We start from the raw sequence: 144,179 nt of genomic DNA on the forward strand, positions 1-144,179 counted from the left end.
AGATTAATCAGAAACTCACAAAGGGAACTCAATTTTAGAGGGGCTCAGTTTCAGTTTGTGAGAGAGAAGAAACAATTTGATTAAGGGCAAACTTTTCCAAGAGCAAACCGTGAGTCTTGAGGTTCATAAGAGGTCATTCCCAGAATAGACTCTGCTGTGAAGTGCCTTAGTCTGAGTTCTCCTAACAGAAACATGCTGTGGCCTAGTTGGTTTGCCATTTATATACCATATTGCTTATAATGTACTTATTTTACTCATAATTTACTTATTTATAAGTAGGTCTACCTCACTTATGGGCACATACATAGAAGAATTCTGAGGAAACAAGCCTCTGGGGATTTTATTTGCAGTTTTTTGTATGTATTATATTTTAAAAGTCTGGAATTGAAACCTCTGTGATGCACAATTCCATTTCCATGTAATTATCCCCTTGTGCCAGACTGCCTTCCTGAAAGATAAAAATGGTGTGCATACCTCCCAAGATGTCAGTGTCAGTTTCAGCACATCCTTATCGACATTGATCATTTTGGACAATTTTTTGACGGAGAGTCATGTCTCCTAGTTGGTTATTTTTTCAGTTTTCATTTAATCTATTGCTAGTGAATGTTAAAAATAGTTTCATGTTTATTGACATTTTACATTTTTTTTCTCCTCTGCATTGCTTTTCTGAGTTATTTGTGAATTAATCTAGTCATCTCTTATTAGTGCTTGAGGAACCCCAAGTGAGAAATCTCCCCTTAATTTTACTGCTTCACCATGTTTTCCTCATTATTTGGATCAAAATACTATGCCTTGAATCATTTTAAATTTATTTTAGGTTGTGCGGTAGAATAGTCATCCAATTTCCCCTCAATCAGCTAGCTGGTTTTTCCAATATAATTTATTTAACAGTCTAACTTTGATTTCTAAAAACATTTTTCCACACACTAAGATCTCATATGGGACAGTTGTAGAATCTTAATTCTTTCCCACCAGTTAGCTTCTCTATTCTGATATCAGTACCATAGTGTCTTAATTACCAAAAATGTAAGGATCTTTAAAATGTTAAATTTTCTTATCCAAATACAAGGTGTGTCTTGTTATTTTTTCCAGATTTCTCTTATGTCCCTCAGGAAACTTCTGGGTATTTTTTTTATAAAACAAATCTTAATAAGAGTTTTATAAATTACAAAAGTTATATAGGGTCTTTGTAACAGTCAACCCAAAAGATTTATATACATATACGACATATATATTATATAGATGAATATATATTATACATGAATATATATTTATACATATTAACCTGGATTAATCACAAAACCCCATGTTAAGCAAATTCACCTCAACGTGAGATAAACAACATTAGTAGTGTGTATCTTTCCACAACTTATTGTGCTCATAGAAAAATATATAGACATACACATGTAACAGGGAAGAACAAAATCTGACTCCACGTTGGATCTGTTTCTTTTACTTTAACCTTTGCTCTCCATTAATTTTTATTACTATAATCACTAAAAGGCTGATGTCTATAGCTATAGGCATACATAATGGCCTCCCTCGGGGAACCCTGACCCTCTGCCGGAATATTAAACTAAAGTGCCTTTGTTCAGCTCACAAGGAAACACCCTGACCCTGCCCAACTGTGAATGGCTGCAGAAGAGAAGAAATTAACACAGCCCCTCCCTGAGGCTGGCCAAAAACCAGGAGATATTTTGCAAGACTTATGGCCTTTTACTTTACTTCCTCACCTCCTCCCTTTCTCTGTTCTATAAAAAAAAAGCTAGCATCCAGACCCTGATAAGATGTTACTCTACGATATTAGTCTGCCAACTTCTCATCTGCCTGCTTTCCAAATAAAGTTGCCATTCCTTGCCTCAACACCTCATCTCCTGATTTATTTGTCTGTTATGTGGCAAGCAGAATTAGCTTGGACTCAGTAACACATTCACTAATATTTTTTCCTTTTTAAAAATAAAAATGAGATCCTACTGTAAGTGGATATAGATATAAAAACATCCTTCAACTCGATCACATAGATTTTTATTGTTTTCATTCCATTAAGTGGCAATTTTATGTGCCCTTTAACCATTCTCCTATCATTCGAGATTCACAATTAGATTGATATTTTGTTTTGTTTTACCACCACAAATGCCACTGTAGTTGTTTCATTAAAGGATAATTCTCAAAAAAGGTAAATCCATGACTCTCATAGATATGTAAATTTTATTTAACTCATTTAACTCATAAGGCAACGATAAAGATGTCAAAGCCAGTTCAAAGGACAAAGACCAAGCGTATTTATAGATGAGGAATAGTGAAATGAATGTGTAAATGGAGCCAAAATTGCCTTCTTTCCTAGTTGAGGAGGGATTTCACTTGACCCTTCAGGGGATGGGATTTATTTACGTGTGTATAGACAAGAATTTTTTTGCATTGCCTTCTGTTATCTACAATTTACAGAGTTATAAATTAGCTCAAAGGCCAAGAAAGCCTCAGAGGGCAGAAAGAATCAAAGTCAAATAAACTGGAATGGTGGGCCCTAAACAATGCATGGCTTTCCATTGAATCACATTTTCCCCGTACAGTTTCCTCTGGTCCAGGTGCTTTTTCCTTCTGTAGGTTAGATGTCCCAAGGTTGGACTGCTGTGTTAAGTGTTATGTACATTTAAAATTGTAAGAGATACAGCCTGATTAGTTTACCAAAAAGGGTAGCTTAGGAAAATGTCCTGTTTAGTTAAAAAGTTTTTTCTTTAAGCCTAGAAAATACTTCCCCCTAATATTTCTTTAAAGATTTGATTTTTAAAAAATCTAAAATAAATACAGAACCTACTTTTGTATATGCTGAGAATCAAGGGACTGAGTCTCTTCTAGATCAAAAGTAAAATATACCAGCGCTATTCATTAAACTACCTTATTCATTGAATCAAATTGCTACGTTTATCATATATCATAAATTAAATTCGTGTGAGGTTTAAAAATCTATTCTTGGTTCTCTATTCGAGGGTCGGTTCTCCCACTAGCTTTTTAGGATCCCGCAGGCAGCAGCACACACCCGGTGTCCCCCTCAGCCTCATCACACCTGCTGGTGAGCTGGTACATACGAGGTCAAGTTCTCTGTGCCCTTCACTCCAGCCTTCCTAGCCCATCTCGGCCTCCTGTCCCGCTACCTGGCCCGCGGACCCACTGTGGGGGAGGAAGGGGTGCAAGCGAAGGAAGGAAGGCAGAGGGTGTTTCCGCACTACTGGCCCCCTCTTGCTGTCAGCCTGCACGCATCCTGGTGCCTATAGTGCCAGGGACTGAACTGAGGGGCTGAGGCCGGTGAGGTTTGCAAGGCATCTCAGTGTCCCTGCGGGTCTTAGAAAGCCCAAGAGGCAGGGAAAGGCGTACCTCGATTCTTTGTGTTCCCCTGTCCTTCCTTCTCGGGATTAGAGATACCCTTACAGTTCAAACTGGCAGAAGTTTGGAATCTTTGCCCCAATTGGTGTTTAAAAAGAAAAAGAACTGCCTTTGAAGCAGCGACATCCCTTCACTCACCCCCGCCAACCAAAGAGGAAATGCAGCCACGTGAGGGTAAAGAAGTCACAAATTCTTCTTTGCGTTGGGAAATCTAAATCCCTGGTTTTTCAGAAAGATCCATTCTCAGCAGGATCCAAATCCGAGTTCAGAAAGCAAAATGACTTGGAGTCCGAAATGGGTGTGCAGGGCATAAGAGCAGGAGCTCTGGGGTGGCATAGCGGGGTGCACTGCTCCAAGCGACTTTGGAAACAATTAGGGTGCTCCTGCAAGCTACTGAAGACCGTGGGGCTGAACCATGGAGTTTCCGGGCGCTCCTAGAAGGCTGAGAGGTGAGGTCCCAGAGACCCTACTGGTCTGGGCTGGGAACGGGCGGAGCATGCTCAACGCAATGAAAACAAACAGGCCTAAGAAAGTGGAGGAGTTAAAACATACAGCCCCTGTGAGAAACCCCCTCCCAGACACCTGGGACTCGAGGCCTGGGCCGCTTCTAGCTCTACCAGCCTCAACTTCCTGGGAGCTCGAGCAACGTGTTTCTAAGTGCTTCAGACACTTCTTCGTCCCGGGGTCTGGCTCCTCTCCAGCCCTCGGGCTGTCTGCCCAATGCAAACGACACCTGGTCCCTTCATAGTCGCAGGACCTGTTCTCTAGGTTCTGAGCTCGTGGCCGTAAGGGTCTTGAGAAGAGTTCCTCTCCATGCATCCAGACCACAGGCTCCTGGCTCCCGAGAGTGGCAGGAGAACACCTGAAGACCCCGGCCGATTGCCTGAATGGCATCTGCTCCCTCCTATACCAGAGACCTCTTCAGGCGCTGTCTGAACCGTCCACCTGCGCAAACAGCGCCCCCTTCGGCTCATTGACTCCCTCTTTGACTCAGCTGTCTTTCGGAGGATGAAACCTGGGAATGTGATGCACACCCAGCAAGAGAGATAAGTGCCATTACATCAGGGAATTGTGGTACAGGGGACCTAGGTACTAGACCTAAGCAGGGGAAGGAGCTGGAGCTCCAGGTGGCAAGCACCCTGGACCTTGAAAACTTCTCACCTGGTGGAGACAGGAGCGGCTGCATGAGGACAAGAGAGGGACTTCAAACTGCTGGGTCCAGAGTAGAGGACCCAGTGTCAGGCTCTAAGACTGTATTGGGTGGTTTTTCCCCTGCAGGGGTTCCTCCCAATCAATCCTCCCGCTATTTTCCAGGTTTTTCCAAATTCTCCTGGAATTAAAATACTCACTCTTTTTCATGCTAGAAACAAAAGCTGAACCCAAAGTCCCAGTAACAAAAGCAGCTCGGAGACTCAGTCTCTTTTGAATTTGGTCAAATAGCTTCAGAGTTCCAGGTTCTTGCTCCAGGTGGTCCTTCCTCCACTCCTTACGACATGCTCCTCAGATTCAACTCCCTCAATACTAGGCATCTGAAAGCCTAGGGGGTCCCTTACAGCTCTCTTAACACCCAGCTAAGAAGCCCAAGATGGAATAAGGTAGGCGTCAGGCCCACAGGGTGACTCATTGAAGGTGTGTGTGTGTATGTGTCTGTGTTAGCATGTGGGTGTGGGTCTTTGGGGGCTGCAGTGTCTGGATAGGCCTAGGAAGCCACATGGCCTAGGACTTTGGAATTCAGGGTGCTCAAAATATTCCCTTATCAATTTGTTTGCTGGACTTCTGGGTCCATCTGAGCCCTGGCATCTCTGAACCAACAAATAGAAGCTGAGGAGCTGGTATAGGGTATCTCAACTAGCAGCTAGAACACCTCTGGGAAATTCTGGCATTTTCTAGAGTGAGATGGCCTCGTATGCACTCAGGGTAAGGAAGCCATGGGCACCTCAGAAACTCAGGCTCGGAGCCTAAGCCTGGTCAGGTGAGGGAGGTGAGGGGGAGCATGGGTAGAGACAGCTTCCTGTCCATCATATAAACTCTGCCATCACAGGGACATGAACCCCACGGTCAAAGAAGTCAGGTCCTCTTGCCCATCTCCAGAGGATAGAATTGACTCCTGACTAAGCTACCTGCCCTAACAGCAGTGTAGTAGGGCAAACTGCTTAGTCCTCAAGACTTCCAACACCACCTCCCCCTTTGCTGTTATAAACATTTCCACCTTTTTTGTGAGACTTCTCAGTTATCAAAGCTAGAATTCTAATATCCTTATAGAATTCCAAGCAAACATTTATTGGGTACCTTCCTATTGCCAAGTGGGAGTCAAACCCTGGAGATTCATCTCAAATCCAAGAAATTCCTGTCAGACATTGAGACATACCAAGATAGGAGAGGACATGTGAACCCAGCCTCTGACAGAGGAAGAAATGAAGTGTCTGAAAGGAGATCCCAAACACCCCACTTCAGAGGACTTGGCCTCGCTCTGCTGAGCTCCTCTCTGAGCTCACTTACAGACGTTGTCCCCTCTGTGTGGAGAACAGAGGGTTGTGGAGAAAGGGAGGAATGTGAGGGTCATGGCAGCCGCTGCTCAGGACAGGCACACACAGAAGCCCTTGGCCTTGAAACCTAGCCACTCTGGACACAGAATCTCTGAGTATATGCTGGCCACCCAGGAGAGGTATTTCGTTTGTTTACTGATCTCCTGCAGTGGACTCTGAAGATCTAATTGTGGTGCGCTTCCTGACATCTTCCTGGGTAAGCTAGGTGTCTCCAGCAGTGCACGGGCCAGAGAACACTCCTGGCAGCAGAGCCTTCTCCCAGGCCCAGGGTAGGGCTCTGGGCGTGCTCAGAAGTCCCGCCTTTGCAAAGCCTTCAATTCAAGGAGGCTCCCTGGCTGCTTCTTCCTTGGAGGCCATGCAGGGTGTCCAGACACCGTTTTCTGCCCTCCCAGGTCCACATTGGAAGCAAGAGGTCTGAGTGCGAAGGAGGTCCTGTGGCAGAGGGGGAATGGCAGTAGAGAATGTCTCTGGGCTTGTCCAGGGGGTCTGTGAGGGATGCGACACAACCTTGGCCCAATCAGGAAAAGAGAAAGTAGCTAATGTGATCTATATATATCCCTCCCTTGTTAAACACTCCTTACCTCTTTAACCGAACCAAACCAAAAGAAAACAAAAAAGCTACTTCAGCAATTCCTCCTCCCCACAGGAATTCAGTGTGTGAAAAATGCAAATTTCTCTCTGATGCCACTGTAAGCCCAAGAGACACTCCCTTCCCTAACCAGATGCTGCAGGTGCCTGAACATTATCCCTAAGGACCAAATACCAACAGACAGGAATTGATCCCCAAGAGTATCCTGAAGAGGTGGCTGCTGCTTCTGGAAGTTGGCAGGGTGTATGTTTAAAGTTAATAATTGTCATAATATAATAACAGCCTTAGTGGCTCAAACTTGCTGTTATTCTTACTTGCAGAAGAGATAAAGCAGTAGCATTGACTGCAGGATCCTGGCAGAGTCCCAGGCCCAGCACCATGGTCAGGTGTGGGAGCAAGTCTTACTTCCAGGATCTGTGATCTGTTCACAGGAAAGAACTGGCCAGAGCCAAGACTGAGAGACGGCATGGGGGCCTGGAGGTGAGCTCAGGAGCCGCAGAGGGGGCTGGGGAGGATGGACTTAAAGGTGCAGCCATCCCCACTATCTGTGCCCAGAAATGCTTGGTGCTGCCTGCACAAACTCCCACTAATTACAGTTGTGGGAATTAATTTTTATCACCCTTAAACTTGAGACACTCAACTTGCCTGGGGTAATGGATGAAAATTGGTGCTTGAGCTTCAGATTGACAGGGCAGGATCCCAGTGGGTTCAGCCAGAGTAGAGGTTTGGTTTTATCATACTCAGGTGGACAGTGTTTTAACTTTTTTTTTAAGAGGAGGTGGTAGATACATTCAGGTCCAGCAGTTACTCTGAAGAGGAGAGGGGTGGAAGTACTGGCGTCCCCCTTTCACCACAGAGGCAAAGCACAGAAGCAAGGGAAGTGGGAGGAGCATAGGTCCAGCAGCTGGGGCATTGAGTGTCTTGATTTTGAAGGAACCTGTGAAAGATGGATTTTCTTCCTTAGGGCTAAAAGCAAACCCCGAGTTCTCCCTTGTTGTTTTGTTTTGTTTTAGACTCTTCAAATCCCACCTCTTCCTCTGGAGCTTGTACACTCCTTCAGGGCACGTTGTCCTGGGCAGGCTGTCTGCTGCATTTTCCAGACCGCAGAACCCGCCCCATTCCCGCAAGTATCAGACCCAGCAGGGCCTAGTCCCAGGCCCAGGAAACTTGAATCTTAAACTCCTGCCTGTCCTTAGAGTTGAAGTCAGAGGTCTTCCAGGCACATTCATCCATCTGGACCCTTGGCCCTCAGACCTGGTAGAAATAGTTCTCTCTCCCTTCCTGCATCCCCATTCTTTTCTAAAACTGCCCTTCTCCCTCCTTTTTCCCAGGCTCACTCTGCTCTCTTCTTTATCTCCCCTACATTTATCCTTTAACCTTGGGTGAACTTGGTTCAGTCCTGCTTTAATAACCACAGCACCTGGACCAGGCAGGAGTGTGGGGTGGCTGCAAATGGTCTTTGCCTCCCTTGCTTCCTCCCTCCCATTACCTGTCTCTCCCTAGTGTGGGGGCCTGAGACAATTCCTACACCGACCTTCCTTGAGTACAGGATGTGTTGGGAAGTAGGCAGTGGTGACATGAAAAGAGAAAAAAATAATCATTTGGGAGAGATCAGGTCTAGGGCATCTGGTCCAGCAGGGAGAGGAGGGCAGTGCCCATATTTCCTGTCTGTACAGTTCTGGGAATGTCCCCACTGGGATTGGTAATGCGGACTTGGCCCAAGTCAGGTCACCTCCTCCTATTCCTGGAGGCAGCTGCCTTTGGGTGAAGAGTTTATTTCCTGTGCTCAGATCTCAGAAACTTTTCCTTGCTTCTGGATCTGGGGAGGGGAAGAGGGAGGGACTGCCGGCCATCTGAGGTATGTCTACTCCATAATTTGCCTGGGTGGGGTGGGTCATATGAAGGGGACCCAGGCACCCACCTCACCTTTCCCCCCTCCCTCCCAGCTGGCTACCCTTCTTGGAAGCTATGAGGGTTGGTCACTGCTTGGCATCCTCAGTATTCATCATCACTCCGAGAAAACTTAAAGTAAGTGATTCAGGCTGAAAGACTACAATATATGTCAGAAATTTGGATCTACACAAAGAAATGAAAATCGTTGGAAATAGAATAAATAAAGACAAAGAGAAATCTTTTTTCTTTTTTTTGGCTGTACACGGGACTCTCACTCTTGTGGCCTCAACCATTGTGGAGCACAGGCTCCAGACACACAGGCTCAGCAGCCATGGCTCACGGGCCAATCTGCTCTGTGGCATGTGGTATCTTCCCGGACCGGGGCACGAACCTGCATCCCCTGCATTGGCAGGCAGAATCTCAACCACTGCACCACCAGGGAAGCCATAAGTGATATCTTTTCATTCCTTACTTTTATCACTCTAAATGATAACTGCTGAAACAAAAGTTGTATGTATTGTGAATTTATAGCATATTTAAAAGTGACATGTATGACAACAACGGCAAAAGGATGGAAGGGAAGAATTGGGAATATACATATATAAGATTGTTACATTACAGGGGAAGTATAAAGTAAGAGGTTTAAATAATAAGAAGTCAATAGAGGAGGTGAAGAGAAATCATAAAATTAAATCCATAAAGGAAAGAGAAGAGGGGAAAAAAGAAGACAAATTGAAAAAGTAGAAAACATGCAGTAAGAAGATAGATTTAAACCCAACGATATGAATAATCACTTAAATGTGAATGGCCTAAATAATCTCTGTTAATAGATTTGGGGAAAAAAAGCAAGATCGAAGTAAGATCTATAAGGTCTCTAAGAAATATACTTTAAATAAAAAGACATAGGTTAAAACAATAGTTATAAAGGAGAGTGGGGTAATTTTGTTCACGAGGCTACAGTTGGCAATGTTTGAAGACACTTTTGGTTTTCAAAACGAGGAGGTGCTACTCACATCTAGTGGGTAGATGCCAGGGACACTGCTAAATATCCTAAAGTGGACAGGACAATCCCCCACAACAAAAAATGATTTGTCCCTAAATTTCATTAGTACCGAGGTTGAGAAAACTTGGGTTAAAAGTTATAAATTTGAGAGATGTCATGAAAACAGTAACCAAAAGAAAGCTGAGGTCATCATATTTATTCAAATAAATTAGACTTCAGAACAACAATACTGTCAGGGATAAAGTGGAGCATTACCAATGAAAAAGAGGTCCATTCTCCAAGAAGACATAACAATCTTAAATGTGTATGAACCTTCACACATACACAAACTTCCAAATATGTGCAGCAAAAGCTAATAGATCTGAAGAGAGAAACGGATAAATCCACAATAATAGTTGGAACTTCAATACTCTTCTCGCATTAGCTGAAAGAACAAGTAGGCAGAAATTCAGTAAAAATATGGATGCCTTGAACAGAACTATCAACCAACTTGACCTAATTGTCATTCATAGAATACTCTAGGCCCAAAATAGCAGCATCTATTTTCTTTTTGATGCACATGGAACATTGATCAGGATACACCATGTTCTGAGAAATAATACAAACCTTAAAAAATTGAAAAAAAATAAATTAATAAAAAAGTGTGTTCTCAGCTGGAGCTTGGTCAAGATGTAGGAGCAGGAAGATCCTGAGCTCACCTCCTTCACACTAAAATTTCAACTGTTTACGGAGCAACTATTGATGACAAAGACCTTAATCTAGCAGAAAGGATCTTCTACAACTAAAGATGTAAAGAAGGAACCACAGTTGAGACAGGTAGGAAGAATGGAATTGTGGAATAGTCAAGACCCATACCTCCAGGTTGGTGACCCACACATGTGAGGATAATTACAACTGCAGAGACTTCCCCAAGGAGCAATGGGTCTGAACCCTGCAACAGGATCCACAGCCTGGTGATCCTGCACTGGGAAGATGAACTTCCAGAAATTTTCTTTGAAGGCCAGCAGGGCTTACTTTAGGGAGACCCAGAGGGATGTGGGAAATAGAGACTCAATTCTTAAAGGGCACACACAAAATCTCACACACCCTGGGACCATGGGCAGAAGCATTAATTTGAAAGCATTCTGCAGTAATCCCACCTGCTGATCTTGGGGAGTCTCTCAGAGAGGCAAGAGGAAACAGGAGTTCACCCTGGGACACAGAAATTAGTGGCAGCCACTTTGGGGAGCTTATTCTACCACGTAGACCTGATGCTGGCAAGGGCCATTTTGCAATCCCTTTAGCTTATTAACACTGGGACCTGGGCCTACCTGCCAGCCCGTCAGGACCAGTACTTGGATGCTTCATGTCAAGCAACTAGTGGGGTGGGGACACAAAACCCCACCACCCAGCAGAAAGGCTTCCTTAAGACACCCTGAGCTCACAGCCACCCCAGGATATTGCCCTGTCCAGGGCCTGGCCCCACACACCAGTGGGCAAACCCTAGCACCAGGACCCTCTGGGCCCCAGCCCCACCCACCAGTGGGCTGACACACCAACACTGGGAACCCCAGAGCCCTGCAACCAGAGACCCTAGGACCCAGCTCCACCTACCAGAGGGCTAGCATTAGCCCCAGGACCCAGCTTTATCCACAGGTTAGTAGGAACCAGACCTGTGTTCCCCTGAGACCTGATTCTGCACACTGGTGGTTGAATACCAGCCCCAGAAGTAGTGCAGCCCCATAGCCTGAGATGGTAGGACACAGCCCACCCATCAGCAGGCCAGAACAATCCCCAGAACCCCCTGAGTACCTGCCTCACCCACCAGCATGCCAACACCAGTACTGAGACACACTGTGCCCTTCAACCAGCCACCTCAGGATCTAGTCCCATCAACCAGTGGGCAGATACAAGCTTTGAGACACCCCAGAATCCACAGCCAGTTGTGTCAGGAACTGGCCCTGCCCAACAGCAGGCAGACACCAGCCCCAGGACCAATGTATACTCACAGTGTACCTTGTCAGGACCAAGACAACACACCAGCAGGCCAACACCAGCTCCAAGATACCTTGAACATCTCAGCCAGCTAGGCTGGGATCAAGCACATCTCACATGGTGAGTGGACCAGCACCAGCTTTGGGACATCCCAGAAACCACAGACAGCCATGTCAGGAGCTGGCCTCATAGCAGGATGACACTAGGTCTGGAAACCCTGAGCCCTTAAACACCTACCCCAGAACTACATCTGCCAGCCAGTGAACCAGCAATACCCCAGAAGACCACAGGTTTCCAGAGACAGCCACCTTGTGACCTGGCCACTCCAACCAGTGGCCAGCAGTCCCCACACAAGGCAGGGTCTGGCAAGCAATCGGACCAGGGACCAAAAACGCCTACCAGACCAATGACAGCAGTTGGTCTGCCACAAAAGAAGGACCCATGTAACCCACATATGGGGCACCACTAGAGCATTTAGATTTGGTGACCAGAGAGGTGTGCGCTGTTGTGTTGCATAGGACGTCTCCTACAAAGGGTCACTTCTCCAAGGTTGGGAAATGTAAACAACCTACCAGATACATAGAAATCAAACCAGCAAATTAGGAAAAATGAGGTGACAGAGGAACATGTTCTCAACAAAAGCACAAGATAAAATTCCAGAAGAAAAACTACTCTAAGTGGAGATAGGTAATCCCAATGACGAGTTCAAGGTAACCATTGTAGAAATGATCAAAGAACTTGGAAGAATGGATGAACAGAGGGATAAGTTAGAGTTTTTAATGAAGAGATAGAGAATAGAAAGAAGAACTGAAACGAGATGAAGAATACAGTAAGCGAAAAATACACTAGAAGGAACCAACTGTAGATTAGATGATACAGAGGAACAGATCAGCAGGCTGGAAGACATAGTAGTGGAACTCACTGAAGCTGAACAGAAGAAAAGGGAACAAAAAGAAATGAGGGCAGTTTAAGAGACATCTGGGACAACATAAAGCATACTGACATTTGCTTATATGGGTCCCAGAAGAAGAAAGAGAGAAAGGTGCTGAGAACATATTTGAAGACATAATAGCTAAAAACTTCCCTAACCTTGGAAATGAAACAGACATCAAGGTGCAGGAAGCACAGAGAATCCCAAACAGAATCAACCCAAAGAGGAGCTAAAAAAGACACATTGCAATTAAAATGGCAAAAATTAAAGATACAGAGAGAATATTAAAAGCAGCAAGGGAAAACCAACAAGTTAAATACAAGGGAACTCCCATAAGGCTACCAGCTGACTTTTCAGCAGAAACTCTTCAGGTCAGAAGGAAGTAGCATGATGTATTTTAAGGAAAGAAAGGGAAAAACCTACAACCAAGACTACTCTACCTGTCAAGGTTTTCATTCAGTTTTGATGGAGAGATTAAAAGGTTTACAGACAAGCAAAAGCTAAAAGAGTTCATCACCACCAAACCAGCTTTATAATATTAAAGGGATTTCTCTAAGCAAAATAGAAAAGGCCAAAACTAGAAACATGAAAATTATGAATGGAAAAAAGGTATCTATATAGTAAAGGTGGTAAATCAATGATGTACAAAGGTAGTGGGAAGGTTAAAAGACAAAAGTAGTCAAATCATCTATATTTGCAATAAGTAGTTAAGGATACACACACAAACAGATGTAAAATATGATGATGAAACACTAATCATGGGAGAGGGAAGGAAAATGCAAGCCTGTTAAAATGCTATTTAATTCAGAGATCAGCAACTTGAAATAATCATACATATATAAAATTCATGGCAACCACAAACAAAATATCTAAAATAGACACACAGAAAGAAAGGAATCGAATCATAGCAATAAAGATATTCAAACAAATCACAAGAGAAGAGGACAAAAGAAGAAAGGATCAAATAAAAAGTGCAGGGCCTCCCTGGTGGCGCAGTGGTTGAGAGTCCGCCTGCCGATGCAGGGGATACGGGTTCGTGCCCCGGTCTGGGAGGATCCCATATGCCGCGGAGCGGCTGGGCCCGTGAGCCATGGCCGCTGGGCCTGCGCATCCGGAGCCTGTGCTCCGCAACGGGAGAGGCCACAACAGTGAGAGGCCCGCATACCGCAAAAAGAAAAAAAGAAAAAAAAAAAAAAAAAAAAAAAAAAAAGTGCAAAAGCAACCCCCAAACAATTAACAAAATGGCAATAAGTACAAACCTATCAATAATTACTTTAAATGTAAATGGACTAAATGCTCCAACCAAAAGACATAGAGAGGCAGAATGGATACAAACAAGACCCATATATATGCTACCTACAAGAGACTCACTTCAAATCTAAAGATGCACACAGATTGAAAGAGAGGGCATGGAAAAAGTACTCTATGCAAATGGAAATCAAAATAAAGTCAGAATAGCAATACTTATATCAGACAAAATAGACTTTTTGTTTGGGAGATTTATTTTCATTTCATTTTGTGTAATTGCAATTGATTTGTTGCAGAAATTTGTACCTGGCATTTCATACTCCATAGAGTAGCACTTGAACTATTTATTATCTGGCCTCTTTCATTGCTTTGCATTATCACCATCTGACTTTATAAAAGGAAATTTCCTTTTCATACAGTGTTAGTGGTAATATAAAATTGGTACAACCTCTTTGCAGATCAATTTGTTCATTCTATTAATGTTTTTAAAAAGTACTCTTTTATTAAGCAATTTCACTTCTAGAAACTGATAACTGTACAAAGTTGAATGGACAAGGATAATCAAAGCTGCATTGTTTATAAACTGAAAAAATGGCAACAACTTAAAAATGTCTATAGGATGATCCACATCAATCATGATGCATCTAGCTGATAGAATTCTCTGCAGCCATTAAAAAGAATGAGGTAGAGTTTCTTTACTGCCACAGAAAGGCCTTCAAGGAATAAAAAGTGAAAAGAGAAAGGTTGCATAATCATAATGATAATAATAGTAATTATTATTATTACAAACACTTGAAAAGTGTGTAGTATATTCTAAGCATTTAACTTTATTATTATTTTTTTACATCTTTATTGGAGTATAATTGCTTTACAATGGTGTGTTAGTCTCTGCTTTATAACAAAGTGAATCAGTTATACATATACATATGTTCCCATATCTCTTCCCTCTTGCGTCTCCCTCCCTCCCACACTCCCTATCCCACCCCTCTAGTTGGTCACAAAGCACGGAGCTGATCTCCCCGTGCTATGTGGCTGCTTCCCACTAGCTATCTATTTTATGTTTGGTTGTGTATATATGTCCAAGCCAATCTCTCACTTTGTCACAGCTTACCCTTCCCCCTCCCCATATCCTCAAGTCCATTCTCTAGTAGGTCTGTGTCTTTATTCCATCTTAACACTAGGTTCTTCATGACATTTATTTTTTCTTAAATTCCATATATATGTTAGAATTTGGTATATGTTTTTCTCTTTCTGACTTACTTCACTCTGTATGAGAGACTCTAGGTCCATCCACCTCATCAAAAATAGATAAGTTTCGTTTCCTTTTATGGCTGAGTAATATTCCATTGTATATATGTTCCACATCTTCTTTATCCATTCATCCAGTGAGGGACACTTAGGTTGTTTCCACCTCAGGGCTATTGTAAATAGAGCTACCAATGAACATGACCCTTTTTGAATTATGGTTTTCTCAGGGTATGTGCCCAGTAGTGGGATTGCTAGGTCATATGGTAGATCTATTTGTAGTTTTTAAAAGAACCTCCATACTGTTCTCCATAGTGGCTGTACCAATTCACATTCCCACCAGCAGTGCAAGAGTGTTCCCTTTTCTCCACACCCTCTCCAGCATTTATTGTTTCTAGATTTCTTGATGATGGCCATTCTGACTGGTGTGAGAGGATATCTCATTGTAGTTTTGACTTGCATTTCTCTAATGATTAATGAGGTTGAGCATTCTTTCATGTGTTTCTTGGCAGTCTGTATATCTTCTTTGGATAAATGTCTATTTAGGTCTTCTGCCCATATTTGGATTGGGTTGTTTGTTTTTTTGCTATTGAGCTGCATGAGATGCTTGTAAATTTTGGAGATTAACCCTTTGTCAGTTGCTTCATTTGCAAATATTTTCTCCCATTCTGAGGGTTGTCTTTTCCTCTTTTTTATGGTTTCTTTACCGTGCAAAACCTTTGAAGTTTCATTAGGTCCCATTTGTATATATTTGTTTTTATTTCCATTTCTCTAGGAGGTGTGTCCAAAAGGATCTTGCTGTGATTTATGTCATAGAGTGTTCTGCCTATGTTTTCCTCTACGAGTTTGATAGTTTCTGGCCTGATATTTAGGTCTTTAATCCATTTTGAGCTTATTTTAGTGTATGGTGTTAGGGAGTGATCTAATCTCATACTTTTACATGTACCTGTCCAGTTTCCCCAGCCCCAATTATTGAAGAGGCTGTCCTTTCTCCACTGTACATTCCTGCCTCCTTTATCAAAGATAAGGTGAGCATATGTGCATGCGTTTATCTCTGGGCTTTCTATGCTGTTCCATTGATCTATCTTTCTGTTTTTGTGCCAGTACCATACTGTCTTGATTACTGTAGCTTTGTAGTATAGTATGAAGTCAGGGAGCCTGATTCCTCCAGCTCAGTTTTTCATTCTCAAGGTTGTTTTGGCTATTCGGGGACTTTTGTGTTTCCATACAAATTGTGAAGTATTTTCTTCTAGTTCTGTGAAAAATGCCATTGGTATTTTGATAGGGATTGCATTGAATCTGTAGATTGCTTTGGGTAGTAGAGTCATTTTCACAATGTTGATTCTTCCAATCCAAGTACATTGTATATCTCTTCATCTATTTGTATCATCTTTAATTTCTTTCATCAGTGTCTTATAATTTTCTGCATACAGGTCTTTTGTCTCCTTAGGTAGGTTTATTCCTAGATTTTTTTTCCTCTTTGTTGCAATGGTAAATGGGAGTGTTTTCTTAATTTTACTTTCAGATTTTTCATCATTAGTGCATAGGAATGCCAGAGATTTCTGTGCATTAATTTTGTATCCTGCTACTTTACCAAACTCATTGTTTAGCTCTAGTAGTTTTCTGGTAGAATCTTTAGGATTCTCTATGTAGAGTATCATATCATCTGCAAACAGTGACAGCTTTACTTCTTCTTTTCCAATTTGGATTCCTTTTATTTCCTTTTCTCCTCTGATTGCTATGGCTAAAACTTCCAAAACTATGTTGAATAATAGTGGTGAGAGTGGGCAACCTTGTCTTGTTCCTGATCTTAGTGAAAATGCTTTCAGTTTTTCACCATTGAGGACAGTGTGGGCTGTGGGTTTGTCATATATGGCCTTTATTATGTTGAGGAAAGTTCCCTCTGTATCTACTTTCTTCAGGGTTTTTATCATAAATGGGCATGGAATTTCGTCGAAAGCTTTTTCTGCATCTATTGAGATGATCATATGGTTTTTCTCCCTCAGTTTGTTAATATGGTGTATCACGTTGACTGATTTGCATATATTGAAGAATCCTTGCATTCCTGGAATAAACCCCACTTGATCATGGTGTATGATCCTTTTAATGTGCTGTTGGATTCTGTTTGCTAGTATTTTGTTGAGGATTTTTGCATCTCTGTTCATCAGTGATATTGGCCTGTAGTTTTCTTTCTTTGCAACATCCTTGTCTGCTTTTGGGACCAGGGTGATGGTTGCCTGTTAGAATGTGTTTGGGAGTTTCTTCCCTGTGATATATTTTGGAAGAGTTTCAGAAGGATAGGTGTTAGCTCTTCTCTAAATGTTTGATAGAATTCGCCTGTGAAGCCACCTGGTCCTGGGCTTTGGTTTGTTGGAAGATTTTAATCACAGTTTCAATTTCCATGCTTGTGATTGGTCTGTTCATATTTTCTATTTCTTCCTGAATCAGTCTTGGCAGGTTGTGCATTTCTAAGAATTTGTCCATTTCTCCCAGGTTGTCCATTTTATTGGCATAGAGTTGCTTTTAGTAATCTCTCATGATCTTTTGAATTTCTGCAGTGTCAGTTGTTACTTCTCCTTTTTCATTTCTAATTCTATTGATCTGAGTCTTCTCCCTTCTTTTCTTGATGAGTCTGGCTAATGGTTTATCAATTTTGTTTATCTTCTCAAATAACCAGCTTTTAGTTTTTATTAATCTTTGCTATGGTTTCCTTCATTTCTTTTTCATTTATTTCTGATCTGATCTTTATGATTTCTTTCCTTCTGCTCACTTTAGGTTTTTTTTGTTCTTAGGTGCAAGCTTCAGTTGTTTATTTGAGATGTTTCCTGTTTCTTAAGGTAGTATTGTATTGCTATAAACTTCCCTCTTAGAACTGCTTTTTCTGCATCCCATAGGTTTTGGGTCGTTTTTTCTCCATTGTCATTTCTTTCTAGGTATTTTTTTTATTTCCCCTTTGATTTCTTCAGTGATCACTTCGTTATTAAGTAGTGTATTGTTTAGCCTCCTTGTGTTTGTATTTTTTACAGATCTTTTCCTGTAATTGATATCTGGTTTCATAGCATTGTTGTCAGAAAAGATACTTGATACAATTTCAACTTTCTTAAATTTACCAAGGCTTGATTTGTGACCCAGGATATCCTCTATCCTGGAGAATGTTCCATGAGCACTTGAGAAAAATGTGTATTCTGTTGTTTTTGGATGGAATGTCCTATAAATATCAATTAAGTCCATCTTGTTTAATGTATCATTTCAAGCTTGTGTTTCCTTATTTATTTTCATTTTGGATGATCTGTCCACTTTGGTGAAAGTGGGGTGTTAAAGTCCCCTACTATGAATGTGTTACTGTCAGTTTCCCCTTTTATGGCTGTTAGTATTTGCCTTATGTATTGAGGTGCTTCTATGTTGGGTGCATAAATATTTACAACTGTTATATCTTCTCCTTGGATCGATCCCTTGATCATTATATAGTGTCCTTCTTTGTCTCTTCTAATAGTCTTTATTTTAAAGTCTATTTTGTCTGATATGAGAATTGCTACTCCAGCTTTCTTTTGGTTTCCATTTGCATGGCATATCTTTTTCCATCCCCTCACTTTCAGTCTGTATGTGTCTCTGGGTCTGAAGTGGGTGTCTTGTAGACAGAATATATATGGGTCTTGTTTCTGTATCCATTCAGCCAGTCTGTGTCTCTTGGAGGGAGCATTTAATCCTTTTACATTTAAGGTATTTATCGATATGTATGTTCCTATTCCCATTTTCTTAATTGTTTGGGGTTTGTTATTATAGGTCTTTTCCTTCTCTTGTGTTTCTTGCCTAGAGAAGATCCTTTAGCATTTGTTGTAAAGCTGGTTTGGTGGTGCTGAACTCTCTCAGCTTTTGCTTGTCTGTAAAGGTTTTAATTTCTCCATCAAATCTGAATGAGATCCTGCTGCATCGAGTAATCTTGGTTGTAGGTGTTTCTCCTTCATCACTGGAAATATGTCCTGCCAGTCCCTTCTGGCTTGCAGAGTTTCTGCTGAAAGATCAGCTGTTAACTTTATGGGGATTCCCTTGTGTGTTATTTGTTGTTTTTCCCTTGCTGCTTTTAGTATGTTTTCTTTGTATTTAATTTTTGACAGTTTGATTAATATGTGTCTTGGTGTGTTTCTCCTTGGATTTATGCTGTATGGAACTCTCTGTGCTTTCTGGACTTGATTAACTATTTCCTTTTCCATATTAGGGAAGTTTTCAACTGTAATTGCTTCAAATATTTTCTCAGTCCCTTTCTTTTTCTCTTCTTCTTCTGGAACCCCTAAATTCTGACGTTGGTGTATTTAATGTTGTCCCAGATGTCTTTGAGACTGTCCTAAGTTCTTTTCAATTCTTTTTTCTTTATTCTGCTCTGAAGTAGTTATTTCCACTATTTTATCTTCCAGGTCACTTATCCATTCTTCTGTCTCAGTTATTCTGCTATTGATCACTTCTAGAGTATTTTTCATTTCATTTAATGTCTTGTTCACCATTGCTTGTTTCACCTTTAGTTCTTCTAGGTCCTTGTTAAATGTTTCTTGCATTTTCTCTATTCTAGTTCCAAGATTTTGGATCATCTTTACTATCATTATTCTGAATTATTTTTCAGGTTGACTGCCTATTTCCTCTTCATTTGTTAGGTCTGGTGGGTTTTTATCTTGCTCCTTCATCTGCTGTGTGTGTTTCTGTCTTCTCATTTTGCTTATGTTACTGTGTTTGGGGTCTCCTTTTTGCAGGCTGCAGATTCGTAGTTCCCGTTGTTTTTGGTGTCTGTCGGCAGTGGCTAAATTTGGTTCAGTGGGTTGTGTAGACTTCCTGGTGGAGGGCATTAGTGCCTGTGTTCTGGTGGATGAGGCTGGATCTTTTCTTTCTGGTGGGCATGTCCACGTCTGGTAGTGTGTTTTGGGGTGTCTGTGTACTTATTATGATTTTAGGCAGCCTCTCTGCTACTGGGTGGTGTTGTGTTCCTGTCTTGCTAGTTGTTTGGCATAGAGTGTGCAGCACTGTAGCTTGCTAGTCGTTGAGTGAATCTCGGTGTTGGTGTTGAGATGGAGATTTCTGGGAGATTCTCGCTGTTTGATATTATGTGGAGCTGGGAGGTCTCTAGTGGACCAGTGTCCTGAAGTTGGCTCTCCCACCTCAGAGGCACAGCACTGACTGCTGGCTGCAGCATCAAGAGCCTTTCATCCACATGGCTCAGAACACAAGAGAGAAAAATTAGAAAGGAAGAAAGAAAGAAAGAAAGAAAGAAAGAGGATAAAATAAAATAAAGTTATTAAAATAAAAAAATAAATATTAAGAAAAAAATTTTAAGTTAAAAAAAACAAAAATGGACAGATAGAACCCTAGGACAAATGGTGAAAGCAAAGCTATACAGACAACATCTCACAGAGAAGCATACACATACATACTCACAAAAAGAGGAAAGGGGAAAAATAATAAATCTTGCTCTCGAAGTTCACCTTCTCAATTTGTGATGATTCGTTGTCTATTCAGGTATTCCACACATGCAGGGTACATCAAGTTGATTGCAAAGATTTAATCTGCTGCTCCTGTGGCTGCTGGGAGAGATTTCCCTTTTTCTTCTTTGTTTGCTCAGCTCCCAGGTTTCAGCTTTGGATTTGGGCCCGGCTCTGCATGTAGGTCTCTGGAGGGTGTCTGGTCTTCACAAAGACAGGACGGGGTTAAGGGAGAATCTGACTCGGGGGCTCCAGCTCACTCAGGCCATGGGAAGGAGGGGTACGGAGTGCAAGTCGAGCCTGCAGCAGCCGAGGCCGGTGGGACGTTGCACCAGCCTGAGGCATGCCGTGTGTTCTCCCTGGGAAGTTGTCCCTGGATCCCAGGACCCTGGCAGTGGCAGGCTGCACAGGCACCCTGGAAGGGAGGTGTGAACAGTGACCTGTGCTTGCACACAGACATATTGGTGGCCTTAGCAGCAGCCTTATCATCTCATGCTCGTCTCTGGGGTCCGTGCTGTTAGCTGCAGCTAGCGCCTGTCTCTGGAGCTCCTTTAACCAGCGCTCTTAATCCCCTATCCTCACGCACCAGGAAACAAAGAGGGAAGAAATAGTCTCTTGCCTCTTCGGCAGGTCCAGACTTTTCCCCGGACTGCCTCCCAGCTAGCCGTGGTGCACTAACGCCCTGCAGGCTGTGTTCACACCACCAACCCCAGTCCTCTCCCTGAGCTCCGACCGAAGCCAGAGCCTCAGCTCCCAGCCCTGCCTGCCCCGGCGGGTGAGCCGCCAAGCCTCTCGGGATGGTGAGTGCCAGTTGGCACCGATCCTCTGTGTGGGAATTTATCTGCTTTGTCCTCCGCACCCCTGTTGCTGTGCTGTCTTCCACAGCCCCAAAGCTTCTCCCTCTGCCACCGCAGTCTCCACCCACGAAGGGGCTTCTTAGTGTGTGTAATCCTTTCCTCCTTCACAGCTCCCTCCCACTGGTGCAGGTCCCATCCCTATTCTTTTGTCTCTGTTTATTCTTTTTTCTTTTCTCCTACACAGGTACGTGGGGAGTTTCTTGCCTTTTGCGGGGTCTGAGTTCTTCTGCCAGCATTCAGTGGGTGTTCTGTAAAAGTTTTTCCCTGTGTAGATGTATTTCTGATGTATCTGTGGGGAGGAAGGTGATCTTCACATCTTACTCTTCCGCTATCTTCCCACTCTCCAACAAAACAGACTTTAAAACAAAGACTGTAACAACAGACAAAGACAAAGGACCTTACACAATGATCAAGGTATCAATTCAATAAGATGATATAACAATTGTAAATATACATGCACCCAACATAGAAGTGCCTCTATATATACATAAAGTGAACATTAACAGACAGAAAAGGAGAAATTAGCAGTAACACAATAATAGTAGGGTATTTAATACCCCACTTACATCAATGGAGAGATCATTCAGACAGAAAATCAATAAGGAAACTCTGGCCTTAAATGACACATTAGACCAAATGGAATATATATATATAAGATTATATATGTACAAGATTTCATCAAAATGCAGCAGAATGCACATTGTTTTCGAGTGCATATGGAACATTCTCCAGGATAGCTCATGTGCTAGGCCACAAAACAAGTCTCAGTAAATTTATGGAAATTGAAATCACATCAAGCATATTTTCTGGCCACAGTGCTCTGAGACTAGAAATCAACTACAAGAAAAAAACTGCAAAAAAACACGTAGAAGCTAAACAATATGCTACTAATTAATCAATGGATCACTGAAGAAATCAGTGAAGAATTTAAAAAATACCCAGGGAAAAATGAAATAGAAAACGTGATGATACAAAAATCAACGGGACACAACAAAAGCAGCTCTAAAAAGGAAATTTACAAGCCTACCTCAGGTAACAAGAAAAATCTCAAATAAACAACCTAACTTTACCCCTAAATGAACTAGAAAAAGAACAAACAAAACCCAAAGTAATTAGAAGGAAAACAAATAATAAAGATCAGAGCATAAATAGAGGCTAAAAATTAGAAAAGATCAATAAAACTAAGAACTTGTTCTTTAAAAAGGTAAACAAAATTGATAAAACTTTAGACAGACTCATTGAGAAAAAAAGACAGGGCCCACATTAATAAAATCAGAAATGAAAAAGTTATAACTGACACAACAAATAAACACTTGTAAGAGGTTACTACAAACAGTTATATGCCAATAAAATGGACAACTTGGAATAAACAGAAAAATTTCTAGAAAAGTACACTCTCTGAAGACTGAACCAGGAAGAAACAGAAAATATGAACATGCAAGTTATGAGTAATTAAATTGCACCAGTAATCAAAAAACTCCCAACAAACAAGTCCATGACTAGATGGCTACACAGGTGAATTTTACCAACTATTTAGAGAAGAGCTAAAACCTACTCTTATCAAACTATTCTAAAAATTGAAGACAAAATAATGCTTCTGGCATCACCCTGATAACAAAACCAGTGAAAGATATCAAAAAAAATTACGGGCTAATATCACCGATGAACATAGATGCAAAAATCCTCAACAAAATATTAACAAAAGGAATCCAATAATACTTTAAAATGTTCATAACATCATGACCAAGTGGGATTTATCCCAGGGATGCAAGCATGGTTCAATACCTGCAAATCAATCAATGTGATGCACCATTTTAACAAACTGAAGAATAAAAATCTCATGATCATCTCTACAGACTCAGAAAACGGTTTTGACAAAATTCCACATTGTTTATGATATAAACTCTCCACAAAGTGGGTATAGAGGGAAAAAAATCAACATAGTAAAGGTTATATATGATAAGGCCACAGCTAACATTATACTCTATGGTGAATAGCTGAAAATATTTCCTGTAAGATCAGCAACAAGACAAGTATGCCCACTCTCACAACTTCTAGTCAACATAGTATTGGAAGTCCTAAATACAGCAAGCAGAAAAGAAAAATACATACATAGTTTTGCATATTCTTTTCCATTATGATGTACTACAGGACAGTGATTACAGTAAGTCCCCTACATACAAGAGTTCCATTACGAGAGCATGTTTGTAAGTCCAATTTGTTCTTAAGTCCAAAAAAGTTAGCCTAGTTACCCAACTAACATGATCAGCTCTATAGTACCGTACTGTAATAGGTTTATAATATTTATCACCCAAATTATACATAAGAAACACAAAAAATAAAACATTTTAAATCTTACAGTACCGTACCTTGTAAAGTACAGTAGTACAGTACAACAGCTGGCATACAGGGGCTGGCATCAAGTGAACAGGATGCCAGGAAGTGTTAATGACTGGAGGATGGAGAGGAAGTGGGAGAGGAAGAGCTGAAAGGTCCTCAGCAATAGGAGATGGAATGCAAGCTGCAATTTCACTCATGCCTGAAGCTGATGGAACGCACATTTGCCTCTTTGAAAGTTCACAACTTGAAGGTTTGTATGTAGGGGACTTACTGTAGTTTCTTGTGCTATACAGTAAGACCTTGTTGTTTAACTATTTCATATATTGTAGTTTGTATCTGCTAATCTCAAATTCCTTATTTATCCCTCCCCACTCCCTTTCCCCTTTGGTAACCATAAGTTTGTTTTCCGCAACTGTGAGTCTGTTTCTGTTTTGTAAATAAGTTCATTTGTGTCATATTTTAGATTCCTCATATAAGTAATATCATACAGTATTTGTCTTTCTCTGTCTGACTTACTTCACTCAGTACAATAATCTCTAGTTTCATCCATGTTGCTGCAAATGGCATTATTTCATTCTTTTCTGAGGCTGAGTAGTATTCCATTGTGTATATATACCACATCTTCTTTAACCCTTCATCTGTCAATGGACATTTAGGTTGCTTCAATGTCTTGGCTATTGTAAATAGTGCTGCTATGAACATTAGTGTGCATGTATCTTTTTGACTTATAGTTTTGTCCAAGTATATGCCCAGGAGTGTGATGGCTGGGTCATACAACAACTCTATTTTTAGTTTTTTGAGGAACCTCCACACTGTTTTCCATAGTGGTTGTACCAATTTACATGCCCACCAACAGTGTTGTAGGTTTACCTATTCACACCCTCTCCAGCATTTGTTATTGTAGAACTTTTAATGATGGCCATTCTGGCTGGTGTGAGGTGGTGCCTCATTGAAGTTTGATTTGCATTTCTCTAATAATTAACAATGTTGAGGCTCTTTTCATGTGCTTATTGGCCATCTGTATGTCTTCTTTGGAGAAATGTCTATTTAAGTCTTCTGCCCATAACTTATTTTATACCTATAAGTTTATACTTCTTACTCCTTACCTCTGAATTGACCCTCCCCCTTTGCTCTCTCCACTGGTAACGACTAGTTTGTTCTCCGAGTCATGTCATCTGTAAATAGTGACAGTTTTACTCCTTCCTTTTCAATTTGGATTCCTCTAATTTATTTTTCTTCTCTGATAAATCATACCAATATTTTCTTAGGTCAGTCTCCCAAGGCAATAGAAATAAAAGCAAAAATAAACAAATGGGACCTAATCAAATATAAAAGCTTTTGCACAGCAAAGGAAACGTAAATAAGACAAAAATACAACCTATGGACTGGGAAAAAATATTTGCAAACAATAAGACCATAGGTTGTCAATTACTAACACCCACGCTGGAGAAGGGTATGATGTTTCCTAAAAAGTCTAAAAACTAGAGCTATGGGGACTTGCCTTGTGGCGCAGTGGTTAAGAATCCAACTGCCAATGCAGAGGACACGGGTTCGAGCCCTGGTCCAGAAAGATAACACATGCTGCGGAGCAACTAAGCCCGTGCACCTCAACTACTGAGCCTGTGCTCTAGAGCCTGTGAGCTACAAGTACTGAAGCCCGACGCCTAGAGCCCATGCTCTGCAAGAAGAGAAGGCACTGCAATGAGAAGCCCATGCACTTCAACGAAGAGTAGCCCCAAATTGCTGCAACTACAGAAAGCCCACGTGCAATAACAAAGACCCAACACAGGAAAAAATATTTAATTAATTAAAAAATATAGAGCCACAGAGCATACGGCATTTCCACTCCTGGGTGTAAATCTTGGGATAACCATAAATCCATAGGATACAGGCACTTCAACTATTAGTGCAGCTCTTTTGCAGGAGCCTCGACTTGGAAACAATATAAATGTCCTTGGAAGGAAAAAATGGATAAAGAAGATATGGTACTTATGTACAATGGAATATTACTCAGCCATGAAATCAATGAAATAAGGCCAGTTGCAGCAACTCAGGTGGACTTAGGTACGATCATTCTAAGTGACATAAGTCAGACACAAAAAGACACTTAGCATAAGGTATCACTTTTAGGTGGAATCTAAAAATGGCTACACATGAACTAAATTACAAAACAGTCACACATTTAGAAAACAAACTTATGGGTGCTAAAGGGGAAAGGTGGGGTGGGGTGAGGCATAAACCAGAGGGTTGAAATTAGCACAGATAGGGTTCCAAAGACCAAATAGGTAATCGACAAGACCTACTCTATAGCTCAAAGAACTGGACTGGGCACACTCTAGTCACCATAAAAGAATATATACGACTGGTAAGAATCTGAAAAAGAATTTATGGATGTCTCTCTGTAAGTGAATCAAGTGGATGTGCAGCAGCAAGAAAGACAGCATTGAAAATCAGCTATACCCAATTATAAAAATAAATTACAAAAAAAACACAGGGAGAAACTGTTACAAAATCTGTTCAGGGGCTGTGATGAAACCGGCATTGACTCCATCTAGATCCACAGCTAAACGGGACAAGAGTAGAGGGCTCAATCTCTGTCTTTACGTTTACAGTCTAACGCGAGCTCAAGTCATTTTACCTCTGTTCATACACTGCTGATTATTTTCAACAAATCACAAAGATATCGGTGTTTTATATTTACTCTTTGGTGCTTCAGCTGGAGTAGCAGGCAGCACCTTGAGTATATTAACCCTGGCTGAGTTATGCTAACCTGGAGCACTACTTGGGGATGCCCAAATCTTTAACGTAGTCATAAGAGTCCCTGAACTTGTAATAATTTTCTTTATAGTTGTACCCATTATGATTGCAGGGTTCAGAAACTGACTTGGGCCACTAATAACTGGGGCACCTGAGGTAGCATTTCCCCAAAGAAATCATGTAAACTTTTGACTACTTCCCCCATCGTTCTTACTCCTACTCATATCACCAATAGTAGAAGCTGGTTCTGGTACAAGTGGAACTGTATATTCAGCTCTAGCCTGCAATCTGGCCCACACAGGAGCCTCTGTCGACCGAACCATTTCCTCCTTACATTTAGCAGGTGTCTCTTCAATTCTTCATGCTATTTCTTGTATTACTATAGTCTTTAATCCAAAACCAGCAGTCATATCCCAATACCAAACACCATTATTTGTTTATTCTTCCCTAACTATAGCCATATTACTATAATTACCACTCTCAGTCCGAGCAGCCAGAATTGCCACACTGTTAAGAGATAGAAATCTCAACACTACATTCTTTGACCCTGCAGGAGGAAACTGAATCCTACACCAACACCAATTTTGATTGTTTGGTCACCCTGAAGTGTGTATTCATGTCCTACCAGGGTTTGATATAATTTCACAGAACATTACATAATATTTAGGACAAAAACTGCCTTTCAGCTATTTGGAATATTATGAATCATGTCCCCTGGCTTTTTATGATTTCTCTTGTGGGCCCATCTTATATTTACCATAAGGATAGCTGTTGATTCAGTAGCATACTTTGCATCAGATACCATAATTACTTCTATCCCTACAGGAATAAAAGTATCTAGCCGATTAGCAACTCTTTATTTAATTTTTTTTTTGGCTGCGTTGGGTCTTCATTGCTGCACACCGGCTTTCTCTGGTTGCGATGAGTGGGAGCTACTCTTCGTTGCCATGCGCGGGCTTCTCATGGTGATGGCTTCTCTTGCTGCAGAGCACAGGCTCTAGTCGTGTGGGCTTCAGTAGTTGTGGCTCACGGGCTCTAGAGGGCAGGCTCAGTAGTTGTGGTGCATGGGCTTTTTGCTCCGCAGCATGTGGAATCGTCCTGGACCGGGGACCAAACCCGTTTCACCTGTATTGGCAGGCCAATTCTTTACAACTGCATCACCAGGAAAGTCCCTGATTAGCAACTCTTCACGGAGGTAATATTATATGAGATCCCACTCTATTATGAGTATAGGCTTTATTTTCCTTTTTACAGTAGGTGGTTTGACAGGAATCATCTTAGCCAACTCATCCTCGGACATTGTCCTCCAGGATACATACTATGTAGTAGCACATTTCCATGACCTAGTGTCCTTGGGAGCAGTCTTCACTATGATAGGAGGCTTCCTACACTGATTCCCACTATTCCCAGGTTACACAGTTAACTCAGCAGTAGCAAAACTCACTTCACAGGTATATTTGTAGTAGTAAATATAACTTCCTGCAGCACTTTCTTGGCCTCTCAGGGAGGTTACTACGTTACCCTGAGGCACACACAACATGAAATATGTTGTCTTTAGGCTCATTCATCTCAGTAGCAGCAGTAATGCTAATAATCTTCATACTGTGAAAAACATTTGTGTCCAAACGAGAAGTCTCAGCAGTGGAAACTGCTCCTCCTAACCTAGAATGGTTGCACGGATGCCCTCCACCATATCCTATATCTGAAGATCCTACCTATGTAAATGTAACATAAGGGAGGACTCAAGTCCTTTTCAAGCAGTTTGTAGCCAACAGCATAACAAATATGTCTTTCTCAATAAATGAGATAAAAAATGTAAACTTCTCAAAGTTAAATTATAGGCTAAAAGAGGGTATATCACGAAGGCATATCAATTTCATCTAGCCTCTCAAGATACAACATCACCAATTATGGAAGAATTTTTACATTTTCATCACACACATTAATAGTGATTTTTAAAAGAAGTTCTCTAGTCCTCTATATTATTTCACTAATATTGTCAACTAAACTAACTCATATATGTACAATAGATGCACAGGTAGAGAAAATTTGAACATTTTACCAACCATTTTTGCAAGCTTAGCTGCTCTATCATCATTGTGAATCCTTTACATGATACATGAAATCAATATCTCTTCCCAAACAATAAAAACTATGGGTCAGTCATGATACTGATGCTACAAATAAACAGATTATGAAGATTTAAATGTTGACTGCTCTGTATTCCCCACATCAGAGCTAAAACCAGGAGAATAATGATTAATAGAAGTCAACAACCTAGCAGTATAGAGATAGTCATTGAATATTAGTTTCATCTGAAATTGTTGTACACTCCTAAGCTGTTCCTTCTCAGGCCTGAAAAGACCTGCTCTCCCAGGACGCCTAAATTAAAGAACCTTAATACGGACAGGGCCAGGCCTATGTTGTGGACAATGATCAGTAGAGGCCATTTTCCTGAGTTCAAAGACAGGACAGAGGGATATGTCTGAGATATGGGGTGAATCTGGAGCCCATGGGGATGCACTCTCCAAGCTCCAGGATTGGAATGGGGCTTCTGGGGTCCCAAGCCACCCACCACGCCCTCCTGAGCAGGATCTTGGCAACATTCCCTGTCAGTGATGAGGCAGCCCTAGCACTTGTCACGCCCCAATGTTGTGTCCTATGTGGGCCCCATGCTCTTGGGACCACACCCACACTCTGCAGGTCCATGCTGCAGGGTCCTTCATGCCTCAGGAGTAGAGAACCCTCAGCAAGCAGTTTCCTCCCCAACCAGCAGGAGGAGGGGAGGAGAGCAGGGGCACCAGGGGAATCTCACTCAGACAACAACACCCCAGGGGTGCCAGCAGGGTCAGTGATGATGCAGATGAGGCACAGACCAAGAGATGGAACCAGAGGACCCAAAAGGCAGCTGGTCAGGTCCTGGCCCATCTGCACCCTGGACACCTTTGTCTCTCATACACCCCCTTCCTCATACACCCTCTCCTTAAATGCAGATTCTTCAGAGGCAAACAGGCAGAGCTTCAGACTGAAAGTCACCTCTTCCAAAGTGACCTGTCAACAAACACTGCAGGATTCCATTCCAGTGGGCACCCTGGAGTCGACAACCCAGGGACTGCAGTGGATATCGGTGCCAGGGGCAGTGGGAGGGAATGGGGAGTGAGACTTTCATGGTTGTGGAATCTTGGTTTTGCAAGTTGAAAAGTTCTAGGGATGGTGGTGATGGCTCCACAAGAAGGTGAATATATCTGATGCCTCAGAAACGTGCACTTAAAATCGTGATGATGGTAAAGGGTATGTGACGTGTGTTTTATTTCACTTAAAATAAATTCTTAAAATAATGTCTTGTTAATTGAGATTCCATTTCGACTCCCCTTCATCACAAATGTCGGAGGCCCAGACACAGTCCCCTACCTTAGGGCCCATCATGGTACCCTCACATGGCACATGGGAGACCATTCTTAGGGGGGCCTAGTCTGTGCTCACCTGACCTCTGTCCAGGGGGACCCAGGCAGTGGTGACCCCCATAGATAAGACATATGATATGATTTGATATTAATATGATCCCACCAAGCATTGTCACTCACCAGAACACAGAGCAGCAACCCACTCAAACATGCCTGACCTCACGTGAATGTGAGAAGATTAAGAGAAGAAAAGGTAGCACAGGTTAATCAGGGCAACACCCTTAATGCAGAGGTTGGAAATCTCAAAGGGGAAAAGACACACTGCAGGCAAAGAGCACATGTGGGGTCTCCCGGTACATGTGATCCGGACCCATGCAGATGTGGTGAGACCCACACAGTCCCCACACACTTTACCTGGGGCCACACGTCCACACTCACCACGGTGAACCCACCTCTCCAGACCCTGCACCTAAAGTCACATGTTCTCTCTCAACAGGTGGCCCCTCCTACCCAGACCCCTCCACCTGAGTCACATGTCCACAGTCCCAGGGTGAACCGCCCTCCCCAGACTCCCCCAACTGGGGTCACACGTGCACAGTCTCCAGGGTGACCTCACCTCCCCAGACCCTTCAACTGGGGTGACATGTCCCCTTGGTCAGGACACCATGGCTCTGCTGGTGGCTTCCCTAATGTGGAAACAAATTGTGTTCCTGGGGCCTCCTGGGATGGGAAAAAGTGGCAGGTGGGTCTCCTCTCCCCACACTTGTACCAGAGAAGTCCGCCTCTTTTCAGTTTGATTCTGTTGATTTTGCCTGTTTTTAAAGCTTTCATGCTAGAGTTGAACACTCTACTTGGTTCTGGCAGGATCAGTCCTTTCTTGTCTCACATGCTTCTTGAGATAACTCACAGGACAGCAGGGCTGAAAGCCGAGGGGCAATTCTGGAGGCTTCTGAGTAGGGACGGTAGACTGGAAGGAGAGCTCAGCAGCAGCCTCAGCTGTTACCCATCGGCTTTTGCCCGGTCTGCGTGCCCTGCAATCAATTCACCAGCTAAACCTGCCTCCCTATGCACCATGCACGTGCTGGTGAATTGGAATTATTGCCAGGTAGCCCTCCTGCGGATTCTCCATGATCCCCAAGGAAGATGAACCTTGCAGGGATTAAGCCTAAGGCCCCGACCAGAGCACTGACCCTTGGGAGGACCAGGTAACCACACTCAGAAGAGAGGCTGTTACTTAGACAAGCCCACCTCAGCTCCAGACCCCAGACAGCTAAGCACTGACCTTCAGATGCAGGCACAGAGCTTCCCAGTCCTGAGGCCAGGCCGGGTTTCTACCCAGGTTCCCATAGTCCAAGGGTACACAGAACATGGTCAGGTCTAAATCTTCTTATTGTAGAAAACACATGGTCAGCTCTAAACATAATCAGTAGACAGGACATGCAGAGGTCTAAATCTACCATGTAGACAGCACTTGATCATGGTTAAACTAGCTTAGGGCTGATCTCATAGGAGGTACAGGTCACACACATGGGTCTCTCATCTTTGGACACCCACATCAGGAAAGTGAACAAACTTTGTCATTAAACATTTCAACAGGCAAAACAGAAATGTTACCAATATCTCTGGCCACCTGATGGTCAGGATCCACAGGTGAGTCACGAACTTCTGAGAGTGCAGCCCAGTCTGTTGCCAGGACAGACAAGAAGTGGCCTGATTCCAGCCTCCCAGGCTTCCAGAAGGAAGTGGCCGCACTGGAAGCCCAGGCAGGACAGTCCTGCATGGTCCGGGCCAGGAGATCCGGTCTGTCCATTCCGCTGGCCGATTCTGGGCAGGGCGCTCAGGGCCGCTGAGAGCCTTGCACTCAGGTCCTGCTTCCCTGTAGCGTGTGCATGTGTGTGTGCATGTGTGTGTGCTTGTGTGTAGAGGGGGCAGTGGCTGACGGCTCCTATGGCTCCGGTTCCGGGCACCGTGCTGTCTTCGAGGGGAGGCACAGGGAGAGGTAGGGGCACAGAAGCCGTTGGAGAGGAGAACCCACCGTGGAACACCTTGCCCACTTGCTCGCCCCACCTGGTGACCCACCTGCCCATCGTGGCCTGCATGTCACCCCCCAGCCCCGATCCCTGAGGGCAGGGCACCTGCTCTTTCAACAGAACAGGGTCTCACATGAAGGAGACCCAGTGGGGACTGTCACGCCCCCACTCTTGTAGCTGACTTTGGGAGAATGAACCCCTTTGACTGGGCGATGGGACCCTGTGAAGAAAGAGGTGGCGACACCATCCAAGTCGGGGTCTGGCTGAAAGATGGGAACACAGGAGCCAAGTGCAGAGCCTGGAGGCCAGGCCAACAGGAGGGGCATCCCAGCCTTGGCTGGGCTCTCCAACTGTGACACTGTAGCTTTAGGGGACCTGGGGCAGGTGACTGAATGTAATGGGTGTCTAAACTGGACCCTGAATCGGGCTTAAAGAAGGTGTGAAGGATGTTACTGAGACCGTGACAGTCATTAGAAGACAGACTGTGTCAGGACATCCTGCTCCATCCATTTAAATCCCTGAGATCTGTGACCTTTACGTGGCTACACAGGATTGTTAGAGCAGCCGCGTGTGGATATATCTGCAAGTGGATCCAGAAAACACACAGTTGTGTGCACAGGAGGACACAGCACACACAGAAACATATGCAGGTGCACAGCACAAATATATTCAAATATATTCACACACTAGCATATGAACACACATGCACGCATATGCCCATGCACACAGTAATGTGAGCAAGTGCACATACCTATGCACATGCACAGCATATGTATGCAAACAGGCACATGCACATGCATGTACATAGCACACACACAGGGAATAAAGTGAATCCATAAAGTGAATCCGTAAAGCATTAAGTCCTGAACAGGAGTGAAGCTGACATGTATTTTTCCCTTTTCTTAGCTTTGATGTTTTTCACAATAAAAAGTTTAAGAAAAAAGTTAATGGCAAATGACTTTTGATTCATAGGATTTTCTGATGTTATTCCACAAATATTATGACAGGAGAAATTAATGTAGATATTACATGTGTCCACTAATGGATGAATGGAGAAGAGAAACATGGTCCATCAGTACAACGGAATGTTATTCAGCCTAAAAGGGGAGGTAATTCTGACACAGGCTGCAGCAGGAATGAACCTTGTGGGCATTATGCTCAGTGATGTAAGCTAGACACAAAAAACAAACAGTGTTTGATCCACTCATACAAGGCCCCTAGAGCAGTCGGAAACATAGAGACAGAATGTAGGATGTTGAGTGCCAGGGGCTGAGGGTGGGACAATGCGGACTGAGTGTTTAATGGGGACTGTTTCAATTTTGCAAGATGAAAAACTTCTGGAGGACAATGGCAGTCAGGTTTGCACAACAGTGCGAATTACTTCTTGACCCTGAAATGTGCACTTAAAAACAGTTAAGATAGTAAAGTTTATGTTTTGTGTATTTGACCACAATTTTTAAAACTTTTAAAAAAACAACAGGAAGTAGTCCATGAATACCACAAGATGCACAACTTCACTAACAACCGAGGGATTAAAACCATAAGAAAAGTATTGTGCACACACCTATCAGAATGGCAGACATGAAGACACAGTAGCAACTATCAGCAGGATGTGGAGCAATGGAAAGCCTGGTGTGCAGCAGGGGGTGCAACCACTTCTGAAACAATCGGGCTTCAGAGAGCAAAGTCCGTGCACACAGACCAACAGTTTTCCTCCCAGCTGAACACAACCCCCCCAGCCCTGAACCAGGACACACGGACATGGACTCTGCAGCCATAGGAGCCAAACTTGAAAAAAGAACCTGAAGGCCATCACAAGTGGATGCAGAAATGAACCATGCACGCTCCTATGAAGGAATATTCCACAGCAATGGAGTACATTTTGTTTAAAGGTAGTAAAACTATAGAAATTATTTTTTTTTAAAAACTATATTCACAAGATGAAAGAATCTATAATTCTGGCACCTAGGGATTGTCGAATGCTCCTAAAAATAGATTGTTGTGGAAACGTTTATTATAAGGAAATTGACATATTCTCTAGGAAGGATGGGGTGAATGGGACTGCTACATTTTCTACATTGGAGACATATACAGGTTTTGATTCTACTTCTGTTAAATCAAGAGGGGCTTCATTGGATTTCTGCTACTGTGGAGATAATCAAATTCTTCGTAGGGGTCAGGAGACAATTAGTCATAGGTGTTTTCGTGTAATAATTACTGTTGAAAGTGTAAATGATCCATTTATCAGTAGGACTGAGAATAGAATAACTGCTACATTACTTCATATGAGATTGTGTGTGCTACTGTCCCTAGAGCTCCAGTGAGTGAGTATTTTGAATCTGAAGCTCATCCAGATCTGAGGATGGAATAAATGGCTAGGTGTGATATGGCTAATATAAATAATAGGCCTACATTTATATTAATTAGTGGATAAGATATGGGAAGAGGAATTCATGTTGTGAGAGCCAGGGTTAAGGCTAGCATTGGGGCAATAATATATAAATTGATGCTGTTGATGGACATAGTGCTTCTTTAATAAGTAATTTGAATGACTCAGAAATGGGTTGTAATCATCCATGGGGGCTGATGATTTTTGGCCCTTTCTGGATTTGTATAGAGCCTAGGATTTTCCATTTAGTTAATATGAGGAATGCTATGGTGAATTAAATTGGGTCATTTGTGAAAGAATGTTGATTATAAACATATTATTAGGAAGAGGACTTGAACCAGTGCAGATTAAGGTTTCAGTTTTACATAATTACTGGGCTCTGCCACCGTAACAAACCCTGTTCTACATTAGGGTATGTATAAATTAATTGAATGTAGATTATATCATCATTTAGTTTGAAGACATTTTGTAAAGTAAGCCATATTGCCCTTGTCATTTCATACTGGAAGAAATCTGCAATAGACAGAAAGCAACCAGGATGACTCCAGTCTGAACTCAGACCACGTGAGACTTTAATCGTTGAACAGACAGTTAATAACAGTTATACCATTGAAATCTCATGATCCAGCATCAAGATCATAAACCATATTGCTGATATGAACTCCAGAATACAATTACACTGTTATCCCTAGTAAAACTTGTTCCATTGATCAGGGTTTTAGAAGAACAGGTGATAAAGCATTTTGACTAGCTGGTCTAAATTTTGATCACTCAGAGGTGGTTTTATTCTGCAAAAAATAAATGGCGCATGGGCTCAAGGTGCATGGGCTTCAGTAGTTGTGGTGTACAGTTTCAGTAGTTGTGGCCTACTGGCTTAGTTGCTCCGTGGCAAGTGGGATCTTCCCATACTGGGTATTGAACCCGTGTCCCCTCCACTCGTAGGTGAATTCTAAACCACTGCATTACCAGGGAAGTCCCAGAATGGCAGTCTCCCTTCTAATATACCTTAAGCCCAAAGAATCCATGGAAAATTGTTACAGAAAATAAGGCAATAAAACATTGTAAGGACTATAACAGAAGCATATAGTACACAGTTCATATAGACACAGCCCAAGCAGTTACAAAGTATATTAAAAGGGAAGATGCAATTTTATTTTATTTTTTTATTTTTTAAACATCTTTATTGGAGTATAATTGCTTTACAATGATGTGTTATTTTCTGCTTTATAACAAAGTGAATCAGTTATACATATGCATATGTTCCCGTATTTCTTCCGTCTTGCATCTCCCTCCCTCACACCCTCCCTATCCAACCCCTCTAGATGGTTTGTATCCAAATGGTTTTAATGGGCTCACAAAGAGCTGTTCCTGTTGGCTAACTAGTGCTAGATGGAAGTTGCCTGTGGTGAAGTGGGGGTGGTGTCTTTAGGGAGTCCCAGCTGCAGAGAAGAGGTTTCTGGCACAGGCCTGGCCTCTGTTAAATCAGGCCCTGGAGGGTGAATTCCCAGCCACAATCCTGATTTCCTGGCTGCTCCCAGGGGGTACTCTGCCAGCCTGGCACTGCTTCGCTTCTATGGGGAGAGGGCACTTGAAGCCCTGCGTGAGGCTGAGCTTTCATTTATGACAACTACATGTCATGTGTGACTCTCACATGCAGGAAAACACAACAGAGGCTGATTCTACCTGGACACTAGAGTAAACCCCTTTTCTGATATCCCCTTCATTCCCCTTAAGTGGTTGAAGTAATGCAGGGAGCCAGTGAAGATGGAGATGAAGGTGGACCAAAGAGGTAGGAGGATTAAATACTTGAGGCTCTGGTAGAATTAAACAGCATATAACTTCACGCCACAGCCAGTCTGAGCAAGACAGAGACCTTCCCTCTTTCTGCTAACACCAGACAGCTGAGATTTCTTTTCCCCTTCAGACAGGGGATATAAGCTCTTGGGGATGTGCCCTGTCATGTTCCACTCTAATTTGCAGCCTACTAACACGATTTCCAGGAAGGCTCTGCTGCCCAAAAACGCAGAGTTGGAAATGTAGAAATGATGCCGCCTTGGGGTCATTTCCAACAAGAGCGGTTTAAGGCCACAGCTAGTGGTCTCTTAACATGCCCAAGGACTCAGGGCTATAAAGGACACCTGCCCTAAATAATTGAGCTGAGGTAGGGAATGGACAAGAAAATTCAAAACTCGCCAAATTTTCAAGAAGATACTATGAAGAGGTAAGTTTGACTGACTCTCTTTTTTAAAGAAAACAGCAAAATGGGTAAAAGCTCATCCTCAGGAATTATTAGACTCAGGCAAATCTAATTTGCAAAAAGCTTTCAACTCACACAGGTCGACTGACCATCAACGAAAAGCCTACAAATAAAAAATGCTGAAGTGGTTTTTGAGAACTGTGTACCCTCTAGCTGCTGGTGAGATGTAAAGTGGTAACAGCCAATAATGAGAGCAGAAAGGAGCTGCGTTTAAAAGTAAAAATTGAGGTACCGTTCGATGAAACAGGCCCACCGCTGTGCCTCTCACCGGAGAAGACCAGAATCCAGAAGACAGACGCTGCCAAAGCTGCACTGCAGCCTTATTCACAATAGCCAAGACATGGAAGCAACCTAAATGCCCATCAACAGATGAATGGGTAAAGAAGAAGTGGTCCACGTACACAATGGAATATAAGCCATGGAAAACAATGGAACACTGCTCCTTGAGGTACCACAGATGAGCCTAGAGGTAATCACAGAACATGAGGTAAGTTGGAAAGCAAAAGATGTATATCCTATGATATCGCTTACAGTTGTTACCTAACAACTGACAAAAATGGACATATTTCCACAGAGAAAGACACACACAGACTTCAAAACAAACAATGCGTATCTAAAAGGAAAGGTGGTGGCAATGGATAAATTACGATTAGGTTTACCATCCCCTTACAAATGCAGATTAAGCACATATATCGTAAAGCCCGAGCACATAGCAAGGGAGGTGTGCAGAACACTCTGGAATCCTTTACACGGGAAAAGGATCTGGACATGAATAGATATATATGATGTACGAATGAACCAGTTTGTGTACACCTAGGACAAACTGTTTTCTAATCATTACCCTGGTTAAAACAATTAAAACAACGAACAAGAAGTAATGAGACATAAACTTCAGGGGCTTTTTCCTGGCACATTCCATTCTAAATTACAACCTAGTAACAGGACTTCCAAAGGCTCTGCTGTCCTAGTAACCAGATTTGGGAATGGAGAAATGCTGCCGCCTTGTGGCCGTTTCCCACAATGCCTGCTTTAAACCCAGTTCTAATGGTCACTAAATATTCACAATCACTGCAGGCATGTAAATGACACCTGCTCTCAAAAAAAATCCTGGGGTCGAAAAACGACCACAAAATTCAAAAGAGGGCAACCTTCCAAGAAGACAGTTTCAAGAGGTATATTGTACATACACTATTTTTTCTCTAAATAAAAGAGAAACGTGTGGGGAAATGATGAATATTAGGAATAATTAAAGACAAGAAAATCCAAATTACAAAAACCTATCAGCTCACACCAGTCAGAATGGCCATGAGCAAACATTCTGCAAACAATAAATGCTGAAGGGGTTGTGGGAAAATGCACACCCTCGGTGTTAATTGGGACGTGGTAAGAGCCGCTAATGAACACACAATGCAGGTGCTTTGAAAAGGTAAACATTGAGCTACCAGTCAATGAATCATACCCACTGTTGGGCCTATAACCTGAGAAAATGAGAATCAAAAGTCACAGCTGGCAACACTGCACTCCAGCAATATTTACCATAGGCAACACTTAAAAGCAACGAAAATGTCCATCAACAGAGGAATGCACAGAGAAGAAGTGGTCCATGTACAGAATGGAATATTGCTCCACTAAAAACTATGAATTAAATTGAAAAAACAAACATATGTAAGGAGACGGAAGCTTTTGGGTGTATAACAGGGCACACTGCACTCTAATTTATAACTGAGGAGCACCACTGGCAGGAAGATCTGTTTCCCTAGGTGCCAGAGTGGGGAACGTAGAAATGCTGCTGTCCTCTGGCCGATACCTGCAATAGCAGCTTTGAAATCTGTGTTAATGGGCACTTCATATGCTCAAGTACTGCAGGGCTGCAAATGAAACCTGCCCTTAAAAATGTCTTCATGCAGGTAAAGGCCAAAACATTGCAAAATGTGGCACATACTTCAAGAAAACAATTTGAAGAAGTCAGCTGTAATAACAGTTTGAAAACTCATAGGACATGCCTGAAAGCTCAATTTCAAGGGAGTATGAGACACAGGCAAACCCAACCACAAAGAAGTACCAGCTTACACCACTCAGAATAACCATCAGCAAAAAAAAAAATAACAAGTGATCAATGCTGAAGAGGTTTTGGAGAAATGCATACCCTCAATTGGAAGTGGGACATAACCTGCTAAGAGCCACTAATGGGAACAGAATGGAGGTGCCTTTAAAAGGTAAACCTTGAGCTACTATATGATCCAGCAGGCCCACTTCCCGGGCTAAATCCTAAGAAGACAGAATTGGAAAGACACAGGAAGGCAAATCTGCACTGTAGAAGTATTACAATAGCCAACACATGGAAGCAACCAAAACGTCCATCAAGAGATGAGTGGACACAGAAGAACTGGTACGTGTACAGATGGAATATTAGCCAAGGCAAAAAATGAAACAATGCCATTTTCAGGACCATAGAGGAGTCTAGATGTAATCATTGCAACATGTAGTAAGTGAGAAAGCAAAAGACACATATCCTATCATATCACTTATGGGTGTTACCTCAAACTTGATACCAATGAAGATATTTCCAGCGAGAAAGACAATCACAGATTCATTAAACCAACTTATGGTTCACAAAATGGAAAGCTGTGAGGATTGGATACATCACGATATTGGGGTTTTCAGAGATATACAAACACATGTGAAATATATAATCACCAAAAACCTACGGCATACCAAGGGAAGACTACACAACGTCGTGTCCTAACCTACATGGGAAAACGATCTGAATTAGAATAGATAGATGTATATGTATAAAAGAACCACATCTTGCACGCCTACAACAAACAAAACATTGTACTCTAATTTGCTGTGATAAAGAATAAAAATTAAATTTAAAAAACAAACAAGACGAAGACTTCCGGGTAAGATGGCGGAAGAGTAAGACACGGAGATCACCTTTCTCCCCACGGATACACCAGAAATACAGCTACACGTGGAACAATTCCTACAGAACAACTACTGAACGCTGGCAGAAGACCCCAGACCTCCCAAGAGGCAAGAAACTCCCCACATACCTGGGTAGGGCAAAGCGGAGAGATCCCCACACAGAGGATCGGTGCTGAGCGGCACTCACCAGCCCGAGAGGCTTGTGTGTTCGGCCACCGGGGCGCGCAGCGCTGGATGCTTAGGCTCGGGCTTCGGTCAGAGCGCAGGGAGAGGACTGTGGCTGGCGGCGAGAACTCAGCCTGAAGGGGGCTAATGTGCCACAGCTAGCCAGCAGGGAGTCTGGGAAAACTCTGGAGCTGCCGAAGAGGCAAGAGACTTTTTCTTCCCTCTTGGTTTCCTGGTGCACGAGGAGAGGGGATTAAGAGCGCTGCTTGAAGGGGCTCCACAAATGGGCGCGAGTCGCGACTGAAAGCGTGGAGCCCAGTGATGGGCGTGGGATGCTGGGGCTGCTGGTTCTGCCGGCAGGAAGCCTGTGTGCGAGCGCAGGTCACTGCCCACACCGCCCTTCTGGGAGCCTGTGCAACCTGCCACTGCCGGGGTCCCGGGATCCAGGGGCGGCTTCCCTGGGAGAATGCACGGCGCGCCTCGGGCTGATGCAACGTCACGCCGACCTCTGCCGCTGCAGGCTCGCCCCGCACTACGTGCCCCTCCCTCCCGCCCGGCCTGAGTGAGCAAGAGTCCCCGAAGCGGCTGCTCCTTTCACCCTGTCCTGTCTGAGCAAAGAACAGACGCCCTCCGGCGACCTACATGCAGAGGCGGGGCCAAATCCAAAGCTGAGACCCAGGAGCTGTGAGAACAAAAAAGAGAAAGGGAAACCTCTCCCAGCAGCCTCAGAAGCAGCGGATTAAAGCTCCACAATCAACTTGATGTACCCTGCATCTGTGGAACACATAAATAGACAAAACATCATCCCAAATTGAGGAGCCCGGAGTCAGTGCTGTGCCTCTGAGGTGGGAGAGCCAACTTCAGGACACTGGTCCACAAGAGACCTCCCAGCTACACATAATATCAAACGGCAAAAGTCTTCCAGAGATCTCCATCTCAACACTAGCACCCAGCTTCACTCAACGACAAGCAAGCTAAAGTGCTGGACACCCTATGCCAAACAACTAACAAGACAGGAACACAACGCCACCCATTAGCAGAGAGGTGGCCTAAAATCATAAAAAGTCTGCAGACACCCCAAAACACACCACCAGACGTGGACCTGCCCACCAGAAAGACAAGATCCAGCCTCATCCACCAGAACACAGGCACTAGTCGCCTCCACCAGGAAGCCTACACAACCCACTATACCAACCATAGCCACTGGGGACAGACACCAACAACGGGAACTACGAACCGGCAGCCTTCAGAAAGGAGACCCCAAACACAGTAACATAAGCAAAATGAGAAGACAGAAAAACACAGAGCAGGAGAAGGAGCCAGATAAAAACCCACCAGATCTAACAAATGAAGAGGTAATAGGCAGTCTACCTGAAAAAGAATTCAGAATAATGATGGTAAAGATGATCCAAGATTCTATTTCCCACATCCAAAATCTTGGAAATAGAATAGACAAAATGCAAGAAACAGTTAACAAGGACCTAGAAGAACTAAAGATGAATCAAGCATCGATTAAAAACATAATACGTGAAATAAAAAAATACTCTAGACGGGATCAATAGCAGAATAACTGAGGCAGAAGAACGGATAAGTGAGGTGGAAGATAAAATAGTGGAAATAACTGCTGCAGAGCAAAATAAAGAAAAAAGAATGAAAAGAACAGAGGACAGTCTCAGAGACCTCTGGGACAACATTAAATGCACCAACATTCGAATTATAGGTGTTCCAGAAGAAGAAGAGAAAAAGAAAGGGACTGAGAAAATATTTGAAGAGATTATAGTTGAAAACTTCCCTAATATGGGAAAGGAAATAGTTAATCAAGTCCAGGAGGCACAGAGAGCCCCATACAGAATAAATCCAAGGAGAAATACGCCAAGACACATATTAATCAAACTGTCAAAAATTAAACACAAAGAAATCATATTAAAAGCAGCAAGGCCAAAACAACAAATAACACACAAGGGAATCCCCATCAGGATAACAGCTGATCTCTTAGCAGAAACTCTACAAGCCAGAAGGGAGTGGCAGGACATAATTAAAGTGATGAAGGAGAAGAACCTGCAACCAAGATTACTCTACCCAGCAAGGATCTCATTCAGATTTGATGGAGAAATTAAAAGGTTTACAGACAAGCAAAAGCTGAGAGACTTCAGCACCACCAAACCAGCTTTACAACAAATGCTAAAGGAACTTCTCTAGGCAAGAAACACAACAGAAGGAAAAGACCTACAATAACGAACCCAAAACAATTAAGAAAATGGGAATAGGAACATACATATCGATAATTACCTTAAATGTAAATGGACTAAATGCTCCCACCAAAAGATACAGATTGGCTGAATGGATACAAAAACAAGACCCATATATATGCTGTCTACAAGAGACCCACGTCAGACCTAGAGACACATACCGACTGAAAGTAAGGGGATGGAAAAAGATATTCCATGCAAATGGAAATCAAAAGAAAGCTGGAGTAGCAATTCTTATATCAGACAAAATAGACTTTAAAATAAAGACTATTAGAAGAGACAAAGAAGGACACTACCTAATGATCAAGGGATCGATCCAAGAAGAAGATATAACAATTGTAAATATTTATGCACCCAACATAGGAGCACCTCAATACATAAGGCAAATACTAACAGCCATAAAAGGAGAAATCGACAGTAACACACTCATAGTAGGGGACTTTAACACCCCACTTTCACCAATGGACAGATCATCCAAAATGAAAATAAATAAGGAAACACAAGCTTTAAATGATACATTAAACAAGATGGACTTAATTGATATTTATAGGACATTCCATCCAAAAACAACAGAATACACATTTTTCTCAAGTGCTCATGGAACATTCTCCAGGATACATCATATCTTGGGTCACAAATCAAGCCTTGGTAAATTTAAGAAAATTGAAATTGTATCAAGTATCTTTTCCGACCACAATGCTATGAGACTAGATATCAATTACAGGAAAAGAGCTGTAAAAAATACAAACACATGGAGGCTAAACAATACACTACTTAATAACGAAGTGATCACTGAAGAAATCAAAGAGGAAATAAAAAAAATACGTAGAAACAAATGACAATGGAGACACGACGACCCAAAACCTATGGGTTGCAGCAAAAGCAGTTCTAAGAGGGAAGTTTATAGCAATACAATCCCACCTTAAGATACAGGAAACATCTCGAATAAACAACCTAACCTTGCACCTAAAGCAATTAGAGAAAGAAGAACAAAAACACCGCAAAGTTAGCAGAAGGAAAGAAATCATAAAAATCAGACCAGAAATAAATGAAAAAGAAATGAAGGAAACGATAGCAAAGATCAATAAAACTAAAAGCTGGTTCTTTGAGAAGATAAACAAAATTGATAAACCATTAGCCAGACTCATCAAGAAAAAAAGGGAGAAGACTCAAATCAATAGAATTAGAAATGAAAAAGGAGAAGTAACAACTGACACTGCAGAAATACAAAAGATCATGAGAGATTACTCTAAGCAACTCTATGCCAATAAAATGGACAACCTGGAAGAAATGGACAAATTCTTAGAAATGCACAACCTGCCGAGACTGAACCAGGAAGAAATAGAAAATATGAACAGACCAATCACAAGCACTGAAATTGAAACTGTGATAAAAAATATTCCAACAAACAAAAGCCCAGGACCAGATGGCTTCACAGGCGAATTCTATCAAGCATTTAGAGAAGAGCTAACACCTATCCTTCTGAAACTCTTCCAAAATATAGCAGAGGGAGGAACACTCCCAAACTCATTCTACGAGGTCACCATCACCTTGATACCAAAACCAGACAAGGATGTCACAAAGAAAGAAAACTACAGGCCAATATCACTGATGAACAGAGATGCAAAAATCCTCAACAAAATACTAGAACACAGAATCCAACAGAACATTAAAAGGATCATACACCATGATCAAGTGGGGTTTATTCCAGGAATGCAAGGATTCTTCAATATACGCAAATCACTCAACGTGATACACCATATTAACAAATTGAAGGAGAAAAACCATATGATCATCTCAATAGATGCAGAGAAAGCTTTCGACAAAATTCAACACCCTTTTATGATAAAAACCCTGCAGAAAGTAGGCATAGAGGGAACTTTCCTCAACATAATAAAGGCCATATATGACAAACCCACAGCCAGCATCGTCCTCAATGGTGAAAAACTGAAACCATTTCCACTAAGAGCAGGAACAAGACAAGGTTGCCCACTCTCACCATTCTTATTCAACCTAGTTTTGGAAGTTTTAGTCACAGCAATCAGAGAAGAAAAGGAAATAAAGGAATCCAAATTGGAAAAGAAGAAGTAAAGCTGTCACTGTTTGCAGATGACATGGTATTATACATAGAGAATCCTAAAGATGCTACCAGAAAACTACTAGAGCTATTCAATGAATTTGGTAAATTTGCAGGATACAAAATTGATGCACAGTAATCTCTGGCATTCCTATATACTAATGATGAAAAATCTGAAAGTGAAATCAAGGAAACACTCCCATTTACCATTGCAACAAAAAGAATAAAATAGCTAGGAATAAACCTACCTAAGGAGACAAAAGACCTGTATGCAGAAAATTATAAGACACTGATGAAAGAAATTAAAGATGATACAAATAGATGGAGAGATGTACCATGTTCTTGGATTGGAAGAATCAACATTGTGAAAATGACTCTACTACCCAAAGCAATCTACAGATTCAATGCAATGCCTATCATACTACCACTGGCATTTTTCACAGAACTAGAGCAAAAAATTTCACAATTTGTATGGAAACGCAAAAGACCCCGAATAGCCAAAGCAATCTTGAGAACGAAAAATGGAGCTGGAGGAATCAGGCTCCCTGACTTCAGACTATACTACAAAGCTACAGTAATCAAGACAGTATGGTACAGGCACAAAAACAGAAAGATAGATCAATGGAACAGGATAGAAAGCCCAGAGTTAAACACACGGACATATGGTCACCTTATCTTTGATAAAGGAGGCAGGAATGTACAGTGGAGAAAGGACAGTCTCTTCAATAAGTGGTGCTGGGAAAACTGGATAGGGACATGTAAAAGTATGAGATTAGATCACTCCCTAACACCATACACAAAAATAAGCTCAAAATGGATTAAAGACCTAAATGTAAGACCAGACACTATCAAACTCTTAGAGGAAAACATAGGCAGAACACTCTATGACATAAATCACAGCAAGATCCTTTAATACCCACCTCCTAGAGAAAAGGAAATAAAGACAAAAATAAACACATGGGACCTAATGAAACTTAAAAGCTTTTGCACAGCAAAGGAAACCATAAACAAGACCAAAAGACAACCCTCAGAATGGGAGAAAATATTTGCAAATGAAGCAACTGACAAAGGATTAATCTCCAAAATTTATAAGCAGCTCATGCAGCTCAATAACAAAAAAACAAGCAACCCCATCCAAAAATGGGCAGAAGACCTAAATAGACATTTCTCCACAGAAGATATACAGACTGCCAACAAACACATGAAAGGATGCTCAACATCTTTACTCATTAGACAAATGCAAATCGAAACTACAATGAGATATCATCTTACACCAGTCAGAATGGCCATCATCAAAAAATCTAGAAACAATAAATGCTGGAGAGGGTGTGGAAAAAAGGGAACACTCTTGCACTGCTGGTGGGAATGTGAATTGGTACAGCCGCTATGGAGAACGGTATGGAGGTTCCTTAAAAAACTACAAATAGAACTACCATATGACCCAGCAATCCCACTACTAGGCATATACCCTGAGAAAACCATAATTCAAAAGGAGACATGTACCAAAATGTTCATAGCAGGCCTATTTACAATAGCCCAGAGATGGAAACAACCTAAGTGTCCATCATCGGATGAATGGATAAAGAAGATGTGGCACATATATACAATGGAATATCACTCAGCCATATAAAGAAATGAAATTGAGCTATTTGTAATGAGGTGGATAGACCTAGAGTCTGTCATACAGAGTGAAGTAAGTCAGAAAGAGAAAGACAAATACTGTATGCTAACACATATATATGGAATTTAAGAAAAAAAAATGTCATGAAGAACATAGGGGTAAGACAGGAATAAAGACACAGACCTACTAGAGAATGGACTTGAGGATATGGCGAGGGGGAAGGGTAAGCTGTGACAAAGTGAAAGCGCGGCATGGACATATATACACTACCAAACGTAAGGTAGATAGCTAGTGGGAAGCAGCCGCATAGCATAGGGAGACCAGCTCGGTGCTTTGTGGCTGCCTGGAGGGGTGGGATAGGGAGGGTGGGAGGGAGACGCAAAAGGGAGGGGATATGGAAACATATGTATATGTATAACTGATTACATTTGTTATAAAGCAAAAAAAAAAAAAGAAGTAAAGAGACATAATCTTAAGGGGCTTTTCTTGGCACATTCCGTTCTAATTTACAACCTACAACACAACTTCCATTATGGCTCTGTTTCCCTAGTAAGCAGATTTGGTAAGGAGAAGTGCTGCCGCCTTCTGGTCGTTTCACACAACAGCGGTAATGGTCACTTAATATTCAAAATAATGGCAGGCCTGTAAATGACACCTGCCATTAAAAATAAAAAATCCTGGGGTGGTAAATGGACCAGAAAATTCAAAAGACGTCAACATTTCAAGAAGACCATTTCAAGAGTCATATATTATGCACATTTTGTCTTTTCTTTTATTTTTCCTTTAAAATAAAAGGGAATAGAAAATGTGCAACATCAGCAATTAATTAAGCCGTGCAAATCAAATTACAGAAACGTTCACCTCACAGCCGTCAGAATGATCTTCAGCAAAAAGTCTACAAAGAGTAAATGCTGAAGGGGTTTCAGAGAACTGTGTACCCTCTAGCTGCTGGGGGATGTAAACTGGTAACAGCCAGTAGTGAGAACATAATGGAGGTGTGTTTAAGGGTAAATTTGAGCTACTATGTGATCTGGTAGGTCCTTTGATGCGCCTATCAGCTGAGCAGAGCAGAAAGGAGAAGACACGGGCTGGCAATCCTGCACTGCGGGAACTTTTTTTTTGTTTTTTGAGGTAAGTGGGCCTCTCACTGTTGTGGGCTCTCCCGTTGGGGAGCACTGTCTCGGGACGTGCAGGCTCAATGGCCATGGCTCATGCATGTAGCCGCTCGGCGGCATGTGGGATCTTCCCGGACCGGGGCCGAAACCCGTGTCCCCTGCATCGGCAGGCGGTCTCTTAACCACTGCACCACCAGGGAAGCCCTGCAGGAACATTTAACATAGCCAAGACTTGTAAGAAACCGAAATGTTCTTCAACAGAAAAATGCACAAAGAGGAAGTGGTCCATGTAAACAATGGAATACTAGCCATGGAAAACAGTGAAACAGTGCCGTTTGAACCACCATATAAGGACCTAGAGATAATCACCCAACTTGAAGTAAGAAAGAAAGTGAAAGACAGGTATCCTATGCCATCAATTATAGGTGTTACCTAAAAATTGATACTCATGAACTTATTTCCAAGAGAAGGAAAAGCATGGATTAAGAGAAAAAATTTACATTTAACCAAATGGAAAAGTGTAAGGAATGTATGAATTACGATATGGGGGTTAACAGACATGTACTACTACATATGAAATATACAATCACAAAACACCAATGGAATACCAAGACAGGTCTACTCAACGCTCTTTAATAACCTACAAGGTAAAGGATCCAAAGATAAATAGACAGATACATTGATATAATGAACCAGATTCTGTACACCTGGGAGAAACAAAATAGTTTTATCAAAATTGCTCTGATAATTAATAAAAATTAAATTGAAAAAACAAACAAGAATTAAGGAGATATAAGCTCTTGGGTATGTGCCCTGGCACTTTCCACTCTAATTTGCAGCCTACTAACACGATTTCCAGGAAGGCTCTGCTGCCCAAAAACGCAGAGTTGGAAATGTAGAAATGCTGCCGCCTTGTGGCAGTTTCCCGCAAGAGTGGCTTTAAGCCCACAGCTAATGGTCTCTTAACATTCCCAAGGACTCAGGGCTTTAAAGGACACCTGCCCTAAACAATTGAGCTGAGGTAGGGAATGGACAAGAAAATTCAAAACTGGCCAAATTTTCAAGAAGATACTATGAAGAGGTAAGTTTGACTGACTCTCTTTTTTAAAGAAAACAGCAAAATGGGTAAAAGCTCATCCTCAGGAATTATTAGACTCAGGCAAATCTAATCTGCAAAAAGGTTTCAACTCACACAGGTCAACTGACCATCAACAAAAAGCCTACAAATAAAGAATGCTGAAGTGGTTTTTGAGAACTGTGTACCCTCTAGCTGTTGGTGAGATGTAAAGTGGTAACAGCCAATAATCAGAGCAGAAAGGAGCTGCGTTTAAATGTAAAAGTTGAGGTACTGTTCAATGCAGCAGGCCCACCGCTGTGCCTCTCACCTGAGAAGACCAGAATCCAGAAGACAGACGATGCCAAAGCTGCACTGCAGCCTTACTCACAATAGCCAAGACATGGAAGCAACCTAAATGCCCATCAAAAGATGAATGGATAAAGAAGAAGTGGTCCACGTACACAATGGAATATTAGCCATGGGAAACAACGGAACACTGCTCTTTGAGGTACCACAGATGAGCCTAGAGGTAATCACAGAATATGAGGTAAGTTGGAAAGCAAAACACGTATATCCTATGATATCACTTACAGGTGTTACCTAACAACTGACAAAAATGGACATATTTCCACAGAGAAAGACACACACAGACTTCAAAAACAAACTATGTGTATCTAAAAAGAAAGGTGGTGGCAATGGATAAATTAAGATTAGATTTACCATACCTATACAAATGCAGATTAAGCACATATATCAGAAAGCCTGAGCACATAGCAAGGGAGGTGTGCAGAACACACTGGAATCCTTTACACGGGAAAAAGATGTGTACATGTATAGATATATATGATGTACGAATGAACCAGTTTGTGTACACCTAGGACAAACTGTTTTCTAATCATTACCCTTGTTAAAACAATTAAAACAACGAACAAGAAGTAATGAGACATAAACTTCAGGGGCTTTTTCCTGGCACATTCCATTCTAATTTACAACCTAGTAACAGGACTTCCAGAAAGGCTCTGCTGTCCTAGTAACCAGATTTGGGAATGGAGAAATGCTGCCGCCTTGTGGCCGTTTCCCACGATACCTGCTTTAAACCCAGTTCTAATGGTCACTAAATATTCATAATCACTGCAGGCATGTAAATGACACCTGCTCTCAAAAAGAATCCTGTGGTCGAAAAACGACCACAAAATTCAAAAGAGGGCAACCTTCCAAGAAGACAGTTTCAACAGGTATATTGTACTTACACTATTTTTTCTCTAAATAAAAGAGAAACGTTTGGGGAAATGATGAATATTAGGAATTATTAAAGACATGCAAATCCAAATTACAAAAACCTAATAGCTCACACCAGTCAGAATGGCCATGAGCAAACATTCTGCAAACAAAAAATGCTGAAGGGGTTGTGGGAAAACGCACACACTCGGTGTTAATAGGGATGTGGTAAGAGCCGCTAATGAACACACAATGCAGGTGCTTAGAAAAGGTAAACATTGAGTTACCAGTCAATGAATCACACCCACTGTTGGGTCTATCACCTGAGAAAATGAGAATCAAAAGTCACAGGCTGGCAACACTGCACTCCAGCAATATTTACCATAGGCAACACTTAGAAGAAACGAAAATGTCCATCAACAGAGGACTGCACATAGAAGAAGTGGTCCATATAGAGAATGGAATATTGCTCCACTAAAAGCTATGAATTAAATTTAAAAAACAAACATAAGTAAGGAGATGTAAGCTTTTGGGTGTATATCAGGGCACATTGCACTCTAATTTATAACTGAGGAGCACCACTGGCAGGAAGATCTGTTTCCCTAGGTGCCAGAGTGGGGAACGTAGAAATGCTGCCATCCTCTGGCCGGTATCCGCAACAGCAGCTTTGAAATCTGTGTTAATGGGCACTTCATATGCTCAAGTACTGCAGGGCTGCAAATTAAACCTGCCCTTAAAAATGTCTTCATGCAGGTAAAGGCCAAAACATTGCAAAATGTGGCACATACGTCAAGAAAACAATTTGAAGAAGTCAGCTGTAATAACAGTTTGAAAACTCAAAGGACATGCCTGAAAGCTCAATTTCAAGGGAGTATGAGACACAGGCAAACCCAACCACAAAGAAGTACCAGCTTACACCACTCAGAATAACGATCAGCAAAAACAAAACAAAACAAAACAAAAAAAACACTACAAGTGATTAATGCTCAAGAGGTTTTGGAGAAATGCATACCCTCAATTGGAAGTGGGACATAACCTGCTAAGAGCCACTAATGGGAACAGAATGGAGGTGCCTTTAAAAGGTAAACCTTGAGCTACTATATGATCCAGCAGGCCCACTTCCCGGGCTAAATCCTAAGAAGACAGATTTGGAAAGACACAGGAAGGCAAATCTGCACTGTGGAAGTATTACAATAGCCAACACATGGAAGCAACCAAAACGTCCATCAAGAGATGAGTGGACACAGAAGAACTGGTATGTGTACAGATGGAATATTAGCCAAGGCAAAAAGTGAAACAATGCCATTTGCAGGACCATAGAGGAGTCTAGAGGTAATCATTGCAACTGGTAGTAAGTGAGAAAGCGAAAGACACATATCCTATCATATCACTTATGGGTGTTACCTAAAACTTGATACCAATGAAGATATTTCCAGAGAGAAAGGCAATCACAGATTCATTAAACCAACTTATGGTTCCCCAAATGGAAAGCTCTGAGGATTGGATACATCACGATATTGGGGTTTTCAGAGATATACAAACACATGTGAAATATATAATCACCAAAAACCTACGGGATACCAAGGGAAGACTGCACAACGTCGTGTCCTAACCTACATGGGAAAAGGATCTGATGAAGAATAGATATAAGTATATGTGTAAAAGAACCACATCTTGCACGCCTACAACAACCAAAACATTGTACTATAATTTGCCGTGATAAATAATAAAAATTAAATTTAAAAAGCAAATAAGAAGTAATGAGACATAATCTTAAGGGGCTTTTCTTGGCACATTCCGTTCTAATTTACAACCTACAACGCAAATTCCATTATGGCTCTGTTGCCCTAGTAAGCAGATTTGGTAAGGAGAAGTGCTGCCGCCTTCTGGTCGTTTCACAGAACAGCGGTAATGGTCACTTAATATTCAAAATAATGGCAGACCTGTAAATGACACCTGCCATCAAAAAAAAAAAAAAAACATCCTGGGGTCTTAAATGGACCAGAACACTCAAAAGACGTCAACATTTCAAGAAGACCATTTCAAGAGGCATATCTTATGCACATTTTGTCTTTTCTTTTTTTTTCTTTAAAATAAAAGGGAATAGAAAAATGTGCAACATCAGCAATTAATAAAGCCTTTCAAATCCAATTACAGAAACATTCACCTCCCAGCCGTCAGAATGCTCTTCAGCAAAAAGTCTACAAAGAATAAATGCTGAAGGGGTTTCAGAGAACTGTGTACCCTCTAGCTGCTGGGGGATGTAAACTGGTAACAGCCAGTAGTGAGAACATAATGGAGGTGCGTTTAAGGGTAAAAATTGAGCTACCATGTGAACTGGTAGGTCCTTTGTTGCGCCTATCAGCTGAGCAGAGCAGAATGGAGCAGACAGAGTCTGGCAATCCTGTACTGCAGGAATTTTTTTTTTTTTTTTTTTTTTTTTGCGGTACATGGGCCTCTCACTGTTTTGGTCTCTCCCGTTGTGGAGCACTGGTTCTGGATGCGAAGGCTCAACGGCCATCGCTCATGGGTCTAGGTGCTCGGCGGCATGTGGGATCCTTGCCGCACCGGGGCACGAACCCGTGTTACCTTCACCGGCAGGTGGGCTCTCAACCACTGAACTACCAGGGAAGCCCTGCAGGAACAGTTAACATTGCCAAGACTTGGAAGAAACCAAAATGTCCATCAACAGAAAAATGCACAAAGAGGAAGTGGTCCATGTAAACAATGGAATACTAGCCATGGAAAACAGTGAAACAGTGCCGTTTGCACCATCATATAATAAACTAGAGATAATCACCCAACTTGAAGTAAGAAAGAAAGTGAAAGACAGGTATCCTATGCCATCACTTATACGTGTTATGTAAAAATTGATACTCATGAACTTATTTCCAAGAGAAGGAAAAGCATGGATTAAGAGAAAAAAAATTACGTTTAACCAAATGGAAAAGTGTAAGGAATGTATGAATTACGATATGGGGGTTAACAGACATGTACTAATACATATGAAATATATAATCACAAAATACCTATGGAATACCAAGACAGGTCTACTCAACACTCTGTAATAAGCTACACGGTAAAGGATCCAAAGATAAATAGACAGATATATTGATATAATGAACCAGATTCTGTACACCTAGGAGAAACAAAATAGTTTCATCAAATTTGCTCTGATAATTAATAAAAATTAAATTTAAAAAACAAACAAGAATTAAGGAGATATAAGCTCTTGGGGATGTGCCCTGGCACTTTCCACTCTAATTTGCAGCCTACTAACACGATTTCCAGGAAGGCTCTGCTGCCCAAAAACGCAGAGTTGGAAATGTAGAAATGCTGCCGCCTTGTGGCAGTTTCCCGCAAGAGTGGCTTTAAGCCCACAGCTAATGGTCTCTTAACATTCCCAAGGACTCAGGGCTATAAAGGACACCTGCCCTAAACAATTGAGCTGAGGAAGGAAATGGACAAGAAAATTCAAATCTGGCCAAATTTTCAAGAAGATACTATGAAGAGGTACGTTTGACTGACTCTCTTTAAAAAAACAATACAGGAAAATGGGTAAAAGCTCATCCTCAGGAATTATTAGAATCAGGCAAATCTAATCTGCAAAAAGGTTTCAACTCACACAGGTCAACTGACCATCAACAAAAAGCCTACAAATAAAGAATGCTGAAGTGGTTTTTGAGAACTGTGTACCCTCTAGCTGCTGGTGAGATGTAAAGTGGTAACAGCCAATAATGAGAGCAGAAAGGAGCTGCGTTTAAAAGTAAAAATTGAGGTACCGTTCGATGCAGCAGGCCCACCGCTGTGCCTCTCACCTGAGAAGACCAGAATCCAGAAGACAGACGCTGCCAAAGCTGCACTGCAGCCTTATTGACAATAGCCAAGACATGGAAGCAACCTAAATGTCCATCAACAGATGAATGGATAAAAAGATGTGGTCCACATACACAAAGGAATATCAGCCATGGGAAACAACAGAACACTGCTCTTTTAGGTACCACAGATGAGCCTAGAGGTAATCACAGAATATGAGGTAAGTTGGAAAGCAAAAGACATATATCCTATTATATCACTTACACGTGTTACCTAACAACTGACAAAAATGGACCAGGGAAGCCCCACTGGACCCATTGTGACATCAACTTGGGTCAAAACTCCATTTTCCCCTGACTCCATGAGCTCACATTCTGAGCACAGTTATACTTAGCATCCCCAGGGATTAGGCTTAGCACAGAGCCAGTGTCCAATAATACTTTAAATGGCTGTCCTTTCCACACTGCACAGCTACTCTTGTAAATGTTCACATGTTCTCCTGGGAATCATCTCTGCATTTTAAAAATACATTCTTCACAATGCACCACGAATGCATGTGTGCTTCTAATGGGGGAGCTGGCCCATCCTCCACACCATCCTCTGCTTTCTGGACTTTTCCTTAGACCTTCCTTCCCCTCAGAGACTTAGCCTCTGGTGCTTTGAATTTCTTCCTGTGCTAGCCTGTAAGTGGGCCACACAGGCTACTTCTAAGGAAATTACCAGACAACAGGCCACCTCCAGCCTAATATGTCATGAAAATCATGACCTCATAGGGAAGGCAGCTTGGCTGCATTCATCCTATTTCTCAAGGCAGGACTAAACAAAAATGTAAAATAACAGTGGATCAGGGCAGAATAAGGCTTTGGTGGATCAGGAAGGAAACCCCAGGGCCACCCAAGAGAAAAGGGCTTTACCATGCTGCCTGCTGACAATCTACAAGGCAGCAGAGGGAACCCCAAGTTCAAGGGCTCCCAGAGGAGCCAGGAGTTGCTCTTTCTCAATCTTTGAGCAGAAGGTTCGCTGGGGGATCCTGGCACTAAATGAACCAAGAGACTAAGCAGAAATGACACTCTTTTCTGCAGAGGAGGCACCAAAAGGAAAGGGCTGGGCTTGCTTACTAAGTACCCTCCCCCCGCCCCCATAATAAAGATCTGTGTCTGACTCTCACCTCCTGAGGACCACAGACCACTTTCCTTAGGGATAAATGAACAGACATTACAAGATGCCTAGGGTGTGCCAAGCACTTCCACTTGTCTCAGAGTATCCTCAAAACAAACCCTCGAGGTACATAATGTTTTCCGATTTTACACACAAGGAGATGGAGAGTTGAAAGAATCAGGTCACTTGCCCAAGCTCACAGAGCCAGTGGGCGGCCACAGTTGGCATTCACTGCCAAATCCACGTGTATTAAACCCAGACTCCCCTCCCCTACACTGTGCAGCATCCTGGCACCTGTGGGGGAGGTGCTCTTCCCTCTCAGCCCTGCCCTGGTAGCCACTGGCAGAGGAATGGGCACAGGGGTCAGACCTGCCCAGTAGGGCTCTCTCTCCTGAGACCCTGAACCTCGGGCAGAATGACACACCGAAAAACAGTTGGTGCAGACACATCCAAGAGACCTCTAACTCCCCGGGGGACTGCCCCTCCGTTCCTGCTGCCTAGATTCCTGGAACTGCCCCGCATCCTGTCCTTTCCCAGCCTCCTTCCTCAGCATGCATTTCGTTTCTGTGAACTTCCTATTCATCTCCTTTGCCCGTTCTTCCACTAAAGTATTTGACTTTTCCTTATTCTTTTGCAAAAGCACTTTATATCTCATGAATATTAACCATGTGCTTGTTATATAGGCTATGTTTTCAGTTTGCCATTTATCTTTAAATTTTAAGGTGGAATTTTCTTTCTAGACAGAAAATTTAAGCTTTTAAGCTTAAATCATTTAAGAAAACATTTATTCTATAGCAGAGTTTTTCAACATAGGCACCATTGACAGTTGGGTGGGATAATTCTTTATGTTGGGGGCTCTCCAGTACATTGTAGAATGTTTAGCAGCATCCCTGGCCTCTACCCACTAGATGCCAATAGCACCCACCCCTCAAGTTGAGACAAATCAAAAATGTCTCCAAACATTGTCAAAGTCCCCACAAGGCAAAATCATCCCTGGTTGAGAACTGCTGTGTTATGGTTTCTGACTTCAGTACCAAGCTTAAAAAGTCTATTTCTACCTATAATTTTAAAAAGTGACCTGTTGTATTTTTGTCTTGCCTTCCATGGTTTTATTTTTCATATTTAAATCTTCAATCTATGTGGAATATACTTTGGCATAAGAAGAGAGCTAAGAAACAAAATATTATGACGGCATTGAACTTACCCCTGGGAAGAGGCGGTCCCACCATGTGAGTAGCTCTTGATAGGCGAGACATTTAATAATCCCAATGTACAAAGTTACGTGACACCTCACGGGGTGAAGAGTTGCACCTGTCATCCAACGGCTGGCATAGAGTTGGCCAAGATGGGATCTTCCCACAGCTTTGGGGAGTCTCTACTGGGTCTAAACCAGATGTGCTCAATAAATTTTGGGTGAGTGGGAATGTGTTTGCTAGTTGCTCTTTTACCCTTTGCATAATCAACACCACCTTCTGAAACAAACAACACACCACTCTATTCTGGAGTCATCTGGAAAATTCTCAGTGATCTGTTTTAGTAGAAAAAACAACAGAGTGAAAGGCTAACTTTGTATTTCATTGCCCTTGGTTTGATCTTTTGTGTACTTTCTAATAAATATTTTAATATTAATTATCATTTTTAAAAATCCCATGAGATTTCTACAGAATTTAATGAATTTAATGAATATAGTGGGCTCCCTCTAGTGGTCACAAGAAAGTCTCCAATTCCGAAAAGTCAATACATAACCTCTTGTAAGTATGTAATTTACATTCAGACTTCAATGCAAATTTTTGTGAACTTCCCCTTGCCAAAAGTTTACATGTAAGATTGGGAATAAAGTTTATATATCAGTGCTAATAACTTCCTAATATGCAAATGGACATATGATAGCTATAAAACACAAAAACTTATCTGAAAGCAACTAATTTTGTTCTTCATGTTTTTTTCCTTAAAGTTCACTGAGAATGGCATGTGTATAAGTGGCTTAATTTGTGTATCTAAGCATGTCAATATGTCTTCTTAATAAATATTCTGTATTGAAACAAACAAACAAACAAAAAACCCAAAACGTCTTGAGTGCCCCCAAGACGTTTATTTACAGGACACAGTACATTTTACAATGAATAGGTTCAGAGTGGCTAGATGATGCCTTAAGAGAAGACTTCTAATTATTTTCTTCCATTCATCAGTTGGTCTACAAATTGGTTCATAAGGCCACTGTCCAAAACTATGCTTATCATCTTCCCTTCTAAATCCCTCTTTGGGGATTTCCTGTTTCTGTTCAGGATATCACCCTCCCCCGGGCTTCCAGCTTCGGGCACCTCTGTCCCCTCCCGTGCCCATCCATCCTGTTTGTGAGTTTTGTCCACCACATGGCCCAGTGCCTCTCACAGCTGTTCCCTGCCATCAATTCTCATGGCCCTCATTCAAGTTCTCATGACCTCTCCTCCAGGGCAGGCATTCAGCAAATATTTATCATCCCTTCTCCACATGCCCAGCACTGTTCTAGGCTCAGGGGACACATCGGGGAACAAGACAAGATTGTCCACATGCAGAGCACCCTCTCAGTGGGCTTCTCTGCTGAAGCAAACTTGTGATCCAGTCCATCCTCCATGCTGTTTCTAGAGTCCTCCTCTTAAACCTGAACTCTACTCACATACCTTTCAACTGTGTCCCATGGAATGAAGCTCACATCCCTCCATAATCAAGACCCACCCTCACCTCTCATTATCACCTTCCAACGAAACAGAGCTCCCTGACATTCCCAGAGCTCCCCTCTGCCTCTGTTCAGTATGCCAGTTCTTGTGGAATGTGTCCCCCATCCCAGCTGGCTAAGATGCCAACCAGTCTTCAAAACCCTGCCCAACTGTCATCTTCCCCCACCCAGGCCTCCTTGATCTGAGGTGATCTCTCCCTCCTTTCAATTTCTGTGGGACTTTTTTTTTAGGATTCTTCCCATTCTCTATATATCATGGCTCCTGTATGTGTGCCATCATGCTCTAACAACTGGGTACGCAATTCCTCTAACAATCTTAGTCAATGTCACCCACAGGAGAAGCACAAAATAGGGTAGAGAGAGATGAATGTATGAATGAATGAATGAATTCTCCAGAGAATTCTGGTCAAAAAAATCAGACACACAAATTATCTTCTTCAACTTTGTACAGTCTGACATAATGGGATAAACTGCCATTAAGCTACTTAGTTTTACCATGAACGCAAGTCACCTAGCATTTAACACATTAAAAAAAGTATCAGGGCTTCCCTGGTGGCACAGTTGTTGAGAGTCCGCATGCCGATGCAGGGGACATGGGTTCGTGCCCTGGTCCGGGAGGATCTCACATGCCGCGGAGCGGCTTGGCCCGTGAGCCATGGCCGCTGAGCCCGCACTTCCGGAGCCTGTGCTCCGCAACGGGAGAGGCCACAGCAGTGAGAGGCCCGCATACCACCAAAAAAAAAAATATATCATTAAAAAAATCCACAAATAAGAAATAACTCAAAGTAGGATAACCATTTTTTGCTTCAACGTAGTAAGAAAGTACCCCAACCCCCACCCTGCTGCCCTAAGCAAATTCCTAAACCTACAAATACAGTAAACAGGCTGAATAGAGTAACTGACCATTTCTGTTCCACTCTGCGACATTTGCCATAAACTGTCACTGAAATGTATCAGGTTCTGTATCATTTCCACATTGTACTTCATGTCCTCCTACTCCAGAGTTTCACTCCTCTGCTCAAACTTCCAAACATTTTCACAGAGCAGCGAACTTCTAACTCTGATAAATCTGTTTATTAATTTCTGGAAAGTCACCCTACACTGCAAGCACAGTCCCTATCATTTGGAAACCACACGCCATGCCTCTGGGATATTATGCAAGAACACAAAAAGGCACAGAAAGGAAATGAAAAGTATTACTGTTTTTCTGAAAAGTTCTTCATACTCTCCAGGGCAGGTTGAGCCCAGTTAGAAACCAGTGCAAACTGTGCAAAAGGGCGGAGCCGCAGGCTTTGCATGATGAGGCCTTCCGGATGCTGTTAGTGGATGACGAGAGTTCACAGGCCACACGTTTTCTTTTCCTTTCCGGTTCCCTCACTTCTGGGCTCTGTCACCAGCATTTTCTCACCCACATCCCAGAAGAACGTGCCATGGAAGTCTGTCAGGCCTTTGTTCGTTCCCTCCATGATATTCCCAGCCAACCGCCAACTCTGAATCGCCTCGTCCCTACCTCTCTGGCAGCCCTGGCAACAATCAGGAAGGTAAGAGGCTGCACACAGTGAGTCTGGACTGGCCTGGGGGCAAAGGATCTGGGTTCCTGGTAACCACTAACTCACTTTCAGGAAGCAGTGCCAGGCCCTGTTACAAACTCTCTACAAGCTCATTCAATCCTCGCACGATTCTATGAGGTGGGAACTATTAGAATTCCCGCTTCACAGATGAGAAACTGAGGCACAGGGAGGATAAGTTCGAGGTCATGGAGTTGGTAAGGGACAAAGAATTTGTTTTTTGTTTTTTAATTTATTTATTTTATTTATTTTTGGCTGCATTAGGTTTTCATTGCTGCATGTGGGCTTTCTCTAGTTGCAGCGAGCAGGGGCTACATTTCGTTCAGGTGTGCAGGCTTCTCATTGAAGTGGCTTCTCTTGTTGCAGAGCATAGGCTCTATGCGCACAGGCTTGAGTAGCTGTGGCACACGGGCTCAGTAGTTGTGGCCTGTGGGCTCTAGAGCACAGGCTCAGGAGTTGTGGTGCACGGGCTTAGTTGCTCCGTGGCATGTGGGATCTTCCTGGGCCAGGGATCGAACCTGTGTCCCCTGTATTGGCAAGCAGATTCCCAACCACTGTGCCACCAAGGAAATCTGGGACAAAGAATTTGAATCAGGCTGTCTGGATCCAAAATTCAAGTGCTTAATCACTGAGCTGCACTGTCTGTTGGACCAGCTCAACAGAGGGAAGAGACTTAGGTGCTTGAAGTGGAGGCAAGCCTCTGGTCAAACTCAGGGTCTGTCTGTAGTCCCCGCTTAGGATTACCTGGACATGTCTGGACAGCTGCCCCTGGAGCCGGACTGAAGTGGTCATCTATTATTTATGTCTGCCCAGCTGCATCCCTTTTCTCTTTTTCTGGGAATAGCACCCTACTTTTTTTGAGGTAAACACCCTCCCCCACTCTCAGTCTACATGATTCTGGTAGTGTCAACCCTCCCCCACAATGGCCTCCCTCCGTGTCCAAGACCATTCACATGACCCACACCTGGCCAATCAATGTGTCCCATCCTCCAGGAACAGCAATTTGTACAGGGAGAAGCATCTGCCACAAGACAGGCAAATCAGGGTCAATGCTGGGACTTCTTTCTTCAACCACAGTAAAATACAGACAAAATTTAAATACCATTTTCACCATTTAAAAGTGCAGAATTTCATGGCATTTAGTACCTTCACAATGTTGTATAACCATCGTCACTATCCATTTTCCAGAACTTTCCCATCTTTCCAAACAGAAACTCTGTACCCAGCAACAATAACTCTCTGTATTCGTCTGCTTGGCCTGCCAAAACTAAGTACCATAGTTTGGGTGGCTTAAACAACAGAAATCTATTTTCTCACAATTCTGGAGGTTATAAGTCAGAGATCAAGGTGTCAGCAGGGTTGGTTTCTTCTGAGGCCTCTCCCCCTGGCTTCATGTCATCTTCCCTCTGTGTGTGTCTGTGTCCTAATCTCTTCTTATAAGGACACCAGTCATAGTGGATGAGGGCCCACCCTAATGGCCTCACTTTACCTTATTTACCTCTTTAAAGACCCTGTCTCAAATAGTCACATTCTGAGGTACTAGGTGGGGGTTAAGACTTCAACATATGAATTTGGGGGGGGATACAATTCAGCCCATAACACTCCCCATTCCCTAATGCTGACACCTTTGAGAAAGGGGAGTTCTCTATCTGCTGGGGTTGCTGGGAAGGTCTGATATACTGCTGGGGCTGTTGGTGGCCACTTTCCCACCCCAAGGAGACAGTGTCTGAAAATGACTCAGGGAAGAGCTGAGAGGCAGAGAGACCCCTGAGCCCAGACATACCTGAAACTGGCTGTACCTCTGACCTCTCTATTCCAGTTGTGTAAGCTAATAAGTTTCCTTTTCGTTTGTTTATTTTATTAACATAATTAAAAGACTTAGTTAACATAAGGAGCTTTTACACCAGAATGGCCCATATCTCCAGGATGTGCAGGATGTGCCCACTCAGCAGCTGTTTAAGCAGCAGAGTCAAATCCAAACCTCTCAGGCTCCAGGGTGCTGGCCCCGACCCATCCCTTGGGATGCTCACATGTTCACAGCACAGTGGGGACTGGGTCATGCCCGAGTCTCCAACAGAGCAGACTTCGGGGACACCCCCTGCAACATTCCAGAATTGTTGCTCTGGTGTGGTGCCCCAGACTGAGGGCTCCTATCCTTTCAGCCCAGTGACCCAAAGCCCTGCAGCAGTGCCTGCTTCATGATGGGCTTCAGTACAGAGCATGTGGAAGGCAGGGAACTGGACAAGACAACAGTTCTCCTTGCCTCCAACAGTTCCCTGAAGGACAGTCTGTAAGAACACAGGATGGGAAACAATTCAAACGTCCCTGGGGTGGGGACTGGCCAGGTACCTCACAGGACAGCCCAACAGGATTTTGTCTTTTAACCCAAAACAAGGTAACACCTGCTTTCTGATACATGAAATGATTCAGACCATCTCAGAGGGAAACTGCAAACCGAGAAAGCAACACCGGGACAACAACATATACCATTTGTGTAAAACCAGGAAGGGAGCTTCTCAATGAAATGTAATTAAATGACCTCAAAAATCTCAAAAAACTGTCCTACACCATAGCCACCAGCCACACTTGGCAATTTAAATTAAGATTAAACAAATTTTTTTTATTGAAGTGTAGTTGATTTACTAATTTGTGCCAATCTCTGCTGTAGAGCAGAGTGACTCAGTTATACAGCATACACTCTTTTTTTATATTCTTTTCCATTATGGTCTATCACAGGATATTGAATATAGTTCCCTGTGCTACACATTAGGACCTTGCTGTTAATCCATTCTAAATTAAACAAAAATTTTAAATTCAGTTTGTCAGTTGCACTAGCCATGTTTCAGAGGCTCGGTAGCCCCACATGGCTAGTAGTGGCTGCTCGATTAGCAGAGAGATAGAATATTTCCATCATCACAGAAAGTTCTATTGGAAAGGACTCCTCAGAAGGACATCAGCAGAAGGGTAAAGGGCCCCTGGAAAGAGGAGCAGGAGAACCGGGGAAGAGGAGGGGAGGGGAATTAGTTTTCACATGTAATCTTCTGTAGAACTTGAATCTTTCATCACATATTATTTCCTATTCAAAAATAAACATTTTAAAACTTTAAACACATTTTAAAACAATAAGTACATATGTAATAAGAATAGAAGACGTTGGAATTCCCAGGGACAAGGGTAAGCCACATGAATCTACAGACCTGAGTTCTCCGCTGAAGGAAGAGAAGTCTCCTTTGAGGCAGGTGTATGAGGAAGAGCAGCATGAGGGGGCTCCCAGGTGGCAGCCCCACACACGTGACTCAGACCTGGTGGTGTAGGAAGTTCCTATGTCCCCCAAATTTTGAGTATCACAGCAACCTTATAATTAGGGTGATTAATGGTCCCATTTATTTTAGTTTCCTAAGGCTGCCACAACAAATGACCACAGCATAGGTGACTTAACATGACAGAAACCTATTGTCTCACAATTCTGGAGGCCAGAAGTCCAAAACCAAGATGTTGGCAGGGCTCGTTCCTTCTGAAAGCTCTTAAGGAGAATCCCTTCCATGCCCCTCTTCAGCTTCGGTGGCTGCCGGCAATCCTGGGTGTTCTTAGGTTTATAGATGCATCACTCTGGCCTCTGCCTCTTTCTTCCCATGGCCTTCTCCTCTTGGTGTTTCTGTCTTTCAAATCTCTTACCTCTGACTCTTAGAAGGACACTCATCATTGGATTTAGGGCCTACCCTAAACCCTGGATGATCTCATCCCAAGATCCTTAAATTAATTATGTCTGCAGGGCTTCCCTGGTGGCGCAGTGGTTGAGAGTCCGCCTTCCGATGCAGGGGACGCAGGTTCGTGCGCTGGTCCTGGAAGATCCAACATGCGCATGGAGCGGCTGGACCCATGAGTCATGGCCACTGAGCCTGCGCGTCTGGAGCCTGTGCTCCGCAATGGGAGAGGCCACAACAGTGAGAGGCCCACGTACCGCAAAAAAAAAAAAAAAAATGTCTGCAAAGACCCTATTTCCACATAAGGCCACATTTACAAATACCAGGGGTTAGGACTGGGACATATCTTTTGGGGGGTGGGGGACACAATTCAACTCACTATACCGTTTTATAGACAAGGAGTTCAAGGTTCAAGGGCCTCTCACTTGCCTGAGGTCACAGGGCTAGTTCAGAGCACAGCTCTGCCAGTCCTCCCATCACTGACTCCAGCAAGAGAAGAATCTTGACCTTCCAGCCCGAAGCCTGCCCCTCCCTTCAGCCTCAGAGCTCCCCGCACCCACTTCACAATGGGTAACACATACAGAAGAGCCGCCCCCTTCTTTGGCCTCGCTTATCTGTCTTGCTGCATCCTAGGATCTGACAAAAGATTACACTGTCCTCTGGGCCGTGGGAAGGAACTGGGCTAGGGGGATCTGCGGGTATCTCAGATGAGATGGGGTATCTCAAAAGAGGGTGGTCTGCATGTCCAGACTCCAAAAGTCTGCAGGGCAGATCAGAGCCAGGGAGAAAGGGAATGAGTTAAGGCTTCTGGTGTTGGAGAAAAAGCCCTCTGTGCTTTTTATGGCAGAGGAGAATGTGCCAGCCTATGTGGTTTTGCACTGATAAAGGGCTCTAGTCTAAAGTGCTCAAGTGAGTTCTCCAGCTCAAGGTGACAGGAGAGGAAGAGAAGATGTGGACATGGGTGTGCACTGGGGCCTGGCAGAGGCTGCTACACCCCCTGTGCCACACTGACCATACCTGCCAGGACAGCCTGATGACAGCCACAAGACCCTGGGACAACGACAGCGCAGCACTGAGTGATGGGCACCCCCAGAGAGGACGGCAGGTCACCTTCCCTCCTCTCAGTGGAACTGAGGGTTCTGACCAGGATTTTGGCTTCCATGGTCATCCCAGAGGCCTTCTTGACACCTCTCCTGGTGGGTCAAGAGACCTTGAGGGAAGACACACACAAGACTATCTCCAGGTCCTGGGCTTTGTATTTCCTCCACGACATCAAAAAGCCTACAGAGCCCACTCCAGTATTGATATCATTTATTAACACAAACAGTAAGTGCCTGACCAAGATTTGGACCTGGTCTGGGTTTATTCAGGAGCTCCATGTCCCCTCACTGCCACCTCCTCCCTCTCCATCTATCATCTGTATTGGTGGTTTTCAAACTTTCAGTCAGCAACCCATAGCAAGGAACCCGTTTCACACTGCCATTTACAAATATAAATGGCTGACACAAAAACTTCACTCCAATATTTTTTATTGTACTCTCTGCTAGTTCAAAATTTCAGAATGCTGGCTGCAACCCACATAACTGATTTCATGTCTCATAAAGGTGTTGTGACTCCCCGGTTTGTTTGTTTCTTTGGCCGCACCGCTCGGCTTGTGGGATCCTAGTTCTCCAACCACGGATTGAACCCAGGGCCTTGGCAGTGAGAGTGTAGAGTCCTAACCACTGGACTGCCAGGGAATGTCCAGTGACTCCCAGTTTTAAAAACACTCATCTACATAACTCATATGAATTTACATCTATTCAATACTGAGAAAGAAAGAACAGGGGAGAAGCAAGAAGAATTGTTTTATACATTTTGCAGATCAGCCAAAACTTCATTGGTGAAACTGAATATTTTTCCCACATTGAATTGCAATTTCTGACTTCCTGATCTGCTCATGATGTCATTACTTATCATGTCCTTTTCCCTCCTATTAAAACCTCAGAGTTCCTATGAAAGGCTAACTCAAGCTCGACTGTAAAATCCTCTTCCACTGGGTCCCCAGAGACTGAATTTTCACACCATGGGCCCATCTTTGCACAAATCTCAGGGCATCTCTCAATCTCGAGATGTTAACCATCAGTAAGCTTGGTTTCTGGACCAGGTGAAGTGGTTTCAGAAATGCCAGACAACTTGGCTAATGGAAGGCATGACAGCAAGGAACAGGGCCCCTGGGTTCAGCTCCCATGTTCTCTCACCTCGTCCGGCATGGTGGGTCATCTGGGAATTGTTACAATTTTCCACTCATTCACTGGTATTACATACTGTTCTATGAGAGGATAATTCTAACCCTGAAAACACTGGGGCTGAGACTACACCCCTAAATTCTCAGTCATAATATGTGCAAAGTTCCAATGAGGAAAACTGGAAGACCAGTATGAACCAGGATTTGAGCCACATGGATTAGGAACCAACAAATCCTAAATTCTAGTCACAGCTGTCCTGGTCTACACCATCAAAACCCAAGACACATGATTATTTGAACAAATCAGACCATGTTTCCTGCTCCTTTCCTCTACCTCCACCAAAGAAATGAAAACCAAAAAAGAAAAACTATATTTGTCAGATTATTCCTCTACACACCACCCCTCACGTTCGAAACAGAGCTAGGGTCACAATGTTAACACTGTATGGATGGTTCATATCTGTTTCTCCATCTTTAAAAGGGGATGGCTGCTACTTTCCTAACATCTAAGAATTTATTGTAAGTCATCCCGAAGAGTTTCATAGGTCCTCCACCAATACCATCAGCCTCATCAAACCAAGTCAGTTAATTTTGCCAGAATCTTTAACAACACACCTACCAGGGAAGATGATGTAGGAAGAAAGGCCCCAGGACAGTCCACAAGGTACCACAGACAGCCTGAAACCCATGGTGATTCTCTTGACCATGGCCTTGGCAGTTTCGGGTAGACAGGAGAGAGGAGACCAGGCCTATGGAAGTCAGGAGTCAGAAACGATCGAACATCCACTTACCTGGGGGACAGATACAGTCCGTCGGTGCTTCTCGAACTGTCCGGAGCTTGACTGGTCCCTCCATCTTCTGAACCAGGAAGAAAAAGGGGGAAAAAATAAGGATGAGTTTGGAGCGGAGAGGGGTAGAAGTGGAAAAACAGCAAAAAACAACATATTTGAAAGATCTACAGTGGTGGTGTTGGTGCTTTCAAGAACAGTTTTTAAAAGGTCATTAAATTCTACAGGCAGTTTTAGAATAGGAGGAGAAACAGAAATAAACATTAAGCAATTACTTGGGAGTCCCTGAATGGAAGATGACAGGTCTCTGCTTTGTTAACAACATTTTCAAATACAAATACAGGAATGACAAAAGGACCTGGTAGTCCCTGGCGTGAAGATAGGAGGGCAGAGCAGAGAGTGGCCAGGTAGGGCCAATCAAAACTCGCTCTTGAACATCTTTCCCTGCTCCGGAGACCACCTCTATCCAACCCCAGGAAGCCCCAGAGGCCCCTTGGCTGCAGCCCCACTCAGCCCACTGGCTTCAGACCCAATGTCCCAGGGCTAATCCACGCTGATGACATTTTCCTTTCTTCTTACCAGTGGGGATCCTTGGCCTAGAAAATTTAGATCAGTACAATTTAACAAGAATCTCTACACATGCCCAGCCCTGTGCTAGATTTGGGTGAAGGGAAAAGAACTAACACAGAAATGTAGTCAAAAGTCACAGCTCTGCTATTATGACAACTCACAGTACAGCCCTGGCATAATCATCACCTTATGTGACACTCGGGTAACCTCTGGGGCATGAATTATTGTCCCTGCCTCACAGACAGGGGATACAAACTTGGAAAAAATAAGAAATTAATCCACAATCCCAAATCTAGTTTTAGGGGAGAGAAGCAATTGGCCCATAATCCCCAAACTAGCCAAGACTTGAGTCCTGACAAGAATATACAAACTATTAACCTTTCTCTAGGGAAAAACAAAACAAAAACAAAAAACAAAAAAACTTCCTAAAAGCAAAGCAAAGCAAATCCCAAATGTGTTAACTTGAGTTAAAAATGCATACTACCACTAAAAGGGTTACTTAAGGTTCAAACCTAAAAATGTAATTTTTGTCAATAAAAAACATAGAAAAAATGCAAATACAAACACCTGGAAAATAACACAAGAAACAAAAATGTAATTTTTAAATCACTGTTTTAGAGGAGGTGAGAAGGCACTCCCAGTCTTGAGCCCTTGATCACCAAGCCTGGAATTTTCACATAAGAAGGGGCTGAAGAGGGGATTCCCTGGAGATCCAGTGGTTATAACGGACTCCACACCGAGGGCCTGGGTTCAGTCACTGGGCAGGGAACTAGGATCCCAGAAGCCGTGCGGCATGGCCATGAATGAATAAATAAATGAATAAATAAATAAATAAGAAAATAAATAAATAAATAAGAATGGGCTGAACAGCCCATGACCAGGAGCCTGAAATAAAAAATGTAACCAGGGGAGGTTCTGGCCCCTGCAAAGTACTTGCAAGTTCCACCTCCACTCCAATCTGCCAGCCTTGCCCTCAATTTCCAGATGGGCCACAGAGGCTGATACTGACAAGAGATGGAGTTAAGGCCAAGGATTTAGAGAACTGCAGGATGTACGATTTGGAACCTTGTGGTGGAGGTGTTTGTGAAAGCAGTACCACAACAGAACTTTTCTATCCCCCCCATACCTCTTAAAGACCCCCAAGGCCTTGGTTTGTCCAAGAAATCAGAACCTGGCTAGGCCTCTTGGCCCTGGAATCTCAGCTCCTGTCCAGACCCACACCTGCCTCTCACTCCTGCTTAAGCCTCGTGCACTCTTCCCTAGAACTGCCCACCAGGCCCAGAGCCACCCTGCAAGCAGTCTGGGCTGGCCCTGAGCCTCCACAGGTATGCCCCGCAGCTGCCACAGGTTCCTACCAGGCGGGTGAGACACAGCAGTAGCAGATACCACCCCCACCCCCACCCAAGCCCAGGCCATGTGCACTGGAGTCTGGAGCATCCAAGCCATGCCCATCCTCACTGTACTGGAATGCTGCAGTAGGTGCCTGCAATGCAGGTGTGAGCAGGACCTCGGAACTCACTTTTCCCCCATTATACTTGCAGGTACAATTACAGATTTCAAAATTCACTTGGAAAAAGACTCCAGCCTTCTAATTTCAGCCAGTCAATTTGTATGAGAAGCTCTCAGCTGTTTTTATCATTTCTAGAAACACTAGAAGCTACGCTAATTTCTTTTTTTTTTAAATAACAAAAGCATTTAATGCTAAAAAACAATTCGCTTTCAACAACTGCTATCACATCTGGGCGGCTCCCTTAAGGGGAAGGGGCTTTATCAATTACTGATAGGAAATACAATGACTTTGAAGCTACTCTTATCTTCAAACAAAAACTAAACAGAAAACTATTCAAGAAAGGAAAAAACGTATTGTTAATGCTAGTAGATGGGATCATAAATAACTGATTGAGTTTTTGTTTCATTATTTATTCTAACTCCTTTTATGCATTTGTTTTTTCTGGATTAGATAGTGAATCTGCAAAGCTTTATCTTAGTCCTCTATCCTCCCCCCCCACTCCCACCCCCACCCCCAACTCTGGAGTTGGAACGCCCCTACTAGGAACACAAAGTGAAATGTCTGTATTAGAAACCCTGTCCTGTGATCTTTATTTCCATGCCTTTATTATTTTTTTTAATTCTAAGAAAGTATTCTGTTCTGTCCTGGTTTGTAAAAATGATTCAAGTGCCTCAACTTTATACATTCAATTATCTGGCAGCACCCCTAGCATCTGCAAACAATATGGTCCTGGTTTTACATATGCAAACAAGTCCTGACTCCAAAAGTAAATAAAGAATGAGTTTCTGAGAAATGACAGGAGACTCTGGGAGTGTTGCCTCCAGAAGTAGTAAGAAGGAGAACTTGGAGTTGGGGGGACAAGAGCTGAGAGAAATCTAATCAGAGAAAATCATGGTTTCCAAACAAGCATTACATGGTCAGATGATAAATTTATCAATGATCGGTTGAAGCATTAGTCTCAAACTCTTCACTAGATATTTGATCACATCCCTGAACAGCTGTATTTTGATGAAATATACATTAATATACAAAAAAGGATGTAACGTTTTATTTCTGCAAAATGCTACAAATAAAGCCAAAAAGACATTCCTATCCTTTGACAGAAAATTCCTACTCTAGGGAGTATATCCCAAAGAAATAAATCATCAGGAGCAAAAAAAATGATATTCATGAAGTTGTGCCGCAAAACAGTGGGAGTACTTTAGTGAAGGATGGTGAATCCCCTTCATGAAACTGTCATATCTTCATCAAAAATCATTATGAAGACTATGTAGCAACAAGGAAAAATGCTTATGATACAATAAATAATGTTTACATATGTGTAAATGTGCAGGAGTGGGACGGCAGCAATTACCAAAACATCAACCCACTTGGGTGCAGGGATTACAGTGATTTACTTCTTTAAAGTTCTTTCCATGTTGTAATATCATCTCAGTGAAAAAAAAAATCCTGGGGAGGAGAAAAGCCAAAATGAAGCCCTAAAATCTCCCTGCCTAGGGCAATTTTTGAATGACAGGCAGATGATTCTGTCTCCTCAGGAAGCCGTAACTAACTCCAGGATCAACCCGGATAATACACACAGGCACCACAAACACCAGAGGAGGACTTGCCGAGGATCCATCCTGCCCTGCTACAGTCACATCCTCTCTGCCTTCTTTCCATCCGCTGTAGGGAAGGGCCCATGTCTACATTCTTATGGCCACCAGCAACACAAGACGGCAGCATTTCCTGGCCTCTTTAATATTCTTTTTTCATATCCCACCATGGTGATGATGAGGATAGCAAATATAAAGTATTATTATCATCAAGTTTATTGATTACTTACTATGTGCCCAGCACTGTGCAAACAACTGTTATCTTCTTGAGTCCTCCATAGAACCCCCATGAGGCTAGGAATATTTTTTATACTCATTTACAGATGAGAAAATTGAGATTCAGGGCAATGTAAGTGTCAGGACTGGACTTGAATCCTGGTATCAACTAACTTCAAACACAAAGTAAAAGAACCTCTGCTTACCAGCAATTTTAATGTCTAATAAAAAGAGTTGCTATAAAAAACTCCAGGCCATACAAAACTGTAGGGACGGAAATTAGGTCAGTGGTTGCCAAAGGTTGAGGGAGTAGGAGGAATGAAACACAAGGAGACTCATGGAGGAGCTGTGAGGTGATGGAACTGTTCTGCATGGTACTGGGGTGATGGATATACTCCAAGCATTTGTCAAAAACTATTGGACCATACATCACAATGAGGAAACTTTATGGATACAAATTTTAAAAAATATTCAGGATGCTGGAATATCCCAGGGTGGAATGCAGGCTGAAACAAATGAATATAACTATATTAAGATTACACGACATAACCTCACTGAAGGTAAAGGGGAAAAACATGTAACTGACCTAAGTCACTTTGCAAAATACTGTTTCAACTGAGAACTGTAAGGCTGAAGACCAAAGGAACTGTCCATAAATGCTGTACTCTGGTAGGTATAGTTGTTTCACACAGGGGTACAGGGTAGCAATTTTGAAATTACTCTACATATATATTGGGGTTGAACAAGTGAGTAAATAAACTATGGGTAATGAGAGCCTGGTTTCTCACTGTCCAAGAAAGAAGTTATAAATAAGCAAATGGGGAAGCTGGATTAGTCAGAGACATTACTATGAGGTCATGTTTATGTTATGTACACAGACAGATGCATACAGAAATAATTACAGGACCCAGAGGAAGATGGCGGAAGAGTAAGAAACGGAGATCACCTTCCTCCCCACAGATACATCAGAAATTCATCTACACGTGGAGCAACTCCTACAGAACACCTACTGAACGCTGACAGAAGACCTCAGACCCCCCAAAAGGCAAGAAACTCCCCACATACCTGGGTAGGGCAAAAGAAAAAAAGAATAAACAGAGACAATAGGATAGGGACAGGACCTGCACCAGTGAGAGGGAGCTGTGAAGGAGGAAAGGTTTCCACACACTACAAGCCCCTTCGCGGGCGGAGACTGCAGGTGGTGGAGGGGGAAAGCTTCAGAGTAGCGGAGGAGAGCACAGCAACAGGGGTGTGGAGAGCAAAGCGGAGAGATTCCGGCACAGAGGATAGGTGTCCTCAGGCACACACCAGCCCGAGAGGCTTGTCTGCTCGGCCGCTGGGGCGGGCGGGGCTGGGAGCTGAGGCTCGGGTATCAGCTTTCAGTCAGAGCGCAGGGAGAGGACTGGGGCTGGCGGCAGGAAGAGAGCCTGAAGGGGTTAGTGCACCAAGGGTAGCCCGGAGGGAGTCTGGGGAAAGGGTCTGGAGCCGCCGAAGTGGCAAGAGACATTTTTCCCTTTTGTTTCCTGGTGCGCGAGGAGAGGGCATTAAGAGGGCTGCTTGGGGAAGCGCTGGAGACAGGCGCGAGCCACAGCTAAAGGCGCGGACCACGGAGACGGGTGTGGGTCGCTGGGGCGGCTGCTGCCGCCCCCACCGCGGGTCCTGTGTGCCAGCGCGGGTCACTGTCCGCCCTGCCTTCCGGGGGGCCTGTGCACCCCGCCACTGCCGGGGTCCCGGGACCTGGGGACGGCTTTCCCGGGAAAGCGCACGGAGCGCCTCAGACTGCTGCAATGTCACGCCGGCCTCTGCCATCGCAGGCCCGCCCCACACTGCGCGCCCCTCCCTCCCCTCTGCCTGAGTGAGCCAGAGCCCCCAAATCAGCGGCTCCTTTAAACCCGTCCTGTCTGAGTGAAGAACGGACGCCCTCCGGCGACCTACATGCAGAGGCGGGGCCAGGTCCAAGGCTGAGACCTGGGAGCTGTGAGAGCAGAGACAGGGAAATCTCTCTGTGCAGCCTCGGAGGCAGCGGATTAAAGCTCCACGGCCCATTTGATGTGCCCTGCGTCTGTGGAATGCATAAATGGACAGCGAATCATCCCAAATTGAGGAAGTGGACTTTGAGGACAAGATTTAAGACTTTCCCCCCTTTTCCTCTTTTTACAATGAATTATCCCAAATTAAGAAGGTGGACTTAGAGAGCAAGATTTCAGACTTCTCGCCCTTTTCCTGTTTTTACAACAAATTATCCCAAATTGAGGAGGTGGACTTGGAGAGCTAGATTTTTGATTTTTCCCCCTGCTCTCTTTTTGTGAATGTGTATGTGTAATCTTCTGTACAAGAGTCTCTCTGTATAGTTTTGTTTCCACCATATGTCCCAGGGATCTATCCTTTTTTTTTTCAAAAATTACTTTTTAATTTTAATAATGCTACTATATTTCATACTATATTCTATTTTACTTTACCTGCTCTTTCTTTTTTTCATACCTTCCCTTCCTCCCTCCACTCCTCCTTTCCTTCTTTTTCTTTCCTCCCTCCCTCCCTCACAACTTTCTTCTTTCCACTTTCTTTTTCTTTCCTTCCTCCCTCCCTCCCTCCTGTCTTTCTTTCTTTCTTTCCTCCCTCCCTCCCTCCCTCCCACCCTTCTTCCATTCACTCTTCATTTTGCTTTCATTCCTCCCTCCCTCCCTCCTCTCTTTCTTTCTCTCTTTCCAACCTTCCTCCCTCCCTCACTCCTTTCTTTCTTCCTTCCTTCCTTCCTTCCTTTCTTCCCTTCCTTCCTGTCTTCCCTTCTTCCTTTCTTTCTTCTACTAATTCTTTCTTTCTACTTGTTCTCCCTGTTATTCTGAGCCGGGTGGATGAAAGGCTCTTGGTGCTGGAGCCAGGAGTCAGTGCTGTGCCTCTGAAGTGGGAGAGACAACTTCAGGACACGGGTCCACAAGAGACGTTCCAGCTCCACATAATATCAAGCAGCGAAAATCTCCCAGAGAGCTCCATCTCAGCACCAACACCCAGCTTCAGTAAACGACCAGCAAGCTACAGTGCTGGTCACCCTATGCCAAGGTACTAGCAAGGCAGGAACACAAACCCACCCATTAGCAGAGAGGCTGCCTAAAAACATAATAAGGCCACAGGCACCCCAAAACACACCACCAGACGTGGACCTGTGCACCAGAAAGAAAAGATCGAGCCTCAACCACCAGAACACAGGCATTAGTCCCCCCCACCAGGAAGCCTACACAAACTACTGAAACAACCTTAGCCACTGGGGACAGACACCAAAAACAACGGGAACTACGAATCTGCAGCCGGCAAAAAGGAGACCCCAAACACAGTAAAATAAGCAAAATGAGAAGACAGAAAAACACACAGCAGGTGAAGGAGCAAGATAAAAACCTACCAGACCTAACAAATGAAGAGGTAATAGGCAGTCTACCTGAAAAAGAATTCAGAATAATGATAGTAAAGCTGATCCAAGATTCTATTTACAAGATCCAAAATCTTGGAAATAGAATAGACAAAATGCAAGAAACAGTTAACAAAGACCTAGAAGAACCAAAGATGAATCAAGCATCGATTAAAAATACAATAAATGAAATGAAAAATACTCTAGATGGGATCAATAGCAGAATAACTGAGGCAGAAGAACGGATAAGTGAGGTGGAAGATAAAATAGTGGAAATAACTACTGCAGAGCAGAATAAAGAAAAAAGAATGAAAAGAACAGAGGACAGTCTCAGAGACCTCTGGGACAACATTAAACGCACCAACATTCGAATTACAGGGGTTCCAGAAGAAGAAGAGAAAAAGAAAGGGACTGAGAAAATATTTGAAGAGATTATAGTTGAAAACTTCCCTAATATGGGAAAGGAAATAGTTAATCAAGTCCAGGAGGCACAGAGAGTCCCATACAGAATAAATCCAAGGAGAAATATGCCAAGACACATATTAATCAAACTGTTGAAAATTAAACAAAAAGAAATCATATTAAAAGCAGCAAGGCAAAAACAACAAATAACACACAAGGGATTCCCCATCAGGTTAACAGCTGATCTCTCAGCAGAAACTCTACAAGCCAGAAGGGAGTGGCAGGACATATTTAAAGTGATGAAGGAGAAAAACCTGCAACCAAGATTACTCTACCCAGCAAGGATCTCATTCAGATTTGATGGAGAAATTAAAAGGTTTACAAACAAGCAAATGCTCAGAGAGTTCAGCACCACCAAACCAGCTTTACAACAAATGCTAAAGGAACTTCTCTAGGCAAGAAACACAACAGAAGGAATATACCTACAAGAACGAACCCAAAGCAATTAAAGAAATGGGAATAGGAACATACTTATCAATAATTACCTTAAATGTAAATGGACTAAATGCTCCCACCAAAAGACAGAGAGTGGCTGAATGGATACAAAAACAAGACCCATATATATGCTGTCTACAAGAGACCCACTTCAGACCTAGAGACACATACAGACTGAAAATAAGGGGATGGAAAAAGATATTACATGCAAATAGAAATCAAAAGAAAGCTGGAGTAGCAATTCTTATATCAGACAAAATAGACTTTAAAATAAAGACTATTAGAAGAGACAAAGAAGGACACTACATAACGATAAAGGGATCGATCCAAGAAGAAGATATAACAATTGTAAATATTTATGCACCCAACATAGGAGCACCTCAATACATAAGGCAAATACTAACAGCCATAAAAGGGGAAATCAACAGTAACACAATCATAGTAGGGGACTTTAACACCCCACTTTCACCATTGGACAAATTATCCAAACTGAAAATAAATAAGGAAACACAAGCTTTATATGATACATTAAACAAGATGGACTTAGTTGATATTTATAGGACATTCCATCCAAAAACAACAGAATACACATTTTTCTCAAGTGCTCATGGAACATTCTCCAGGATAGATCATATCTTGGGTCACAAATCAAGCCTTAGTAAATTTAAGAAAATTGAAATTGTATCAAGTATCTTTTCCGACCACAATGCTATGAGACTAGACATCAATTACAGGAAAAGATCTTTAAAAAATACAAACACATGGAGGCTAAACAATACACTACTCAATAACGAAGTGATCACTGAAGAAATCAAAGAGGAAATTAAAAATTACCTAGAGACAAATGACAATGGAGACACGACGACCCAAAACCTATGGGACGCAGCAAAAGCAGTTCTAAGGGGGAAGTTTATAGCAATACAATCCCACCTTAAGAAACAGGAATCATCTCGAGTAAACAACCTGACGCTGCACCTAAAGCAATTAGAGAAAGAAGAACAAAAAACCCCCAAAGTTAGCAGAAGGAAAGAAATCATAAAGATCAGGTCAGAAATAAATGAAAAAGAAATGAAGGAAACGATAGCAAAGATCAACCAAACTAAAAGCTGGTTCTTTGAGAAGATAAACAAAATTGACACACCATTAGCCAGACTCATCAAGAAAAGAAGGGAGAAGACTCAAATCAATAGAATTAGAAATGAAAAAGGAGAAGTAACAACTGACACTGCAGAAATACAAAGGATCATGAGAGATTACTACAAGCAACTCTATGCCAATAAAATGGACAACCTGGAAAAAATGGACAAATTCCTAGAAATGCACAACTTGCCAAGACTGAATCAGGAAGAAATAGAAAATATGAATAGACCAAACACAAGCACTGAAATTGAAACTGTGATTAAAAATCTTCCAACAAACAAAAGCCAAGGAACAGATGGCTTCACAGGCGAATTCTATCAAACATTTAGAGAAGAGCTAACACCCATCCTTCTCAAACTCCGCCAAACAATATCAGAGGAAGGGACACTCCCAAACTCATTCTACGAGGCCACCATCACCTTGATACCAAAACCAGGCAAAGATGGCACAAAGAAAGAAAACTACAGGCCAATATCACTGATGAACAGAGATGCAAAAATCCTCAACAAAATACTAGCAAACAGAATCCAACAGCACATTAAAAGGATCATACACCATGATCAAGTGGGGTTTATTCCAGGAATGCAAGGATTCTTCAATATACGCAAATCAATCAATGTGATACACCATATTAACAAGTTGAAGGAGAAAATCCATATGATCATCTCAATAGATGCAGAGAAAGCTTTCGACAAAATTCAACACCCATTTATGATAAAAACCCTGCAGAAAGTAGGCATAGAGGGAACTTTCCTCAACATAATAAAGGCCATATATGACAAACCCACAGCCAACGTTGACCTCAATGGTGAAAAACTGAAACCATTTCCACTAAGATCAGGAATAAGACAAGGCTGCCCACTCTCACCACTCTTATTCCACTTAGTTTTGGAAGTTTTAGCCACAGCAGTCAGAGAAGAAAAGGAAATAAAAGGAATCTAAATTGGAAAAGAAGAAGTAAAGCTGTCACTGTTTGCAGATGACATGATACTATACATAGAGAATCCTAAAGATGCTACCAGAAAACTACTAGATCTAATCAATCAATTTGGTAAAGTAGCATGATACAAAATTAATACACGGAAATATCTTGCAATCCTGTACACCACTGATGAAAAATCTGACAATGAAATCAAGAAAACACTCCCATTTACCATTGCAACAGAAAGAATAAAATATCTAGGAATAAACATACCTAAGGAGACAAAAGATGTGTATGCAGAAAATTATAAGACACTGATGAAAGAAATGAAAGATGTTACAAATAGATGGAGAGATATACCATGCTCCTGGATTGTAAGAATCAATATTGTGAAAATGACTCTACTACCCAAAGCAACCTACAGGTTCAATGCAATCCCTATCAAAGTACCACTGGCATTTTTCACAGAACTAGAACAAAAAATTTCAAAATTTGTTTGGAAAAACAAAAGACCCCGAATAGACAAAGCAATCTTGAGAACGAAAAATGGAGCTGGAGGAATCAGGCTCCCTGACTTCAGACTATACTACAAAGCTACAGTAATCAAGACAGTGTGGTACTGGCATAAAAACAGAGAGATAGATCAATGGCACAGGATAGAAAGCCCAGAGAAAAACCCACGCACATATGGTCAACTTATCTTTGATAAAGGAGGCAGGAATGTACAGTGGAGAAAGGACAGCCTCTTCAATAAGTGGTGCTGGGAAGACTGGACAGCGACATGTAAAAGTATGAGATTAGATCATTCCCTAACACCATACACAAAAATAAGCTCAAAATGGTTTAAAGACCTAAATGTAAGGCCAGAAACTATCAAACTCGTAGAGGAAAACATAGGCAGAACACTCTATGACATAAATCACAGCATGATCCTTTTGGACCCACCTCCTAGAGAAATGGAAATAAAAACAAAGATAAACAAATGGGACCTAATGAAACTTCAAAGCTTTTGCACAGCAAAGAAAACCATAAACAAGACCAAAAGACAACCCTCAGAATGGGAGAAAATATTTGCAAATGAAGCAACTGACAAAGGATTAATCTCCAAAATTTATAAACAGCTCATGCAGCTCAATAGCAAAAAAACAAACAACCCAATCCAAAAATGGGCAGAAGACTTAAATAGGCATTTCTCCAAAGAAGATATACAGACTGCCAACAAACACATGAAAGAATGCTCAACATCATTAATCATTAAAAAATGCAAATCAAAACTACAATGAGATATCATCTTACACCAGTCAGAATGGCCATCATCCAGAAATCTAGAAACAATAAATGCTGGAGAGGGTGTGGAGAAGAGGGAACACTCTTGCACTGCTTGTGGGAATGTGAATTGGTACAGCCACTATGGAGAACAGTATGGAGGTTCCTTAAAAAACTAAAAATAGAACGACCATATGACCCAGCAATCCCACTACTAGGCATATACCCTGAGAAAACCACAATTCAAAAAGAGACATGTACCAAAATGTTCATTGCAGCTCTATTCACAATAGCCCGGAGCTGGAAACAACCTAAGTGTCCATCATCGGATGAATGGATAAAGAAGATGTGGCACATATATACAATGGAATATTACTCAGCCATAAAAAGAAACGAAACTGAGCTATTTGTAATGAGGTGGATAGACCTAGAGTCTGTCATACAGAGTGAAGTAAGTCAGAAAGAGAAAGACAAATACTGTATGCTAACACATATATATGGAATTAAAAAAAATGTCATGAAGATCCTAAGGGTAAAAAGGGAATAAAGACACAGACCTACTTGAGAATGGACTTGAGGATATGGGGAGGGGGAAGGGTAAGCTGTGACAAAGCGAAAGAGAGGAATGGACATATATACACTACCAAACGTAAGGTAGATAGCTAGTGGGAAGCAGCCGCAGAGCACAGGGAGATCAGCTTGGTGCTTTGTGAGCGCCTGGAGGGCTGGGATGGGGAGGGTGGGAGGGAGGGAGATGCATGAGGGAAGGGATGTGGGAACAGATGTATATGTATGACTGATTCACTTTGTTATAAAGCAGAAACTAATAAAAAAATAAAAATAAAAAAAGAAATCATTAGTTATGTGAATAGAGAGTGAATAATAACCCTAGCTGCCTGCAGAGAAGACCTACAGCCAGTGACACCCTCGTAGCAACAAGCACATTCAGCACCTAGATCTTGGTTTCTAAATATCATTCTCCAATAAAAAGAACCATGACTCCTTGGAGAAATGACTGATTCTAGACCCAGGGCAGGGAAAATACAAGATAAGCCTAGAGTATCTTGCAGTGCCAGAAAATAAGGAAGTGCTTTAAAAAAGGGGGGCGGTACATCAAAGGAACAAAACCAAAGCAAAAGAATTCAGAATGGTCATAGCTGGAGCAACTTAGGCAACAAAATAAATGATGTAGTATTGAATTATAATCCAAAGAATAAATTAAATATCCATGAGTGCATACTGATATAAATGATTAGATAAATAAATAAATAAATAGGGAAAAGAGACAAATCTTCCTTACAGAAGAATTCCAAGTAATATATGTAGATACTTCCCTCTCCAGGAGGTGGAGCTAAATTCCCCTCTCCTTGAGTATGGCCTGGACTTAGTGACCTACTTCCAAAATGTAGAGGAGGGAAAGGAAAACAGTAACTTTATAATGGAGAAATCTAGCAGATACCACTTTAATCAAGTGATCAAGGTTAATGTCACCAGTGATAGGTCATGTTGACATCATAGACCACTGACATGATGTCATGATAGTGTCAATCCACCTCAGTGGTATTCTTCCCAAACACTAGTAACCCAGTCTAATCATGAGAAACATCAGACTAGCCCATATTCAGCAACATTCTACAAAATACCTGACCAATATGTCTTAAAATTGTCAGTCATAAAACACAAGGAAAGACTGAGGAGGAGACATGACCACTAAATACAATGTGGTCTCCTGGGTGGGATCCTGGAATAGGAAAAGGACATTAGAAGAAAAACTGGTGAGAAGATCTAAATAAAGTCTGTAGTTCACATTAAAAAATGGATAGCAGAATTACAAAGTCATTTACCACTGATTAAGATATAACTTTATTCTTTTGTATAACAGATTATTCTTTTTTAAAAAATTAAGGTCAAACTCACATAGCATAAAATTAACCATTTTAAAGTGAACAATTCAGTGGCCTTTAGGGGATTCATAATGTTGGGCAACCACCCCTTTTATGTAGTTCCCTCTATCTAGTTCCAACACATTACATTTACTCCAAGAGGAAATCCTGTACCCATCAAGCAATAGCTTCCCTTTCCTCCCTCCGCCCAGCCACCAATCTGTTTTCTGTCTCTATGGATTAACCTATTTTGGATATTTCATATAAATAGAATCACACAGTATGTGACGTTTTGTGTCTGGTTTCCTTCACTTAGCAAAATGTTTTTGAGATTCATTCACTTTGTATCATGTATCAGTATTTCATTCTTTTTTACGGCTTAATAGTACTACATTGTATGTACATACCACAATTTGTTTATCCATATATTCCTTGATGAACATGTGCGCTGTTTCCACCTTCTGGCTATTGTGAATAGTGCTTCTATGAACATAAGTGGACATGCATGCATTGTTTTAATACCTGTTTTCAATTCTTTTGGGTATATACCTAGGAGTGGAATTGTTGGGTCATATGATAATTCCATATTGAACATTTTGAAGACCCACCAAAATTTTCCACAGTGGCTGAACCATTTGACATCCCAACCAGCAGTGGATGAGGGTTCCAATTTCTCTCCATCCTCACCAACAGATCCTATTGGATGTGAAGCTGTATCTCATTATGGGTTTGACTTGCATTTCTCTAATGACGAATGATGCTGAAGACATTTTCATGTACTTGTTGATCATCTGTATATCTTGTTTGAAGAAATGTCTGTTCAAGCCCCTTGTCTATTGTTAAATTGGATTGTCTATTTGTTGATGAGCTCTAAGAGTTCTTTATATATCTGGATACTACATCCTCATCAGATATATGATTTGCAAATATTTTCTCATATAATAGATCCATTCTTGATCAGAATTCTAACCACCTCCAACTGACACACAATATGAGAGTGTGAAAATCATCTTGAAAACTGGAGGTGACGGGAGTGTCCATGGCTTCATGCTCGTCTTCACACTAGTCTTCTTTTGTTCACGTTAACCTTTATTGAAATCTTGCTAGATGAATAGTGGATTATTGTTACTCATGAATTTGACCTGGTTCATTTTAGTTAATAGTAATTATATTCATTTTCCATTGTTGCATAACAGATTTCCACCAAATCAGCAGTTTAAAACAACACAAATTTACTATCTTACAGTATTTGTGATCAGAAGTCTAGACACAGATGAACTTGGTTCTCTGCTCAGACTCTCATGAGGCTAAAGTCAATGTGTCATCTGAGGGTTTCTAGAGCTCTGGGTCCTCTTTCAAACCCATGTGGTTCCTGTGGTCTGAGGCTCCCATTCTCTTTCTAACTGCTGGCCAGAGGCCATTCACAGTTCCTTGCCATGTGGTCCCCTCCACACACCCTCTCATGCTTCAAGGAAGGGTCCAGTCTTTTTTAAGGACTCACCTAATTAAGTCAGGCCCACCAAGGATAACCTTTTTAACGTAACTCAATCATAGGTTGAGTAACTCCATCATATCATCATAATCACAGGTTCTGCCTACACTCATGGGGAGGGAGTTATGCAAGGTGTGTACAGCAAGGGGTGGTAATCTTGGGAGCGATCTTAGAATTCCACCTGCCAGAGCATTGTATCACAGTTAATTTTTTACTTTTGACAAACATACTATGGTTATGTACATAGGTACATAATATGTTTCTATACAACTAAAGTTATTCCAAAAACTTTAAAAGGCAACATCATGGATTTCAACTTTCAGGCAAGATGGAGTAGCAATGACTAGATTTACATAGGCACATAGGTACAATGTGTTTCTATAAATCTAAAATTATTACCCCAAATTTTAAAGGTCACATTATGGTTTCCTACTTCCAGGCAAGAGGGAGTAGTAATGACTAGATTTACTCTCCTGCCCAAATAATATCAAAAACCCAAACAAAAATAGAAAGCCCACAAATAAGATATATGAAGCAATGGTTTTGAAGATACAGGGATCAAGCAAGGAAAGAGACTGATCCTCAGAGACACAGAAAACGACTACTCTGGCTTCCTGCCTGGAGAGAGTTTCCAGGATGTGGCACAGGGAGAGGAAATACAGGTGGAAACTGGCAACTGTGAGTGCAGGGATGCCAAGGTAGTTAGAGTTTGCAGAGCAGAGGACCTGGTAGGTGAGAGCTGCACACAGGCAACCATGGAGACCTTCAAGGGTCCTCACGGGGTATTCCACAGAGGGTTGATCAGCATGTGTGTGAAGAAAAAACCTGAAGCCAGGGAAAGGATTAGAGGGAACAGTGCCCAGCTCTCACACAGGGATGGGAAGAGCATCTGTTCAGACACTGAGTAGGGTACCAAGAAGGGTCCTGCCTCAGTGGTAGGGAATAATCAACCCTACATTAAATATAGCTATGATTCCACCTAATGCATCTAAAAACAAGATCCAAAAGGATCAAACTCTTACAAGTAACATCTACGACATAACAAAGCTCATGAATATTGATAGAAATATAAAAATATCCAGCACCCAAAGAGGTAAAATTCATAAATGTCTGGCATATAATCAGAAATTACCAGCAGGAAAATAGACCCCATAATGAGCAGAAAAATCAATTAATTGAAAATGACCCACAACTGCCATAGGTGTTAGAATTAGCACATGAGGACCTTAAAACAAGAAATATAACTGCGTAGTGTGTGCTCAAAAGGTTAAGTAGAGAGATCAAAGATATTAAATGACCTGAACTGAAATTCTAGAGATGAAAGCTATCATGTCTGAGATGGAAAATAAGGTAGAAAGGATCAATGGAAGATTAAACATTGCAGAGGAAAAGATTAGTAAACAGCAATAGAAACTCTCCAAAATGAACACAGAGGGAAATTATTATTTTAAAAAGAAAGCATGTCAGTGAACTTTGGGATTCAAGTGGCCTAATACGTGTGTAATTGCAGTCCCAAGGGAGAGGAGAAAAAGAGCAGAACAGAAAAAAATATTTGAAGAAGAAATGGCCAAGAAGTTTTTCAAATTTTGATGAAAACTATAAACTCACAGATTCAAGACTCTTAATGAAACTTAAGCAAAATAAACATGAAGAAAACTACACCAAGCCATATCATAATTGAATTGCTTCAAACCAGGGATAAAGAGAAAATCTTAAAAGCGGCCAAAGAAAAAAGACATTATATGAACAAACGAAACTCGCATACCCTGCTGATGGGAACGTAAAATGGTACAATGTTTTTGAACAATGGTTTGGCAGTTTCTTAAAAAGTTAATCACACATCTATCAGATACTCAACCATCCCATTCCAAAGTATTATTCCCAAGAGAAATGAAAGTATATTCCATACAGAAACTTGTACATGAATGTTCATGGATGTTTATTTGTAACAGCCTCAAACTGGAAATAACAAAAATATCCATTAACAGGTGAATGGATAAACAAATTGTGGTATAGCCATATAATAATAGTAATGAAAAAGAATGAACTAACAATGTATGCAAAAGAATCGAAGAAACTCTCAATAATTATACTGAGTGAAGGAAACCAGGCTCCCCTCCCCCCACAAAGAATACATACTGTGTGATTCCATTCCTTCAAAAATCTTAAAAAGAGGAACGCTAATTAATTGTGTAGGAATCAGCAATACTTGCCTGGCAGGTGGGAAAGAATGGAAGGGAGAGAATTCAAGGAGGGAAGAGGAAAGTTTTGAGGGTCATGGACATGTTCATCTGTGGGGATTTCACAGGTGTACACATATGTCAAAATGTAGCAAATTACACATTTCAAATATGTGGAGTTCAGTGAACTTCAAGTATAATCCAACAAAGGGCAAAGGACTAGGGCACCCAGGTCCTGGCTCCCACAGGCTTGGCCGGCTGGTGGGGCAGGCATCCTGGGCTCAGGAAATATAAGTTCACGACTCTGAGCCTCAGCTTCCACCTCGGTGTCAGGTAAACGTCACAGCTGAGCCAGGTGAAGACAACCAGTGAGACCAGCTAGCCCAAACCAGGCATTTGGCAGGAGCTCAGAAACTTTTCTCTTAGGAATGTGGGTATAATCAGTGACTCCCATTGGCATGCTGAGTGACTCTCTTCTAAACCACATCGGCAAACATTTCCTTAAAGGTCCCTGTTCAGTCACAAAATACAGAAGTGTGTTTTCAAACGTTTGGTCTGCAAGCAAAATGCAAGTCTTCCGTAATCGTTAATTCATGTTCCCATTCATTATTTTTGAAGGACACACACATGACTTCCCATCAGAACCCGCTTTCTAAGGTTCATCACACTGGCCTGACAGAAAGAAATCCCATCAACAGCCATGGGAGGGGAATGAACAGTTTCCATCATGGCTTCTTCTTTTTTTTTTTAAAGCCATACAGAGCGCCTTGTGGGATCCTAGTTCCCCAACCAGGGATTGAACCTGGGCCCTCAGCAGTGAGAGTGTAGAGGCCTAACCACTGGACTGCCAGGGAATTCCCTCCAGCATGGCTTCTGACACGTTGAGGAGAGCCCTCAGGCTGCTCCCATGTGTGGCCTCCAAGCCTCGTCCATGCCACAGCCCATCTGCCCTGTCAGGCCTGCTTGAATCCCCACACTGGGCTCCACCTGTTCCTGCTGACCCCTGCCCTCTTCATCCTGCCCACAGTGAATGTCTGGAGTTTCCCTGATGTGTCAAGTCCGATTAGATGGTGGTATGGGCTGAATCGTGTCCCCTGCCAAAATTCATGTGTTGTAGTCCTAACCCCTGATCCTTCAGAATGTGGCTGTATTTGGGATAGGGTTTTTAAAGAGGTAATTAAGTTAAACTGAGGTCACTAGGGTGGGTCCTAATCCAATATGACTGCTGTCCTCTTTTTTTCTTTTCTTTTTTTTTTGCGGTATGTGGGCCTCTCACTGTTGTGGCTTCTCCCGTTGTGGAGCACAAGCTCCAGACGCGCAGGCCCAGCGGCCATGGCTCACGGGCCCAGCCGCTCCGTGGCATGTGTGATCTTCTAGACTGGGGCACGACCCCACATCCCCTGCATCGGCAGGCAGACTCTCAACCAGCGCGCCACCAGGGAAGCCCCTGGTGTCCTCTTAAAAAGAGGAGATTCATACGCAGATACACACAGAAGGAAGACCATGTGAGGACACCGGGAGAAGATGGCCATCTGCAAGCCGAGGAGAGAGGCCTCAGGAGGAACCAACCTGCTGACACCTAGATTTTGGACTTCTAGCCTTTAGAATTACGAGAAAAGAAACATCTGTTGTTTAAGCCACCCTGACTGTGGTACTTTGTTCGGGCAGCACCAGCACACTGCCACAGATGGGGTCCCTCAGACACCCCGACCCCAGCCCCATGCCTCCTTCAGATTCCCCACCATCCCCAAGTGAACTGAAGTGAGAGAAGCCTGAATGGACCTGGGGCCTTGATGCCAGGCAGACAGAGAAGTGTTCACCATACCGGCCCACAGGTGATGAGAGGCTCTGAGTGTTGACGGGGTGAGGAGAGGGAGACACCGCTGAGAATATTTAGGGAGATGAGTGAGAAGAATGCGCAGTGGCCATACCTGCCTACGGCTTGGACTCAGAGAGGCAGTGCTAACTGAACAAAAGCCCAGGAAGAGATCATCAGCAGAACCAGGACCAGCTGGGCTGAGTTATCCTATGGTGCTTCTTCCAGCTCAACTCATTGAAGGCCACGCCTAAAGTGTGAGCTTCATCACAGGAGCTGGAAGGAGGAGGAGGAACTGTCCCCAGGAAGGACCTGGCACTGATGTTAGCAGTCCCGGCAGCCTTGAAGCTAGGATTAGCCAAGTGGGGAGTGGTTAAGGAGGGAACTCCCGGCCCCTCACTCTCCGGGGCAGTCCTGGGAAGGGGCCTTACTGTTCCATCCTCACAGAAAAGCAGTGAAGCAGACACCATCCCCCTTTTTCCAGAGGAGGAAGTTGAGGCTTGGAAAGCCAACTGATTTATCCCAGGACATGGTGGCCAGTTTAGAGGCAGCTCCAGGCTCAAACTCAGGTCTCCCAGCTCTGGAGCAACAGAATGAGCTGTGCCAGGCCCAGTCAGGGCATCTTCAAGGTGGGACAACTTCTGTGGGGAGGAAAGAGGTCAGGCTGGTTTCACCCTTCCCGCTTCCTTCCCAGCTCCTGTGTGCACATAAGTGTGTATATTTGCATGCAGACGCTCATACACACCCCCACACATGCACACACTTATATTCATATACACACTTAGACACATATGTGCTCTCACATGTATATACACACTCACATACAGGCAGCATGCTCACATGTGTGCATACTTGCTCTCACATGCATAAACACCCTCACACATGCACACCCTTGGGCTCTCCCAGCCCTCACACTGGTTCAACCTCACACACACATACTCCAATCCCATTGCCATGTGAACTTGTCCTTTGTTCGTTTGAACCACAAGATGGGTCTGAAAACAAGATGCTGTAGGTGATAACAGCCCAAACATCACACAAAAAGGCACAGTTAAATAAATGGACAGACCTTGGTTTTTGTGTGATGATCTCCTTGGAGGCCCAAGTTAAGTAGATTTTATTTAAATTGTCTTCTGAAAACACCAGAATTCTTTCTAACTACTTTATGATTTGTTTCACAACATAAAGTTGGAAGGACATTCTGTTTTAAAAGTTCATATTACCCATTAGAAGGCACTTGCCCCACCCAAGGTTTTGTGGCTACATCAGAAAAATAAAGGTTTTCTCATTTACCAATATGAATCGAAGCAGATGTGTGTGAGGCCTCCGATTCATTAGCTTAATCATGAGCATTTGGGAGTATTTGTGCCATATTGTATAACCACAAAAACAGACTAACATTAATTAAAGCAAATTTATTGGCTGTTTGAAAACCCATATAATAATTTTTGTGAATAATTAGATTTTTATTTTGGTCAAAACTGCAATTTTTTATCTAAGTGGAAAATCTCATTCTGCTCAAATGAGAGACTGAAAAAACGTGGCTATGTAGCTAATGCAGTCTTTGGCTTTCTTCAACAACCAAGTCACATTTCTCCATCATTGACTCAGAGACTGGACATATGCTAATACCTTTTTTGCTTCTGTATGGCCTTAACAGGATGGCAGAACCCCAGTGGTAAAAAGATCTTAAGATCATCCTTGTAACCACAGGACCTCCTGTCCAATTAGCAAACAGAGACATTCCTTCTGGATTCAGTCAAAGAAGAATTCCAACAAGAAGAACGATTTTCAGGATGTGTTTGATCCACTGAGCTCTTCGCACATATCAACTTGTTTAATCCCCACAGAAACCTTATAACACAAGTACTATAATCCCCATTTAACGGATGAGCAAACTGAGGTTTGGAAAAACAGCCATTTACCTGAAGCTTCACAGCTGAGAAACGACAGAGCTGGGATGTGAACCCAGTTCTACATAATGCTGAAAACTTCCCCATCACCCTCCACATCGGACACCTGTGGAGGATATCCACACTGGCAGAAAAAGCTGCCACTGCTCCAAGCTAAAGTATTGTTTCCATGGGGGGCTGCTGTGAGGCTGCAGAAAGGGCTCAGAGCTAGGAGTCAGGTCACCCAGGCTCGGGCACACGCTGCCACCTGGGGCTGGTCACTGTCACTTCTGGGAGGGTGAAGCCTATCTCTCAGGGGTTGGGATGGGGCTGTTAAGAAACACCACAAGGAAGAATACGTGACCCTTCTGTCCAGGGCGGGCACTTGGGAGGCCCTCAACTGTTTCCCCTGTAGTCTCCAGGAGTACAGTGACATGCCTTTCTTTAAAACTATATCTGCAGTGAATTCCCTCGTGGTCCATTGGTTAGGACTCAACACTTTCACTGCCGAGCACCCGGATTCAATTCCTGGTCAGGAAATTAAGATCCCACATGCCATGCAGTGCAAAAAATAATAATAATACATAAAGTAAAATCTGGTAGGGGAGACATAATATTTTTTAAAAAACTGTATCTGCAACCTTATGTTTTCTCCCAGTGGTTGGTGCTTAGTGCTGAAATATGTTTCCAGACATGATGAAGGGATGTTTTCTAAGTGTCTGTGTCAATAATTAAAGATTAATCCTGACCCTACACATGGAGAAAATCGATTGGGGAGGAGCTGGAAGTCGTGTGTAGCCTACAGAGAAGTTTACCGAACAGAGTTATATTTGCTCAAGGAATTAGAAGTCGCAGAGCAGACCAAGTGCAGTGCCCAGTACTGCAAAACACTACTCACGGAGGGTTCTGCACCAAACCAACAAATGAGCCTAATTCTGAGATGAAATTTTCAGAGTTCTTCCAAATCTTATTTTAAGACTTCTTTATCATTTGTTTTTGCTTTTTGCTTTTGCTTTCAAAAACAGCAAGAGACCCAACTGAAATGAAAGTTCAACCAAAAGACAGATTGCATCCACTTTTCCCATCATAAAACTTGAAGCATGATTTCACAGTGGTGCAAGAGTTTTGGAATTCCACAGGAGGATGAACATGTATGTCATGGACAAACTTGGATGGTCCAAAATCAAGATAAAAAACAAAGCCCTAAAAATGATCCTCTTTAGGCAGGTACTCTACATCATAAAAAATAACAGAAGTAAGAAACTTTCCCCATAAAACCATCAGCTGTACTGTGCCAACGAAGATGTGGAGAGGCATAGATGCCATGTTGATAGAGGGATGCAGATTCCACGGATGGAATCCTATGTGATCATGATACATGACCATAAAGTCTGTGCAGCACCTGGAAAAATATTTTTGATAAAAGGTTGGAATATAGAGAAGTAAGGTGTAAACAGTGTGTGCACTTAGGTACACATAAATCTGTCCATCCATATAAGAATTGGAAGGGATCATGCAAAAGGTTAAATGTCCTTGCTTTAGGGTGGTGGGATTATCAATAATATTAATCATGTTAAATCGACATACATCTTGGTTATTTAAATGTTTAAAAGGGAGGAAGGGGAAGGGTTGCCAAGCAGGTGTGCTATTTCCCAACATTGGGTCTAACATCCAAAAGGAGGTGGCCACAGCCCAGGAGCAGTGGGAGCTGGGCAGCTGGTGAGCAAAGAGAAATGTGTTTGAAAGAACTCTGTCTCCCTCCAACACCTAAAATTGCCTAGTGGGGGGCAGGGGTCAGAATAATTAAGGGAAAAGGGGGAAATGTGTAGAAATCTGTGGTGAAGGAGAGGGTTCCCTGAAGGTGTAGGATTACACCAAAGGCCTTTGGGACCCTGACACTGAAGAACGGCAGGATCTAGTGCTCAGAGCACACCCTGGGCTGTACAAGCTACTCTGACCTGCCCTCTCTTCTCTTCCTGAATCACCATGGCCTCTCCCCACAGGCTGAGCAGTGCTCTCAGCCCTGCCTCATGCATAGAGAACTGAGGCTCTGGACCAGCCTGGGCCACACAGCCAGCAGGTGGTGGTGGCTGCTACAGACTGAATCATTCAGCCCCCCGCCCCCCTGTAATGGGATTAGGTGATGTGGGCTTTGAGAGGTGATTAGGACATGAGAGTAGAGCCCTCATAAATGGGATTAGTGTTCTTATAAAAGAGACCCCAGAGAGCTCCCTCAACCCTTCTGTCTGCCATGAGAGGACACAGGGAGAAGACCGCCTATGAACCAGCAAGCATGTCTACACCAGACACCAAATCTGATGGCGCCTTGGTCTTGGACTTCCTAGCCTCCACAACTGTGAGAAATAAATATCTGTTGTTTAAGCCACCCAGTCTGTGGTAGTTTGTAACAGCAGCTTGGACAGACTAAAGACAGTGGCCTTCTGATTCCTTGTCCAGAGTGCTTCCTCTTCAAACTCAGACCCCTCAAGGCCACCATGACACACAGCACCAGGCAAAGCTGGGCAACCTCCTGGCCTCACTGCTCCTGGTCACTGGGACTCAGGGCACCCCAACAGATTCCTCCACCAGTCTGGAGAGGAGCCTCCTTTCTCATGAGTGCACTCCTATGGGGAGAACACTCCCTGGGAAGGAGATGAAAATGGGCTGAAGGGGGACTTCCCTGGTGGTCCAGTGGTTAACACTTCGCCTTCCAATGCAGGGGGTATGGGTTCTATCCCTGGTGGGGGAACTAAGATACCACATGCCCCACAGCCAAAAAACCAAAACATAAAGTAGAAGCAATATTGTAACCAATTCAATAAAGACTTAAAAAAGAAAAGAAAAGAAAGTGGGCGAAGCTAAGTGGGCCCCAGCAGCAGGCGGCCCTGACTGCCCTCGGCTGGATAGGAAACTCATATAAATGGTGAAGAGAACACACACAACCTTATCACTCCTCCTTCCAAGGCCTCCTGCTGACATGAGGGAGCTCAGGCCTGGCCTGTGTGCCTGGAACAGGTCATGGCCTCCCTCTGAGTGACATTTCTCCCTTGTAAAACAATGACAATAACTTCTGCCTTCCACAATTCATCATGCTGTTGTGGGAAAGTTTTAAGATTTTAAGTTATCCTATAACTTGTTAAGCTCACATTTTGTGATTGCATTATATTCAGAGAGAAATACAGATTTTGATCCTACAGAGAAACTCAAATTTATCAATATACATAAACACCTGCAGAACAAACACCTACCAACCTACTGCCTAGCACATTAGATCAAAAATCCTTTAGCTGGATTTCAAGCCATTGAGGAAGAATTTCTCCAGAATGTGGCTCCAGCTTGTTGCCCAAGCCTCTCTCTTGTTATTCCTTGGGTGGTCATCTACTTGGTTTTACCAGCCCCCTGTCTTCTTCCCCTCCTCATAACAACACTCCAAATTGTCCTTTGGGGACCATCCTCCACTCCTGGTCCTTTCAGCTCCAGTGGGGTACACACAGATGTGCCCAGTTGCACACAACCCCCCCCACACACAGATCAGAGATGCTGCCTGGCTCATCTCAGTGACTGGTGCAGGTAATCCATATTGACCATTGGAGTGAATCAGTGGGACTATTGGGAAAGAGAAACTCTAATGCTGAGGATATGCACCTGGAGCTGCTGACAGTTGCCCTGCCACTTCATGGGAAAGAGTGAGGGCATCCTTGACAAATATGGAGCCAACACAAGGAAACACAAAATCAAGGCACCTCTAGCTGTGCCTGAGCAGACATTTCCCTGGACATTTCAGTTAAATTCCCTTTTTAAGTAAGCCAGTCTGAGCTGGGGTCCTGTCACATTGCTATTTGAAAATTGAAGGATCCAAAGGCAACTAGAAAGGTGGAATCTAATGAGATGATGTTCAATGAAGGTAAAAGAGACACCCTGCTCTGGGGACCATGATTCTTCCATGACCTCTGGAAGGGGATTTGGAGGCCACAGTGAGATATGGCTGTTGAAAAATTCAATGGGGCCTATGGCTGGGATTGTGGTGAGGAGGGGGAGCAGAGCTGCCTAGGCACACCTTATGGGTACAGGGCACCACACACGTTTTCAGGTCCACTTATCTGCTTGGACCTCGGAGTGGCTGGGCCAGTTCCCTCCAGCCCGAGCAGCCTCTTCCACTTACTGAAGGGTGATATGCAGGTGTCCTCGTATTTGTGTATGCCACGATGTGGAAAGAGCTGGAAAGCAAGACCCTACAGTGCCATCACCAGTGAGGAGGCCACTCCAGTCAGTCACTTTGGGATCAGAACAGCATGCACTTAAGGGTTAAAGACCACAAACTACAAAGCATGGGACTGAGCCAGAGAGAAACCCAAATGCATCAACCTTGCCTTTGACTACTATGGCTAGATGCAGGGCAGGAGAGCAGGACCCTGAGAGAAACAGAAATTTTGCAGCTGGAGAGTGTTCCCAAAGTGTGGAGCAGTGAAGGGGGCATGGTCATGAAAACTGCAGCAGTTTGGATGACTTGCCCCTCCCTCCACCCCCGCCCTGTCCTCCTCTAGGGTAACATTCTAGGGCACCTATCTGACACTGTTGGTTGCTCCCCAATAGCCATTCCTAAGCTCCCTTCCTCACAAAGCTACAATTTTGTTCCACTGGCAACATGCCCAGACTCAGAGGATTCACCAAGCTTGGCCAAAGTCTCCTGTGGCAACCCCATCACCCTTGACAGGATGATGGTGATCACTGGCCCTGGTTCTGGCTGGTGGCTATAAAGGAAAGTTCCCTAACTCAAATAAAAAAGAAAGCCTCTCGAGAAGATAGCTTTTTCCTGCCCTCTTCCCTTCTACCTTGGCTATTCTTGTGTGAAGACATGTGCTTGGAGCTGCAGCAGTCATCTTGTGACCATGAGGAAAGACCAAGTGAATGGCAGCATTGTGTCTGTGTCGAGGCGTCAGGAGGACCTAGATCCGTGTGTGGCGCCCTTCGGCCGGCCTGAGACCCAGAGTCATTTCCACTTGATCGCCCAGCGCCCCCAGGCTGCTCCCAGGGCTAACGATACACCAGAAATACATCTACACGTGGAACAACTCCTAACGAACACCTACTGAACGCTGGCAGAAGACCTCAGACCCCCCAAAAGGCAAGAAACTCCCCCACGTACCTGGGCAGGCAAAAGAAAAAAGAATAAACAGAGACAAAAGAATAGGGACGGGACCCGCACCAGTGGGCGGGAGCTGTGAAGGAGGAAAAGTTTCCACACACTAGGAATCCCCTTCATGGGTGGAGACTGCATGTGGCGGAGGGGGGAAGCTTCGGGGCCGCGGAGGAGAGCACAGCAACAGGGGTGCGGAGGGCAAAGTGGAGAGATTCCCGCACAGAAGATGGGTGCCGACCGGCACTCACCAGCCCAAGAGGCTTGTCTGCTCACCCGCCGGGGTGGGCGTGGTTGGGAGCTGAGGCTCTGGCTTTTGTCAGAGCACAGGGAGAGGACTGAGGTTGGTGGCATGAACACAGCCTGCAGGGGATTAGTGCACCATGGCAAGCCGGGAGGGAGTCCAGGGAAAAGTCTGGACCTGCCGAAGAGGCAAGAGACTTTTTCTTCCCTCTTTGTTTCCTGGTGCACGAGGAGATGGGATGAAAAGTGATGCTTAAAGGAGCTCCAGAGACGGGCGTGTGTCACAGCTAACAGCGTGGACCACAGAGATGGGCATGAGATGCTAAGGCTGCTGCTGCCGCCACCAAGAAGCCTGTGAGCGAGCACAGGGCACTATCCACACCTCCACTCCTGGGAGCCTAGGCAGCCAGCCACTGCCTGGGTCCCGGGATCCAGGGACAACTTACCCGGGAGAACGCACGGCGTGCCTCAGGCTGGTGCAATGTCCCGCTGGCCTCTGCCACTGCAGGATCGCTCCGCATCCACACCCCTCCCTCCCCCGGCCTGAGTGAGCCAGAGCCCTGCAAGCAGCTGCTCCTTTAACCCCATCCTGTCTGATCGAAGTACAGAGGCCCTCTGGCTACCTACACACAGAGGCGGGGCCAAATCCAAAGCTGAGGCCTGGGAGCTGTGAGAACAAAGAAGACAAAGGGAAATCTCTCCCAGCAGCCTCAGGAGAAGTGGATTAAAACTCCACAATCAACTTGATGTACCCTGCATCTGTGGAATACATGAATAGACAACGAATCATCCCAAATTGAGGAGGTGGACTTTGAGAGCAAGATTTATTATTTTTCCCATTTTCCTCTTTATGTGAGTGTGTAAGTGTATGCTTCTGTGCGAGATTTTGTCTGTATAGCCTTGCTTTCACCATTTGTCCTAGGGTTCTATCCGTCCTTTTTTTTTACTTAAAAATTTTCTTTTTTTTAATAATTATTTTTATTTTAATAACTCTATTTTATTTTACCTTATTTTATTTTATCATCTTTCTTTCTTTCTTCCTTCCTCTATTCTTTCTTTCTTTCTTCCTTTCTTCCATCCTTCCTTCCTTTCTTTCTTTCTTTCATTCTACTTTTTCTCCCTTTGTTTCTGAGCAATGTTGAATAAAGGCTCTTGGTCCTCATCCAGGAGACAGTGCTGTGCCTCTGATGTGGTAGAGCCAACTTTACAACACTGGTCCACAACAGACCTCCCAGCTCCACATAATATCAAATGGCGAAAATCTCGCAGAGATCTCCATCTCAACACCAGCACCCAGCTTCACTCAACGACCAGCAAACTACAGTGCTGGACACCCTATGCCAAATAACTAGAAAGACAGGAGCACAAACCCCCAATTAGCAGACAGGCTGCCTAAAATCATAATAAGTCCACAGACACCCCAAAACACACCACCAGACTGGACATGAACACCACAAAGACAAGATCCAGCTTCATCCACCAGAACACAGGCACTAGTGCCCTCCACCAGGAAGCTTACACAACCTGCTGAACCAACTTTAGCCACTGGGGACAGAAACCAAAACCAACGGGAAATACGAACCTGCAGCCTGCAAAAAGGAGACCCCAAACACAGTAAGATAAGCAAAATGAGAAGACAGAAAAACCACAGCAGATGAAGGAGCAAGATAAAAACCCACCAGACCAAACAAACGAAGAGGAAATAGGCAGTCTACCTGAAAAAGAATTCAGAATAATGATAGTATATAAGATCCCAAATCTTGGTAACAGAATAGAGAAAATGTAAGAAGCATTTAACAAGGACCTAGAAGAACTAAAGATGAAACAAGCAATGATGAACAACAAAATAAATGAAATAAAAAATACTCTAGATGGGATCAATAGCAGAATAACTGAGGCAGAAGAACGGATAAGTGAGCTGGAAGATAAAATAGTGGAAATAACTACTGCAGAGCAGAATAAAGAAAAAAACAAGGAAAAGAACTGAGGACAGTATCAGAGACCTCTGGGAAAACATTAAAGGCACCAACATCCGAATTTTAGGGGTTCCAGAAGAAGAAGAGAAAAAGAAAGGGACTGAGAAAATATTTGAAGAGATTATATTTGAAAACTTCCCTAATATGGGGAAGGAAATAGTTAATCAAGTCCAGGAAGCACAGAGAGTCCCATACAGCATAAATCCAAGGAGAAACATGCCAAGACATATATTAATCAAACTGTCAAAAATTACATACAAAGAAAACATATTAAAAGCAGCAAGGGAAAAACAAATAACACACAAGGGAATCCCCATTAAGTTAACAGCTGATCTTTCAGCAGAAACTCTGCAAGCCAGAAGGGAGTGGCAGGACATATTTAAAGTGATGAAGGAGAAAAAAGTGCATCCAAGATTACTCTACCCAGCAAGGATCTCATTCAGATTTGATGGTGAAATTAAACCTTTACAGACAAGCAAAAGCTCAGAGAGTTCAGCACCATGAAACCAGCTTCACAACAAATGCTAAAGGATCTTCTCTAGGTAAAAAACACAAGAGAAGGAAAAGACCTATAATAACAAACCCAAAACAATTAAGAAAATGGGAATAGGAACATACATATCGATAATTACCTTAAATGTAAATGGATTAAATGCTCCCACCAAAAGACACAGACTGGCTGAATGGATACAAATACAAGACCCATATATATGCTGTCTACAAGAGACCCACTTCAGACCCAGAGACACATACAGACTGAAAGTGAGAGAATGGAAAAAAGATATTCCATGCAAATGGAAACCAAATGAAAGCTGGAGTAGCAATTCTCATATCAGACAAAATAGACTTTAAAATAAAGACTATTAGAAGAGACGAAGAAGGACACTACATAATGATCAAGGGATCAATCCAAGAAGAAGATATAAGAATTGTAAATATTTATGCACCCAACATAGAAGCACCTCAATACATAAGGCAAATACTAACAGCCATAAAAGAGGAAGTGAACAGTAACACATTCATAGTAGGGGACTTTAACACCACACTTTCAGCAATGGACAGATCATCCAAAATGAAAATAAATAAAAAAAAAACACAAGCTTTAAATGATACATTAAACAAGATGGACTTAATTGATATTTATAGGACATTCCATCCAAAAACAACAGAATATACATTTTTCTCAAGTGCTCATTGAACATTCTCCAGGATAGATCATATCTTGGGTCCCAAATCAAGCCTTGGTAAATTTAAGAAAATTGAAATTGTATCAAGTATCTTTTCCGACCACAATGCTATAAGACTAGATATCAAGTACAGGAAAAGCTCTGTAAAACATACAAACACACACTGGGCTTCCCTGGTGGTGCAGTGGTTGAGAGTCCACCTGCCGATGAAGGGGATACGGGTTCCTTCCCCCGTCTGGGAAGATCCCACATGTCGCGGAGCGGCTGGGCCCGTGAGCCATGGTTGCTGAGCCTTTGCGTCTGGAGCCTGTGCTCCGCAATGGGAGAGGCCACAACAGTGAGAGGCCCCCGTACCGCAAAAAATAAAAAAAATAAAAAAAATACAAACACATGGAGGCTAAACAATACACTACTTAATAACGAAGTGATCACTGAAGAAGTCAAAGAGGAAATCAAAAAATACCTAGAAACAACTGACAATGGAGACACGACGAGCCAAAACCTATGGGATGCAGCAAAAGCAGTTCTAAGAGGGAAGTGTATAGCAACACAATCCTACCTTAAGAAACAGGAAATATCTCAAATAAACAACCGAAACTTGCACCTAAAGCAATTAGAGAAAGAAGAACAAAAAACCCCAAAGTTAGCAGAAGGAAAGAAATCATAAAAATCAGATCAGAAATAAATGAAAAAGAAATGAAGGAAATGAGAGCAAAGATCAATAAAACTAAAAGCTGGTTCTTTGAGAAGATAAACAAAATTGATAAAGCATTAGCCAGACTCATCAAGAAAAAAAGGGAGAGGACTCAAATCAATAGAATTAGAAATGAAAAGGAGAAGTAAGGACTGACAGTGCAGAAATACAAAAGATCATGAGAGATTACTACAAGCAACTCGATGCTAATGAAATGGACAACCTGGAAGAAATAACAAGTTCTTAGAAATGCACAACCTGCCAAGACTGAATCAGGAAAAAATAGAAAATATGAACAGACAAATCACAAGCACAGAAATTGAAACTGTCATTAAAATCTTCCAACAAACAAAACCCCAGGACCAGATGGCTTCACAGGCGAATTCTATCAAACATTTAGAGAAGAGCTAACAATGATCCTTCTCAAACTCTTTCAAAATATAGAAGAGGGAGGAACACTCCCAAACTCATTCTATGAGGCCACAATCACCCTGATACCAAAACCAGACAAGGATGTCACAAAGAAAGAAAACTATAGGCCAATATCACTGATGAACATAGATGCAAAAATCCTCAACAAAATGCTAGCAAACAGAATCCAACAGCACATTAAAAGGATCATACACCATGATCAACTGGGGTTTATTCCAGGAATGCAAGGATTCTTCAATATATGCAAATCAATCAACATGATAAACCATATTTACAAATTGAAGGAGAAAAACCATATGATCATCTCAATAGATGCAGAGAAAACATTCGACAAAACTCAACACCTATTTATGATAAAAAACCCTGCAGAAAGTAGGCATAGAGGGAACTTTCCTCAATATAATAAAGGGCATATATGACAAATCCACAGCCAACATGGTCCTCAATGGTGAAAAACTGAAAGCATTTCCACTATGATCAAGAACAAGACGAGGTTGCCCACACACACCGCTCTTATTCAACCTAGTTTTGGAAGTTTTAGCCACAGCAATCAGAGAAGAAAAGGAAATAAAAGGAATCCAAATCAGAAAAGAAGAAGTAAAGCTGTCACTCTTTGCAGATGACATGATACTATACATAGAGAATCCTAAAGATGCTACCAGAAAACTACTAGAGCTAATCAATCAATTTGGTAAAGTAGCAGGATACAAAAGTAATGCACAGAAATCTCTGGCAGTCCTGTACACTAATGATGAAAAATCTGAAAGTGAAATCAAGAAAACACTCCCATTTACCACTACAACAAAAAGAATAAAATATCTAGGAATAAACCTACCTAAGAAGACAAAAGACCTGTAAGCGGAAAATTATAAGACACTGATGAAAGAAATTAAAGATGATACAAATAGATGGAGAGATATACCATGCTCCTGGACTGGAAGAATCAATATTGTGAAAATGACTCTACTACTGAAAGCAATCTACAGATTCAATGCAATCCCTATCAAACTACCACTGGCATTTTTCACAGAACTAGAACAAAAAATTTCACAATTTATATGGAAAAACAAAAGACCCCGAATAGCCAAAGCAATCTTGAGAAAGAAAAAGGAACTGGAGGAATAAGGCTCCCTGACTTCAGACTATACTACAAAGCTACAGTACCCAAGACAGTATGGTACTGGCACAGAAACAGAAATCTAGATCAATGAAACAGGATAGAAAGCCAGAGATAACCCCACGCACATATGGTCACCTTATCTTTGATAAAGGAGGCAGGAATGTACAGTGGAGAAAGGACAGCCTTGGTGCTCGGAAAACTGGACAGGTACATATCAAAGTATGAGATTAGATCACTGCCTAACACCATACACAAAAATAAGCTCAAAATGGATTAAAGACCTAAATGTAAGGCCAGAAACTATCAAACTCTTAGAGGAAAACATAGGCAGAACACTCTATGACATAAATCACAGCAAGATCCTTTTGGACCCACCTCCTAGAGAAATGGAAATAAACACAAAAATAAACAAATGGGACCTAATGAAACTTCAAAGCTTTTGCACAGCAAACATAAACAAGACCAACACACAAGCCTCAGAATGGGAGAAAATATTTGCAAATGAAGCAACTGACAAGGGACTAATCTCCAAAATTTACCAGCAGCTCATGCAGCACAATCCAAAAATGGGCAGAAGACCTAAATAGACATTTCTCCAAAGAAGATATACAGACTGCCAACAAACACATGAAAGAATGCTCAACATCATTAATCATTAGAGAAATGCAAATCAAAACTACAATGAGATATCATCTCACACCAGTCAGAATGGCCATCATCAAAACATCTAGAAACAATAAATGCTGGAGAGGGTGTGCAGAAAAGGGAACACTCTTGCACAGCTGGTGGGAATGTAATTTGGTACAGCCACTATGGAGAACTGTATGGAGTTTCCTTTAAAAACTACAAATAGAACTACCATATGACCCAGCAATCCCACTACTGGGCATATACCCTGAGAAAACCATAATTCAAAAAGAGTCATGTACCAAAATGTTCACTGAAGCTCTATTTACAATAGCCCGGAGATGGAAGCAACCTAAGTGTCCATCATCGGAGGAATGGATAAAGAAGATGTGGCACATATATACAATGGAATATTACTCAGCCATAAAAAGAAGTGAAATTGAGTTATTTGTTGTGAGGTGGATGGACCTAGAGTCTGTCGTACAGAGTGAAGTAAGTCAGAAAGAGAAAGACAAATACCATATGCTAACACATATATAATGGAATATAAGAAAAAACATGTCATGAAGTACCTAGGGGTAAGACGGGAATAAAGACACAGACCTATTAGAGAATGGACTTGAGGATATGGGGAGGGGGAAGGGTAAGCTGTAACAAAATGAGAGAGTGGCATGGTCATATATGCACTACCAAATGTAAAATAGATAGCTAGTGGGAAGCAGCTGCATGGCACAGAGAGATCAGCTCGGTGCTTTGTGACCACCTGGATGGGTGGGATAGGGAGGGAGATGCAAGAGGGAGGAGATATGGGAACATATGTATATGTATAACTGATTCACTTTGTTATAAAGCAGAAACTAGCACACCACTGTAAAGCAATTATACTCCAATAAAGATGTTAAGAAAAAAGAAATTAAATGTAAAGTTGTGAGAGGAAAAAAAACCAAAAATAATAAAAATAAAGTGACAGGGTAAACAAAACAAAACCAAAAAAAAAAAAAAAGAATGGCAGAGAATGACCTGGCACCCAGTCATGGCCAACTCATTGAACTAACCCAGGATCTGCAGGCTGACTTCCAGGATTCTCAGGTTATGCAAGATAATTCAATGACTGTACTGTTTAAGGAATCACACTTGGGGATTTTGGTACTGACCATCAAAGACTTACTGACCACCACTTTCCTCTACATTATCTTATTTGCTCATCAGTACACAGGTAGTTGCGACCATCGTATTAGGGAAGAGGAAGCAGGAGCTCAGGAAGTTGAAGAGGTTAGATGCCAGGACTAGTAAATAGTGGGACTGAAACCCCATTTATCATCTACCCCTCTCTGCCTGCTGGTATAAATTCATTCAGCTTTCAGATCCCCGAACTTCAGGAGCGATGTTGCAAATCTTCAAAGTTAATGTGTAAAAGTCCAATTCAACAATTCCAAAATATATCTGTGAAAGGAATGTCCCAACAGTTGGCTCATTCGAAACATGCTGCTATTATTATAAAGCTCTCCTAAACTTCTGCAAAATAAAACAAGCAAAAAAAAGAGTGGAGAGATAAAGTGAGCATGCCAGGAAGTAACTATAAACTTCTTTGGTTTGCGAGCCAGGAAATGTCAAGGAAACAAATGTAGCTATGATTTATACTCCATCTCCAGTTGTGCCATGGGATTCAAAAAATGGCATTTTTCTTAAAGCATACACCTTAGAGCAGTCCTGATAAGTGAAAAGCTGCCACAGAGGCCAAAAAAAGCTACATTTGATTCTGGGTTTTATGGTAACTTAACCAATATATATAGTTGATGGTAGGGAAGGAAAGGGCTTGAATTTTACCCTGAGTCTCTGGGTTTTTCTTGTTTTCAAACTGATTGGTCTGGAGAATGGAAGACCAACAGCCAACAATAAATCACTCGTAAGCTGAAAATAGTTTCCTCTGAATACAACTAAATATTTCTTTAATTCTTGCATTAAAATTTTTGCTGTAGTAGAGCAGCTATTTTATTTACTCTAAAATTTAAGCTTTTGTAATACTGTAACTATAGGTATAACTAATGGGGGGGTTGATTACTGAGGCAAGCTCTTTAAAGCACTTTAAAAGCATAATATCATATGCTTGTTTTGCATTTATATTTTTGGGTCATACTGAAGATACTATTGTTAATGACTCTTGCTCAAAAATCTTGCTTTTATTTTCTGAAAACCATTTCTTTATTTTATACCATGGGAAGGGTCTTAATAATGATGAGTTATCATGAATATCCCTTTTTTGTAGCTTCTATATCTACATTATCAGGCACATCAGCCAGTCCCAAAGAAGTTATTTCACAGTTCTGTTCCCAAGGGAACAAAGACAGTGGGTCCCATATTAACAGTGGCTTCTGTTGGCTTATTGTTTCCTTATTTTTTCTGACATTAAATTTGTGTATGGTTGGTAAGGATTTCTATTCTCTGAAAACAAGCTTGTTGGTAAAAGGACAAGCCGCAGGCATCCTCACATACACAACTACTTCAGCACAGGCTGAAAGGATGCTTCACTGAGAACAAATTAGAACTGAAAAACATGTTCAAGTACAAAGGTTCTTTCTTTAAGAGATTTTCAGTTCATTATTTATTTGTCCTTCATATCGAAGAGATTTCCTAAATTATCTTCACATCTATTTAAACCCAATTACCAACTCCCACTATGCACCTCCCATGAGTCCCCTCATCTCAGCCAGGGACTCTCAGGGTCACTGGCCAGGCCATGCACATTTCCCATCCAGTGACATTTGTAAGAAGAATGGCTAGGAGCAGGAACAGATTGGTGCCCTGGGAAAGAGATGCCTTTTCAGAGGGACACTCAGACAGCCAGAAGCTGAACCCCAACTGCATTCATAGTGTGGCATCTCAGATGCTCCAAGTAGAGACTCCTCAACACCAAATTTGGTTAGCTAGTAGCACGAAGTGTTAAGATGTGTCCTATGCTAATGGTATAGCCTGCAGAATGGTATAGCGAATTTCAAGTGGAAATCCCAGGATTTCAAATTTTCCCTTCCCCTTACTAATGAAGAGGAAAGAAGTGCGGGGGGGGGGGCGGGGGAGAGGGGTATGGAGAGAGAGAGAGAGAGAGAGAAACAGAGAGGGAGAGAGAGGGGGAACACTCTGCCCAGTAACTCATTGGAAGCAGGATGAAGCCTCCTATGATCTGCATAGTTCAGGACTTGAAAATCTCAGCAGTGGCTGCTTTCCCAGGACTCCCCTCCTTATTAATGGACACAATTTGCAAGTTCCTTCTAAAAGGTTTTACTGGGATTTCTGATTTACTCAATCAAAGCTTGCAGTTTATTTTTTATTAAGTAAAAGTGGCCCCCCATTTGAAAGAACAGCCACAGTTATAGCACTAACAGGTAGAAAATTTACTGGCCCTCCATAAATCAATTCAACATCCTTGTCTCTAAGGATCTGCCAAAAGGTAATGGGCTGCAATTATGAAAACATCACCAGGAGTTGCCAGCAGGGCTGCAGAGAGATTTCTAAAATCTGCAGGCACTTTCAAGAGGAACATAGGAAATCATTTCATGAAGCAGCAATTTTGCCCAAAACCAAGTTAGAAGAGATGTAATACTGGCTTAAATTAAAGTGACTAAGAAATAGGTATGGTGAACACAAAGGCATGGTACAGTCTTCTCCCATTCACCTTAAAGAATCTAAATTAACTCAAAAATGGATACACAGCTACAGTAATAAAGATCACAGCTGGGCACAGCTCAGGGGAAATGGTAGTAACAGCCCTGCCCATCCTCTCCTCTACCTTGAAACACTGTGATGCTATTCATACTACAGTTGTGGATGCCCCTTTGGGGAGTATGCTTGCGACCTTGGGGTAGCTGCCTTTCCTAGGAAGAAGAGGATGGCTCAGGCAAGGGAGGCCAGCACAAACAGGGGCACTCTGGCCAGTCTACCACCACTGTTCTATGGGGAGGTGCCCTGCTGGAGGTTTTGATCAGCATGATGGGTGAGAGATTTGAAGTCCCAAATGTGGCTCCTGCTTTGAAGACACATAGCAGCAACCTTAACAGAAGTGTCAGAGAGTCTCATATGATGCTTCCAGCAAGGAAACTCAGCATCTGCTGGGTCCACAATGCCCAGGTGGCATAGCCTAGGTGGCGTCGGCCGAATCCAGAGTCTGTATTTTTTGGCCCGGACTGTTTTTTATTCCCCTCACCCTGCCAAGCTGATGTTGGCACCCCCTCAGGTCTGGGTTGCCCTGGGTGAGCGCTGAGCCCAAGCAACCCCAAGCACAGCACAGCATCTCCAAGATGGAGCTGTTCTGAAACACTTTCTTGAGGGGCCGTAGGGTGGACAGGGCAGTTTGGATTGACCATGTCCCTTCAAGGGCCCCATCCAGGTTCTGACTGAGGTTTCCTGCCACCAGGAAACCTCCGGTCTGCTGGGGGCCCCACACCTCTGCAGGTATATCAGCGTTGGGAACAGTAGCTGCTACCAGTGACAGAAGTCACCACACACTTCCCGCAAGAGCTTCTTCATTATCCCAGCACAGGTAGGAAGGCAGGCCCTTAATGCAGGCGGGAAGCCACCGTCCGAGCGCACACACTCGTGGAGACTCGCCCCCAGATCTGTTATTTCAAAGCCCGCAGTCTTTCCTCTTCCTCCCCCTGCTCGTCCCCGAAACAGCCCTTCTAGGTTGTTTTTAACGTAGGCCGACCCTGAGGCTGGAGCAGGAACAGCAGGATCCCTCGGCCGCCAGCACCCGAGCCTCCCACCCCACCCCACCCCAACCCCGACCCCGCGCAGGCTGCTCGGACGGACTCAGGCGCTCACGGCTGGCCAGCGGCCGCTCCGCACCGCGACGGCTCCCGGTGCACGGACAATCCCAGACCCATGCTCAGCGACTTACCTCGCGCAGCAGGTGCTCAAGTTGCGGCTCGGCCCAGGCGACCAGGGTGTCCAGCGACCCCGCGCACCACAGCAGCTCCCGCTCTTCCTCGAGCGCCGCCACCCGGCCCTGCAGCGTGGCGGCCTGGACGCCCAGCAGCAGGCAGGCGACCGCTGAGCCGGTGGAGAGCGGCAAGCACAGCGCGCTCACCGCCCAAGCTGCGGCTGCTGTCGCGGGGAGCTGCGCACCACCGCCGCCCGTCCGGCAGCCCTTCTGCGTGTCGCCGCTGGCGCCCTGGCCTGGACTCATGGTGAGCTCATCGCGGGTGGACTCTCAGAGAGGACGGTGCACAGAGCCGGGGTCGCTGGCTGAGCGTGCTGGAGAGCCCGAGGAACGAGTTCGGCCCAGCGCGGGGCTTGGCCTCCAGGCAGCAGCGGACTGTGGTGCACGCCCCCTTCCCTGCCGCCAGCTCCTCCACAGCGGCCACTTTGGGCAGTTTCCTCTATGCAAATAGACCCTGCCAGAAGAGGGGCCGGGACCCACCCAGGGGAGGAGCGGCCAGGCCAGAACTGCGTGGCGAGGGGGCGGGGGCGGAAACGGAGCTGGCTCCTCGGAGCCCCACAGCGCGTACCTGGCTGACCCCACGCGCAGCACGCACCTCCGCCCTCACCTGGACGCCGGGCTGCACCCACTCCCGTGCATGCACCTATGCGACTCCGCAGCCCGAGTTCCAGCTGCGATTCCCAGAGGTCTGTGGTGCACCCAGAGACTCAGAGCGCCTTCTGCAGCCTACCCTGGCTGCGGCATCATTCATTTGTTGGGAAAATTCCCCTCGACTTGTGAATTAACCTGACACTTTGAAGTGTCAGAAGTTTTGAAGTACGAAACTTCAAACCCTGTGGAAAACTTAGTGAATCCTTTCTAGATGGTGCCCTAGTGCCGCTTGGTGGTGGAAAGCGACCTCTTGTGCATTCATACTTACAGACGCAGTCAGAGTCGGGATTGAGCCTAGTGGAAGGAAGCCTCTTAGAATATTTAATACTCTCACCATTTATTATGTGCCAGACATGCGGTGCTGGAAACAAATTGTAAGACCTTGTTCCTGACCTAGAGAAGTCTTTCATTTGAGAAAATTTAGGCTTTAACAAGTGCAAAAGATAGGGGAAAAGAACTCCAACTTTTGATGAGCTGATGGCTTAATTCTGTAGTGGAAACACCACTTGGCCAAAAATAATCATCTAGTATGCACCACATTTAACCTATACTGCGATTCTGACGCAAATGTACACCCCAGGGGTAAAGTAGGAAAGCCTGAATGAGAATCAAATGGCTGGAACAGTCTTTTTCAAGAAAGGGGGGCAAGGCTGGAAGTCAAGCACATTCTCTGCTGGCTCAGATTCCTACCAGGCATATTGTATCCTAAAATGGGTCCCACATAACTCTCCCACTAACTCCAGTAATAATCAAATAAAAACAACAGACTTGCTTGGACCTTTGTAATTTGGGCAAATCCACAGCCGTTTTTGAAAACAAGACCTGTTATATCTTCCCACTCTCTGGGTATCTTTGGATTTATTAGCGTCTTTGGATAGATTACTTATCTCTTAACACGGTTGAGGACCTTCAGCTGACATATTCCTCCTTAACTCCTGAATTTGGAGGGGAGAGTTACCTCCAAGATTGGAATAAAACAAATGGTTGGCATCTCACCTCTGCAACTTTGTAGCTGTGACCTTAGGTAACTTGGAGTCACAGTTAAGTGGTTATACAGTGATAGGTCTTGCTAAGATCTAGCATATGCCCAATAAATTGTCTGAAAAGTACTTGCTCAGCAAACTGGATTGTCTTCTTTGAAAAGAGGCCAACAGCATGTTACAAGTGGGCACATCATTCTTGCTACAAACACATAGTTAAATTGCCCATCACCTGTAAAGTATTGTTCACCATATTCCAGAAGCTTCTGTGTATTAAACAAGCCAAGCTCCTTGGTCTCTTTGGCCTCTGCCCTTGCCTACAGCCTCACTATCTGGGATATCCTGCTCTCAGATCTTTGAGCAAGATCCTCCTTCAGGTCAAGGTCCTCAGGTCCTTAAACCTCACTATCTCCAAAAGACCTACCCAGACTGTCCAATCTAAGGAGGCTTCACTCGCAGTCCTCAGAAGGATTACTCAGGAAGATCATTTATCACTGTTTGAAGTTACCTTTTTATTAACAAGAAAAAGTTATCCATTTGTCTTGTTCACCCCTGTTTTCTCAAAGAGCACTACAGGATCTGGCAAATATTTGTCAAGTGAATTAAGGAAAGGCGAAAATAGGTTTACTGTCTACAGCTTAATTTAAAAGACAAGGCAGAAAATACTCTATTTTGTAAGCTAGGGTCCTGGAAGGAACAGATGGCATCCTCAGACTGAAGACAGTCTGATTGTAGAGACTGTCTACATGGTGGGGCAGATAAAGGGAAGTCAACAGGGGATGTTGAAGAAGCACTCTGGAGTATAAACAGTGGGAGGCCACTATCATCTCTAGCTACATGGGGGAGAAGAGCGAACTTTGTGGGAACCCTGTGAATGCTCGGAGCTCAACAAAGGTCAGCTCAACAGGAGCTGTGGCCTTTCGTCAAGGGATACCACCTCTGCAAAACCATGGCTTGGAAGGTAAGGAGCTGGGGGATAATCTCTCTCTCCTCTTACTCTCTGAACTGCTGGGCTTCCCACTGACCAAACCTACAGGGCAAGGGAGCCCAGATGATGCAATGCAAAGAGGTCAGCCTCATAAGGGCAGAGAGCTGAGTCAGAGTGGTGGAGAGCAGATCTGGGAGGTGGGCAGGAATCCACTGTATTCCCTAACATGCATATAGATTACCAAGGTCAATCTAGCTACTGCTGCCTCTGAAATGGCTAACCTGTCAGCGATAGGCACTAGTCCTCAGGGAGACCAACTGGCTACTTGGTGGCAAATCAACTACTTTGGACTCCCTCCATCCCAGAAGGGCCAGCACTTTGTCCCTCACAGGGGCGGATAGCTATACTAGGTATGGGCTTTTCTTCCCTGTTTGCAGAACCTCAGGCAGCACCACTATCCATACAGATTCCCCATTCCACAGGTGTGGAGTCCTATATAACAGAGCATCTGACCAGGGAACCCACTTTACAGCAGAGGAAGAGGGGCAGGGAGCCCATGACCATGGAATCCACTGGTTGTATTACATCCTGCACCAGCCAGAAGCAGCCAGCCTCACAGAACACTGGAACTGCCTTTTGAAGGCACAGGTGAAGCACCAACTCAGAGTATTCAGAGACAATATGCTAAAAGACTGCAGTGTCATCTTTCAGGATGTGGAATAGGCATTAAATGAGGGACCTCAGGCTTCCCTCGTGGTGCAGTGGTTGAGAGTCTGCCTGCCGATGCAGGGGACATGGGTTCGTGCCCCGCTCTGGGAAGATCCCACATGCCGCAGAGTGGCTGGGCCCCTGAGCAACGGCTGCTGAGCCTGCACGTCCGGAGCCTGTGCTCCGCAATGGGAGTGGCCAAAGCAGTGAGAGGCCCGCGTACCACAAAAAAAAAAAAGAAAAAAAAAAGAGGGACCTCTACATGACCCTTTTTTTCCAATAATGCATGGGTCCAGGAACCAACGGGTAGAAGCAAGAGTAGCTCCACTCACCATCACGTCCCGTGACTCACTGGGGGATTTTGTGCTTGCTGTCCTCACAAAGCTGGGCCCTGCAGGATTGGAGGTCCTACTTCTCAAGAGTGTTACACTTGCAAGGGCACACAGCAGGGATCCATTCGACTACAAGCTATGGCTGCCCCCCAGGGCACTTTGAACTCTGTGTCCAGGGACCTGAAGTCTAAGAGTCACCATTTTGGCAGGAGTACCTGACCCTCAACAGTAGGGAGAGGAGGCTGCTTTTATACAGTGGGGACAGGGAGGAATATGCCAGGCACTGCCTGGCACTCCTTTGCCCATCCTAACTGTAAATAGCAAGTGCAGAAACCCAGCCTGATGTTTCTCAAGGGCTCAGACTCTTCAGAATAAAAGGGCATTATAAAATATTTTATTCAGAAGGGATTACTTGGGTCACATAGGGTTGATAACCACTGTATAAGATTATAAATAATGTTGATAATGAAGAGGTTCAGATATATTCAAAATGCTCTGTTTAAGAAGGCAGGGGTACTTAAACATTTTTTTTAATTTCCAACAAAAATGGTTCAAATTAAGCTTTAAGTCTTAAAAGGATAAGTTTCAATTACATGAGGAAATTGTTACTTAGAAAAGGCAGTATGATATTGTGGAAAAAGCATCAGGTATTGATGTATAATGCCTAGATTCCAGTTCTGGTTCCACTAATAGCTCACAGCTACTTACTATTTCAGACCCCCAGTTTTCTAGTTTGCAAAATGGATATACCAACAGGGACTAGACTTACTCTATCTGAAACTAGAAAACTAAACAAACTATACGAAACGGCAGTTTTCAAGATACTGGACATCAGGCAATGAGGGACAGTGACCCTTGGGAGATGGTGGAAAAATGAAGTGAGCCCAAGGATTGTCCCACCTTACTCTATGGAGAGATGTTTTCAGGCCACAGTGCAGGAAGGGGGACCCAGGCAGAGCCACCCTAAGGTGAAGGAGCTGCAAGTCCAAAGAAGCTGAGGCAGTTAGAATTTGCAGGGTAGAGGACTGGAGAGCAGAGCTGCACCCAGAAAGAGAACTCTCCGCCTGAGGTCATCACATTTGTGAGGAAACTACTGGGGCCAGAACAGAACCACTCAAAAGGATGAGACTCTAATTAGAGAGGAAGCAATCCCCACAGCCCACAGGCCAGGGAGAGCTCTTCTTCCCACCAGCCAGCATGGAAAACCTTATAATTCAGAGGGCATTGCGTAGAGTACTCAAAAGATTTTGCATCAATAGTGGGCATAAACTAGCCCTAGACTAAATGTTGCTCTCGTCCTGCCTAATAAAGCTTAAACCCCAAACCTGAAAAGATCAAAATGATTCAAGTAATTTAATCATGTTCCATAATAAAGCTCAAGTGAATATAAAAATACCCAATAACCAACAAGGTAAAACAAAAAGCCAAAATTACCAGGCACACAAAACAGCAAGAAAATATGACCCATGATAGGAGAGACAGCAATCAATCAAAACCACCTCAGAAATGAAAGAGATGATAGCATTAGCAGATAAGGATATTAAAGGTTATACCTGTATTCTATATGTTCAAGGAACTAAGAGGAGAGACTGAACATGTTAAGTAGAGACACAAGATTTTTGTTAAAAGTCTAATCTAGAGGCTAAAATGACAATGTTGAGATGAAAATTAAACTCTATGGGATTAAAGGTAGGTTAGACACGGCAGGAGGTTAACAAAGTTGCAGTAGATGGGACTTCCCTGGTAGCTCAGTGACTAAGAATCCACCTGCCAATGCAGGGGACACAGGTTCAAGCCCTAGTCCGGGAAGATCCCACATGCCATGAAGCAACTACACCCATGCATAACAACTCCTGAGCCTGTGCTCTAGAGCCCGTGAGCCACAACTACTGAAGCCCGAGCACTTAGAGCCCATGCTCTGCAACAAGAGAAGCCACCGCAATGAGAAGCCCGCACACTGCAACGAAGAGTAACCCCCGCTCATGGCAAATAGAGAAAGCCCATGCACAGCAATGGAGATCCAACACAGCCAAATAAATAAATAAATATATTTTTTAAAAAAGGAAAATATAGCAGTAGAAACTATCTAAAATGAAACAGAAGGAAAAAGCTTGAAAAAAAAGAAAAAAAAAGAACATGTATTATCTCTTTAAAAGATATTAGATGGCTTAAGGCAAAAATAACAATGTATTGCAGGGTTTTAACATATGGCTAAGTAAAATGTATGGCAAAATGGTATAAAGCCCAGGAGGGGAAAATGGTAGTTTACTGTTACAAGATTCTTTTACTGTATGTGACATAGTATGATATCAATTACAAGCATACTGTGATAAGGATGTATACTACAAACTCTAAAGCACATGCTAAACACACACACACACACGCACACACACAAACACATACACACGGTTTAGCTAAAAAACCAGCTAATAAAGTAGAATTATGAAAAATACTCAGTTCAAAATAAAGCAGAAAAAGGAAAATGTGAAGAAATGGGAAAAATAAAAAAATAGGAAGATGGTAATCTAAACCCCAAAATATCAAAAATCCCATTAAATATAAATGGTCTAAACACAACTAACAGGCAAAGATTGTGGCACATATATACAATGGAATATTACTTAGCCATAAAAAGAAACGAAATTGAGTTATTTGTAGTGAGGTGGATGGACCTAGAGTCTGTCATACAGAGTGAAGTAAGTCAGAAGGATAAAACAAATACTATATGCTAACACATATATATGGAATCTAAAAAAACATAAAAAATGATCATGAAGAACCTATTGGCAAGATGGGAATAAAGATGCAGACCTACTTGAGAATGGACTTGAGGATATGGGGAGGGGGAAGGGTAAGCTGGGACAGAGTGAGAGAGTGGCATGGACATATATACACTACCAAATGTAAAATAGATAGCTAGTGGGAAACAGCCACATAGCACAGGGAGATCAGATCAGTGCTTTGTGACCACCTAGAAGTGTGGGATAGGGAGGTTGGGAGGGAGGGAGACGCAAGAGGGAAGAGATATGGGGATGTATGTATATGTATAACTGATTCACTTTGTTATACAGCAGAAACTAACACACCATTGTAAAGCAATTACACTCCAATAAAGATGTTTTTTAAAAAAAGATTGTCAGATTAGATAAAAATGCAAGACACGAATATATACTTCCTACATAAAACACTTCATAGATAAATAAATAAATAAATGGATGGAAAAAAGATGTACCATGGTAACATAAAAATGTAAATAGTATCTATTTGTGGTCATTTCATATAGCTCCAATAGGACTAAAACCAAAAGGATAAGAAAATCATTTATAGACTATAGAATACTGTATAAATCAAGAATATAGGGTATAAATCAAGAAATGGTGAAAATAACAGCTACTTTATATAAATTACCTTATTTAATCCTCGCAACCACTCTTGGGAAGTTAGGTATTAGTATTTCAACTCATAGATGAGACTACAGAGAATACCTAATTTGTCTACCTATACAGGGAATCCCAGGGTCTAAATTCAATCTGACTCTGCAGGCAAGCATTGTCACACAAGTCATATTGTTCTCACGTGTGCAATTATTGTGAGGACACACAACATAACTTAAATGTTCCTAAAAATAATGGGAAAAAATATTAAAAATTAATAGCAAGATCTTTAAAAATTAAACTCCTCTATTAATGACATATTCTAATCATTTAGGCCTGTTATTATCAATCATTCTCAAAACTGTACCTACTCATGTTGCCTTTAGTTAAGAGTAAATCCAGCAGTGTTGAAAAGCACTGGGTTTTTTTTTTTAAAAGGTATCTAAAGTGGAAGGGAAGAGGGAAAACTGTCATTATATGCAGATGACAATGATACTCTATATAGAAAACCATAAAGACTCCACACAAATGCTATTAGAACTGATAAATGAATTCAGCAAGGTAGCAGGATATAAGATTAACATACAGAAACCTGTTGCACTTCTTTACAGTAATAATGACATATCAGAAAGAGTAAGTAAAAAACCAATTCATTTTATACTCACATCAAAAACAAAAAACAAAAAACCTAGGAATAAACCTGACCAAGGAGGTGAAAAATGTATTTGCTGAGAACTGTGAAACATTGATAAAAGAAACTGAAGATGACTCAAAGAAATGGAAAGATATCCCATGTTCTCAAAGTGGAAGAATTAACATTGTTCAAATGTCCATACTACCCAAACCAATCTACAGATTTAATGCGAGCCCTATCAAATTACCCATGACAGTTTTCACAGAATTAGAATAAATAATCCTACAATTTATACAGAACCACAAAAGACCCAGATTTGCCAAAGCAATCCTGAGGAAAAAGAACAAAGCTGGAGGCATAACCCTCCCAGAATTCAGACAATACTACAAAAGCTACAGTAATCCAAACAGTGTGGTATGGGCACAAAAAAAGACATGGATCGATGGAACAGAATACAGAGCCCAGAAATAAACCCACCCACTTATGGTCAATTAATCTTCGACAAAGGAGGCAAGAATATACAATGGAGAAAAGGCAGTCTCTTCAGCAAGTGGTGTTGGGAAAGCTGGACAGTCAGCTGCATGTAAATCAATGAAGTTAGAACACTCCCTCACACTATACAAAAAAAATAAACTCAAAATAGCTTAAAGACTTAAATATAAGACATGACACCATAAAACAAGAGAACATAGGCAAAACATTCTCTGACATAAATCATAGCAATGTTTTCTTAGGACAGCCTCCCAAGGCAAAAGAAATAAAAGCAAAAATAAACAACTGGGACCTCATCAAACTTATAAGCTTTTGCACAGCAAAGGAAACCATAAACAAAACAAAACTACAACCTATGGACTAGGAGAAAATATTTGCAAATGATGTGACCAACAAGGGCTTAATTTTCAAAATATACAAACAGCTCGTACAACTCAATAACAAAAAACCCAACTACCCAATCAAAAAATGGACCTACATAGACATTTCTCCAAAGAAGACATCCAGATGGCCAACAGACACACACAAAGATGCTCAGCATTGCTAATTATTAGAGAAACGCAAATCAAAACTACTGAGGTATCACCTCCACCAGTCAGAATTGCCATCATCAAAAAGTTTACAAAAAATAAATGCTGGAGAGGGTGTGGAGAAAAGGGAACCCTCCTACACTGTTGGTGGGAACATAATTTGGTGCAACCACTATGGAAATCAGCATGGAGGTTTCTCAAAAAACTAAACTAGAACTACCATATGATCCAGCAATCCCACTCCTGGGCATATACCCAGAAAAGATGAAAATGAATTCTAATTTGAAAGGATACATGCACCCCAATGTTCATAGCATCACTATTTACAATAGCCAAGACATGGAAGCAACCAAAGTGTCCATCGACAGATGAGTGGATACACACAGACACACACACACACACACACACACACACACTAGAATATTACTCAGCCATGAAAAAGGAATGAAAAATGGCATTTGCAGCAACATGGATGGACCTAGAGGTTATCATACTCAGTGAATAAGTCAAAGAGAAATATCTTGATATCACTTATATGTGGAATCTAAAAAGATGATACAAATGAACTTATGTACAAAACAGAAATAGACTCACAGACATAGAAAATAAATGGTTACCAAAGGGGAAGTGGGGTAGGGATAAATTAGGAGTTTGGGATTAACAGATACACACTACTATATACAAAATAAATGACAAAGACCTACTGTATAGCACTGCGAACTATATTCAATATCTTGTAGTAACCTATAATGGAAAAGAATCTGAAAAGGAATATATATATATATACACACATATATATGTATATATATTACTGAATCACTTTGCTGTATACTTGAAACTAATACTTCAATAAAAATAAAATTCAAACCTCATGATAAAAAAAGGAGCACTGTTTTTTTTTAAGTTAAAAAACCTTAATTTTCATTTATATTTGTAATGGGAAACATTTTAAGTCACTGGGAGGAAGGGGTGCATGGGAACTCCTCCAAATCTACAATTAATCTTTAATCTCATTACATGTAACTGCTGTTGATAGTATCTAAAGAACTGGACCTATGAGGTGTCTGCTCCTTTGGGATATTTAGGATTTAGGATTAAATATCCCAAAGGGACAACAAATTGTCCCTTTACGATTAAATCTATGCTAAAGTCTTTTAATTATATATAACTTCTCCCCAGACTTGCAACATTTAAAAACAAACTAAAACCAGGAAAGGAGTGAATATAAGAAAATATATCTGAATAGTTGACCATACTTGATTGGTTAAAAAAAGAAAAATTCTTTGAAAATTCTTTGAAAATTCTATTCCCCCTTCCAGTTTCAGTGAAATGTCACAATAAAAACTGCTATGATAGAGAGTCAAAAGTAGAATTCTTGGGCTTCCCTGGTGGTGCAGTGGTTGAGAGTCCACCTGTCGATGCAGGGGACGTGGGTTTGTGCCCCAGTCCAGGAAGATCCCACATGCCGCGGAGCGGCTAGGCCCGTGAGCCATGGCCACTGAGCCTGTGCGTCTGGAGCCTGTGCTCTGCAACGGGAGAGGCCACAACAGTGAGAGGCCCGCGTACCACAAAAAAAAAGAGAAAAAAAAGTAGAATTCTTGATAGTTTTGTAATTCCTGGTGCCCTAAAGAGGAACAACCAACATTACTGGGAAAATTAAAAAAACATGAAGTCACCTGGGTTAAAGCATTTATAGAAAGCAAAGTAACTGCTATTTACTAGGGGTTAAAGCATTTATAGAAAACAAAGTACATAACTGCTATTTACTAGTGGGTCAACTAAAAGCCAGGTAATCTGCTAGATTAAAAAAAAATTAAATTTTTGGCTGTGTTGGGTCTTTGTTGCTGAGTGCGGGCTTTCTCTAGTTGTGGTGCACGGGCTTCTCACTGTTGTGGCTTCTCTTGTTGCAGAGCACGGCCTCTAGGTGCATGGGCTTCAGTAGTTGCAGTGCGTGGGCTCAGTAGTTGTGGCGCACGGGCTTAGTTGCTCCGTGGCATGTGGGATTTTCCCAGACCAGGGATTGAAACTGTGTCCCCTGCATTGGCTATTAGATAACAGATATTATCCCTCAGTAATTCCAAGTAAGGAAGTACGGTTACTTTAAAGTAACTTACTCCTCCAAACACAGAGAAGACCTAGGACTAAAGTTGAAACCATGCTAGTAAGAAGTCTGAGCTCTTTTAATTCATTGACCTGCTACCGCAAAGAATTTACAGACAGGTAAGACATGAACAAAAAGGATCGGGATGCTTCTTTGTATTTCAATTTCAATCTACAGGCTTGACTAGATCCAAGTTCAATTTTTTTGTTTTAAAGGCAGTGATACCCCACAGGTGCTGTGTATTTCCTATTGCATCACCTCAGACGCATATCAACACATCTATCTGGTTGCCAACCTGAGGTTCAGCCTGATCCCTTCATTTTAAAGTTCTCCATCAGTTTTCCCCTCATGGTTTTAGCATCCACTGATGATTGGTGCCCAAATATAGTATTTCATAAAGAGTAGCAACACAGTGTATTTCTAACATCCCTTCTGTATTTATCAGAAGGAATACTATAAAAAAACTTCACTATCAGTTTACAGGATAAGTGGGGACTAGAAGAAAGGACACCACTGCAATGAAATATTGAATATGGGAAATTCTCTAAAGACAAATGACCAAGTTTCAATTAGCAAAGAAATAAAAAGAGGAGAAAAAGGCACATAGTGATTAAGAGATCTGAGACAAATTAGCTATGTGTGGACCCTGACTCGGTACTGATTCAAACTAACTTAAAATAACTCTTTAGACAATCATGAAACTTTATAGACCCTACCAGATAAGGAATTATTTTGTTAGGTGTGATACTCGCATTAGAAACTCATGGTAAAAGATATACAGTACAGAAATATGGATGAAATGGTAAATGACATTTGTACTTAAATGCAACAGGAAAATAAGTTGGGGAACTGATGAAACAAAATTTGCAAAATGCTTTTGATTTTTTAAGCTGGGCTATATATATTTAGAGGTTCATTATTCAACTTTTGCATTTTATTTTTAAAAATCACTAACATAAAACTGGCCGCAAAGGCTAGACTGGCCAAGGAGTTGTAAAGCCAACCCGCCTTAAAACTTTACCTTCCCTCTATGAAAATATGGAAAAAATAAAACCAATTAACCAACTAATTGGATCAACTCTTTTAAGAATTAAAATTGTTTCTACCTATTTATTTGCAAACGTGCAATCTACTAAGCCAACAATTACTGATGCTATTAATACTGTTAATGACTCATGAATTCTTCTGTTCTATTTGGAAAGGTTGCCTTTTTTTGTTGTTGGCTGCTTGGCATGTGGGATCTTAGTTCCCTGACCAGTGATTGAACAAGTGCCCCCTGCAGTGGAAGCAGAGTCATAATCACTGGACCACTAGGGAATTCCCTGAAAATGCAGCTTGTTAAACAAAGTACTAGATGTTCACATTTACAAATTTTTTAAAACTTATTTATTTTTGGCTGTGTTGGGTCTTCATTGCTGCGTGTGGGCTTTCTCTAGTTGCGGTGAGTGGGGGCTACTCTTCGTTGCGGTGCGCAGGATTCTCATTGCGGTGGCTTCTCTTGAGGAGCACAGGCTCTAGGCATGCAGTCTTCAGGACTTGCAGCACATGGGCATGCGGTCTTCAGTACTTGCAGCACATAGGCTCAGTAGTTGTGGCTCTCGGGCTCTAGAGCTCAGGCTCAGCAGTTGTGGCACACTAACTTAGGTGCTTCCGCCATGTGGGATCTTCGCGGACTGGGGCTCAAACCGGCGTCATCTGCATTGGCAGGTGGATTCTTAACCACTGCACCACCCTGGAAGTCCCTGGATGTTTAAATTTAAAATACCTTACTTGCACCAAATTTTGTGGGAATCAGAAATTTCAAACTGGAAATGAGTTAAAAAGCCAGGCCACTAACTGACAAAGTGTTTCTTCATTCCAGGATGTCAAGGTAAGTTTAAATATAGGTTATCTGCCTATCTACTTAAAATAGAGTATATTTTCAAATTATCATACCATTTTAACCATTTTGATGGTTGAAGCTATGTATCAACTACTAAAGAAAAACGTGAGAAAAATGGAATCCAAGTAATTAAACTATTAGCCATTACATTCATTTCATCCCATTTCACAGAACCATGAACAAGAATCAAACTGAAGTTTTTAACTCAGTAAGGTGTATTATCACAAGAAGGCACAATGCTAGAATCTAGGATACCTGAGTTTAAGTCACAATTCAGCCGCAATTATTAGGAGTCGTGGCTGAGTCATTTCTAATTTCTCTAGCATCAAGCCCTTCAAGATTATTCAGAGGAATAGTTTTCATTTGTACACACTACAAAACTCCACTGGGTATTTTTCTACTGTCAACTGCGTAAGTCAATTTTATTCGTCTACTCCAAAAATTTTGATGAATGCATGGATGAGAACATCTGAGCAAATAAGCAGTAGCAGAAAACACTGGAAATAACCTATTTAGCTGCACTTTTAAAACTAGGTTTGACGTCAATGGAATTTCTAGAAATAGTAAACTATGAGACATCAAATCATGAGGGAAAATACCCAGTTACAAATGATCCATATTTATACACTGGCCATTCTAAACCTTTCTTGTTAGTGCTGTAGCTCCCAACACTGTCAAATAAAAACCTGGTGCTTTCAGAAATTGAGTCCAGAAGTACAAGGAAAAAGGCAAATAAGAGTAGGAACCTGAGAGTTCACAGAAGATGGGAAGGAAGGTTAGCAGGAGACACTCATATGATACCAGAGGTACCATCCTCACCACTAAACTTTTCTTCTATCCTACCTAATTCACTGAAGTTTCACTTTAATTCCTAAACTTCCATGAATTAGGCCTGGGAACTAGCAAATACCCTTAGTGAAGAATGTAAATACTTTTCAGCAGGGAAAGGGGTTAGCAATCATTAACTTCTTAGTAAGAAAGAGTGTGGATATTTTTCTTTCCTCCTATATCTTGAGATCAGCTACTCCAAAGGAATGAGTTTCTGATGGGGGAGAAAGTAAACATTAATTTGGGAACCTGGAGCACTTGTAGGGAAAGGTCAGGAGGCTTCGGTACTACAGTGGCACTAGCAGTATGGAAATGGAGAGGAAAATAAAGGATGGCTGACTTCTTAATCTCTATAACGAGATTGCTGTGTTAAGGAAAAACCTTTTCTTTACATCAAATGCTCCTTTAAAAAAAACCTTATAACATATAACATAGTTGAACTATATGTGGACTGCATCAGAGGCCTAAGAATAATTTAGGCAGTGATTCTATGGCAAAACTTATTTCAGCTTTCTTAAATTCCTAGTCAATGTCAGGAACATAGCTTTACTATATGTGCAAATGCTACCAGCGGATCATGTAGAGAAACCCACTTGGTATCACCATTTGTCATACCAATAAATTACATGCATTTTATGTTCAGAATACAGATGAAACTCAAATCTTTGGTAATGCACTTCAGAAATGGGAATACTTTTAACAAAAAACTTTATCTGGATAAGCAATCATGAATTCTACAACAAAAAAATTTTTACCTGGCATACTGATCAATAGTTTTGGTGTTTTTTTTACTAAATTATCATTTACCATTGTTTGTGTGTTCTTTGTTTTTTTGTGGTACATGGGCCTCTCACTGTTGTGGCCTCTCCCGTTGTGGAGCACAGGCTTCAGACACACAGGCTCAGAGGTCATGGCTCACAGGACTAGCCGACCCGCAGCATGTGGGATCTTCCTGGACCGGGGCACGAACCCGTGTCCCCTGCATCGGCAGGTGGACTCTAAACCACTGTGCCACTAGGGAAGCCCCTACCATTTAGTTTTTCATGTGTAAACAGGTAAACAGAAAAAAATACCTACAGACGAACAAAAAGTTCATTATGTTAACCAATCAGGGTCTGGAAATTTCTGCAGTTTTCTTCCCAAGTGTTCTCTGATCAAATCATCTTTTTTTTGTTTTCCAGTAAACAGTAACATAAATACAAATTGTTTAATAATAGCCATAAAGTCTCATAGGCTGAGGTTTAAGTATTTATACTTCATATGGTAAGGAGACAGATATTGGACAATTTCTAGACTCCTGAAGATTTGGCATTAAAAACAAAAACCTCAGTCATCAGAATTCCTATTTCTACGTTTGTGACTAACTACATAAATAACCATTGGAAAACAGGACTTTCCAAGCTAACTTTCCAGTTAGACTTTAATCTTAAACGAAGTGTGTATGTGGTTTTATTAATCTATTACGATGCACAAGTTGGATGTCTTTCCATGAATGCTACTTACCACCACTGACATCAACCAATGAAACAGAACACAATACTTACAATTTAACGAAATTCCAACAGCAAACAGTTCCTATGGGTTTTGGTTTCTAATACCTGCCTACCTAAAGTTAATAATACTTATTACCTGTTCAACAATTACAGAAAAATCTTTTAAAGTTAAGGAAAGTTTGAGGTAAATAAAGAATATTCATTTAAGAATGAAGTAGTCAAGATTTCCTTTTACTCAAAAAAACCAAAAAACAAAACACAAAAATCACTTCCAAGAGTCAACCTCCATGTACAAAAAGGCAAGATCAATCACTGGACACAAAGGATATTCCAAAGGTCTTTAAAAATGGTAATTAATCTCAAAAAAGGAAAATTAATTTTAGCTTTTATATTTCATTCATTATCAAGACCATATTTGCTTAACAAGATAATTATGCAATTGATACAAAACATACAGCATTTACACTTAACTGTACAAAATAATTTAAGGTTTATAAAAATATTAGAATGTTTAGAGTTGACTGACACAGTCTTAAATAATCTCTTCTAGAGAAGTATAGTAAGACCACTGATTTCCATTTTATTTCTTTTTTAATAAGTCAAAGAAAGGATGCTGCAATGCTTCATCCAAGGTAATTCTTTTCACTGGATCATATTCTAACATTCTTTGAATCAGGTCAAACAGTTTCTCATGTTCTTCATCATGACACAGCATAAATTCCTGAGGGGAAAAATGACTTTGTTTAAGAAAGACAATAAAAAATAGTTAAAACAGGTTTTTTTTGTTTTTTGTTTTACCTTTAATGGTTTGCAGTGTCTCGTAACATATCTACCAGCAGAACTATGTTCCTCCCAATCTAGCTGATTATGAAGAAAATACTTCTGTTTCCTATAGGAAAGAGAAATCTGGATTAAATTTCAAGAAAAAAAAACCCCAAAACCCACATTCTTACCCTGCCCCCACCAGGGGATTGGGGGAAAAGATGGAACCATAGACAACTCTATATATATACATAAACATACAATTACTAAATATCTCAGCAATCATTATATTGGATACCTTATATGGTATTTTTCCTAATCTTGTACCCTCTGAAGTTTTAGTATCCCACCTAAGTTGTACCATATGTGAAACAATGCCAGCGTCAAAAACAGAGGATCCTAGATCCATTCCTGTAAATTCTGATTTCACTAGATCTGGAATGGGGCTAGAAATCGTTAACAATTCCCTGGATGACTTCTGCAGTGAAGCTATGTTTTGAAACCACTTATAGTATTCTTGTCCAAAGACGTACATGTGGTTTGCAACAGTCTGGAGTTCAAATTTAGATAGGACTCCAAAATCAAGCTCTTTTTACTACTCTATGTATTATTTTTAAATCAACCTAGGAAAACATTTATGCAGAGGTTAACTTGAGTATAAAAACACCACTTTATTTACTGGATCACAAAGTAAATATTGCATTATTTTTCAAAAACTTGACTTCATGAAAAAAAATTTCAAAATCTACAGTCTTTGGAATAAGCAATAACAACAAAGATGGCTTTTCAATAGTTTGAGTATAGGCCACTGCATGTACCCAATAAGGACTTTAATCTTAAAAAGCATACCTTGTTTTCTGAATCATGTGTGTTGGTATGGGTCCTAATATACGTTCCATCATTGCCAGGTGTTTTTTACTATGATGAGTCTAAAAAAATAGGAAAAAGAAACTTAGCACTTTCCATTTCCCTACATGCACATAAAAGGAAAACACAAGAAAACAGTGTTTCCAGGACTTCCCTGGTGGTCCAGTGGCAGAGAATACACCTTCCAATGCGGGGGACGTGGGTTCACTCCCTGGTCAGGGAACTAATATCCCACACGCTGCGGGGCAACTAAGCCTGCCCACCACAGAAAGAGAGCCTGTGAGCTACAAACTACAGAGCCCACACACTCTGGAAACTGCACACCACAACTGGTGAGAGAAAACCCACGTACCACAATGAGAGAGAAGCCCACGTGCTGGAATGAAGACCCAATGCAACCAAAAAAAAAGTAAATAAATAAACGTTAAGAAAAAAACAAGAAAATAGTGTTTCCATAAAAGGACTAGATTAGACAGCTATACAATTTATACTACACTCTACTTCAAAGATGGAATAAAACTGAATGAGCTACACTGATTGTCTGATTTCTGAAATGAATTGGTAAGGTCTGTATAGCTGATTGAGGAACAACTTTTTAAGTATATTTTACTGAAGTACAGTTGATTTACAATGTTCGAATAAGTTGTTTAATGTAAAACAGAACAGTTTTTCCTTATTTGTATTACTTGCACTGTTTAACTGAGGGATGACTGGGAAGATTACCAAAAACCTGGCTACTCATTTTATCGGTTGCTTAACTAACCTCCATTACCCAATGGATAGCAACTTTGTAACACTAATCCTAGACAATAAAAATACAGTCCCAATAATTCTTACAACAACCTTGAGCTAGGAATGTGGGAACATAACTTTCAAAGAGGTTAAGATACTAGCTCAAGCTCATATAGCTCATCAATGAGGAAAGCTGAGCTATGAACCCAAGTCAAAACTCATATTCTTAAATTACACAGTAACAGAGCTTTGGCTAAAGTAGAATAAATTGTTAAACTAAATGGTACACTCCTAAGTGGAGGCTGGCAAACTTCTTCTGTAAAGGACCAGATAGTAAATATTTTAGGCTTGGATGGTCACAGATGGTCTCCACCACATATTCTTTTTCATTTTTTAAAGCAGGCATCAGATAGGATATAGTTTGCCAATCCTTGCTCTGAAGAGCAGAGTCTATGTGCAATGCTTTTTAAATCCATTAACTACTGTGCCTAGCACACTGCTTTCAAAATGTTCTTAAGTCATGACAGGAATAAATAATACAAGCTCCATTATCTTCAAAAAGTTCCTTAGTTGAAGACTATTTTGGAGGGTGGAATTAAAATATAAACAACATCTCACACCAAAGTTAATAATCGACGCTTAAGATCTCAGAATGATTTACAATCATAAAACCATCTGAAGGATTTTATATGTGTCAGAATGAAGAAAGCATGCACTGTGCTCAACTTTTTCCTTGACCCTATAGCTTACTACCACAAAACCAGACACCACCCCCGAGATATGTCCGACAGCTATGTTCTAGATATCAAACTTGTCTACAAACTCAGAGTACTTTTAACAGATCTCTACGGAGTAGACAGAAGTTTGGTGAGGTGCCCCATAGCAGTGAACACATATATTCTGCAACAGCCACCTAAGTGACTTATAATTCATCACAGCTTCCTCCCTCCTCATCCTGCATTGCCATAACCTCAAAGCAACCTTGACAGTATTAGCCAGGAACTTCCTAACCACCCTCACCCCATCCAACAACACACCTTGATCAAATCACAACCCTCTTAAAGTTCTCCAATGGTTACACCACTTGAAGCTTTCAGGACTTTTAGTTTTCCGACATAAGCAAAATTATGAGGAAAACAAGTAGAGACCTAAATAACATTTTCTCCTTTTTGTTCTGCCAAGTAAGCCAATAACAATTATCATTTCATAGAAAGAACATTTTAATACCAAAAAAAACAGGAGAGGTAATTTCTAAATGAAAGCCAGAACGGCAACCCTACAAAATCATTTTCATTTTAGACCGGTCTACATTTGGAAACCACTGACTCCTAGGATAAAACAAATACCTTTCTATGGCAAACAAATCCACTATGAATCAGTACTTGCCTACTCACACCATTTTCCTATTTATCCAAGACACTCCGGCAGCACTATTCATCCTTCCTCAACTAGAGTAGCTTCCTTTATGCCTCTTGCATTTATGAATACCATTTCTTCCTGATATGGCCATCACACACTCTAGTTTTCTGACAAACTCTTACTTTTCCTTATAGCTTGGATTAAACTCCCTATTCCTCAGTGATGCCTTCTCTAAGGAAACTTAACTGTTCACCTTTTCTGGGTTCCCTTCTACATTGTTCCATTATAGCAAGTATCACATTGTACTGTACGTTATCCCATGTCTATTCTGTGTATGTCTTCCTTGAGGAGAGAGATGCTGTCTTTTCATTTTTATACACACAGTGCTTAGAAATGTGCCTAGGGTGTCATACATGCTTAATACATCTTACTGTTTCTGAATTCTTTTAATAAAAGTGCAACATTACCAGAGCTGAATTAAAACTGACCATAGTAACACTAATGTAAATTTATGAAGGAGCATCACAATAAACTGGATCATATGAAGTCAATATGGACCATGTGTTTAAAAGCTCCACATGCAGAATGAATTATGACCATTCACTGAGAGTATTTCATTCAACTATGGTTTTAGAGAAGGATGACTATTTTGCACATGGAAGTTTACATCTTAAGAATAATGACACTATGGCAACTTTCCAATATGGAAACAAAAACTTTAACATGCCTTTAACATTAAAGCTCATTATGAATCAGTAAGTAACATTTACTAAATACATACCTGAAAGACTGTGAAACCAAGGTAATATTCAATAAGAATACAACCTATGCTCCAAACATCACATGGCTGAGACCAACCTAAAGCTATTTAAAAACAAAACCAAACATTTTATTATGCAACCATTTTTAATTGCCAATACACAATATCTTTTCCTATGTGGGTGCTCTCTTTATATAGCCCATTTAGGAGAATATGATAGTAAATTCAGGGTTTACATTTTTAGTTTTATACCAAACATTATTCAGTATGCTTTCAGAGTCCTCCATATCCTTGTATCAACTTACAGTATTTTAACCTGGGGGAGGAGGCATTTTATGGAAAGTAAGAGGGGTTAGCAAATATTCCATAGTCTCTGAATTGCTTGTGCAATGAGGAGCACTGTTATAACCACTTAATGGTTGTTCTATGAAATTTTACATTTTATTAGTGCAAACATAGGTCAATAATTATCCTCAGAGTGTAATTACTAACCCCTTATCAATTACCATCAGCTTGATATCTGAGTTTATTTCTTCCATTAAAAGAAATAGTAGTGTCACATAAATTATGTAAGAATTATAATGGATATTATAAGCAGTGTCACCCATAAGCAGAATTATACAGATATTTAAAGTTCACATAGAGAGGTATCTATATATGTACTTTCAGGTTGTCTATACATGATCATATATACTTTCTCCTTCAGAATTCTCAATAGTAACATTATGCAGAAAAGAAAAAAACACCTAGCCTTAAGTCTCTATCTAATTAGAAAGGAAAAGAGTAAACCATACAGATGTTTTAACCTTTTATAGATTAAGTTTTTAATAAAAAAAATGTACAAATAAAACGTACTTTAAAAGACATTTCAATTACTTTCAGTAACATTACTGAATTTAAAGACAAAGGAAGAAACAATATATTCAAGGAACTTGACTATGATTTAGCCATTTTTGTTAACCCTCATGGTACTTATCACTTGAACAAAAGGATAATGGAGCATGGTTTCTACATACAGTAACACATACAAAATCTGCAAATGATAGAGCTTGGATCTAAGATGAAAGTTTTCTTTTCCAGCCACTCCTGTCTCCCAGTCCAGCTTTCTCCCAAGTGACTGTAAACTACCTCATTCTCTTATGGCTCAGCTCTCATACTCTTTGGAATTTCACATCATTCACTTTTACCAACTTCTGTTTACTACCAACACCCAAGTCATGAGACCAACTGCCCTCCTCAGTGGTGGCACCTGACAACATCTTCCTCTTCAACCTAATTCTGCCTTCATCCTCAGGAGTAACACTTCACAAACACACAAAGAACCCTTCTAATCTTCCCATCTGTTCGTTTCTTTTCCTAAACACCAATAACCCCAATTTCAGATTTATATCAACTATCCCCAGCCTGGTCACACATGGGACTGTATTATTACTAGGAATCACTGTATCTTACACAATCTAGGAGGAGGCCATTAACTAACTGTAAGATACACCACTGTTTTATGAACCAATAACCAAGAAAAAATGCCGTTTTGTCTTATGTTTCCTCACATGTTAAAATGTGGAGAAAAATCTTCTTCTTAAAATTGATAAAACACAGCAAGTTATCTCTTTTTAAGCTCTGAAAACACCTCTCTGTCCACAATCTCTTCCCACACTCTATTCTTTTACCTTCATTGCAGCCTTCAGTCCTCAACCATGAATACATTTTCTAAACTACTGAAACACAGCAGCTTCTTTCAGACCATACTAAGCAGAAATCCTAGTAACATCACTCTCAAAGATGAGCTCCAAACCTGTGCTATCCTATGTGGTAGCCACTAGCCACATGTGGTTATTTAAATCGAAAAGTTTAATTAATTTAAAATTCAGTTCCTCAGTCACACTGGCTATACTGAAAGTACACAGTAGTCTACATGTGGCTACTAATGGCTACCATGTTGGATAGTGCAGATATACAACATTTCTATCATCATGGAAAGTTCTCCTAGCCAGCACTACATACTATTCTTAATTTCCTGTCCCTTTTACTAATTCTTTACTCTAGGTAAACATCATTAGTTTGCTCTCACACTCATATTCTCAACTACCAAGTCCTCTTAGACAAAAGGTAAAAAGTGGAAAAGACTGATTCCACAAAGATGTTTTACTATCCAACCTCGGTTGAAACTTACTTTTGGTGAAGTAATATGCCTATACCATTTAACTATCTCCCAATATCACCTGATCTGAATTTTTCCCACTGTCTCCAAGCCCCCAAATCCATCTCTGACTTCCTTGCTCTATCAACATGACTCGGTCTCGAACTTTTCAATTTTGAGGCATAAGATGCGCTCTCCCTCACTGAGTTCCCTTTTATTAATATTGAAAAACCCTGCACCTTAACTAATTTTCCTTTCCATGCTTTCCCACGTCAAAGATGATCAAAGCTCTCCTCTTAGACTAGCCCCTCTTTCTTCTCCTCTTAACCTCCATCCACCCTACATCTAGACGTCTGCCAGCCAAATCTTTAGCATTTTCCCCAGCACCATGCTTTGTGATGAGACGAAAAGAGGTGCCCACATCGCTTCAAAATCACACTGCTGTCATGGACTTAGCCAATACAGCTTGTTCTCTTATGATCTTGTAAGACTGACTTGTTCAAAAAGAACCACCACCTGGAATATCTTTACAGATGATATCACATTTTTCCCACTCAGGAAAAATATTTATAGCAATGTCCAGACAGCTTTTATGAAAACAGAAAACATTTTCTGTACACTGCTAAGAAAATTACAGCTATCCCCCAACTACCTGCCCCCCAATAAAAGCTATAGAGAACAAAATATCTCTTTTTCAATTAAAATATCAGGAAGTCTGGTATCTACTAACCCAAAATGACCTCTGGAGCTCTGTAATGCCGTGTAGATACCAAAGTGCTATGATGTTCATCATCGTATGTTGCACTTCCTAAGTCAATAATTTTGATATCTGTGTTTTGCAGTGTGCGTTCATCACGTTTCTAGAGATACAGTTAAGTAATCACAAAGATCAATAAAGATATGAAATATTTTATAGCACTATCCAAAAGGCTTGCACATGAATTCTCTTTTTGATTTTCAAAATAACCCCATGAGAAAGGCAAAAGATTACCCTTTTTGGGTTAAACGTCAGGATATAATAAGCCTCAAAGGTAAAATTCCTCATCCAAGGATCACCAAGCTAAATTAATTTTAAAGACAACTACCAAAATTAAAACAAGTGTAACTTACCATTTTTGAATTATACTTGACTACATAGTCAGACTCCACAAATAAAATATTTTCAGGCTTCAGATCTGTATGGGTTAATTTATTATGATGCAAAACTACAAACCAACAAAAAGACATTATTAGTTTCACTTACAAATTTAATCTGTACCGGGGGAAAGGAGAATTAGTAGTAGAGGTAGGGATCAAAAGTGGTTTCATCTTTACTTGCAACGTGCATTTTTAGTGACAATGGTTTGATATGTTGCTTGTCCAATAAAACCTTTAATTTACTGGTATTTAAAAATTTAACAAGTATACTTACAATTTATTGACTGACAGATCTGATATGCTATTTGCCTGATATGGTCAATTTGAAATGGCAGAAAGCTATTTTCTTTAATGAAATCATAGGTACTAAGTCCCAGGAGTTCGAACACAATACAAATATGACCATGATGATCAAACCATTCTAGCATCCGGACACATCGGCTGAAACAGATCAGAATACAAATAATTCAGTTCACAGAATTCTGATTATTTCATGTAACATAATGGATCACAGTTCCAAGTTTATTACTTACAAGACATTATTGGGATCAGTACTATTTAAATGCTCTAATACTTCGATTTCTGAATGAGCTGCTTCATGATATTGTCCCATATTTTTTATGATTTTCACTGCTACATGTATGCCACCCCTTTAAAACAAAATGAAAATGGTAAATGTACAGAAGGGCGTTGAAGACATATATCCTCTAAAGCAGCTGTCACCAACCTTTTTGGCACCAGGGACCGTTTTCATGGAAGACAATTTTTCCATGGTTGGGGGGAGGGTGTGATGGTTCAGGTGGTAATGCAAGCTATGGGGAGCAGCAGATGAAGTTTCACTCGCTCGCCCACTGCTCACCTCCTGCTGTTAGGCCCAGTTCCTACCAGTCCACGGCCCAGGGGTTGGGGACACCTGCTCTAAAGCATCATCTTGTTAAGTACCAATCACTCTATGCTATTTTCCTAAATAATCTTTCAGGGTATATTATAGCAGATCTATAAACATTTTTTCAAAACATTATGACAAAATATACATTATACAGAGTGATGATTTCTCTTAATACTTATGAACATTAATGTTTGTTTCCAAAAGTTTAAATTTACCTAGATTTTATAAGTAGTTTTTTTTAAAAAAGGATAAAAATATAAACCTTGAACATACTACTGCTGAAAACATTTACTCATTCACCAGGCTAGAGAGACTGTGCCAGATGTTGCATTGGAATCACTGTTAAAAAGAGCTTGTCCCATGTACCTCACAGACTAATGGAAAAGACAGACACTTGAACAACTTATCATAAGTTTAGAAGTGCCTGGTATAAGGAATAGAGAGAAGAAAGAGCATAACCATCAGAGTTAGGGGAGCTCAGACTTCCTCAGAGAAGAAAGACAACTATCAGTTTGTTAGATAATTCTGGCAAAGGAGACACCATCAATAAGTCATCAAGCCAAAAAAATGTTTAGTGCATTCACGGATGCGAATAGGTATAAATAGCAACAATGTATGGCAGCGTGTTTTAGACCGGGGCATCTGTAGTACTTCCTGAAAAGTGCAGAGGGAATTCCCTGGTGGTCCAGTGGTGTATGACATGAGCTTTCACTGCCGTGGGCCCAGGTTCAATCCCTGGTCGGGGAGCTGAGATCCCGCAAGCCACGTGGCATGGCCAAAAAAAAAAAAGCTGTAAATGATTTTGAGGAAAAGGATTTCCAAATCTTCAGCTTCCTTCTGTCCTCTCTTCTAAACCTGATATTCTTGAATACAAGCCAGCAGTCAACCCTGCATTTTTCACTATGGCCTTCCCACATTACAAAAGAGAACCCCATGCACGTGAAATTAATATTGCAAGGTTTGTGCACCAGGCTGTTTATAAAAAAGAAAAAAAATTCTTTGAGGCAAAAATTTTTCTAGTGGCTGGATAGCAAACCTATTCCAAACTCATTTCTTTTGACAAGGTCCCAATGAAGTTGTGGGCTGATATATAATCATCAAAATAAATTTTTAATGATTTATCTCCCTATGATGTATAGCATATATCTCAAGACTTAAAAGAATTACTATAAAACTGCTGTGACAAAACTTCTTCTAGTCTCATCTATTTCATCATATGGACAAGTTTTCTAACTGCTAATATGCTATAAAAATGAACAGTGCTAATAGCTATAAAAATGAAAAATGGATAATGGTGTTAGCTAATGCTACTATAGTAATCATATTGCAGTATATAAATGTTTCAAACCAACGTTATACACCTTAAACTTATAAGCTTTCATATTACTTGTCAGTTAAAAAAAAAAGAAAAATGGAAACTTAATGTTAAAACAGTAAGATTTATCTATGCACACAGGAACTCATTTTTTAAAGGCCCCAACCATCTCAATAAAAGATATATTTTCAATTACATTGTATGTTTTAGGTCTAATAAGTATCAAAATTTGTAACAGATTTGTACTTGATCAATTGAATACTATTCATTGGAATATCTCAAATACTCAAGTCTTGGAACCTCAAGAAATTTTTAAAAGACCTAAATGGGACAACTAGTGAAATGTGAATCAGGTTGTAGATAAGCTGGCAAAACTTGAAAATACATATAACATGTAAATATAGAGAATGATTAAACACTGTAAAATGTTAACATTTGTGGAATCTGGGTGAAGAAGAGATGGGAATTCTTAGCAACTTTCCTAAGTCAAAGTATTTCAAAATATCTTAAAATTTTACTTTATGTTCACATTTTTGTCATAGAGAGGAAAGGGTGATAATAAAAGATATTTAGGATAATATTCTTTATGAAAAGAGAAGTAAAAGTTAAGTTCAAGATAAAGCATTTCTAAGTATTCAAGCAAACTTTGTTCATGGATGACAGGAGGTATCAAGCTGTTGTATTTAGATTCCCCCAAACATATTTAGAAAGAGAAATATGGTTTTTTTTAAATCAGCATTTACAATAAGCTGGAAATTACATCCTCAACTATTTTATGATGAAAAGTTGAGATGTCAATTTAGAAATGTGCAGTTTCCACTAAACTGTTGTAAGACGTTCACTTACAAAAAAATTTGCAACCGCAGAATAGAGATCCTAGAGGAAAACATGAAAATGAAGCAGAGAGGGTCAAATAACAAAAAGTTTAGTATAACTCATTAAAGAATCTGGACTTTATTCTGTAGGCTTCAAGTAATATAATTTATTTATAGTTTGAGAAGCTAATCCTAACGTGCAAATATTATCCTTTGGAAATAAAACTTTTTCAACCAAGAAGATTAGACATGCTAATTTATTGTCTCTGCAATTCAAAAGTAGGGTAAAGCACTCAAATCTCTTATAGAAAGATAAGGACCTAAGTTCTGGGAAAGTCTTCACTTGAACACTGACATTAATTTCAATGAACTCCATCTGATAAAAATTTTCAGCATTCTTGGTCAAAATCCATACTTATGGTAAATAAATCATACACAGTTCAAGAACTTTTGAATACTTATACCTCCCAGGAAAACACATAGCTAACACTTAAATTCCATTTCATCTAAATTATGGATCCTTCTCCACCAAAAATATCAGAATGTTCAAAAAAGAAAAACAACAAACTTACATGCCATGATCAATGCACTCTACAACTCTGCCAAAGGTCCCTTCTCCCAAAGTGTTCACGATTTCATCTAAAGTGAGGGGGGAGAAAGAAGTGTAAGTACATGAGTACAAATTATCAGTTACTCAAATAATGAATGCTTAAGTGTGGAATTTTTTCAAATGCTCTCTATTAAAGCATAATTAAGGTTCCAGCACTCAAATTATTTTATTTTCAGCTGCTACAAAAATAACTTAGATAGAGCTATCTTTCTGGCTCTAATCTCAAATTCCACTGATTATTTTGGAACTTTAGAGTAGAAATATTTAAACTCTATAGAAAAGAAGAAATACAAAAGAACAACAAACAAACCCACAAAAAACAAAACAAAAAAGCTATGAAGAGTTCTTTAGCCCCCCGCTGACAAACTATTCTTAAAAAGATTATTCTGTCTGCAAAGTTTAAAAAGTGTTGAAAAATATTCTATACATCTTGCTTTTAGAACGTCTCCACTTTGACAGATAAGGTGACCCTCTTCATCATCTTCTATACTCCTGGATCTTTTCCTTTGGTGGCTCTTCTGGAATGGCAAGTGGGCAGCACCAAGATCGTCCAGCCAATCAATATAGCAGAGTGAATTCAGGGCAGAATATGCAATTCATTCAGCGGGGAGATATTCAGGCATTCAGATAAGAACCAGGCCACGAACAGTTGGCAGGAGCAATTTCAAATTCAGTCCCCAGAAATTCACAGGACACAGTTTATGTTACAGAAGAAAAACATGGCAAGATTTTCAGATAAGTTACTTAAAGTGGCAATAGAAAAAACAACACAATTGTCTCTAAAATACTGACTTAATTGAAGTCTGAAATTTAAAGAATGCAATGTCATGATCTATTAATCTCGTTATAAAATAGCCTATGCTGTGAGTTGAAATGTCTAGTTTGGCAGGAAAATGTTTGAAAATGTCAAGATTAGTTCAAATTGATACTGAGCAATATTTTTAAACATACTTATTAAAATAAAAGGGGAAAATAAAGGCTAATGTCAATGTTTGATCTAATCAATGATAGTTCTAGTGAAGAAAACTTGGGGAGGAAAATAATAATTCATAGTTTACTGCAAACAAGTGAAGATTCATGAGTGTAAAAAAGAAGGGCAGGCTTTCTGGACAATAATTTCCCCTTCAGCACCCACTTTCAGAGCTCCAATGGAACTAATTGCAGATTGTGCTATACACAGGGTAAGTATCCACCAGTGCAACTTTCTACATTTGTCTCCAAGTACTGGAAAAGGGGTTTCTTTTAAAGTAAAAAATGTTTAAGATGAAAGAAAAGATGGGTGCTTCATCTTTTCGTATGATTATGTTATAAAAGATAAAAATATTTTTAACATTAAAATCAAGAACCTCATGATCTGGTCTGCAGAAAATGAGTAAATGTGGGCAAATGAGGACTTACTAATAAATGCAGATAAGTTGTAAGAATTTGGAAGTTTCCTTTAAGGATTCAAGTAATATAAACACAATTATATTCATATAGTATTATAAACTTTTTCAAACTTATTGGCTCAGTAAGAGCTTTTACACACAAATAAGTATCCACCCAAAATAAAAACAAAATCAATCATACCGAACGTGACTGATTACTTGAACATTGTCTATTACGCTTCTTTTTAGGACTGCTTCTCCAGCTTCGGACGGAAGATTTACTGCAGTGGATTCGATAACTGCTTTCAACGTCTCTGTGATAACGTCTAGGAACATATCTTTTGCAGTAGTCATTTCTGTATTCATCAATGTTAGGAACATATCTTTTGCAGTAGTCATTTCTGTATTCATCAATGTTAGGAACATATCTTTTGCAGTAGTCATTTCTGTATTCATCAATGTTAGGAACATATCTTTTGCAGTAGTCATTTCTGTGTTCATCAATGTTAGGAACATATCTTTTGCAGTAGTCATTTCTGTATTCATCAATATTAAGAACATATCTTTTGTAGTAGTCATTTCTGTATTCATCAATGTATCTCTGGTCCCGATAATATCTCTCATTGAAGAACCTTGCTTCTAAATAATGACTGCAAACACATTACAGGATTTAAAATTACTCTCTTCATTCTAGAACATTTTAACGTTTAACCACATTTTAACGTGGTTAAAATAAAACATTCTCTCAAGAATTCCTGGTTTCAACAGCTAACTCAATAAAAGAAAAAAATACAAATTGATGAATTAGAATTTATACTTAACTCACAAAACTTAAATAATTTTACTTAACCAACAAGCAAATGGGTACATATATCTCTATTAATATATACTGCAATGAAGGAACAAACCTTGGGTCAAATCATTCAACTTATTCAGTGTTTACTTGATTAAGTGTCCCTTTACCTTCTGGTGAAAGTTAAGACCAAAAATTCACAAAACTGCTCTTCTGAAATTCATCAATCTTATGATATATGCATCTGTAACTAAGCTCTCTTCCTTTTTGCAGAGCCACACACAATATGAGGCAGGCAAAACAGGATTCCTTTACTTCTTAATGTAAGTTAGGTATCTCTGGCACACAGAGTTCTTTCACAAAAGGTGTATTAGAGCTAAAAGGAATCTTAAATATATTTCAGGCCTTTCATTTTACAGATGACTACACTGAGATCCCTAGAAGGAAAACGATTTGCCATGGTTGTAGAGCACATACTAAATCCTATTGTATGTGCCAGTATTATTATACACACCACCTATTCCATCTCCTCTCCTCTATTTCGAGCTTCCTGTATCTTTCTGAGAAATAGACAACACAGTTTTTGAATGCTGCTTCATGTGCCAAAAATATCTAAAATATATCCCCCTCAAATGAGAAAATGTTCTAGTAATTGCTTGCTTAGGATTTCCCAACCCCCTACTTCCCTTTGCATTTTGAATTTCCTGTCACTCCTGCTTGTGAAATAGACAAGAATTCAGAGAAAACAGCATCATCTGGTGCCATAGTGCTTAACTTCTTTTATTTATTTATTTTTTTTTTTTGCGGTACGCAGGCCTCTCACTGTTGTGGCCTCTCCCATTGTGGAGCACAGGCTCCGGATGCACATGCCCAGCAGCCATCGCTCATGGGCCTAGCCGCTCCATGGCATGTGGGATCCTCCCGGACCGGGACACAAACCTGCATCCCCTGCATCAGCAGGCGGACTGTCAACCACTGTGCCACCAGGTAAGCCCCATAGTGCTTAACTGCTGAATCTACAGATCCTTTTGAAAATCTAATTGAGAGGTATGGACCCTCTCCCCTAAGAAATGCACAAATGCGTAAACAAAACTTGGCAAGGAATTTCAGAGATCATGGACCTCAGGAAGTCAATGGATTCCAGTTAAGTAGCCTTGATTTGATGGAAAGAAAAAGACAGAGTCAACTGACCCAGTTTCCTGTCCCCCTCTCTACCTGGGATGAGTATCCTTTTCAACAGTGTGAAGATTCAAGAGGGATGCACATGGAGCACTGAGGGAGAGAGGGGACACCTGCCCAGTCAGACACACCAGGTAAAATAATCCTGACAAGCAATGGAGTGACAGATGTTAACTAGACTGCCCTCACTAACCTCGTTCTTTTTCCAGAATATGTTGTCATTCTTTTTTCTCAGGAGGCTGGTTTATGCAAAAATAATGAAGAAGCATCTCTAAAACTGCTACTCAACAGGGCTGGCATCAAATCCAGGCTGGGGAGATGCAGAAACCCCCTTTCCCCAGTGTCAGCCTTAAGTTCTAGCCATTGGAGAAACAACTCAGGATATTAGGGTCTAAATCTGGGTCTAAGTCAGGGATCTGATGAGTTGCTTGGAACCGTTAAGGGAGAGATCTACAATACGTCAAACTAGAAATTACCATACTCTAAAGGGCATCTGTTTAATTCTGTAAGGCATCCTTCCCATAAAAGTCTAAAATGTATCGGAAAACTCTAACACTAATAATCCTTAGCGGGACTAGTGCATGAAATTAGAGCTGCTGATAATCCATAAATAATCTATAGAATAACAAACATGGAGTGAAGTAATACTATGAGGATAAACTAAAAAGATGAGGACCTCTTCAGGCTACAACAACCGAGCCTTAGAGATTATATAAACAAAGACTACAGAATTATAAAGGCTATATGGACAGAGTGAACAGGATGAACAGACTGATTGAATTTCTAAAAATAGTCACTGAATGTCCAGTGAATATTTCACTGTAGTTCTTTAAAACAGCCAAGACTAATGAGGCTATGGGCATTCGTTTCTATTTCCACACAGGTCCTGTGGAAGATAAAAAAATATATGAGGCAAAATCCCTGCCAACAAATAACTGTTCAATTTGAGATTACTCACACAAAAATAAAACAAAACTCAACCATGCAGGAAATGCCGAAAGCCTGGATATGAGTGCTTAGGAGAAAAAACTCATAATGCTTAAAATGGTCAGGGAAGATTTCGTGAAAAAGAAGGGAAGAGTTGCATATTATAGGGACATCAGGATTTGGATAAAGTAGGAAGTAGAAGTGGTGCCAGGAAAGAAAAATGGCATATGACCATCTTACATTTATAGAGTACTTTTAGCCAGAATGGTTTAGAGATGAGTTTGTCTACATGTTACTTAGGAAATAGTAAGTAGACAATTTCAGCAAGAGCAATTTTCACATAGGGGAACATAGGCAAATAAATAAGCTGGGAACAGATCATCCAAAATCTTGCATGCCAGGCTAAAGGGCTTAAAACAGTGTTTCTCAAAGGGTGGTCTGTTTATTAACAATATCGAAATACTGAATTTTTAAAAATGAAGATCCCTGGACCCCAGGTCAGACTCACTGAATAATCTGGTAATATGCATTTTAAACATACCTCCAAAGTGATTCTATTCACACTAAAGTTTGAGAATCACTGGTTTAAGGCTTGATACTCTATGTTACAACAAGACATTTAAGGATATAAAATGTGTTCACAGTGTTCACAGCCACATCAGTCTTCCTGTGTAGAATTAATTGATTAAGCTTGTAGGAAGGGAGCAATTCACAGGCTACTTACAAATCAGAAAGAAAAGACACTCTGAAATATATAGGAAAAAAGGTAAGATAATTGATATACAATAAAAGCACTGATAAATCATAAGAAAAATATGCTTTAATAGAAAAAATAGGCTAAGAATACAAAAATAATGTTCACAATCAACTAGACTTCAATTAAAAAAATATTCAAGTGTTCAATAAGCACATGACAGAGGACAAATTCAGCAGAAATTTAAACATTCAAATGAAAAGAAAACACTATTCTTGGCATTTCAAAATACACAAGACTAGTGACAGCATGTCGTAGGGAGTGTAACTTGGTACAAACTTTCTAGAAAAATATGTGGAAAAATATGTGAATATGTAGCAAGAGCCTTATAAGAGGTCACACCCTTTCACTTGAAACTGTCCCTTCTTAGAACCTATTTTCAGGAAATATTCAGAGGCAAAGATTTGTATACAAAGATATTTTTCAGAAGAAATAACTTTACATCCAAATGAGGGACTAGCATCCTACCAAGAGTACCTTCTTTATATGCTTCTGTATTTTTCATTTTTTTTCCAATAATTTTACAAAAGAAAAACTCTTATGAAGATTTGAATCTTGAAAAAGACTATTAGATTACTCCAGATTACGGAGAGCAATTACCACCAGACATCTCTGGTGCCAATATCAAAGAAGAAACTATTGGCCTAGTGGTTATTGCACTGACTCAGTATCATCTTGATGTGGTTAATTGTGAATATGAATAACTGTTCATCATTCATATCACTTCCTTTCGACACATACAATGCATAATAAATCCATGAATGGTTAGTACTATATGTTAAGGCTTACAGAGTATTTTGTAGTTATCATAATATAGGGTACAGATATTCTTGTATAATACATTAATTAGCTCAGGTCATTGAAATCCTGGCATAGATTCTCCCTCTTCCCTCCATATGATAGTGTGTGAAGAATGATTAGTCTGCACTGATTAACAACAAGCTCACTGTTCTACAGAACAAGTCTGTTTTGGCATGGAGAAGGAAAAAAATTGCATACTGTTTTTTAAATAACGCCAGTTGGCTAATTTAGAAAGCAATCTGGCAAACAGTCCCAGTGGAACATCTGCACAAAACAAGGAGAAAACATAGAACCACCAAAAACAAATGAGAAAGGGAAATTAACGGAGGACAGAATGAAAGAAACTCTATTCACCTAGGCTTTGTTTAATCATTTAGGAACTTGAAAAATTCCTTCAATTCTATATAAACGTAGTACCTCCAAATTTTACACTGGTAAGAATACAACAGAACAGGACACATGCCATTGGAAATTTTTAATGAGGTCCTTCTTACAACAGCCAAGCTTCTAAAAGTCCCAAACATATCCACTGGCCTTATCTACAAATATAACCTGTAGAATACAGTATAAGCAACTAATCCCCAACACACTTTAACATTCTCACACACCACATGCTATTTTTCCATCTGGATGAACTCCTCCCGACCCTTCATTAGCTCTCATTTGTGGAACCCTAAATAAGTGCCCCAATGTACAGCTCTCCCTACTACATACAAGTTAAAGGCACTCACTGGTCCTTTAATCACTTACTTAACTTTCGTGTGTCTCATTTCCCACAACTATATTACTGGCAGCTGGGACTCCAGCAACTGTTTCCTACAGCTCCCAAATGTACACAGATATGTGAGAGTAGGAACTCTGTTCTATTCACAGCAGTGTCTAGCATATAAGAGGCACTCAGTAAATATTTTCTGAATGAGTATTTGTTGACTGATTTATAAAACAATCTGACAGATGAAAGCTATATAAGCTAATGACAAGTCATTACAACTATTAGTGTTAAAATGGTACTAGTTCAAGCGTAATTTACCAATAAGATTCTTTAAGCTGGTGATGTGGTTTACAATGTCTGTTCTCTTGTGTACTACTGTGGGATCTCCTTTTCCGTTTGTGACTTCCACTGTAGCTTTCATGTCCCCAGCTTTCTCTGTTATCCCAGTCAGGGCAGTGAGTTCTTCTGGAATGCCTCATCTGTTAATGGAAATGAAAAGTGAGTTGTGGAATTTACAGACGGTTATATTTAGTAAATAAAATATTTCACATTAATATTAATTAAATAGAAAAAAACCAGCACATGGGGTCATACAGGTTCTAAAATCTTCATAGGTAATGGTTCCCAAGGCATGGAGGCACTATCCCACTGGTATGTCAGATGATTCTAAGTGGCATACACACCTAGTACTAAATGATAACACTGTGAGACCTTAATGCATTTTCTTTTCATTCTTCTGGATAAATTCTCAGCTTGGTGCATATCTTCAACTAACACTGGCTAACTGCCATTTTTAAAAAAAGAGTCAGGATTCAGGCTTACAGCCTTCAGTAGACAACAATATCTAGCTAGAAATTAATAACTTTTTTGGTTTTATTTTTATCATTACCTTCTTTCTATGGTAAATTATTACTAATCTCTTAAGTTATTGATATAGTCAAATTATTAAGTTATTGATGTTAACTTTAAATGTGAACTAATTTAAAACAAATATCACAAGTGTCATGCAGCTTTGTTGAAATACTGTGATACAAATAACTGAAGTCAGAGAAACACTTAGGGATAGAATATAGGAGATGACTGTTTATTTTCAGATCATCCTGCAACCATTCTTAAAATTAAACATATTTGTTGTAGATCTGGGGTGACTAAAGAAATGAACCTATAAGGATGAATATGGTCACACTGAAATCAGATAATTGTGACAATTCCTTGGCTCCAACTACATCCTCACAGGTTCCATTCAGGATCAGGATCTGTGTTCTAACAATGTCATCCCATTCTGCCTCTTCAAATCTTAATTCTTTCACAAAGCAGTCAAGTTTTTAACAGTGATGTCCAAACTGTTGAAGAGGGTGAGGTTCACAACTCAGCAAGGAGCTGAAAACAGGTAAAATGGAGCAAAACCAACTTAGTTAACCTCCTTCAGTTAGCCCAAATGACTCAGTAACAAGCAAACAAATTCAAGTAAAAAATTTAAAAGATTTCAAATGAATTAAAAGACTTTAAAATGAGGCATCTCCTGGGAGGTATTCCCTAAGAAAATGTAGGTATCATGCCATCAGGGACCGAAGCCACCAAATATTTAGATCTTTTAACTCACTTCTCTTGTTGATTCTTAGGTCCAACAAAAATCCTAAAACTCTAGTCAGGGTTCTCACTAGAAATTGATAAGTGAGCATTCTGATTTACATAGTCATTTGAATATGGGAAACTGAAATAAATGACATTACAAATTAACCTGAGCCAAAAGACCATCAGAAAAGCCATCAAAAAAATTATATTTCTAGTGGAATTCTTCTAACCCTTCAATTACCCAAATTATATTTTAACCACATAGGAACTCTTTAAAAATGTTTAGTTAAGCATTCTTAAATCATAGCAAGCAAAATTACAACATCTGATGACTGAGGTTTATTACTATGTTTATTATAATGCATTTTTTGCAAAACACGTGTGCCTGCTTCAGTTTTGTTTTTTTCCTTCTACTATCAGTAGGCCATAACTAGCTCACCAAGGCAGAATTCTTAAATAACCACAGTTATCAATATGCAAGTATTAAAATAAGCATCTTGGGAGAGCCAAAGGTTTTTATTTCTCTAGCCAAGTTCATTACTTTAAATTTAATTCAGCTGTTAGGAAGCTGTCCCCACCACCACCACCACTACTGTTCAGAGATATTTTCTCAGGGGGCCAAGAGAAGAATCCCAGATCCAGGTTATACAGATTAGGTTCCTTCGCATACCAAAAAAGAAAAACTATCTAGAATTATCACACTATTTCTTATTAACAAAGAATCCTACATGTTAGAATCATTGGACGTCCTTCAATAAAAACATCAGATACAATAAACATCAGATGTTTATATCCATCTTAGAAACCTGATTCTCTACTGCCCTTTAACACCCTATATTACCCGATAATTTGACGTTATCTATATAAAAATATCTATATAGGTTAAAGTTATGATTAGATGGCTCCAAGAGTACTGTATGTAATGGATAACAAGAAGCCTGTGGGTGTATGTATGGAGCACAATCATACAAAGATACCTATAAAATAAGACCAGGTGGTTGACGTGGTCAGTTTGGAGCGCTGTTTCCTAAGAATAGTATAAGCATTTCATGGTTACTTAAGTAATCAAGGACAGGGTGATCCAAAAGTATCAGAAATGCACATCTGATGCAACAATACTATGCTCCACTTTAGGAAAAAAACAGTTTGCACAAAGGATGAGCCTCTCCGTATTGACCTCTCACAAGCACGAGCTAAATTCCACCACCTGGACTTGCAAACTAGCAGTTCCTCAGACGCCCAGTCCCCACCCCCTGCCTCTCCACCAGGGCACCTGGCCAGGGCCTTTGGCGCACTCAGAGGCAGAAGTCTGACCTCGGAAAATCCCAGAATGCTACAAACGGCCGAGGCCAGGGACCCAGAGTAAGGCTTGATCTAGGACAACACTTGCCCCAGGAGGCTCTTGCAGGGTCTCACTCTGATCGGCGGGACGGGTCACGGGCCTAAGGAGCCGTGATATGAGTGGCCCGGCCTCTCTGAGACGAGTCAACGGCAGAGCCGAGGCCTTTCCGCCCTTGGATTTTAAATCTACCATGACACCGGGGCAACTTTAGGTTTCAAATGCCACGAGCAGAGCTGTGCCCCGAAGAAACCCCGGTCGCCGAGGCCCCGAATCCCGTCGTTTTTCTGACACCTAGCTTTCGAGACCTAAAAGACTGGGAAACCGCCCAGCCCAGAACACCCTATCCGAAACCTTACCTCCTCAAAAGCAAAAGGCCCTTTGGTAAACTGTCACCAAACCGCCGTCTTCTCTCCCTGTCGCTGCAACAAACACCCTACAAAATGGCGGCAAAACCATCTCCCCAAAACCCCACCGTCGGCCTCTAGCGCCACTTATATAGGACGAAGGCGCCTATGTAACAGAGCTCCCGCGCTCACGCCCCTCCCCTAAGGGGCGGGGTCAAGCTTGACGTCAGGGCTGCACCCGGCCCTCCACCGCGCTGCTGCGTGGGCAGAGCAGTCCCGGCCCCGAGATGTGCTGTGGCTGAGGCGACTCCTTAGATTGTTTTCGTTGCGGGAGAACCTGGGTGAAGTCAGGAGGAGACGACTTAAGCCTGTGGCAGGTGTCTGCTGCTACTCGAGGAGTTATTCTGAATGCAGCACCTCTCAGCAGAGCCAACCTTAGCTCCGTTCCCTGCTCTCCCGCCCCAGTGGGCCGCAGCACGGCTGAACTGTCAGGCAGAGCCACCGTGCAATAGACAAACCCCTAACTGGCTCGGTGCTAGGCCCAGGCTGGTGCTGGGGTTAGCTCAGTGAACGCGATTGTGTAGTCCAGCCCGCTTGGAATGTCCTGTCTAAAAATGGATTCTGATAAATAAGATGTCTTAGGAAACAAGCTCAGAGGTGCTTATCTTTTTAAGGCCTGTGTTCCTGATAAAAACAAAAAAATAAGTTTCAGTTGAGACTCCTTACAAAATTTTTCCTGTTGTGGTCCCTGCCTCCTGGGCAGATTCGGTAGCTGGAAGTTTCCCTAACAAACTTTTCCCCATTATTTATTCCTGTGAGTCAGTTTTATTTAACCAATGCAGAGTAATGTCTGAGAGCTAGTGAGCCCCGTTAAGGGGCTTGCTTACCTCAAATAAGGTATTTCACAGTTCTAAGGATCCCCAGACAGTTTCCCTTTGTGAGCGTGTAGAGTGAGAAGAGAGAAGAGGGCCAAAATCTGAGCCCTGGGGAGCACTTAAGGGACAGAGGAAAAGAGCCTGAGAAGGAATGATCAGAAGGAGAGGAGAACCAAGAGTTTGGTGTCAGAGTAAGCGAGAGAAGGGTTTAAATGAGGGAAAGGCTGACAGTGACAAATGCTGGGAAGGAGTCAGGTAGGGTTGGTCCTGAAAAGTGTCAAGGGGATTTTGTGTTCTGACAAACATTCAATGGATAAAAGAGAAAGTCAGAAATCAGATTTGGGAGGGCACGGTTGGACTCTTGCAGGCATAAATCCAATAGCATGTGGGTTTGTACCTTGTACCTTGTTAGGTGAAAGGAGGGCCCTGTCATTTCATGATCTAATATTGTAGAAAACTTGTGCCACCTACTTTGGATAAATTGAATTGTTATGGAGATTGTACCCCATGTTAAGAAGTGAAGAAGTGAAGTTGAAAAGATAATTGGAAAATTGGAAGTGAAAATCCTTTATGCTATAAATGAAACAGACGTTATTCTCCTCACCTGGAATAGCCACCATTTATGCATCTACAATTGTAAATCTTACCCATCCTTTGAGGTCTGTCTCTAAGATGCTATCTCTGACTACATGAGTTCCCACCCATCTCCCTGCTCTTGACTACTCTGGTTAGAGATGAGGTCCTTAATCAGTTGGCCAAGGCACACTGGTGTGCCTGGAACCACCAAAATATGATGACCAATTTTGCCCATAGTGTGAAATGTATTGGTTCTACAGTTGATTACACCTACTATTTCAGGGACATCTATCAGTTGGAATGTTTATCTGAGTAGACTGGGCCATCTTGCGAGGTAAAGTGGGACTCAGCTTGAGGCATATAGAGGCATAAATTAAGCTGGCAGCAAAGAAAAATTCCCCTTTTTTCCTGGCACATGAAGGATCTTTGTCTTGTGAGGCTAAAAGAGAATGTGGTCAGGACAGTGCACAGTTTTGCTCAAACAACAATATAAAGTTAAAAGACAGCCAAGTGGAAAGGCCCCCTACAGAGGGATTTATAGACATCACAAAACAACGTTACCCAGTAGTGGAGTCTGCTTTGTAGTTGCTGCTATCTTATTTTAGTGTCATTTTGAATATTCAAGCTTGTCTGCCACTTAAATATTAAGGTCTAATATTTGAAAGTGTGTCATGATCAGGAGGAGGTCGACATGTATGGTGCTCCTATTTACTCTCTGTGGCTTATGTGCTTTGACTGGAGACAAGGACCTGATTTATACTATCTTTGGTATCTCAGTGGTACAACCCAGTACATATTTGTAGGTTGTTTATGGAAGCTGCTTTTGGTTGTTTTGCTCAGTTGGGTTAAGTTGGATTAAAATCAAAGGTTGAAATTTACTCCCAGAATCCCTGGGCCAGTTGGCTTAATAATCTTACCTGGCACCTTAACCCTTTCTATTAAGTCAGTTACCTGGAAAATGAATACCTTGTATCAGAGGATTTAATAAAAAGTCTGTCTAATTTCTCAGAATCTACTACTAACACCCTAAAAACTGTCTAATCTGGTAACTTTGTCTTAACACAAGAACAAGTATGTCTAAGAAATCCTTAAGTTAAACCATATATATAGGACCCCGGAGGAAGATGGCAGAAGTGTAAGACGCGGAGATCACCTTCCTCCCCACAGATACATCAGAAATTCATCTACACGTGGAACAACTCCTACAGAACACCTACTGAACGCTGACAGAAGACCTCAGACTCCCCAAAAGGCAAGAAACTCCCCACATACCTGGGTAGGGCAAAAGAAAAAAAGAATAAACAGAGACAATAGGATAGGGACGGGACCTGCACCAGTGGGAGGGAGCCGTGAAGGGGGGAAGGTTTCTACACACTACAAGCCCCTTCGCGGGCAGAGACTGCAGGTGGCGGAGGGGGAAAGCTTCGGAGTAGCGGAGGAGAGCACAGCAACAGGGGTGCGGAGGGCAAAGCGGAGAGATTCTGGCACAGAGGACCGGTGCCCTCAGGCACACACCAGCCCCAGAAGCTTGTCTGCTCGGCCGCCGTGGCGGGCGGGGCTGGGAGCTGAGGCTCGGGTATCGGCTTTCAGTCGGAGCGCAGGGAGAGGACTGGGGCTGGCGGCAGGAAGAGAGCCTGAAGGGGTTAGTGCACCACGGCTAGCCCGGAGGGAGTGCGGGGAAAGGGTCTGGAGCTGCTGAAGAGGCAAGAGACTTTTTTCCCTTTTGTTTCCTGGTGCGCGAGGAGAGGGCATTAAGAGGGCTGCTTGGGGAAGCGCCGGAGACAGGCACGAGCCGCGGGTAAGGCACGGACCTCGGAGACGGGCGTGGGCCGCCGCCGCCGCCGCCACCGCCGCCGCCGCGGCCCGCCGCCGCCGCCGCTGCCACCGCCGCCGCGGGGCCTGTGTGCGAGCGCGGGTCACTGTCCGCCCCGCCTTCCGGGAGGCCTGTGCACCCCGCCACTGCCGGGATCCCCGAGACCCGGGGACGGCTTTCCCGGGAAAGCACACGGAGCGCCACGGGCTGCTGCAACGTCACGCCGGCCTCTGCCGCCACAGGCCCGCCCCACACTGCGCGCCCCTCCCTCCCCTCTGCCTGAGTGAGCCAGAGCCCCCGAATCAGCGGCTCCTTTAAACCCGTCCTGTCTGAGCGAAGAACGGACGCCCTCCGGCGACCTACGCGCAGAGGCGGGGCCAGGTCCAAGGCTGAGACCCGGGAGCTGTGAGAGCAGAGTCAGGGAAATCTCTCTGTGCAGCCTCGGAGGCAGCGGATTAAAGCTCCACGGTCCATTTGATGTGCCCTGCGTCTGTGGAGTGCATGAATGGACAGTGAATCATCCCAAATTGAGGAAGTGGACTTTGAGGACAAGATTTAAGACTTTCCCCCCTTTTCCTCTTTTTACAACGAATTATTCCAAATTAAGGAGGTGGACTTAGAGAGCAAGATTTCAGACTTCTCGCCCTTTTCCTCTTTTTACAACGAATTATCCCAAATTGAGGTGGTGGACTTGGAGAGCAAGATTTTTGATTTTTCCCCCTGCTCTCTTTTTGTGAATGTGTATGTGTAATCTTCTGTGTAAGATTCTCTCTGTATAGCTTTGCTTCCACCATATGTCCCAGGGTTCTATCGGACCGGTTTTTTTTTTTCAATAATTACTTTCTAATTTTAATAACGCTACTATATTTCATACTTTATTCTATTTTACTTTACCTGCTCTTTCTTTTTTTCCTACTCTCCCTTCCTCCCTCCCTCCCTCCGCTCCTCCTTTCCTTCTTTCTTTTTCTTTCCTCCCTCTCACCCTTCTTCTTCCCACTTTCTTTTTCTTTCCTTCCTCCCTCCCTCCTGTCTTTCTTCCTTTCCTTCCTCCCTCCCTCCCTCCTTTCTTTCCTTCTTTCTTTCCATCCTTCCTCCCTCCCTCCCTCCTTTCTTTCTTCCTTCCTTCCTTCCTTCCTTTCTTCCCTTCTTCCTTTCTTTCCCTCTCTCTTTCTTTCTTTTACTAATTCTTTCTTTCTACTTTTTCTCCCTGTTACTCTGAGCCGGGTGGATGAAAGGCTCTTGGTGCTGCAGCCAGGAGCCAGTGCTGTGCCTCTGAAGTGGGAGAGCCAACTTCAGGACACGGGTCCACAAGAGACCTCCCAGCTCCACATAATATCAAGCAGCGAAAATCTCCCAGAGAGCTCCATCCCAACACCAGCACCCAGCTTCAGTCAACGACCAGCAAGCTACAGTGCGGGTCACCCTATGCCAAGCAACTAGCAAGGCAAGAACACAACCCCACCCATTAGCAGAGAGGCTACCTAAAAACATAATAAGGCCATAGGCACCCCAAAACACACCACCAGACGTGGACCTGTCCACCAGAAAGACAAGATCGAGCCTCAACCACCAGAGCACAGGAATTAGTCCCCCCCACCAGGAAGCCTACACAACCTACTGAAACAACCTTAGCCACTGGGGTCAGACACCAAAAACAACGGGAACTACGAATCTGCAGCCGGCAAAAAGGAGACCCCAAACACAGTAACATAAGCAAAAGGAGAAGGCAGAAAAACACACAGCAGGTGAAGGAGCAAGATAAACACCTACCAGACCTAACAAATGAAGAGGTAATAGGCAGTCTACCTGAAAAAGAATTCAGAATAATGATAGTAAAGCTGATCCAAGATTCTATTTCCATGATCCATAATCTTGGAAATAGAATAAACAACATGCAAGAAACAGTTAACAAGGACCTAGAAGAACTAAAGATGAATCAAGCATCGATTAAAAACACAATAAATGAAATGAAAAATACTCTAGATGGGATCAATAGCAGAATAACTGAGGCAGAAGAACGGATAAGTGAGGTGGAAGATAAAATAGTGGAAATAACTGATGCAGAGCAAAATAAAGAAAAAAGAATGAAAAGAACAGAGGACAGTCTCAGAGACCTCTGGGACAACATTAAACGCACCAACATTCGAATTATAGGGGTTCCAGAAGAAGAAGAGAAAAAGAAAGGGACTGAGAAAATATTTGAAGAGATTATAGTTGAAAACTTCCCCAATATGGGAAAGGAAATAGTTAATCAAGTCCAGGAGGCACAGAGAGTCCCATACAGAATAATTCGAAGGAGAAATACACCAAGACACATATTAATCAAACTGTCAAAAATTAAACACAAAGAAATCATATTAAAAGCAGCAAGGCAAAAACAACAAATAACTCACAAGGGAATCCCCATCAGGTTAACAGCTGATCTCTCAGCAGAAACTCTACAAGCCAGAAGGGAGTGGCAGGACATAACTAAAGTGATGAAGGAGAGAAACCTGCAACCTAGATTACTCTACCCATCAAGGATCTCATTCAGATTTGATGGAGAAATTAAAACCTTTACAGACAAGCAAAAGCTGAGAGAGTTCAGCACCACCAAACCAGCTTTACAACAAATGCTAAAGGAACTTCTCTAGGCAAGAAACACAACAGAAGGAATATACCTACAAGAACGAACCCAAAGCAATTAAGGAAATGGGAATAGGAACATACTTATCAATAATTACCTTAAATGTAAATGGACTAAATGCTCCCACCAAAAGACACAGAGTGGCTAAATGGATACAAAAACAAGACCCATATATATGCTGTCTACAAGAGACCCACTTCAGACCTAGAGACACATACAGATTGAAAGTAAGGGGATGGAAAAAGATATTCCATGCAAATGGAAATCAAAAGAAAGCTGGAGTAGCAATTCTTATATCAGACAAAATAGACTTTAAAATAAAGACTATTAGA

At 41.8% G+C, this 144,179-nt stretch overlaps 1 protein-coding gene and 1 pseudogene across 2 annotated transcripts; both read right to left on the reverse strand.

The window, feature by feature from the left end:
- Positions 1 to 31,776: 31,776 nt before the first annotated feature.
- Positions 31,777 to 102,548, reverse strand: LOC308609899 (uncharacterized protein; the record flags this gene model as incomplete). Its single annotated transcript, XM_081259176.1, has 3 exons — positions 101,803 to 102,548; positions 64,720 to 64,786; positions 31,777 to 32,090 (listed from the first exon to the last, which is right to left on the reverse strand). The coding sequence occupies exons 1-3, from the start codon at positions 102,088 to 102,090 to the stop codon at positions 31,777 to 31,779; spliced, it is 669 nt and encodes a 222-aa protein (XP_081115302.1). The 5' UTR covers positions 102,091 to 102,548.
- Positions 102,549 to 116,968: 14,420 nt separating this feature from the next.
- On the reverse strand, positions 116,969 to 135,154 carry LOC308609923 (dual specificity protein kinase CLK4-like; annotated as a pseudogene). The gene is made up of 14 exons: positions 135,015 to 135,154; positions 134,183 to 134,248; positions 130,112 to 130,180; positions 129,733 to 129,886; positions 128,591 to 128,681; positions 128,126 to 128,192; positions 125,068 to 125,184; positions 124,809 to 124,975; positions 124,508 to 124,602; positions 124,128 to 124,257; positions 121,279 to 121,361; positions 118,389 to 118,468; positions 117,576 to 117,666; positions 116,969 to 117,498 (listed from the first exon to the last, which is right to left on the reverse strand). The product of its transcript is annotated as a dual specificity protein kinase CLK4-like (transcript).
- Positions 135,155 to 144,179: the final 9,025 nt, after the last annotated feature.

This window comes from Mesoplodon bidens (genome assembly GCF_964165515.1).
Source record: "Mesoplodon bidens genome assembly, contig: HAP1_SCAFFOLD_92, whole genome shotgun sequence".
Classification (NCBI taxonomy): Eukaryota; Metazoa; Chordata; class Mammalia; order Artiodactyla; family Ziphiidae; genus Mesoplodon; species Mesoplodon bidens.